Source organism: Leuciscus leuciscus (assembly GCF_965113295.1).
Source record: "Leuciscus leuciscus genome assembly, chromosome: 19".
NCBI classification, from domain to species: Eukaryota; Metazoa; Chordata; class Actinopteri; order Cypriniformes; family Leuciscidae; genus Leuciscus; species Leuciscus leuciscus.
Window position 1 is genome coordinate 31772429 of NC_138743.1, and position 144179 is coordinate 31916607.

General features: G+C 38.3%; 4 protein-coding genes and 1 long non-coding RNA gene across 13 annotated transcripts; 2 read left to right on the forward strand and 3 right to left on the reverse strand.

The window, feature by feature from the left end:
• Positions 1 to 811: 811 nt before the first annotated feature.
• On the forward strand, positions 812 to 36598 carry mboat2b (membrane bound O-acyltransferase domain containing 2b). Of its 4 annotated transcripts, none has more exons than XM_082147496.1 (14): positions 812 to 1071; positions 15039 to 15154; positions 16836 to 16981; positions 19488 to 19565; positions 26019 to 26114; positions 26204 to 26259; positions 28544 to 28598; positions 28826 to 29009; positions 29708 to 29900; positions 33252 to 33355; positions 33428 to 33492; positions 34193 to 34325; positions 35229 to 35380; positions 35476 to 36598. In XM_082147496.1, the coding sequence occupies exons 2-14, from the start codon at positions 15146 to 15148 to the stop codon at positions 35630 to 35632; spliced, it is 1428 nt and encodes a 475-aa protein (XP_082003622.1). In that variant the 5' UTR covers positions 812 to 1071; positions 15039 to 15145; the 3' UTR covers positions 35633 to 36598. The 4 variants fall into 4 exon arrangements, with proteins under 4 accessions (XP_082003622.1, XP_082003620.1, XP_082003621.1 ...); XM_082147495.1 differs by lacking the exon at positions 812 to 1071 and adding an exon at positions 12548 to 13178; XM_082147494.1 differs by lacking the exon at positions 15039 to 15154 and having other exon boundaries at positions 814 to 1071.
• Positions 36599 to 37577: 979 nt separating this feature from the next.
• On the forward strand, positions 37578 to 66089 carry kidins220b (kinase D-interacting substrate 220b). Of its 4 annotated transcripts, none has more exons than XM_082147453.1 (30): positions 37578 to 37756; positions 39840 to 39993; positions 40089 to 40187; positions 42279 to 42377; positions 42489 to 42587; positions 42713 to 42814; positions 43048 to 43146; positions 43388 to 43585; positions 43687 to 43785; positions 47379 to 47477; positions 47559 to 47657; positions 47749 to 47926; positions 48553 to 48717; positions 48916 to 49095; positions 49266 to 49431; positions 50470 to 50621; positions 50722 to 51011; positions 51136 to 51276; positions 52663 to 52900; positions 53664 to 53752; positions 54104 to 54248; positions 55201 to 55363; positions 56401 to 56579; positions 57023 to 57243; positions 58932 to 59054; positions 61266 to 61298; positions 62307 to 62444; positions 62529 to 62627; positions 63236 to 63466; positions 63554 to 66089. In XM_082147453.1, exons 2-30 carry the CDS (start codon positions 39862 to 39864, stop codon positions 64694 to 64696), a joined length of 5199 nt encoding a protein of 1732 aa, XP_082003579.1. In that variant the 5' UTR covers positions 37578 to 37756; positions 39840 to 39861; the 3' UTR covers positions 64697 to 66089. The 4 variants fall into 4 exon arrangements, with proteins under 4 accessions (XP_082003579.1, XP_082003580.1, XP_082003581.1 ...); XM_082147454.1 differs by having other exon boundaries at positions 61269 to 61298; XM_082147455.1 differs by lacking the exon at positions 61266 to 61298.
• On the reverse strand, positions 40811 to 41132 carry LOC309482867. Its single transcript, XR_014200410.1, has 2 exons — positions 40952 to 41132; positions 40811 to 40914 (listed from the first exon to the last, which is right to left on the reverse strand). It is a non-coding gene; the product is annotated as an uncharacterized lncRNA (long non-coding RNA).
• Positions 65780 to 67774, reverse strand: id2b (inhibitor of DNA binding 2b). Its single transcript, XM_082148425.1, has 3 exons — positions 67356 to 67774; positions 67073 to 67121; positions 65780 to 66334 (listed from the first exon to the last, which is right to left on the reverse strand). Exons 1-2 carry the CDS (start codon positions 67689 to 67691, stop codon positions 67077 to 67079), a joined length of 381 nt encoding a protein of 126 aa, XP_082004551.1. The 5' UTR covers positions 67692 to 67774; the 3' UTR covers positions 65780 to 66334; positions 67073 to 67076.
• Positions 67775 to 94507: 26733 nt separating this feature from the next.
• rnf144ab (ring finger protein 144ab) lies at positions 94508 to 112268 on the reverse strand. Of its 3 annotated transcripts, XM_082148405.1 has the most exons (9): positions 111992 to 112261; positions 110067 to 110149; positions 100516 to 100669; positions 99549 to 99653; positions 99356 to 99416; positions 98803 to 99013; positions 97617 to 97764; positions 97249 to 97338; positions 94508 to 95935 (listed from the first exon to the last, which is right to left on the reverse strand). In XM_082148405.1, the coding sequence occupies exons 2-9, from the start codon at positions 110093 to 110095 to the stop codon at positions 95801 to 95803; spliced, it is 933 nt and encodes a 310-aa protein (XP_082004531.1). In that variant the 5' UTR covers positions 110096 to 110149; positions 111992 to 112261; the 3' UTR covers positions 94508 to 95800. The 3 variants fall into 3 exon arrangements, with proteins under 3 accessions (XP_082004531.1, XP_082004533.1, XP_082004532.1); XM_082148407.1 differs by lacking the exon at positions 110067 to 110149 and having other exon boundaries at positions 112151 to 112268; XM_082148406.1 differs by lacking the exon at positions 110067 to 110149 and having other exon boundaries at positions 111992 to 112258.
• Between the last annotated feature and the right edge of the window lie 31911 nt (positions 112269 to 144179).

Consider the following 144179-nt stretch of genomic DNA (forward strand, 5'->3'; position numbering starts at 1 on the left):
TGTGCTGATTGATTCGTGGAAGAAGAACCGAATCGGTTCTCGTGTCACCGACTCATTTACATTTGAACCGTTTACATTCTTACCAAATAGCAGAAATGTTGTAAATAACACACAAAAATATCGTATTATTGTATGACAGTTTTATCAACGCATGTACAAAGCAGAGTTTGTTTTAATAAATACCCATTTTATTATTTAAAAACATAAACAAACTTTTCAGCCCAAAGAGGTACATATTGGTTGCATTGTAAATGCAAACTGTTAAACAAAACAAAACAAACAAAAAAGTTAATCAGAAGGAACTGTTAAAAAGGTATTTAAAAAAAGGCTTTGAAAACATCCAGTATAATAGAACAATTTGTATTTAAATTGTCATTTTTCTTCTCTGTATCCCCACATGTTGGTGTTCCTTGTTCTAATTATCCTTTTTTTTTGTGCTGAATTATAATTATGCAATTAAAAAAAAGAAAAAATCGTTTCGCGGAAATGAGTCGGTCGGACTTCTACGGAGCCCCTAAAGGGACATGGTGAAGGGAAAAAAAATATGAGATGGAGGAAAAATTATTTGTCAGTGCTTTTGCGTTCTCGCACAAATGTTTTGCGTTCCCCTGCAAAAACGTTTGCGTTCCGCCGAGAAACTTTGCACTCGCTCGCAAAGAGCTCAAAACCTCCCATCGCTAAAGTGAAAACGACAAACGCCTGCTAATAAAGAAAGAAAAAAGAAACCGTCTGTTTTTCAACCAATCAGTTTGGCCGAACGTCACGTTACGTAATTAATATTCATGAGCCAAGCCTTCGCAGTAGTAGGATTTGTAAATCCGTTTGGTGGACTGTGGGGTGTTGTACTGCCGTTTTTTTACCAGCAGTGGACAGCAGCAAGCAGCAACAGTCTCTCCAGAGGTGGATGTGGATGTGTGGGATTGAATCAGGGCGAACTGGGCAGCCACTGTCATAGAGAACCGCACAGAACTAATACAATAGCGAAACATGGCTACTGAGACGATATCAGCCTGCACAGGATCCAGCTTACTGCAGCCAATAAGCGAGATAACCAACCTTCCGTTAGATCAGGTACATTTCTGTTATTTCTATTTTATGAAATGAATACTGGAGGCACAAAACCCCTCAATACAGCAGCTTTCATTGGCATCCAGGTCCTTCTACAAATCCTTTACAGGCTGTGCACGAAAACATTTGGTAAGGACAATGAAACCGTTGCATTTTTAATATTTCCTCTCGAAATTCATGACGTCTGACTGAGCAATCGCATATTTCCGTCGGATTGAGTTGATGGTGTGCTCGTGAAATGTGTCATTTGCGGTGATGAAATGGATGATGAACTAACGTTACTCGAGGATTTGAAAATGTGGAATTTAATTAATATACAACCTAGATGAATGTAGGCATACATAAGATACAGGGTAGGAAAAAACACTAGTCTGTGTGTCGGCACTTTTAAGGAAACGTCATGATGTTGCTACCCAAGGCAGTCTTTTTAAAGATGTTTCTTTGTGGCTATCATCTCTGTTCAGGGCCATATATACTCACAATTTTGGGCTTGGCCCTTTTTTTTTTAAATGTATATCTACACAAACATATACACTCAAAAAAAAAAAAGGCTAAACACTAAGCTTTTAATTGTTTTAACAACAAATTATTGGTCAGGAAATTAGCAAACTTTAAGCGAATTCACTATTTAAAAAGCCATTGCTGTTTCAGAAAAGCAGTTTTTGGTATAATATGTGAAGTCGTGTGTGTGGGGTGATGCTTCTCCAGAGCGATGTCTTTAAAAAAATCTGGTGAGAAATATAATAATAAATGCATCTCTGCCACAGTGAAGCATGGAGGAAGAGGTGGCATTGCATTGTGTGGGGAGGCTTTTTAGCTGCTGGTATTGGTAAGCTACTTCACTGTGAAAAATCATTTAATGCATTGGAGTACTGGATAATATTGCAGTATGGCTTGCTTCCCACAAAAGAAAAAATGTTATCTAAAGAGGAATGATCAAGGTGTTATTTTTCAACAAGACAATGCTTCTGCCCGAATTGCAAAGAGAAACAAGTAGTGGTTTGAGAACAAGTCCATGAGGTTCTGATGTGTTGGCCTGGTCAAAGTCCACATTTGAGACCTATAGTGAATATCTGGTCTCTCATTAAACTCAAATGAACTGGGAGACATTTTTCAACTACTCATGAACTGCTTGAAGCCATTAACATTGAGTGGAACAACACTGACTCTTCTTCCTGTAAAAAGCTGTCTGCAAGTTGGGGAAAGCTATTCCATGCTAAGTTCCTTTGTGCAGTTCTTGCTAATTTCCTGACCAGTAATATGTAATTAAAATGGTTAAAACTCTTAAAGACCACTAAATAGTTTGCCATTTTTTGGCTTGGTTCTTCTTCCTTTTTTTTTTGCCCAGGGATGTGTTTATGAAATGCTGCTCTAGATAGCCAAAAGTCTTGTCTAATTATGCAGCTCACTAGCTTTTGAAACCACTATGGTTTCATATGCATGTACCAGAAAGAATTGCAGCTTGGGTAAAAGTCGTGTTTTGAATCTGTTTTTTTCTAAAAGACATGACAAACAAACTAGAATAACTAGTGAAATCACATTTCATGGTCATGTCTTTTTCTCCCAGGACATATTGGAGCAATTTAAGTGTTAGACATTCTATGCATTGATAAATATATCAAATAATAATAATTATCTTTAATAAGGACAGGAAAATCAATTAGGCCTACGTAACAAGCATTTACACCTTAAATGGTCTACCTTTATTGCTTTGTAAATTAGCCTGTACCAGTAGATGCCACACAAAAAAAAAAGTAAAATAAAAAAATACATGACCTAAGGTCAAGGACAAATGCTTGCTATGGAGGGTATGTCATATTATGAAGATATGTGTTGATGGTGCTAATTATCTTTTCACTAAAATGTATGACAACGGTAACATGTTAAATGGGGCTTTTTGTTTAAAAGCATTTCAGCCGTGAGGAAATCATTTTTACTTAATTGAAACCAAATCCCATAGATTTACTGAATTATGTGATATCTAAACATAAATCTAAATATGATATCTAGATCTTTGTAAAAAGCTGTCCTTCATAATTGAACGTGGTGGTGATTGTGTGGATTGTTCAGACGCTGATACTGTGAAAACATGAAACCAAACTCCAGAATGGGCAAGAGTAGTGATTTATTACATTATAGGCTACAGTTTGATATCTGTATATAGGCTGCTATATTGATTTAGTACAGACAGTTGGACCTTAGTATTTGATATTTGAAGATATGACGTTGTCTTTGCTCATATTTTTGTAGCAAACAAAAGGCATACACTACCGGTCAAAAGTTTGGAGTTGGGTGAAATTTTTCAAATGTTTTTTATGCTCACCAAAGCTGCATTTATTTGATCAATACAGTCAAAACAGCCATATTGGGATGTATTATTACAATTTAAAGTAACATAACTTATATATTTAATATATTTAAATTTATTCCTGTGATGGCAAAGCTGAATTTTCAGCATCATTACTCCAGTCTTCAGTGTCACATAATCCTTCAGAAATCATTCTATGCTGATTTGGTGATCAATAAACATTTCTTATTATGAACAGTATTGAAAACAGTTGTCACCCTGACCCCAATCTTTTTGAATGGTAGTGTAGACACTTTAGATGTAGGTTTGGTTGAAAAGTTAAAGCTACAATATGTAATTTTGTTTTCGCCGCTAGGGATCACTAACCTCTGACAATAAGGCGTCGGTTGATGACGCATAAGCGGAATTATGGAATTATCCGTTAGAGGTCGACCGATTCATCGGTCGGCCGATTAATCGGCCGATTTTTTGCTTTTTTTACATAATCGGCATCGGCCAATATCCAAGTGTATCAAGCCGATTATTAGGCGGGCGCATCTGTGGACAGCCTAGTGTTGTTGTTGTGGAACACGTGTTCGACGCACGCTGCGCCTAGAGTCATTTTCCAGCAGAGTGAGCAGAGCTCATCCAGTGCCTAAGGAAGGAGCTAAGTTCCTTGGAGAAAACTCCTTTATATTTAATTAAAAACTTTTGATATGTTACTGCCAACTTCGAGAAAAAACATGAATAGGCGACATGACGTTCGGCTACTTTGAAATTGATAGCGTAGTTGAGATTGCATTATCACAGCAGAAGGGTTGCTATCATGTTACAATAAGTAAGCAAGAATTTACAGACAGTGAATCTGAGACTTTTATTTGTTCTGTTTGTGTGTCTTATATTTGAGAGGGTTGTCACTCAATGCAGAGAAATAAGTCATAAAAAAAAGAGACCAACTATAGGTTAGTGAAGGACTGGCTTTGCTTTGCTAGCCGTCGCTAGGGTTGGGTATACAGACAGACCCGGTGCTAATACGGCACTGGTGCCTTAACGACCGGACCGAATATCAACGCGGATTTCTGTGCTTCATTTCGGTGCTACTGTTATGCCTGTGCTTCTCTTGGATGCTCTGAAAACGGACGTTAGAATAACAGAAACATCGCTTCGCTGCACGTGACGCTAGTCAGCAGCTAACTTTAGCATTCCGTTAGCAAGTAGCTGGATTAAACACGGTTAAAATGCTGGCCAAACAGTGTAAAGTGTGACTGTATTTCACTGTAGACTAGGGGTGGAACGGTACATGTATTCGTATTGAACCGAATCGGTACAGGCTTCACGGTTCGGTGTATAAATTTCCACGGAGAATACACGCTATAAAAATAAATAAAACTCGTGTGCAAAGTAATGCGGAACTACTGTTAGATACGCGGGTTCTTTAGGGACACCTAATCTGTAGCCCCGCCTTAGCTCAGGCTGCAATGTAAAGATTGCAATGCTGGGATATGTTGTGTGTGTGTGTGAGAGAGAGAGAGAGAGAGAGATAGGCGCGGGCGCGATCGAAATGTCGCGTGTGTTTAAAGTCGCAAAGTGTTTACTTATATTTGTGTGTGCGCGCGCGTGTGTGTGAGGCGCGATCGAACAGTGGAAACATAAAAACATACTCCGTCATTTTGTTTATCAGGACATCATTCAAACTGCAAAGTGTTTAAGTTACTGTTAATTAAAATGTTAAGGAAAACAAATATATTAATCTGAAATGTAGCAAATTAATGTTCAATTCATTCAGGTACAATTACCAAACATATCTCAAGGTCTTTTTGTCTTTTGTACAAGTGCAGATTGGTAAAGTGTTCAATAAATGTTTTTGTTGAGAAATTTTGTCTATCTTAAGTAATTATTTGTGTTACATTTTATCTTTCAAATAGAGGTTAAAAACAAGCGCATAATCGGCCAAATATCGGCCAAAATAAATCGGCAGCATTTATCGGCCATCGGCCGACCCGGATTTCAAAAGATCGGCATCGGCATCGGCCTGAAAAAAACCATATCGGTCGACCTCTATTATCCGTCATGCTGATGGATCTAATAATGTTTATGGATGAGTGAATACATTGATGTTTTTAACATGTGGTATGAAGCAGGGCGCGATTGCTAATGAGAGACGGATATCAGCGCCACACGCGAGTCCCTCGGATATAAAGGAATAAGGACATTTCATTCTACCGAAATACTCGCAAGTGCAGAATTACTTCTCACACAGGTTAGTTTATTAGACGAATGAAACTTGTGAGGTAATGCAGCGCTGTTTCACTTGGTCTACACTATCACACTAAACAGCATTTGAGTGTGTTGAAAGTTATAATGTTATTCTATGTGTTTGTCTGTATGAGACTAGCAGTAAGCTAGATCAACATTAGAATAACATACTGATCATATTCTAACATTTCATCATGTTGAGCTATATAACATTGATTAGTTTGATGTACATTTGCTCACCTGTCTAATAAAGTACATGCAAGACTGGCGTCTCTGTCAAGTCGAAGTTTGTCACGAAGCTCTCGGCATCTCGAAAACGCCACGCTGATATTGATCCTCGTTTTAGTTCTCCTTTTGTCCCAACGTCTGCTTGCCATGGTCCATAATGTTTGAACGAAACAACAACAGCGTTAGACGTAACGCAGTTGTCCACGTCTGTCGCCATGGTTACTATGGGAGTACGAGCGGAAACCAGGGAAAAAGCGGATATTACGTCATTGACAGGCGACAAGTGAACAGGGACGAGCCATTATTTAAAATTGGAATTTCTCTGAAAATAAAAATCTTTGGGAACTTTTGGGATATTGTAAGCACACAACTGCAGGAAATTATATCACACTGTGCTTTTTGGATATTTTATTACTTCCATATTGTATCTTTAACTCCTCTAAGGTGTCTTGTTGATGGAGAATATCTCCGAAGTGAGAACAGCCTGTAATGTGAGCAGAAATCGGCTAGCGTTGCACTACCACTGCCAGACACTGGACTCCTGTTACACTTGGGCCTAAAAGAGAGAAAGTCTCTAATGCCTTTTGCCTCTTGTGCAGTTTATGTTTGGTATGAATCAGACAGTTTTCCTCTGCAACAGAATGTCTAATTCTGTTCTGTTTTGTACACATTAGCTGCATTTCATCAGTCTTGTTGTCAGGTCACAGCAGGTCAGCAACATCAGTGTTTTAACGTCCGCATGAAGAACATGCCATTTCACAGCCGTGGGTCAACAGGTCAAAGCCTAAATACTTTTTTTTTTTAAATCCTCAGAATTTTGTGATCTTTGACTTTAGAATTCACCATGCCTTTATTATTATTATTATTGACTCATCCAGGAGTATATATTTGTTTGACCAGTTCCAGTTTTTTTCCAATAAAAATTATTTACATTTTTTTATGTAATAATAGTAAGTATATTATGGGGTTGCACATTATATCAGTGGTCATATCTGTATATCGGTCGATAAATGTGACTTGTTTATATTGTTAGTGGTATCAGTCTGAAGTTATTTTAACAGAATGCTCATAGGATAGGACCCACATTTTTTACTTCATCCTACTTTTTGTTAAACATCAATAAAAATGAAATTTGAAGCATGTAGACTTTTTTTTTTTTTTGGTCAGTTTCTTTATTTTTTGATACATTTGTGAAATATATGCTATATTTATAAATAAACTTTTATTAAAGAAAGTTGGCCTACTTTTGTTAAAATCTGTTTTAAAATTATGCAGTTTTCCACTAGATAAACGCAAAAATCTGGACCTTTAAGATGATCGTTTGCTTTTTTGTTTTGTTTTGTAATAAGTCTCACAAAATGTAGATTGATATCTAAAATCAGCTTATATATTGGATATTCAAAATATTATATCGGCCAAAATTCACAAATTGGTAAATACATAGTGTTTTCAGTGATCAATTAAATTATAACTTATTTAAAAAATGTGTATTTAACCCAGATAGTTTATAATTTTACATATTTGCCAATATTTATTATCAAAAATAATATCAAAATGATTGGTATCGTCCAAAAAGTCCATCTCAGATGTATTCCTGACGTATTCAATAATCAATTCAATTGTAAAATTTTAAAATATTGATTTTATTTTAACCACAATTGTATGCCATTTATTAATTATTTGACATGGCATTAAAAAAATGATTGGTATCTGACACAATTTGCATATTGGTGCACCCGTGGTGTATTCAATGATCAAGGATCACAATGCATGTTAACATTTTATGCTCTGCTTAACCATTTGACTGGGAGAGGTTTCGTTTTCTTGAGCTGAATGAACGGGTGAAGTCGAAGGCGGTGTTCTTATCAAACAATGCAACAATACCTGACTTTTGCTTAACAAAGACCCCTATGCCTCATTAATGCAAATGACACCTCTGTGTGTGTGTGTGTGTGTGTGTGTGTGTGTGTGTGTGTGTGTGTGTGTGTGTGTGTGTGTGTGTGTTATTGTGTGTGGCTCTAAATTCATTAGTCAGCTGTTGTGCACTACCTGATCTGTGGTGCCTTTGCCTGTTTGATTGAGTTCAGGGCTTACGGTGATAAATCATATGAAGTGCTGATCTCAGAGCATTTGCTCAACATGTGGATCTATATAGCAACTAACAACTTAAAGGGATAGTTTACAAAAAAACATTTTTTTACTCATAATTTACTCACCTATAGATTCGTTTTTTGTTGTTATTGTCATTTTTGGGTTAACTATCCCTTTAAATAAAACTGGTAGTCTTGAGTTGGATTTAATTTTTAACTTCTGAAAGTCTGAACTCTGACAAGACTCTTTGGGACACGCCTGTGGGACAAAAAAGACAATCTTTTGGTCTCCCACAGGACGAGGAAGCCTCTGTGCTCTTTGCTAATTACTCGAGGGGGAGAACATTATTCCCATGGGTGTCCTGATGGAAACAATGCGGAGTCCAATAATTGATTTAAATCAGTGAGCTGATTTAGAGGCAGATTTGATGTTTTTGAGGAAACAATAATTTACACTCAAGTAATCAAACTCATTCTGGATGTTTAGGCTGTTCGGTGAGTCATGTGTTTCTTTGGATCCTAAATTGCCATGGTGCTCATTTGATTTGGAAAACGCTTGATCATTTGTCTCCATTGAGTAATGTGGAGCAGTGGGCTCTCTGTAGGCCGAGTATCTCACAAGAAGATGCAGATTAATTTAGCAGGTCTCCCGGGCATAAGAATCCTAGTGTGAAAGTGCTTTTTAGAGACTGCGGTTTACCCGGTTACTCAGCATTTTCACTCATGTGCTGGAGGAAAACAAATCCTTACTCACGTTGCCACATTGCTATTTTCTGGATTACATAACAAATGCGGGGCCATCCAAGAATTATGTGTGCAACCAAAGGTTGGCCTGAGAAATGCAAGAGACACTAAAAAACACCTCTAATAGGCTACCCTTTAAAAAGTCAAAACCATTTAATCCAAATAATAACATACATTTATAGAGACTGATTATAAAGGTCTTTTTTTGTGCAAAGTTACATATTTATATCATTATTTAATAACGCTCGCTCATTTAAAGTTCATTTTAATAATATTTATTATTGTGTATTTTATTGATTTGGTGGATGACTAGTCAACCATTGTGACCCATCCATAATTGTTTCATCTTTTAGTCCTTTAATGTTGAAGCATTTTGCAATTGTTGCAAAAAAAAAATGGTTAGCTATAAAATGCCGTTTTATCTCAAAGCGAGAAGTATTGAAGTATTTTGTAAAATGTTGTTTCATGAAATGTATTTCTCTGAAAGTTTTATGGCCAATCCTGTCATGGAGAGCTCTGCAAATTCCTGCTAAATGTAATAATAAGATCATCTGATCTATAACTGATGCTAAGTGCAAGCAAGGATAAGTGATATCCATTTCACTCCAATTCCAGTCCATTTTCAGACCAACTTTTGCCTTTTGTATACTAACCTCATTCGACCTTCATATCCCTGATGCGTTGTTTTGGAAGCTCTTGGAATGGTCCATCTCCTCCAGATTTCACCGTAGCTTCAAGGACTTATTGTTATGTAATGGTTATCCTTACCTGCTCAGTTGACAGGAGCATGAGTGCACCATGTGCATTAGCTGCACCAATAAATAATTGAGTATCTAATGCACTGTTTGGAGGGAGCACTTATTTCTCAAGAGCGATTTAATCATCGGATAACTTCTCGCCATGTAATTCCAATGCCATAGCCAAGGTCAGGTGTTTGATCAGGGAGATTAATGGGTTAAGTTTTGTAGAGCTCACCCCTGCCACAGATGGTTCTTGCTTAGATGTTGTTATGATGGACCTTCGTGGATATGGAGCTGGTTTGAGAGGAAGTTTCAAGAGGGAAAATATCCATTATTCTGCCCAAAGTGTCCATGTAGAATAAAACAAATACATTTGGGGTTCAGTTGAGAGATATGAAACATGATACTTTGCTTTGATCTCCATAGAAGTGCTTGGTGTGGAAAGCAAATCAATCATCCAAATCGTGTGGCTTTTGACAGCTGAAAAGACTGATGACTGAAGCGGGCAGCTTTCATTCTGTACCTCAGTGTCCTTTTTTATTTTTAGGAGGACTGTGTCCTAGCAACAGGCTTCTCGAGAATTGCCACAAAAAGCCGACGCACTTAATGCTGAAGTGTGTCATTTCTGCACCTCTAGTGACACTAAATGGAACTGCTAAATAGTGGTTGTTTTTAAACAGATTTTCCCAAATACTTTTGGTAATGGTAGGCCAAGCATATGCTCCCAAACTAAGGCATAAATGGCCTTAATTGAAGCATTAGTTATTCATGATCATAATCAACATTGATTTCTTAATGTTTTTTCTCATCATACAGGACATATGTGACCCTGGACCACACTTTTTTTAATTTTTATTATTGAGATTTATACATGATCTGAAAGCTGAATAAATAAACTTTCCATTGATCTATGGTTTGTTAGGATAGGACAATATTTGGCCGAGACACAACTATTTGGAAATCTGGAATCTGAGGGTCAGAGGGTGCAAAAAAATCCCAAAATTGAGAAAATCACCTTTAAAGTTGTCAAATTATGTTCGCGATTTTGCTGCATCCACTCACAAAAATATATTTGTTATATATTTACGGTAGAAAATTTACAAAATATCTTCATGGAACATGATCTTTACTTAATATCCTAATGATTTTTGCCATAAAAGAAAAATCGATAATTTTGACCCATACAATGTATTGTTGGCTAATGGCTATTGCCCACAAATATACCCGTGCGACTTGTGACTGGTTTTGTGATCCAGGGTCACATATATAACACATAAATACGTCATGATATGTGAAGTTTGGCTGAATGTAGTTTCCCGCTGTTGGCGCATACTAGCCATCATCTTGCCATCGCTTCTTTTCTTTGTTTTAAATACAATGTGTATCTATTTCGGGTCCTGATTAGGAGACAACAAGCACATGAAGCTTTGTGCCGTGCTGCTTGTATTTATCAAGCAGTAAAAACGCACCTTCCGCGCCCAAAACAAGGGCAAGGCATCTGTGGATGAGAGTCAGATGCAAGGATTGCTGGAACAACATTGTCCTGCAGCACTTCACACACACTAAGTGGGGTGAGAATTTTAGAATGACACTATAGCTGCGTCCCAATTCAGAGGCTGCATCCTTCGAAGGCTGATTGCGTCACAGCGGCCAGACGAAGGCTGTCTCGATTCGAATGCGTCCTTCGTTTCCTGTGCAATGAAGGATACAACCGATGAATCCTTCGCGGCTCTTGCCTACCCCAGTGTTTATTGCGCTCCAGTGACACCAGGATTTTTTTGAGAGAAATTGAACGCATCGTTGGGTTTCAGCTTACTCAAATATCTAATGATACAAATGCAAAAATAAGAAACCTTTAAGCTGTTCAAATGTTGACTTTTATTTTATAAAAGTTTATAATATATAGTTTATAGGCTACTCTTTTAATATATACAGAAATGGACCACGGTGAACATATTTAGACCATTTTTGAACCCTGTTTTTTTTTTATATAAGAGTTTAATATAACTTATTAAAAAAAGTCCAGTACAAACGTTACTGTCACTCATCAACGGCAGTTGTCACAGTTGCTAGGCGACAAGAACAATCCTCTGTAGGGTGTAGGCTAGACCATCCCATTTAACAAAGATCGGTCCGACCTTGGAAGGATGCAGCCTCTGAATCGGGACGCACCTTATATTCAACAACTACATCTTATTCCGTGCATAATTACGTCATTACGCCATTTCTACGTCATTGCACATGCAATGTCTTATAGAGCTGATTAGAAAAGGTTTAAACCACCCCTTACAATCCGAATTAAATTACAATCGAATTTGGCCACTTCATTCTGTTTGACATGGTTAGCTACATGTGACTTTTTATTCCGGCTGTACTACTAGAATGATTATAAACGGGTTATTAGGGTCCATGTAAATGCAGCTATAGTGTGTTACAAGCCCACAGTCAGACACCCACTGTCCTGTTTTTCTAAACTCTAATTTTACAAGTCAAAGTTGGGAGGGAGGAATATTTTCTTAGGCCTGGCCTTTCCATCCTGCACTTATTTTTTCTACAAAACTATTATATAACTTTCAATGTATAACTTGTATGCACAGTAATTTTATACATTTGCTACTTTGTTTTTGTTGACAGATATTGTCTCTGTTTTTGTAGCGCAACTGTGAACTTGTGTTGAGTCAGCATGAAATTAATATTGACCCTATTTACTTAATCACTACATCCCTCTGGACTTATTTCATTCTTCGTTGCATGTTTTTTTCCAAGGTTGACTGTCACAAATAACAAAAAAAACTGAACTTGGAAAAGACTTAATGGCTGATGTCAAGTACTTTTGACATCCCTTATTCTTTTATTCTTTCTCTGTATTCAGTCCATTTGGTTTGTTCTGACAATGGACTCTTTTCACACAGTGTGATGATGCATTTCCACAGTTATTAACATTGTAAATCTAAAGTGGTTTTATATTTTCATTATATATGAATAACACCATACTTTGTTATATTACCTTGTACATTACAGAAAACTAGTTAGCTTAACTCGACTCGTCAGCAGCTGATGGATTGACATGTTTCTCTCTTCTGACCAATGTAATCAATCACTATACCCCCCCTTCATAGAAACGCTATTTTGGATTTTTTTTTTTTTTTTTTTTTTTTTTCTCTCTTGCTATTGAAGCAAATGGGATTGCAAACATTTTGTTGTAGTTTCAGTTCGCCACTATAGACGTTTACCCAACTGTTAAACAGCGTCCACTTCTGAGAACCCCGGAAATGTGAAAAGGCTCCATTGGCGCATTTAGCATCTCAGCGGTGACATTCACCTGATGAAGTGAGAAGGCCTTTTTTTTTTTTTTTTTTTTTACTTTCTCTGCATCAGCTGAACTTGATGAATCTTCAGGATATTTCCAGCCGAGCCCAAGAACAGTTGTCTTGCCCTCTGAGTCTCACACACAGAAAGAAATCGGATTTATCTGCTGCTTATCAGAATCTGTTGGTTTGGCAAATTCTCTGATATAGCCAGTTTCAGCATGAGCTCTGGGTTGATGGGTTCGTCTGCACTGACACAGGAGACAAGGCACCAGGTAACCTGGACATAAAGGAGACTAGGAATGTAATGAGATACATCAAGGATCATTAATTAAAGAAGATAGTGAGAGACAGAAAGAAAGAGAGGTCCAACATTTCTGCCCAGCTTGCCTCATAACAGCAACACGTCAACATGGAGCACAGCCTCAGACTCAGAGCTGCTGAGTTATTGATGGAGGTGAGCAGGTTCAGGGCTGTTATTTGAGTTCCTCATGTCACTTGTATATTGTATAATATGCTCTTCTGCCGTATTTCAGCATAATTTCAAGCCAAGAGCAACTATATTAAGAAAGGTCAGATGAGAATGAGTATTGACTATAGCGATGTACAATATGTAGGTTATATGTAGATCTATATTTGCATTTCATAATTTTTTTTCTTTGGACAAGTTATCCAAATGTCTTACCTTATATTATAGTGCTAGCATACCTAAATTCACATAAGCATCAAAATATTGATTTGACATTGACAAAAAACTATAGTTCTCATTATGAGAAATCACAATGGAGTTTCCAGTAATTCCCTTATGTTCTAGCGCAGACAATTACTCCTTAGCGTTTATTATTGAATTAAATCTCCCCAATTTATAAGTTTAAAGCCCCCCCTGTGGTGAAAATCAAGTTTTTAATGTTGTTTATATGTCTATGTGGTGTTTTTGAATATGATTTAAGACAAACCATGTGCAAATTCATAAGTCCTCCTTAAAACTACAGTGAACCAAAGACAGTCTTAAAATCGCTGGTGTTTCTGACGTCACAAACTACCTTGAAACCAATCATGTCAACGAGTGGATCTCTGAGCTGGTGTGAGTGAGTGGAGGCGGGGCTAATTTGCATATTCATAGAACCGTGTATACTAAATGAGGAAAGGGTGTAGAGTTACATTCAAGCTATTTTAAGGCATGAGTCAAAAGGAAAAAATATTTAAATATGTCGTTTTGATGATCAACAATGAGTTTTAAGGGATGAAATTATTGACTACAGGGGGACTTTAATAGTTTCACTAAAAGTGCTTTTATCTGGCAAAATGATAAAGCAATAATTACACAGAAATGGGCTTATTAGTAGGTTTTGTCATGCTGAATCATGTCAAAAATTCCAAAGTTTAAATATTCATCTGCTTTAAATGGGTGCTTTAAAGGCCTGTCGAGTTTAGTAACTTGGTTTGTTTTTCCAGTTTTTCCCCCGCCGCTTTCATTTACAGCTGGCTATTAAGGGAGAGCTTGTGAATGAGCCTTTTTAATGCTCTTCTGTAAAAATGTTTACTCGGGGCCCCTCTCGTCTCTCGTTGGCTGCCCTTAACATCAAGAGGGCATGAGAGCATACTTTATAATCTGTATTGATATATTGAGTTAGTGTCATTTTTCATGGCACCTTTTCTCTAAGTCTGAATCTAAGCAGGATGTGCCCTCGGTTTACTCGGTGCTGAGAACCTAAACACTGTGGTAAAATGTTAAATCCCTAATGGGAGCATATCACAATCTGCTGCTGTAAAGTGAAATGTTAAGCTTTCTTTTGGAATCACAGGAATTATTAATATGATTTGTGTGAAGGTGCTGATGTCAAATATTAAGCCTGCAGTTTATCTATTTATTTTGTATTTTTTTCAAATGTGCACTACAATTCAGAAGCTTGGAGTTGGTAAGATTTTTAATGTTTTTGTAAGCCACTTACTTTTCTTTGATTAAAAATACAGTTAAAATAATATTTTATAAAATAATTATTTTCTACTTTAATAAATGTCAAAATTAAATTTATTCCTGTAATGTCAAAGCTGAATGTTCAGCATCAATAGTCACATGATTATTCAGAAATCATTCTAATATGCTGATTTGCTGCTCTAGAAACATTTATTTATTTATTATCAATGTTGAACACAGTTGTGCTGCTTGATATTTTGGTGGGATTTTCAGTAATATTTAGTGTAACATTTAAGAAGATGATATTGTAAGGCCATTTTTGTGGCACATTTACACATTTTAACCATTTAGCTGTGTGATTTACTGCAGGTTTTGTGTGTGCTTCATGTTTGTTGCAAGTGTGACAGATGGACAGATGGAACTGAGCAACAGGAAGTCTGCAAAGAAAGCAACAGAAGCTGGCAAACGAGTCTCTGTCAAAACTGATTGATGGTCCTTCATCTGTCATGGATTATGTATGTTGTGTCTAAAACATTATGTGATCTATCCATAATTATGTTGTAACCGCACCGCATGCATGGATTGTGTGGTTCATAATGGACAGTTTTTTGCTGTCAGTGTAAAATGCCTCTAAAAAAATGTCATGACTTGAAAGTAATAAAACTAATTCAAAGGCATATTCTTTGAAATCAGATGTTGTAATATCCAAGCTCAGGTAATTTCGATGACTTGTGGTGGCTCACTTATAGTTTTGCTGTGCTGCCTGCATTTAAGCATGCTTTCTTGTTTAGAAGTACAGATTACTTGGCGCTTGAGATTTCTTTTGACATTTTTACAATTACAGCACTAGTGCGGTGTACAAGTTACAGCATGCTGCCAAGAATCTCCCATAATCCCCTTGGTTTGGTCTGCAGACCACACTGGGTCGCCTGACATGTGTTGGATGTTTCAAAAAAACAAGTTTTGTCCTTCCTTGTTTTGGTGGATTTATTAAGTGCTGCTGTACAGCTGTTGAATGCAGATGTGGATGATTAGGACAGACACATAGTTTATTTATTTTTATTTTATTTTTTTTAGCATCCTTACATGCTGTGTGAATTCTTGAATTACTAGACGGCTATCAAGACTGTAATATATATTCAGCTATTCTGCAGACTCGTGATGAATTCTATTTGCATAAAGCGTAGGAATAAATGTTATTTGCAGACGTTTGGTTGAAGATAGTGTATATATGTCTGACTTCAAATGACTTGCAGCTGAAATTTCACAGCTGTGTCCAGTCAAGAAACAACTCCCAGACTCATGCTGTTGATGTCTTTGGCTTTTACAAGAAGCATGTCAGTGTGAAGCCCAAGGCATTATCTTTTTTAAGTAGGTCACAAGGCTTGCAGGGTCCTGAAATGCTGCAGGATCCTCACTGAAGTCCTGCCAACCTTCTGATGTTCTTCTGGGACACTGTTCAATCATTGTTCTCTGACCCTGTTTGACGTTGTTTGTTGTGATTTAGTGATGCTTATTATTTCTTCTAAATTCCATTGTCTGTCTACACATTACGCAATAATCTTCACACCTGTTTCCAGATTCACATATTGTAGTTCTTCTATACACACTGTAATCACAGCCTATAAGAAAATGTTTGATGTTGAATGTACAGCAATGTGGAGGAGTATTTGGACCAATGGGGTTTCACTGTGGGCGGGGCTTACCCAGCATGACAAAATGGATATGGAAATCAAACGACAAAAATATGTCTTCACACTTGTCACTTTGATGTGCTAGGAATGGTAATGTACCATAAGACTAGTTGTACTATTAATATGTTCTGTTATGTCCTAAAAAATGAGTAATCATCACTTAAAATGTAAAACCAGTATGGCATGTATGTGAATTGTGACATTTTGTTTTATTCACAAAAGTTGTATTACAAATAATTGTTGTAATGTTTTTTTGTCAAGAAGTTGAATTAACAATATGCATTAATAAAATAAGTTAATAATTAAATATTTGATTAAAAAAAATCCATTAAATAAATAATTATATTTTTTAATTAAAAATATTGACTCTCACACAGAGCTGACGACGTACAGTCCAATCTGAAAATTTCTAAATTAAATGCATTTGATTTAAAATATCAGCCTTTTAACCATGAGGTCAGTTGATAAGTGACTTTTCTCTTTTTTTTTTTTTTTTTTTCAGGTGAACTTCGTAGTATGTCAGCTCTGTGCCCTGCTCACGGCCGTCTGGTTCAGGCTCTATCTGCACCCCAGCAAGACCAGTCCTTTTGTGCGGCATGTGGTGGCCACACTGCTGGGCATCTACTTTGCCCTCTTCTGCTTTGGCTGGTGAGTATTTCCATACTGACGCATCCCTCTGTCAGTGTGTCCACAAGGAAATTGAAACCAGCTTTTGCTTGTACTCGCAGCTGCTGGACTGCAGGATATGTGCTGGTGTGACGTTCCAGAAAGATACAACGAACGCCAATCAATAGGAAATGTAGCGGTCTGTGAAACTACAGACATTTGATACAGAATAAACAAACAGCTTGAAGGCAATAAAGGGAGCTGAAGCTGACGTCTAGTACTGTCAAGTATCAAATTATGTTGAATTTGTCTGTTGTAAATACACCTATATGACTCAAACACAACAGTGCAGACCGGGCATTTTTTTTAAAGCTTCAAAATGAATCACATTACACCATTTGATACATATCAAAGATGGATTTGAAAAGTGGAAAACAGAAATACAAGTGAAGGATTGTTTCATTATACAAAAACTTGCTTTTTTATTGGTATGTCCCGTTTTTGGATTGTAGTAGTATCATCATTTTAAATTTACAATTTGCAATTAGGACTAAAAAGGTTTCATTTATTCATCTGTTTTTTGGAAACATGATCTTTTAGAAAAATCAATATGCGGAAAAAAATATCATGGCTACATTTTTGTGTCCAATCATATCATATAATTTCCTACAGTTGAAGTTAATGACATTTAATAATAATATATCCAGTTAAAATTTTTAAAGAACATTTTTAATTTCCAGTATATTTAGCTAAAAACCTTTAGAGAAATTCCTGCCGATACTAACATCATTTTAGATACATTAGTCTCTGTGTTATGAGATCACTATCAGCCATGCTCAAGCTTGTATTGATGAGTCGGTGGCGACTCAGATCTGGAACTCATTAACATCTCATTTAAAAAGACAAACAGATCAATAGTCCACACTGAAAGATAGAGAGACTTCTGCTTGCTAATTAGTGGCGTCTTTTTTCAAACCCTTATTAAAGTGTCTCTGTTTGTGTTTGTGTGTGTTTAAGTGGGTCTGACTTGCAGATAAGCTTCCGTAAAGTCTCTTTAAGGCAGTTCTCTTTGGGGGATCTGGGTAATGGGCATACAAATTTGGCTCACTTCTTCTTCAGATTGTTTCAATAATGTCAAATCAGCAAAAGAAAAATAATAATATATATATATAAATACACACACAGTGTGTATTTTATATATACATGTATACATATATACATACATATATCTATCTATATATCTATAGATAGATATATAGATAGATAGATAGAGATATAGATAGATGGAGATATAGAGATTAATATATATATATTGATAGATATAGAGATAGAGATATATAGAGATATATAGAGATATATAGAGATATATAGAGATAGAGATATATAGAGATAGAGATATATAGAGATAGAGATATATAGAGATAGAGATATATAGAGATAGAGATATATAGAGATAGAGAGATATATAGAGATAGAGATATATAGAGATAGAGATATATAGAGATAGATATAGATAGAGATAGATATAGATAGAGAGAGATAGATAGAGATACAGATAGATAGAGATAGATAGAGATAGATAGAGATAGATAGAGATAGATATAGATAGATAGAGATACAGATAGATAGAGATAGATAGAGATAGATAGAGATAGATAGAGATAGATAGAGATATAGATAGAGATATAGATAGAGATATAGATAGAGATACAGATAGAGATACAGATAGATAGAGATACAGATAGATAGAGATAGAGATAGATAGAGATAGATAGAGATAGAGATAGATAGAGATACAGATAGATAGAGATACAGATAGATAGAGATAGATAGAGATAGATAGAGATAGATACAGATAGATAGAGATAGATAGAGATAGATAGAGATAGAGATAGATAGAGATAGAGATAGATAGAGATAGATAGAGATAGAGATAGAGATAGATAGAGATAGATAGAGATAGAGATAGAGATAGATAGAGATAGAGATAGATAGATAGAGATAGATAGAGATAGATAGAGATAGATAGAGATAGAGATAGAGATAGAGATAGATAGAGATAGATAGAGATAGAGATAGAGATAGATAGAGATAGATAGAGATAGAGATAGAGATAGATAGAGATACAGATAGATAGAGATACAGATAGATAGAGATACAGATAGATAGAGATACAGATAGATAGAGATACAGATAGATAGAGATAGAGATAGATAGAGATAGATAGAGATATAGATAGAGATATAGATAGAGATATAGATAGAGATAGATATAGATAGAGATACAGATAGATAGAGATACAGATAGATAGAGATACAGATAGATAGAGATACAGATAGATAGAGAGATAGATAGATATATACACACACACATTTCACTTAAAAAAACGAACAAGATTTTTCATGCTGATCCAGGTCATTTGCATTTACATAAAGAGTAAAAAAAAATGGACCTTACCTTTATCGAAAAGTTCATTGGTTCTTTTAACCGCAACATAGAACTCTATTCCTATTGCTGCCATATTAAGCATTTTGTCTCTTTTCTACAGGTATGCGCTTCATTTCCTTCTCCAGAGCGGCATTACTTACGGCATAATGATTCTGACCGGAGTTGAGCACATGCACAAGTGAGTCCATATTTTTACATCTTTAGAATCATTGACTTCAGAATCAACATTAAAGGCAACATTAAATAAATGTTTTTTTACTTTATTAAAGACCCTATAAAATGGCTGGGCAAGTGCAGCATTTACTGTATTGACATAGTGCACAAATATGCTCTCAAAGCTAATAAACTGACTAAAAGGCACAAAATTTAAATGTTGAATTTAGTACTTTAATACACTTAGTATTTAATACATTTAGTAACTTTAATACACATTGAAGACAAATTTCACTTTAATAATTACTCTCTTAATTTTGAACAATTCAGTGTTATTCCAAAGGAAAAAGTTTGTCCCCATATCTTTCATCAAAATGTACACTACCATTCAAACGCGTTTAAAAAAATATGTTTTTAAAAAAGAAATCTCTTACGTTCACCAAGGCTGCATTTATATTAAATGTGTCTATTTTAATATATTATAAAATGTAATGTAAAATCAAAGCAGCCATTACTTCAGTCTTCATTGTCACATCTTCAGAAATCCTTCAGAAATCTTTCTAATATGTGATCCATGCTGGCAAAATGAGTGGGAATGCGCACAGGATAAATACGAGCTTCAGGCAAAACAAGTGAAAAATGTCACATTTGAGGTTTTCACAAAAATGTGTTCATTTAAGCCCTCGTCAAGCGATCCCAATGATCCAAATGGCAATTAAACATCTATAAGTCTCTTTATTTGTACGTTTTCTGAGAGGAGTACCTTTCTTTTTTCCATTTTTCTCTGCTCGCTTCTTGACGGCTGTGCTTCCCCTCAGCACAAGTTTGGTATTGTTTTAAAGCGCAGCATTCCGACTTTGTAAATATTCATAGCGAATTCTCAATGGCATGAACCAATGAAATATGAAATGTGCTTTTCAAACTCATGCTGATGTAAACAAAACTATCTTTCTCGCGCTGACCGACGCATCCTAAGCGTGCACACAAAGACAGAGCATGATCCCGATATACACACATACACAGAATTACAGTAGTTCAGAATATCTGTCAAAAATGATTTGTTAATTCACACCGCACAGACACACATAAACAAACACGTTGGTTTCTGTTGGCGTTGGTCAGGGTTTGTTTTCACATTGACTGACCATAAAATTCGTACTCGTTTGTTGGCGTTTGTCTGTGGTGTTACCTATTGGGGGAAAAACATCTGAAAAACATTATATTGGACCTGTGCGGTACAGTAGGTCTTTATATAGGCTGTCTGTATATTGCTGCTCATTAATGTTAATCAAACAATTGTGGTATCATGGGGAAAAAAAGTTTAATTATTTTCCCTATAGATATTTGGTTTTTATACCAAGACTTTGACTTTGACTAGACTTTGCTTCCCCTATCGACTTCAAACAGGTGTTGCTCAGTAAAAAAATTTTTGTATGATTCCAACAAATTATAATTTTAAAGATTTTTTTAAAGCTACACTGTGTGATATTTTCCCCCATCTAGCGGTGAAATTGTATATGACAACACAGTGAATATTAGTTTCTGTTCCTTTCAATTTCGAGGGCGTTTTAGCTCGTACGGTGGCCGTATTATTCCAAGATTAACATGGCTTCCAGTTCAACTTCGTCCAATTGCGCCTTTAAAATTCTCACCTGTGATCCGTCGCAGCACAGATTTATGTTATGTAAACAATACTTTTTCACCATTGACGTGAGGAAAAGTAATGAAAGTTATACTAGAGGTCGTTCTGGCGTTATGGACAACCATGCTATGGTTAGACAAGCAACATATAAAACTTCGAATTTACACAAATAGGCTGGATTACCTCTCGAGAGGAAAGCAGGCAACCTCGGCGTCCGTTTTAAAATCTTTGCTCCTCGAGCTCTTTCCATCTGAGAAAAGTTACTCCAATATTGACTTTGGTCTTGCTGATTTGCCGGTCGCGTTGACGTTTTAATTCTCTCTTTCGCTTCCTTGGCGACTCTGCTTCATGTCCTCGAAAACAGGCGTGATCCTCCATCAGCAATCTTTCAAATCTGCCGGCAGTCGCGAGTAATCTCCCCCTCGCATTCGTCTCTGTGTCACTGAGTGTAAAGCGCGAAAGGCAAAGCTTGAATTTACAGGTATATCCCTCTTTGGCTAATGTAGTTTCAAGATGGAGGGGCAACATGGCGACCGGCATTCGAACCCCTCACCCGTATGTACTTTCAATGGCAGATTATAAACTTACGAGAATACTTTATTACTTGAAAGAAGTAAATATACAGGGTGGGCCATTTATATGGATACACCGTGGTGGCATGGGAGTGGTTGGTGATATTGAGGTCCTGTTTGTGGCACATTAGTATATGTCATGGTCTCCACCCATCTTGAGGAGTTTGCCCCCTCACATGTACTGGTGTGCCACAAACGGGACTTTGGTGTCACCAGCCATTCCCATGTTGTTGTGGTGTATCCATATAAATGGCCCACCCTGTACATTAATGAGCACATATATTTTTGAAAGAACTAAGTGTTTTTTGCTAAGAATCAACTAAAAAAATTACACAGTGTAGCTTTAATAGAGAATGTGAAAATAACTCTAATTTCTAATAAACTCATTTTTGAAAATGTGCACATTGTGACTCATTTTGCCAGCACGGGTCACATATGCTGATTTGGTGGTCAAAAAATAAAATAAAACATTTCTTATCATTAAAGTTGTGCTGCTTAATATTTTTGTGAAACATTATTTTTCAGGATCTTGGGTTAATAGTAAGTTCAAAAGAAAGCATTTATTTAAAAATGTTGTGGTCAATAAGATTTTATTTTTGGTGTGAACTTATTGTGGCTGAAAATAAACTGAAATTAATTTTCTTTTTTGTTGACATCACCAAGAGTTCATTATTCAACCCAATCGATTCAATCAATTTCTGTTGATTCAAATAAATTACAGTCCATTTCTTTTTTTTATTGCATGTCCTGTTTCATTAGGAAATATGTCACAATACAGAAGTACAACTGGTTGTGGACACTATTAACATTAAAAACTTTTTACTTCGAATTCAATAGAGCCCATTGAGCAGTGTGTGAATCCTCCATAGCCCCCTTTTCATTCAAAAGGTGAACTAAGGTAGCCTGACTACGTCAGACTTCCTACTTCCGCTAATTTCATTTCGCTCCTGTACTCAGTCTGAGATAGCAGCCTATCTTTCAGTTTTCCACCGGCCTGAAAACAGCCGGGCCAATCAACGAACAGAGGGCGGGCTGAGAGGCGTGACGTAGACGCTAATTTTACCGTGGATGCGTAGATTTACTTCACATAATCTGCAAAAGTCATTCACAGCCGTGTTCACTCCGGTATTTCGCTCGATGGTTTAGTTTTTGCATCATACATGCGTTTACGGTGGAAGTTAGATGCGGCTGAGCATGCGCATAACACACGCCATAACCAAACGTTATGTGATTGGCTTACGGGTAACCAATGATTTTAAACTTCAGACAAGCGCCCCCCCGCGACAGAGAAAACACTTCTCTATTATGCCCTTCCAGACTCTGTATACGAAGCAAAGTGAAGTAGCAGAGTCTGGTATTACCAGGCTAGAACTAAGGTCCATGCAGATAGAAATCGTGCCCTTTCTTCCTATGAAAGAGTTGAAAACTGACCCAAAGATAATTATAATGAGAAAGACCTCATTCCCTTCGCTGGCTGACCATCAGTCACTGTCCTCCTCATAGGTGTAATAAAATCTTCCATTATTTCCCTGCTGCCGTCTCCTGCCAGCTGCCAGAACCTTCTTACTAGGTGGTAAATATAAAACTGCCTCAATGTCAGACTTTTGCTAAATGGCCCTTTAGGGACATTTTGTTTCAAATGAGGTGATATTACTGCCTTCAGAACATTCAGGGGCAGTTAGTTGTTAAGGTAGACAAGTCTTCCTCCTCCTTTTTCTGTATTCTATTGGTGAGTTGTGTAGAAATGCGATTGACTTGAATGGTTGTGTTGTTTTGGGAAACATACAGCGGTTGAGACCATTCTATTTTTGTCGGCCTTTAGGAGGGCAAACAGTTTTGCAGTCCTGCAAAACACACTTGCATTGTTGAATGGAAAGCACACGCACACCTAGTCTATCTTTGTACTCACACCTGCAGTGTCTGGGGACCTGAGCTGAATGTGTCATCACTAAAGCTCGAGTGTGTGTGTGTGTGTGTATAAGAAATAATGAGAAAGACTGGGAGCTTCTGTTGTGCTAGTCCCTTCGAGCTTTATCTGATTTTTCCCTAACTTTGTCAATGAGATAAAACAGATCTTACGTTTTAAAACCACATGATTACTGGACTAATGATATTCTGTTGTCATGTAACTGTGAACACAACAGAAGCAAAATAGACTTGAAAAAAAAAAAGAAGGTATATTGTGAATTATTATCTTTCTTTTTGTATAAAAGCTGTGGCTGATGTCTTACACCGCTCTCAAATAGTACATTTGCATTCACATTAGAAAACCACTTATTGTGAGAAATCCGCATTCACATTTGCATCTTGTCCTCACTGCTTTTTCCCTGACTTAGGCTACGTTCACACTGCAGGGCTTAATGCTCAATTCCGATTTTTTGAAAAAATTCGATTTTTTTGCAAGGCCGTTCACATTTCCAATTAAATGCGACCTTTTGTGATCTCCTGTGTGAACGTGAAATGACCCAGAAGTGACCCGCATGCGCAGAAGAGTACTCAACGGTCAACGACGTCACTTGTTGTTTGCGGAAGTAGCTAAACTTTAACTGTGATTCTCTCTCACACACACACACACACGAGCGCGCGCAGCGACCGTTACACAAGAGCCAGACAGCAGCCGCTGACCTATCTAATATCAGATCCAGCACAAATAAGTTAACATAACGTATATATAATGGCCGTGGGCTTTTTTTTATTAATTTTTTTTTATTAACGGGCTCGTCGAGGTCGACCCGTTCGGCAGATTTACCTCAGCTCGACGAATGTGCAGTCCGTTTTCAAACCGACAACCACTTCAACGCAGGATTATGACGTTTTTCGCGTATCAATGACGTGCGGGTCGGATAAATGCGACCTGGCCGTTCAGACTGAAGTCGCATTTGAAAAGATCGGATATGTATCGGATTTGGGACCACATACCCAAGTGGCCTGGGTCGCATTTGAAAAGATCGGATCTGTGTCGTTCAGACTGTCATGAAAAGATCAGATACAGGTCGCAGAGGGGCAAAAAAATCGGAATTGGGTCGTTTCAGCCTGCAGTGTGAACGTAGCCTTAGTCATGACTCAGGAAACCAAGCAGAATATGCTACTCGCTACTAAATGCATCAAACAAAACTAACCTGGAAAACAGCATGATCAGAAGAAGGAGAGATGTGTGAAGGTTTGTTTTGTGATAATGACAGGCTGACTGTCTATTTATCCAGCTCACACAGTTACTTACATAAGTATCATACATACAGTGCAAAAATAAATGGACATGCAATTATATTTTGATTCAAATTATTTTATAATATGAGAAGAAACAATATTCAAAGGTCCTATAACTTTTCCAGTTGTTCGTGATTTGCTGGATTACTCGCAAAACAAACAAAAAAAGTTTAATGTATGTTCATTAAAAAAATGCTCATTAATTTACATGACTATTACAGGTCTAGAAATCATACTTCTAAAATTAGGATTCCTATATCCAGATTTTTCAATACAATTCTGGTTCTTCAATGAATAAAAAAAAAAAAGATATCATATTGAGGCCTTTGGGAAGTTTGCTGAGACCTCACAGTGGGCCCTGGCCCCCATTCTGCCATTAAACGATACAAGAGATGTAAAACTAGCACAGCTTTGTAGAAAATGTATTGCGTGAGTCAGTGGTAGATAATGCAGTTTGCAAAATTATGCAAACAATTGGCCAATCAGAATCCAGTTTTCCAGAGAGCCGTTTAAAAATACCAGAACAGGCTGAGCAAACACATGCAGTATATCTGACAGTGATAATGAAACGCCTCTATGGCACTAACAGTTTCACCTGTGTGTGTGTGTGTGTGTGTTTGAGACTATGTATGTGTGCCTTTTCTTATCTTCTACCCCCATTTTAATTTCCACATCTTTTTTTTTCTCCATTGTACAAGAATTGGGAGCAATAATGTCATTAATTTGGGTAGAGAATAATGGTTTACACACACACACACACACACACACACACACACACACACACACACACACACACACCACCGTTGAGAGTTAATTTCTGGAAACATCACTGAGCTGTTTTTGTTGTTGTTGTTTTTTTTAAATAAAGTTTGTACTTGCTTCTGGGTTTTAATGGATTCACAATAAATCTCAGTATGACATCCTTCAGACCTTCATGATATCAAAGCTCTTATAAAACTACAATTTATTTGTATTACCTGAAGAAAAATGGTTGCAAGTACAGTAATGCTTCTGAAATGGCTTGGATGTGAAACATGCTCTTTGGTTCACATTGCAGATACTGTTTGGTGGTCGCCCTGGGTTATCTTAGCTTCTGCCAAATCACCCGGGTTTACGTCTTTGATTACGGCATGTACTCTGCCGACTTCACAGGGTAAGAATATCCCTTTCTATCTGAGGTTTCTGAGCTTCATTGTCACTGTTGTGTACCCATATGTTTTTTTCTTTCTCTCTCCCTGACAGGCCGATGATGGTCATCACACAGAAGATAACCAGTGTGGCTTTTGAGATCCATGATGGTGAGTGTGTGTGTGTTTGGTTAAAGTTTAGAATACACACAGGAATGATGCATTGGGATGCTGTTCTGGATGCTGTTCCAGGCTGCTGCTGTTGTGATTGTCAAATGTGCTGCCAAAGGGCCGGAGAAACTAATTAAAGAAATGGAAGGCAGTGGGATGAAATGAAAGCAGATGAAAACAAGCCTCCCTCCTTCTCTTCACCCCTCTATTGTTCCACAGGGTGACATATTACCCTTATGATGAGTGCTCACCATCTTGCACTATTACCGTTATCACTAATTCATTTCTTCGTCCTCTGCCGAGTTCATCTGCTGGCCTGCAAACCTTTGTCATGGAGTAGCTTTTGAACCGAGCGGATTCCCTTTAGATTTGCTTTTGTCCTCTCTGCTGTAACCTCACTGGATGTCTAGTGCAAGAGTAGGACTGGCTGATACTATGGCTAATATCGTGTCACATTTTGTCTATGCTATTTATGCTGCACAGTTAAAATTCTGAATTTTTATTTTATTTTTATATAGTTATTGTTTTAGATTTTAGTTTCCTTTTTTATAATATACCATCTAAACTAAATTGAAATGAATTTGTGGAGTCATTCAAATATAATATGTAATTTAAGTATAATATTATAGCAAAATATAGTTTAGTTTAAATCTTTCTCAGTTATGTTTGAATTTTTTTTTTTTTTTTTTTACAATAATAACTCCACTGTATGTGTTAGCAGTATCTCGCATTAATATACAGAAGAATTAAGTTGATGTGGTGTCACAGATGAGCCAGCTATGCGTTTTAAAGTCATGCTTTTAGAGTCTGCTTTTGGCTTGTTACATAACATGAAGCTATTTTTGCACCAGACATATCATTTGTTATGAATAATCTTTTAGTTAATGTCTGTTAATGTGATGAAGTACCTTTCATTTGGAAAGTGTTTAATTCTCTGGATTCACTTTAATTCACTAACCCTAATCCAGAAATGGGTTTTACCACATTGGTTATTTTTGATATATTGCGATATATTGTGTTAGCGTGATATAAAATGAGTCATTTGGTGATATAAATTCTATGTAAGCTGTCCGTCAGGACTCTTATAAAGTGGTTTCACTCGCTTGTTGCCCTGAATAACCTGTCATTGATATTCCCTATGGTCCGTAGGACACTAATAGGACAAAGTCCCCCATAGAAGGCCTTTCTAAACTCCATTACTACCTCTGGTACATGTTGGGGCCTATTGTGAGTGAAGCTCTGTCCCTGCACTGCTGCTGCTCGCTGGGTCACACATAAACCTTAATGAAACTTTTTAAGTGGCTCGTCTTGTAATGTGCATAAGGCTTGCAATACAACAAGAAGAAATTAAAGCCACTTACGCTGGGTCGCCTTGCCTTGTCTTATCGTGTGTGCAGTAAGACAAACAACTGAGGCAGAGGAGACTCATGAGTCAACCACATGAACTCTGAGCCAAGTTAATTTACAGCACATTTCTTCCCTCTCTAATTCCCTCTGTAAATCAGGGAGAGGCCAGGGATTGTTAGATGAAACCACTTCTCACAAGCTCAGAAGCTGAGCAGGTACAATACTTCCTCTATGCTCGGATTCAAACGTCAAGATTTCCAGCAAAATTTTGTTTAAAGAAATATTTCGGCCAAAAATTGAAATTCTGTCGTCATTTACTCACCCTTGAACATTTGACATTTCAAACCCTTATGACTTTTGTGGAAAACAGAAAAAGGAGGCAGCAGAAAAGGCAGCTTAAGTGCAGCAGACATTTTTTTGTAACCTTGGCCAGATCTGTGCCTTGCCACAATTCTGTCTCTGAGCTCTTCAGGCAGTTCCTTTGACCTCATGATTCTCATTTGCTCTGACATGCACTGTGAGCTGTGAGGTCTTATATTAGACAGGTGTGTGGCTTTCCTAATCAAGTCCAATCAGTATAATCAAACACAGCTGGACTCAAATGAAGGTGTAGAACCATCTCAAGGATGATCAGAAGAAATGGACAGCACCTGAGTTAAATATATGAGTGTCACAGCAAAGGGTCTGAATACTTAGGACCATGTGATATTTCAGTTTTTCTTTTTTAATAAATGTGCAAAAATGTCAACAATTCTGTGTTTTTCTGTCAATATGGGGTGCTGTGTGTACAATGAGGAAAAAAAATGAACTTAAATGATTTTAGCAAATGGCTGCAATATAACAAAGAGTGAAAAATTGAAGGGGGTCTGAATACTTTCCGTACCCACTGTATATATATATATATAAAATGTATTATTTTTATTTTTTTATTTAACAGGAATGGCGAGAAAGGAAGATCAGCTCAACCAGGGTCAAAAACTGTTGGCTATAAGGTATGTAGATTTAAAAGAAGCTTTAAATTAAACTGTTTACTGTACAATACAAAGACAAACTTAAACTGATGAGTGTATATGATGAGTTTATATGGTTGTGGTCTAGAAAAATAGTTGCTTTGCCGTTTATATTTATACCTGCAAGCTATCTCAAGTCTTTTCACTAGATATGATGTAATGCAGTTCTAAAATCATCCTCTTTTCCTCCGTGTTTGTGTTTCATCCAGACGGATGCCCAGTTTATTGGAGTACTTCAGTTATAACTGTAATTTCATGGGCATATTGGCTGGTCCCACCTGCTCCTATAACGATTACATTGCCTTCATTGAGGGCACTCCCTATCGGCACAGAGAGCTTGAGACCAAGGGAAAAGTCAATGGGAAGAGCAGACTGAACGACCCATCACCAAATGTTCGTTTTACTTCGTCGTTTGTATTTTTCTTTTTAATAACTTCAGTTTATCACAAATAGCATAAAGGCTGAACAAATCTTCAAAAGTGTGGGGGCGGTAAGATTATTATTCTTTTTTTATTATTTTATTTTTTTTGTGGAAAGAAGTCTCTTATGTTCACCAAGGATGCATTTATTTGATCGAAAATACAGTACAAACTGTTTAAAATTACAATTTAAAATCACTGTTTTCTATTTAAATATATGTTAAAATGTAATATATTGCTATGAGGGCAAGATGGATTTTCAGCATCATTACTCCAGTCTTCAGTGTCACAAGATCCTTCAGAAATTATTTTAATATGCTGATTTTCTGCTCAAGGAACATTTCTTACGTTAAAAACAGTTGTGCTGCTTAATATTTTTGTGGAAATCAGGATACGTTTTTTTTTCAGGAGTCTTTGATGAACATAAAGTTCAAAAGAACAGTATTTATTTGAAATAGAAATCGTGTGTAATAATGTAAAAAAGTCTTAAGTCTCATTTTTGATCAATTGCATCCTTGTTGAATGAAAGTATTAATTTCTTAAAAAACATACTCGCCCCAAACTTTTGAATATTGGTTTGTTATCAATATGTTATATAAAACTATTCCTAAAATGTATATGACTGGCTTATTTCAAATTCATATCAATTTGTGCATTTCTGTTTCTTAACAGACAGAGGTCATCCGAAAACTGGCCACCTGCTTCATCTCGTTGCTGGTCTTCCTCTCCGTCTGCAAAGTCTGTCCTGTGGAGCGTAACGTTGATGATGATTTTATTGCCACCACACCCTTCTATGCTCAGGTGGTCTACCTGTATTTGTCCATGCTGACCACCCGGCCTAAATACTACTTTGTTTGGACTCTGGGTGCGTGGATTTCCTGCCTCTCCTTCTCTTCCCATCTGTCTAGCTTTCTCCTTTTCTTATTTTTGATCTATTTTGAAAGATAATAATTTGTCTAAACCGATCTTCTGTTTTCTTCCATTCTGATGCGGGATATTATGTTTTGATTAATTTTAGCAGGAGCCTCATGCATCTAGTAGTCTGAGGGGGAATAAGTCTGCAAAAAGACACTTTAGACGGTTATATATAAATAATAAAATAAATATTATGTATAAATATAAAATATACACTCACCAGCCACTTTATTAGGTACACCTTGCTAGTACCGGGTTGAACCCCCTTTTGCCTTCAGATCTGCCTAGTTCTTTGTGGCATAGATTCAACAAGGTGCTGGAAACATTCCTCAGAGATCTTGGTCCATATTGACATGATAGCATTGCTGCAGATTTGTCGGCTGCACATCCATGATGCGAATCACCCGTTCCACCACATCCCAAAAGTGCCCTATTGGATTGAGATCTGGAGATTGTGGAGGACATTTGAGTATAGTGGACTCGTTGTCACGTTCAAGAAACCAGTTTGAGATTATTTGAGCTTTGTTACATGGTGTTATTCTTGGTGGAAGTAGCCATGAGAAGATGGGTACACTGTGGTTATAAAGGGATGGACGTGGTAAGCAACAATACTCAGGTAGGCTGTGGCGTTTAAACAATGCTCAGTTGGTACTAAGGGACCAAAAGTGTGACAAGAAAATCCCCCCACACCATTACACCACTAGCAGCCTGAATCGTTCATACAAGGCAGGATGGATCCATGCTTCTATGTTGTTTACACCAAATTCTGACCCTACCATCTGAATGTTGCAGCAGAAATCAAGACTCATCAGACCAGGCAACGTTTTTCCAATCTTCTATTGTCCAAATTTGGCGAGCCCGTGCGACTCATTGCCTCAGTTTCCTGTTTGTAGCTGACAGGAGTGGCACCTGGTGTCTTCTGTTGCTGTAGCCAATCTGCTTCAGGGTTTACATGCGTTCAGAGATGCTCTTCTGCATACCTCAGTTGTAATGAGTGGTTAATTGAGTTACTGTATAATAGATAATGCACCATGCCACACTGCAACATTTTTTGGAGAAACATGACAAAGACTTCAAGGTGTAGCCTTGACCCCCAACTTCCCCAGATCTCAATGCGATTTAGTATCTATGGGATGTGCTGGACCACCTCGCAACTTGCAGGACTTAAATGGTCTGCTGCTAATGCCTCAGTTTCCTGTTTGTAGCTGACAGGAGTGGCACCTGGTGTCTTCTGTTGCTGTAGCCAATCTGCTTCAGGGTTTACATGCGTTCAGAGATGCTCTTCTGCATACCTCAGTTGTAATGAGTGGTTAATTGAGTTACTGTATAATAGATAATGCACCATGCCACACTGCAACATTTTTTGGAGAAACATGACAAAGACTTCAAGGTGTAGCCTTGACCCCCAACTTCCCCAGATCTCAATGCGATTTAGTATCTATGGGATGTGCTGGACCACCTCGCAACTTGCAGGACTTAAATGGTCTGCTGCTAATGTCTTGGTGCCAGATACCAAAGGACATGTTCAAAGGTTGAGTCCATGCCTCAACTCAACAGAGCTGTTTTGACAGCACGAGGGGCACCTATACATTAAAGGGATACTCCACTTTAAAATGAAAATTCTGTCATCATATACTCACCCTCATGTTGTTTCAAACCTGTATGAATTTCTTTCTTCTGCTGAACAGAAAGGAAGATATTTAGAAGAATGTCAGTAACCAGACAGTTTTTGGTACCATTGACTTCCATAGTAGGAAAAATATATACTATGGAAGTCAATGGTACCAAAAACTGTCTGGTTACTGACATTCTTCTAAATATCTTCCTTTCTGTTCAGCAGAAGAAAGAAATTCACACAGGTTTGAAACAACATGAGGGTGAGTATATGATGACAGAATTTCCATTTTAAAGTGGAGTATCCCTTAAAGGAACACTCCACCGTTTTTTGAAATAGGGCTTATTCACCTTCTTTCCTACATTTAGATAGGTGGGCAAATGCATTTTTGTCTCAGTGCATGCATTGTTTTAGTTTGACAGGGTTGGCGCTAGCTTAGCTTAGCATAATGAATGGAATCCTTTGTTGCCAGCTAGCATGTCCTGAGTAAAAGTGATATAAAAAACAAAACAAAAAACACCTAATTACTTCTTGTGGCCTGCGTATTCACAACAAGTACAAATAGCGATGCAGATTAACACTAGGCGATTTCCTATGCAGATATTGACTTGGGACTATATTAGGGGGAAGCACAGGTGAAGCACTGCTACTTGGGCGCAGAGATATCACGCCCAAGTAGCAGTGCTTCGCCTGTGCTTCCCCCTAATATAGTCCTTAATATATAAGTCAATATCTGCCTAGGAAATCACCTAGTGTTAATCTGCATCGCTATTTGTACTTGTTGTGAATACGCAGGCCACAAGAAGTAATTAGGTAGGGTTTTTTTTTTTTTTATATCACTTTTATTCAGGACATGCTAGCTGGCAACAAAGGATTCCATTCATTATGCTAAGCTAAGCTCACGCCGACCCTGTCAAACTAAAACAATGCATGCACTGAGACAAAAATGCATTTGCCCACCTATCTAAATGTAGGAAAGAAGGTGAATAAGCCCTATTTCAAAAAACGGTGGAGTGTTCCTTTAAATGTTGTGGCTGATCAATGTAAGTATTGGAATCCATTTGGCATTTTAATCTTAAGGACGTGACCCCCTCATTTTGAATGGGCATGAAGCTTCTGTCTGTTAGTCTGTTTTCCTATTTCCAAGTTGTCCTTTCTATCATCCTAATGTGTTATACACATCTGTTGAACCATACTGGAAAGAATAATTTAATCAAGCACGAGCAATATGTCTTTCACGTTCCATCATTATCATTTATGCTGTACCTCGGGCATGATTAATTACACATTAGGATGCTTCATCCATCATCTGTTGTGAGGACTGGTTGTGTGACCCATTTGAATTGGGATCAACATCTTACACAACACAGACTTGGTCCTAATGGCTTGTGTTTTACTGTCCCCTTCAGACAAAAGATGGAACTGAAACTCATATTCCTGTGCAACAATTCAATGCATATTGTAAATTATGAAATAGTAGGAACAAGATTTTACCATTATTTATAGTACTTGCATGAAATATGAAACACTAAATCAAACATAATCAGAATTCACAGATTGCCTAATTTGACAATTACATACTTGCTCAATTATAACACTATATAAAGGGAGAGACAAACTATTTTGGGTGTCATAACATTTATGATGTTTGATATGAGAGTATCTTCACACTGTATTTCTAAATAGCTGATGCCATCAACAACGCAGCAGGATTTGGCTTTAATGGCTACGACAGTGATGGTTTGCCTCGATGGGATCTCATTTCCAACCTCAGGATCATGAATATAGAGGTTAGTTTCCCCCCCGACCCTGAATGAATCGGAAGTGTCATAATCAGTCAAGTTAACTCTTATATTTTTCAGCTTGCCACCAGCTTTAAGGTATTCCTGGATAACTGGAACATCCAAACAGCACATTGGCTTAAGAGGTAAGAACAGGAAGAGCACATTGTACACTAATGTTAAAATGTTTTGGGGTTGATAAGACTTTTAATGTTCTTAAAAGAAATCTTTAATGCTCACCAAAGCTGTATTTATTTGGTCAAAACCACTTTTAACCCGTAATATTGTGAAATGTTATTACAATTACAACTGTTTTCTAATTTTATATATTTTAAAATTTTCAGCATCATTACTCCAGTCTTCAGTGTCACATGATCCTAATCATTCTAATATGCTGATTTGGTGGTCAAGAAATAATATTTTAAAAACAGCTGTGCTGCTTAGTAATTTTGTGGAAACCGTGATACATTTTTTTCAGTATTCTTTTGAAACATTAATCTTTTAACATTTTTAAAAGTCACTCTCCCTTTTGATCAGTTTAATACATCCTGGCTGAATAAAAGTTACTGGCCTCTCATCTACCTTCATAAATGCTGTGCTTGTTTAAAATAATGCGTGACCAAGATTGTATGAGGATTATCACCACAGATTCATCTACTGGGGATTTTTCATAATTACCCAGTTATGATCAATAATTAACATGGAAACAAATCAACAGAAACTATACTAAGATTCACAGCATTAGATGAAAAGAGGAAGAACCATTTCCTTCCTCCTTTCATTTGCATGCTAAAATGATTATCGCATAATGTTTTATTATGTGTGACACTGTGTGTTGTCTTGTAGGGTGTGTTATGAACGTTGTCCTTACAATCCCACTGCTGCCACCTTCCTGCTGTCAGCCATGTGGCATGGAGCTTACCCGGGCTACTACCTCACCTTCCTCACTGGCATCGTCATCACTCTTGCAGCCAGAGCTGTGAGTGACATCACACTCTACCAAACATAAAATACACTTCAGATAGGGAACATACCTCTCACTCACATCAGATCTTGCTATTTGTTTCGCCATGAGGAGCACTGGGACTTTTCAACTTTTGGTATGGCTGATGAAACCAAATGACATTTTAAAAAGTAAATATTTCCTCAGTGTGAATGACATCTGTGTCTTAGCAGCACAGCAAAAATAAGATAAAAATACACGACTACTTATGATAAAGCTATTACATAATACCAAATTTTTACTAAATGTAGGTAAATACTACACAGTAGCTGAGACTTAAATGTATCACAAATCTTTTGGTGGTAAAAACCAAATTGAATTCATAACAATTTTGGAATAAAAGAAGCATGTGCCATTTAGTTTTATCTTATTTCTACATGACTAGTAATGAAAAAGACTTGTATGCCCTGAAACTTTGAACATACATCAATTTGAGATGATTTTTCAAGCGTAGCAAAAATGCAACTCTGGGCATTAGGCGGTCAAGCTTTTTTAGATTTGTTCTCACACACTAAAGCCTATTCAATGAATGAAAAAATTGTCAGTGTGACTATTTGAACATTATTTATATAATAAAAGATATTTTTTAATTAAGTGTTATTACAATTAATATATTATATATAGAACATGCTTTGATATACATATTTATTACAATGTTTAAATGGTCAAGTTGTGAAATTTGTTAACTTTTCATGACTTTATCCTTACTTGTGTTTTTTTCTAAATTGTACAGTGATGAATAATTTGCCTAAACAAAATGTTTTCAACATCAATTTCTTCCTAAAGAAAATTTTAAGGGTGAAAAAAATAACACATCATGAATATCAGAGTCTCTGAGGGTTAAAGTTGTTAAATGTTGTGTTCCCTTTTCTCCTTCAGGTGAGGCACAATGTAAGACCGTACTTCTTGGGTTCGCCAACTCACAAGTTTGTGTATGATGTCATCACATGGGCGGCTACACAGATTGCCATTTGTTACACAGTGGTTCCCTTTGTGCTGCTTTCTGTGGGTCCCTCGCTCAAGTTCTACAGGTTGGCAGGACAAACAAGAACAGATACTAAAAATGCAGAACTTCTTTTTGTTTTGTCTTCATTCATGACATTCTGCTGTCTCCATCTCTCTGTAGGTCACGGTACTTCTGCATCCACATAGGCTGTATACTGCTGGCCATTGCTCTGCCTGTGAAACCACGCCACCTGCGGCTGAAAGAGCAACAGTCTGCTGTACAACCGAGCCTGGAGAGCACAGACAGCAACAGCAACCAGAAACCAAAAGCCACATGAGTCCTGGAACACCTTACCAAACTTCTCTACACACACAGACTGGGCAAATGTACCTATTCTCCAGCCACACATGAAGAGAGTCAGATAAACTAAAGCTCACAAATAAACCAACAAACCAGCCTTTATCTGGACTGATAGAGTAAGTCATCTCTTGACTCAGTATAGTGGTACTGGGATTCGACAGTGATTTGAGATGATGGAATCAAACCTGAGTCTGACTGCTATAAGAAGAGTTTTATTGCCAAGAAAACACTTGTATAGAATCATGTGACCTTGCCTTTATAATCCCACTTGTCACAGCAAGTATTAGTGCCCTAACCTGGTGGTCTTGTATCAGGTTGTAAATTGGATTTTCTTGCAAGGGACAAGGCCTTTATCAGTTGCAGAAAGCAGGCAATATTATATTTGAAAACAGAGTTTTCATGTCGCAGGGGTAAAAATAAATATGACTAACTAAACTAACAGGAAAAATAATAATGGATTTATTAGAAAAGGGAAGTTTAAAGAATGCAGGATGTCTGTGCAACAAATAAAAGTTTAATGTCTGCAAAATTAAAGACAAATTGGTTCTTTTTCAAAGTCAGAAAGTCTGAATTGAGATATAATTCCATGGCTGAACCATTAAAACTGGGCTCTTCGCTCTTTGTCAATGTTATGTTTGTTATGGTCTGTTGTAACGTCTTGTCCATTTAGTCTTCACATAAACTCTGAAAGTTACACATAATACATTCCACTCTAAAGACCAGAGATTCTTTTCTCATAAATGAAAGTATTTCTCAGTCTAAACTGGGAATTTTAGAATGTTAGAGTTGAATGAAGCTGATGTTTGTGTTAAAAGTTTAATGAAATGATAGAGGATGTCCACTGGATTTGTTTGAACCGTATTATGTTCGCTGTGTGGATCTGGTACATTTTTTTTTGTTTTTTTTTTTGCAAATTATGTGATTAAAAGAGGTCTTTTTACTACTCTTTTGTGGTGTATTTGTTTTCTGATGAACTATTTTGCAAAGATAATGTGCACGCTATAGTTACACATTAATTAATCTGTAGTGAAATGTTTGAAACATATTAATAATTTAGCCTTCCGCATTCTCAAATGCATCCACCTGAGCAGTCCTCAACACCTGCTCTTTGCTCTGCAGACATAAACCATGTACTTTGTGCCACTACAGATAACAATAAGTTACTTGATCTTGCTGACATGATATAGGGATGTTACTTGCACTACAATCACTTTTTATTTCCCAGGGGCAGATTTTTACTTTGGAGACAAGCATATCAGGGAAGAGCTGTAATGAGATGTGATGTGTGAAGGAAAAGAAAAATCTAGTTAAATATAATAATACATTTATTTTATATAGTACCTTTAAAAGTTGCTTTCTCAAAGCGCTTTACAGGCAAACATAACTATGTATGCAAAAATATCACACTATGAACAGAATCTTTACAATCAATATCTATTTTTTGTCAAATTATGCGTATTATGAGTATAAAAGTCAGCTATGAAATCAGCCTCAACAATAGCAAAACAAAGAAGTTGGCCATTGGCCACAGAATGACATCAAACACAACACAACACATAATTTAGGTGGAAATTACATGTTTTTGGTTTGCAAATGACACTGTTGGACATTAAACTAGTGAAAGTGTGAAAAGTAACCAATGTTTATAAGTTTATTTTCTGAAAGGTCACAGGGTAAGGTTCCAATATAGGCTAGTTGAAGAAATATTCATAGATTCATAGGCTACAACTGCTGTGTAATGTAACATAACCCCCCAATATTAGTAATATATAACTGACATTAAATTTAACATTATATATTACAGTATGTGTATATATAACTAGTCTACACACTAAACTATCACACACATATATATATATTTACAATTTACTATCACGTGCGTTCATGTGCTGAGCGGTGACGTCACACAGTGTGTTGTCAGGGACTCGCCCGGCCGGGAAGACTCGCTCGCGCACACAGCGCTTCGCTTCTTCAAAATGGCTGTTGTTAAAGATGGTGAATAGGAAGAAAGAAGCTCTGTAGACCGAAAAACAAGAGAGAAATACGCATCTCTAAACGGATCTTCTGACAGCAGGGCATCTCAACGATTCTTTTCTGTGAGGTACGTCTCGTAGCTGAAGGCAGACGTAAGGTTTAAATCGCTTTTGTGCGTTGATGCCGCGTATGATTGACAGTTCATAAGCTGGATAGTAACGAGCATCAAGCTGTAGAATTGAGCGTATTTGAACATTCACAGCGAATAATATGTAACGTAGTTTGTAATGCTTATGTGATACTGATAAGGTTAATCTGTTTAGGGTTGTTTTGATGGCGATTAATTGGCTAGTCTGTCATAGGGAGTCAGTACATCCTCCATCAACATGCAGATAATGTCGACAAGACACACTGCCCGTCCTATTTATGTCTAGTAATACATTATTTTATATCAAAGTACAATAATATTTAGTCAAATATACCAGAATAAATAGGCATTACCATGCAGATATAATGTACTGTTTTTGGACTCTTATTCACCCAGGTCCCATTTATCTCACAATATATATTTATTTATTTTTAGCCATATCTATCTATCTATCTATCTATCTATCTATCTATCTATCTATCTATCTATCTATCTATCTATCTATCTATCTATCTATCTGTCTGTGTATCTGTCTATCTATCTATCTATCTATCTATCTATCTATCTATCTATCTTGTTTAATGTATGTAATATAGTGTGCTATCCACCATTATAATTTATATCTGCAGGGGCTGTCAATCATCTCAGCATCTTGTTGTGTAGACTAGGTGTGAACCACTCTTGGTCGCCATAAATAACGCATGATGCCATTCCAGAGCAGACAGACAGAAGTCACAGCCAGCAATCTGCAGGCGTTCAGACACAAGCAGAGGACGGTGTGACGCTGTGCTGGGTGCATTGTGTCACATAGTGGTTTATAAGAATAACTTTGGTGTCATGTTTCATAGATAGAGCTTTGAAAGCTGCTTGGATTCCTAACTCAGCTGCCATATTCTCTTTGTTGTTGTCCGTTTGTTTGTTGCTCCCGGTCTGTTTCCCCCACCCCTCTTTTATACAGCCTGTGTTGAAGGGTAAATTGAGGGTCACATACTGGCGCACATCAAATAAATGCTGTAAAATATCTATATTAATATAATCATATTTGCATTGGTTTGTGGTCTATTGAGCAATCGATTAGAGTATGCTGTCTGTTCGCTAGACAATTATTTGCACTAGCCCCGGTGTTGCAGGTCAGTTTGATCTACCCTCGATTTTTAAACTGCTTGAAACACTAGTCAAACTATACATTTTTCAATGTCATTTTTCCTTTTATGGTCATAAATGTGCATGCAAAGCATGTAAATGTGTTTTTGAAAGGCTGCACATTTTGGTTACATCGATTCACCAAATTTTCATTCAATTCAGCACTTTGAAAAACAAGCAAAGAGAGTCAGGTAAAAAAAAAATCCCCCAAAACAGAAAACCTTTATTGTAGCTTGTTAAAGACTAATATATTTACCCTCACGAAGTCAAAGATTTGAGAACCAGACACAAAAAGGGTAGAGGCTAGTTACACACCAAGTACAAATAGCAATAAATACTAGGCTATTCATACAAAGTACATGATATTTATTCTTAGTTGTTGTTATTTGCACCTCAGTGTGCATTACACAAAAGGTCATAATTATTATAATTTTAATTTTTTTTGGACCGACAAGCTACAATTTTGTAAAAAAATAAATAAAATTTTGGTAGCATTGATTTTGGGTGAATTGCATGGAAACCAATTAGGGTAAATTTGACCCGCAACTCAAAAGGCGTACCTAGATTTTCAACATAACTCTTGGAAATGGGAAAAACTATTAGTGAGTGTGTCTGGAGATGTTTGGACAAAATTAATGTAATGCTGTGTTATGCTTATCTGTGCCAGCCTCCTTTCTCATGACATTTAAAGTCCATTGCCTGCGTCTGTTCTTGGCCTGAACTGAGAACAAATGCTCTTCTATCACCTGTCACATGAATTCAAACTCAATTGAACATCTCTAGCACTTAATCTCAAAGAGTTTCATATCAGTTACTTATATTTTTTCTTTCATCCTCCAACAACCTAATGTGATAATGCAGTTTAGATCTCTGTTCACAATTTATGTACTGAAAGTGACTAAATTGAGTTTCTACTCAGGGTGTCCTAGGTACTAGCAATCATGGACACCACAACCTCCATCAAGATGACCACTCTGGCCATCCAGAACCTCTTCAGCTACGTGGAAGAAGAAAATCTGGCTGCTGTAAAAGCCCATCTAGATAAGTTCAAAGAGGTGGATGGTCGAAGCGATGTAAGTTGCATCGAAAAAAGTCAAACGTGATTTAAGATGTTCAGCTAAATTGTTAAGATATCAAATATATGTCTTTCTCGTTGCGTCTTTGACAGAATGGACAGACTCCTCTGATGTTGGCCTCGGAGCAGGGCAGTCTTGAGATTGTTCAAGAGCTCCTCCGAAGGGGAGCAAACGTCAACTTGGATGATGTGGTGAGAAAATGCCCACATAACTGCTTTACAATAAGAGTTGGTAGGAAGTTACAGTAACACTTTAGTTTAGGGTCCTGTTCTCACTATTAACTAGTTGCTTATTAGCATGCATATTACTAGGATATTGGCTATTTATTAGTACTTATGAAGCACATATTAATGCCTTACTCTGCATGACATTATTCTACATCCCTTAATCCTATTCCTACCCAATACTTAAACTTAACAACTACCTTACCAACTATTAATGAGCTGTAATTAGGTGTTAATTGAGGTAAAAGTCATAGTTTGTAGTTAGTTAATAGTGAGAATTGAACCCTAAACTAAAGTCTGTAGTTACACATTATTATGGTATTATGGTATAAAGATGTTCATATTATGGATAGCCATATATCAGCAGCTTATTATAATGTTATAGGAAAATAGTTTGTGAGACATCTGCTATGATCAAATAAAATAATGTGTATATATATATATTAATTATTTGATCATAGTAGATGTCACAAACTATCCTGAAATATCCTGAAGCCTGTTTATATCCTTATTTTATTTTCAGACTTATCTTTGTTATATATTTATAATCTGTATAAGGTAAAGTGCCCATTATAACTGTGCCATAGGGCCAGTGGTGGACAATAACGAAGTAAATGTAATTCGTTACTGTACTTAAGTAGCTTTTTTGCGTATCTGTACTTTACTGAAGTATTTAAATTTGGGAAGACTTTTACTTTAACTCCACTACATTTCAAAGTCAAATATCTTACTTTTTACTCTACTACATTTTCAAAATCAGTCGTTCCTTTTTATTTATGAGTGGATAAAAACTTAACTGGTCAAACGAGCCACCTATCACAGTAGCCTACAACGTGCGCGCTTTGTTTTGAACTTGCCTTGGTGGTATCTACTAAGCTCGAACCAGAGCCGTTAAATATGAGAGTTGCGACCATAGACAGTAGGCTATAGAAGAGGTTGCGACACACACGGCTTGTTCGACTTGAACCGGCGCTGCACAGACCGATCAGTTTATGACATCAAACAAAGTATAGAGCGAAATCGCGAGAGCGATTGAAAAGCATACAGAGCCGTCTACTCTCTAATCGCTCTTGCGGTATTTTAATGTCATTCACCGATTGGTCTGTGCAGTGTGCCGTTTCAAGTCGAACAAGCCTACTGTGATCTCGCCGCCGCGCGGTCACGTGATTCGTGTAGCTATCAATAGTTCCAAACAATTTGTGTTGCCAATAATTTTAAGCGGGGCAGAGAGCAGCAGCTATTATTGCAGCAATTATCGGTAAATACTGACACATAATGAACATTGCTTATTACCTTGACACTAAAATTACTTGCATATAATAGCATTTTTTTTCTGAGGAGTAGCAGAAACACTGCATTAATACGTTTTGGTGTTTAATTTTGTAGGGAAATTGGCTGCTCCCATAATGTAGTGTGTATATATATATATATATATATATTAAATGGCATTGTGCAGGTTTATGTGAATGTATCATAACATTAGGATGTTTATAATTATGACCATAGACGCTTGTGAAAAATATGTACAGTAAATACTGTAAATGTATTATACCTTATGGGATCAGTCCCCTTCCATCCAAAATTAAACACACAAAAAATTTATTCAATTCAAATATATATATATATATATATATATATATATATATATATATATATATATATATAGACTAATTAATGTCATTTTATTAATAGATTGATGTGCCAAGAGTGACAGAGTCTTCACGTAGACTGAGTTAAGCAAGTGTCTTGTGACAAAAATTATAATAGGACATTATAGCAATAAAAAAATCATAGTACTTGGATACTTAAGTACATTTGAAGGCAAATACTTTTGTACTTTTACTCAAGTGAATGTTTAAAGGCAGCACTTCTACTTTTACTTGAGTAATATTTCACCTTGAGTATCTTTACTTTAACTCAAGTACATAGTATGTGTACTTCGTCCACCACTGCATAGGGCTGTTTTTTGTAGTGTAGCTCCATCACTGTTCCCATGGCGACATTGCCAGTGGTTCAATAGTTTCCATAGCGACCCATCTTTGTGCCTTTCCCTGATAGGACTGCTGGTCCGCGCTGATCTCTGCAGCTAAAGAGGGGCATGTGGAGGTGGTGAAAGAGCTGCTGGAAAACAGTGCCTATATTGAGCACAGAGACTCGGTGAGAAAATCAAAAAGGAATACACCTGCTTTATCTAGTACCATAATCACATTTAAAAAAAGAACACATTCTTACGTTATCAACTTAATGAGGTGGCTTTGTGTCGTGCAGGGGGGTTGGACCGCCCTTACTTGGGCGTCATATAAAAATAGAGTTGAGGTGGCCAAGATCCTGCTGGACACTGGGGCAAACCCAATCACCACTGGACTGGTAAAGATGCAAAAACTTATCAATTGCCTTTCCATATATGTGATAAGCACAGACATACAAATCATATAATGAATCCAAATGTAATATATGCAAGACTGATCATACTTTTGATGTGGTTACCTTAGCAATACAGCGTCTACCCCATTATCTGGGCAGCCGGTAGAGGCCATTCAGAGATTGTGAAACTCTTGCTGGAGCATGGAGCTAAAGTCAACTGCTCTGATAAGGTGAGCTAAACCAATCCTGCCTAACTGCGATTAAATGAATATTCCGAGTTAAAAAACAAGCTTCCATTGTAAGTGCATTGGTCTGTTTTTACAAGCCGAAGTCAACATTTCTTTCTCTGGTAATCGACAGCATGCCACAGTTGCTGTTGCTAGATTTAATTTGTGTTAAACTTGTGTTACTGGTAAAAATATTAAAGGTAAAGACCAGCATTTTTAACTTTTTGTACTTTTAGTATGGCACCACCCCACTGATCTGGGCTGCTAGAAAGGGCCACTACGACTGTGTGATGCACCTGTTGGAGAACGGAGCTGATGTTGACCAGGAGGGGGCGGTATGTGCTCATCATTCACTCAGCCTTTTTGTCTCTAAGGCTCCCGATTTGTCCACAACATTTTTCAAAGGCCATATGAGTTTTCCAATTTGTGATTTTACTGGATAAGGATAAATAAATATTTTTTTACCCTTAATTTCTACCGTATAAAATATTTTAGAGCTTTTGTTTTAACTAGAAAAACTAGAAAAAAGTAGTCAGAGGGACTGTTTGTCTTATTTTGTTAATCTTTCCCACTCAGAACTCCATGACGGCACTGATCGTAGCTGTGAAGGGAGGATACACAGAGGTGGTTAAAGAGCTTCTGAAGAGGAACCCCAATGTAAACATGACTGATAAGGATGGAAACACAGCTCTCATGATCGCAGCTAAAGAGGGCTACACTGAGATTGTGCAGGACCTGCTCGATGCCGGCACATATGTCAACATCCCAGACAGGGTGGGTTGAACCTCACAATAAACCTTACAAACAGATATTTGTAAAATGGATGTACTGGATGAGAAAGTATTTTCATTGTGTGTTGTGTTTTAAACCTCTAGAGTGGAGACACTGTGCTGATTGGAGCTGTGAGAGGTGGGCATGTTGAGATTGTGAGGGCGCTACTGCATAAGTATGCAGACATCGACATTAGAGGCCAGGTAACATGCCTCATTACACATTTGACAACATTACATCATATGCATTAAAATACTTTAAACGAGGGCTGCATGGTTAAACAGGTAATCACGATTATTTTGCTCAAAAATGATAAATCGTGATTATTGAGAATTTTCCTTTTACATTTCATCAGAATTATTGCACTTTAATGAAAGTACAAAACAAGAGAGTATGGCAAAAATATCATATCACAATTTTTTCAGGAAAATCACGATTCACGATTTTATCACAATTCTTTTTCATGTTGGTTTTACTACTTTGCAAGTGACTGAGCATTACAGCCAAACTAATGTCCCTATTTAGACATAGTCCCTATTTAGACATTTAGGCCAAAGTGGCGAAGATAAAAATCTTTGTCATTATTTTCTTTGTTATTAAAAGATAAGAACAAAAATACACATTACATATACACAACATATAATATACAAATGAAATAAACAGTGCTTTATTTTTTCAGCCACAATAGGTGTATTTTATGGAAGCTGGTTTCCGCCACTGAATAATAAATAAATAATAATAATTGCGACTTTTTATCTCACAATTCTGACTTTTTTTCTCACAATTGCGATATATCAAGTCAGAATTGTGACTTTTTTCTCTCACAATTGCGAGATATGAAGTCAGAATTGTGAGAAATAAAGTCGCAATTGCGAGATATAAAGTCGCAATTCTGAGAAATAAAGTCGCAATTGTGAGATATAAAGTCCCAATTCTGAGAAATAAAGTCGCAATTGCGAGATATAAAGTCACAATTCTGAGAAATAAAGTCGCAATTGCGAGATATAAAGTCGCTATTGCGAGATATAAAGTCGCAATTGCGAGATATAAAGTCGCAATTCTGAGAAATAAAGTCGCAAATGGGAGATATAAAGTCGCAATTCTGAGAAATAGTCGCAATTGCGAGATATAAAGTCGCAATTCTGAGAAATAAAGTCGCAAATGGGAGATATAAAGTCAGAATTGCATGATATAAAGTTGCAATTGTGTGTTATAAAGTCGGAATTGTGAGATATAAAGTCAGAATTGCATGATATAAAGTTGCAATTGTGTGTTATAAAGTCAGAATTGTGAGATATAAACTATTCTGAGGTAAAAAAAAAAAAAAAAAAAAAAATTTTCCCTTAGAATTGGACTTTATATCTCACAATTGTGAGTTTATATCTCACAATTCTGAGAAAAGATGTCAGAATTGCGAGATATAAACTCGCAATTGTGTGTTATAAAGTCAGAATTGCGTGATATAAAGTCGCAATTGCGAGAAAAATAGTCCGAATTCTGACTTTATAACACGCAATTGCGACTTTATTTCACGCAATTCTGACTTTATATCTGGCAATTCTGAGAAATAAAGTCAGAATTGCGAGATGTAAACTCGCAATTGTGAGATAAAAAGTCACAATTATCTTTTAAAATGTTTTATTCTGTGGTGGAAACAAGCTTCCATAGTATTTAACAGAAGCGTTCAAGAAAGAAATTAAATGAACAAATACACAAACAAAACACTACATAGCAGGGCCGGCTTTGCCGACAGGCGACACAGGCGGCCGCCTGGGGCGCCATCTGCTGGACGGGGCGCAAAATTGCAAAAAAAAAAAAAAAAAAAAGTTAATTTGTATGTATGTATCATATTATGAAAGCTGCGCACACGCTGTACACTTTTACTGTGCACTGTCCACACACTGTTTGTATTTGTCCATTTCTTTTACTAGATTATATTACAATCCTAAAAAACGACTGAGTCACTCTGACAGGCAGCTGTCAAACTCACGCGCGTTGCTCAGCAACCGGGAGTGGCGCGAAAACATCTGACAGCTGGTTTTAGCGCTTTAAATTAGGGGTGTGCGATATGACGATTTTTGATCGTGGACGATTAAAATGTCTCCACGATCTGCTTTTGAAGAAATATTGTAGAATCGTGCATTATATCTGTTCTGGCGCCTCTGTCCCAACATACTGTACAACGCGACGTATATTCACAATCACATAAAATGTTAACGCAGCAGAACGGGACTGTAGTTCACAAAAGTTCATATTTGCATGTGCTTTAATGCCTTGTCGGTTAAACATTTAATTCGCGTGCTGATGCACTGTTCTAACGTGTGCGTTTCTCAGCGCGTAAGTTACATGTGAAGCTCACATGCACTAAAAGCCTGTCTACCAGTGCCTTGATACTGGACTAAGTTATCTTTCGAGTCTTATTGTGCTTATACTGTTAAATACACACAAGGTTTACATAAACAAAGTCGGTTATGTCTAAAGTGAAAGCAAACTTGAGAAAATTGAGAGAAAATCTGCTTGTCAAATGCGTGTATATTAGACGCGTCGCGCGCAGCTCTTAAAGAGACAGTAGCAATAGTAAACACGCTGCCGCTTGTCCTTAAAGGGATAGTTCACCCAAAAATAAGAATTATCTCATCATTTACGCACTCTAATGTTGTTCCAAACCTGTTTAATTTCCTTCTAATAGTTTCTAATATTTTTCTAATATTAATATTTTGAAGAATGTGGCTATCAAAACAGTATAGCTGGTCCCCATTGACTTCCATAGGAGAAAAATATACTATGGTAGTCACTGGGGTATATCAACTGTTTGGTTACCCACATTCTTCCAAATAACTTTTATTTTCAACAGAAGAAAGAAACTTATTCAAGTTTAAAACAACTTGAGAGAGTAAATTATGATCATTTGAATTTATGATCATTTGAATAAAACAACAAAATGCACTCTCGCCTTGGGCACCAAATAACCTAGAGCCGGCCCTGCTACATAGACTTCACTGTATAAATTATACACTGATACTTATTAAATCTACTATTAAAGTTCTCAGAGCAGTGAGTGATTTTTCTCTTTGTTTTTGGTTGTTTTATTGACATTAAAGGGAACAGACCGGAACAGTTAAACAATTAAAATGTCCGGTTGCCGATCATGTGTTTGGAGCAAAAACTGGCCAGTTTACAAAAGATACATCTCTAATTTGACCTAGTTTGCTTTAATATATTTATCATATACATTAACACACTCTTTACATTTTTTTTTTTTTTATTCATTCCAATAATTACAAACTATGTTAATGTTTTTATTATTAAAACAACAAAAACTATTTTTTATGATGCATAAAAGCATTTATTCAGCAAACACATTCGCAAACTATGTAGTCGAGGCCTTGTGAGGAAATACTGACTATATTAAACTTTTATTTGAGCAGAATATCGCTGTGGAGATCAGTAAACGCCAACGTAATTGTTTGTTGATGTTTCAGATGATCAAAGACTGTTTGGAAAATGTATAATAATCCATTTAAGTGAAAAGCTCTGATTGGGGGATTCAGACATTTGACATTTGACCAAGTTTAAAAGCTTGTGTAGGCTTGCTTCCAGTGCAAGATAATTGAAATGCTCATTACCAGCGGTTCAATATCGCAAATGATTATAATGAATTCATCGAGAAAAGCAGAAATTGTGATCAGGATTTAAACGATTAATCGTGCAGCCCTACTATAAACAACAAATGAGAGATGTATAAAAGTTATGGGAAATTGAAATGACTGTACTGTTGGTGTTGTTTTTTTTACAGGAGAATAAGACTGCTCTCTATTGGGCAGTAGAGAAAGGCAATGCAACCATGGTTAGAGACATACTGCAGTGCAATCCAGACACAGAGACCACCACTAAAGTAAAGAACATCAAGACTCATGTTCAAGAGATTGTTTTACTGCTATGAGCTAGTCTTGAGTCTGTATTTTTGTGTATTTAGGATTCTGAGACACCACTAATTAAAGCCACCAAGATGAGAAACATAGATATAGTGGAGCTGTTGCTGGACAAAGGGGCCAAAGTCTCTGCAGTGGACAAGGTAAAACATCAGTCACAATTTCATGTACATAATTTACATTCACATGATGAGACTATATTGCACTTTAAGTCTCTGCTCTCTTTGGCTACAGAAAGGGGACACCCCTCTTCATATCGCCATACGTGGACGGAGCCGCAGGCTGGCTGAGCTCCTCCTCCGTAACCCTAAAGATGGCCGTCTCCTCTACAGGCCCAACAAGGCTGGAGAAACACCCTACAACATCGACTGCAGTCACCAGAAGAGCATCCTCACCCAGATTTTTGGAGCCCGTAAGTCTGGGACTTGATCTCCATCATGAGCTCAACTATTGATTAACACTCATCATTGGGAATGGGTATCAATACAGATTTCCTGATTCGATTACATTCTGATTCACAAGATTCTATTTAATTACATTCTGATTCATTTGAGTTTATTCTGTTTGATTAAATTCTCATACATTTGGGTTTATTTCAGTTATCATGTTTATTTTGCTTGCATATAAATTCTCTCTGTGCAAATACAGGGCAGTTTTTCAGACTGATTCAAATCATTAACTCATCTTTTTAAACTGTTCATTTAAAGAACCGACTCAGAGTCATTCATTTTGGCAATGAAGTTGCACTGTAGTTGCACTTTGTTATTAGTTCACTTCAATAAAAATAACTGACACGTAAGAGTAATTTGTTCATGAATCTGTTCACATGTTTGTTTCTTTATTGTCCACTTTGTGGTCCACAGTCTTATTGATCTACAATAACCAGAGACTTGTTCTCTGTAGTTCTGAATCTTAATAAGTACACATATGTTTAGAATTACTTTAGTTGCATGTCAGCATTAAATTATGCTACATTCACTGTGTATGTTATGAATGACCTGTGTGTATTTTTGCCCCTCTCTATGTTGTCCCCTTTAGGACATCTGTCCCCCACAGAGTCAGATGGGGACATGCTGGGCTATGACCTGTACAGCAGTGCTTTGGCAGACATCCTGAGTGAGCCCACCATGCAGCCGCCCATCTGTGTGGGTCTGTACGCCCAGTGGGGAAGTGGCAAGTCCTTCCTGCTCAAGAAACTAGAGGGTGAGCGTTATTTAAAATCACTCAACTTAAACAAGGAAAGTGACCTGAAAAGGATATTTTAAAGCAAAGTTTAGCCATGTACAGCACGTACCCACTTAGCTTTTTAGCTATTTCTGAGCTTGGAATGTTTATTAGAGTTCAGTTCGCTGCATCTGGTGTATATTTATTGGTGGATAAATCTTCATATTTCTTTCTCAGATGAGATGAAGACATTTGCAGGTCAGCAGGTGGAGCCGTTGTTCCAGTTTTCCTGGCTGGTTGTGTTATTATCTGTCCTGCTGTGCGGCTCTGTAGCTCTTGTGCTCGGCTTCACTGTGGATCCCAAATTGGCTATCTCCATCTCTCTCAGCATCCTAGCACTACTTTATGTGTTCTTTGGTAAGAAAAACTGGTCCATTATTCAGTGTTTCAACATAAGTTCTTAAAAAATCTGAACTTTTGGTCATAATTGAGTTATGAATGATGTCAAATGAAACAAAATTCAATTAATAACCCTTGAAAGGTATTGTGAATGAGTGAATGTGTGTATATTCTGTATCTCTACACAGTGGTTGTGTACTTTGGGAGCAGGCGTGAGGGTGAGAGTTGGAACTGGGCATGGGTCATTAGCACCCGTCTGGCCCGACACATTGGATATCTGGAGCTTCTGCTCAAACTCATGTTCGTCAACCCACCAGAGCTGCCGGAACAGACCACCCGTGCACTGCCTGTCAGGTAATTGCCCACATTCTGCATAAAACTGTAAAACCATTAAAATGAGGTCCTGTGACCTGTCCTAAAGGATGGATGTGCTCCTTGATTTCCACAAGGGGTACAGAACTCAGTTCCTGGAGGGCCACAGTCCGGCAGATTTTAGCTTCAACCCTAGTTAAACACACCTGATCAAGCTAATCAAGGCATTCAGGATTCTTTGAAAACTACAGGTGTGCGTGTTGGAGCAGGGTTGGGACTAAACTCTGCAGGGCTGTTGACCTCCAGGAACTGAGTTTGGGACCCCTGCCTTAAGCTGGATGCACACTGTGCAATTTATAATAGTCTTTTACGATTGTTGCTTGTCAGACTGTACAAGCATGATGATTGCTATAAGCCATGTCACACTGTAAGATCTCAGTTGTCATTAATGTCAGACTCTACGACAGTCAAGACGCGTTAAAAACAGACACACAAGAAAACTTGTGCGGAGTTTTACATCATCAATCAATGACAAGTTCGGTGACAGTGAGCTGCATTACACTCAGGATTGAAATGGTGGCTGCAAAGAAATCTCTAATGTTAATTTTGGTCATAGCTTGTCTTGAAAAACAAAGACAATTTGACAGTCGTCGTTGGAGAAGTCACACTGCAGGACTGTGAGTCAAATCTTCTGACACTGCCAGAATTTCATCGGAAGTAAAATTTGATCGCAATGGTCATTAATCAGCTGTCGGTGAACATGTCAAACTAACGATTAAAGACTTCAGATTTTAGCCTAGAATCAGAGGAATCTTTTAGTATTTGCAAAATTTGTCTCAGACTGCCAAATCATGGTCAAAAATCGCACAGTGTGCACCCAACTTTAGAGTGTCCCATTTGCCATTTTCTGCTCAAGAGCTATATATATATATGTTGTGGCGGGAGGAGCAAACGACAGACACATTGGCGATTTAAGTGACGGGGTGGCGTGATAATAAGGGGGAGGCAGCCGTCCTGTCACAATATATAAATATACATATATACATGAGTGTTTTTAATTAACACTTTTTTTTCTGTCAGGTTTCTGTTCACAGACTATAACAGGTTATCCAGTGTGGGTGGGGAGACGTCCATGGCTGAAATGATCGCTACTCTCTCGGATGCTTGTGAGAGAGAGTTTGGCTTCTTGGCCACCAGACTTTTTAGAGTCTTCAAAACTGAGGACACTAAAGGTAAAGGCCACCTAACCATTCATGACTATACAGGATCTATAGGGCAACTGATATATCTATATTTACATTAATTTATTGTTGTGACCGTGTCTACCCTCAGGTAAAAAGAAGTGGAAGAAGACATGTTGCATCCCATCCTTTGTCATCTTCCTCTTCATCCTGGGTTGCTTGATCGTGGGGATGGCCCTGCTGGCTGTCTTCAAGGTGGATGGGCAAAACCAGACAGTGAACGCAGTGCTGATTTCCATGGCGAGTGTTGTTGGATTGGCGCTGTTGCTTAACTGTCGCACCTGGTGGCAGGTGACAGACTCAGTGCTGAACTCTCAGAGGAAGAGGCTTCACAGTGCCGCCAACAAGATGCACAAGCTGAAAAGTGAGGGCTTTATGAAGGTTAGTTGACAGGTTTCTGGGTAACCTATACACAGAGCTACGTAGAGGTGTTTATACACAGTGTAATTCTGACATTTTAGTCCCCCATTCTGGCATTTTAGTCTTTTTAATACTTTTTTCTTAGGTCTTGAAGAATGAAGTGGAGCTCATGGCTAAGATGGCCAAGACTATAGATGGCTTTACCCAGAACCAGACACGTCTAGTGGTCATCATTGATGGTCTGGACTCTTGTGAACAGGACAAAGTGCTACAGATGCTAGACACGGTGAGCACCAACAGTTTTGCGCAAAACATCTCTTTTTCAACTAAAACTATTAGATACTAATTTCGTTAATTTAAATGAAGCTGAAATTTTTTTTTTTTGATAAAATATAAAAAAAGAAGAAAATGTTGCATTGGCAATTAACTGAAATAAAGTAAGTTTAAGCAGTACTAAAGTCATATTAAATTACTAGAACCGAAATAAAAATGTAATAATGATATAGTTAAAAATGATAAAAATGACAAAAGCACATAACAAAATAACTAAAATTAAAATGACAACTGAACATTTTTTTATAAAAGTTATTTCAAAGTATTAATAAATACTATAATAGTTAGTTTGTGAAATGTAAAGGTAAATGTTTGGGAAAACATCATCCATTTATTTCTGGTTGTCAGCCATGAAATCTCTCAAAACTTGAAATCAGATTTGTCATGCAGCGAAGCCTTCAGGCTGTTTGGAGATGTTCTAAGCGATGTCACATGTTTTTTAGGCAGAATTTTTTTTTGTCACAAACAGCAAATATCTCCTGACTATCCGCACGCTGCCTGTCCCCTGAACACACTGTAAAAAACGCGGTCTCTGTAGACAGCCCAGGCTTCACAAACGGCAACAAAAACAAACTGGGCCAACCTGCACCACGAAACAACAGTGTTCCAGCCAATAACCGACGAGAATGATTGGGGGGTGGGGGTTGGGGGGTTAGTGCGCGTGCACATGAAGGGGGGTGTGGGGAGTGGAGGAGAGAGAAGTATGAAGAGGGAAGTTAGCTAGAGGAGAGATGTCCTAGACAACGACTAACACAATATTCTCTTGATAATGGCCGACACACGACCAAAGAGACGACGCTCCGATGAACAAATAGCAAAGAAGAGGGAAAATGAGAAGGAACACGTGAAGTCCTGAATTTACATAGAAAAAGCCTGTTTCAGGAAGCACGGAAGGGAGTGGGAGGGGACGGGATGAGGAGGAGGGAGGGTCGAGCTAGCCTTCATTTTGTTTGACAATACTTCGAATGTCAACAAGAAGTGACGTCACCCAACATCGCTTAGAGCACCTTTAAGTTCTTTGAAAAGAAAAGGGTCTCCTAGAACTGGTTTTTTTTTTGCTAGTCTAACAAAGACTGAACAGAACCATTGTTTTAGTGGTAACCAGCAGCATCCCATATCCAGTTAGTCAACTGCATCAAGACTCAGCACACCTATTCTAAATAGGATGCGATCATACATTTAAAGAAATACTTGGATACTGATTGAGAATCTAGTGCATGTGAAGTAAATTAGATTGAGTTCATTTATAAGATGGCACCTGTCATTTCTATAAAATGTGTCTTTAGTGTTGAGCAAATCACCTATATCAAAAACCTATCAAAATTGTCCTTCTGATCAGGTGAGAGTGCTGTTCTCCAAGGGTCCCTTCATCTCCGTCTTCGCCAGTGATCCTCACATCATCATTAAAGCCATTAACCAGAATCTAAATAGCGTGCTGCGTGACTCCAACATCAACGGCCATGACTACATGCGCAACATTGTCCACCTGCCCGTCTTCCTCAACAGCCGCGGCCTCAGCAGTGCAAAGAAGATGTGTGCGCCAACACCTGCTAATGGAGAGACTGGGAACTCTGAGGGTTCGTATTAACATCGGATAAGGGGGGCAAATAAAACGACTATTGTTTCAAATAGTGACTAACTATTAATAGTCTTCACAGTGTTTTGATATACACCACTGTTCAAAAGTTGGGGGTCGGTAAGGTTTTTTAAATTGTCTTTTTTTAGGATGACTCATCAAGGCTACATACATTTGACCAAAAATACAGTACAAACAGTAATATTGAGATTTTTGTTTTTACCATTTAATATAACTGTTTTCTATTTTAATATATTTTAAAATGTGATTTATCTCTGTGATGGCAAAGCAGAATTTTTTTATCAAAGCTGAATTTAGAAATCATTCTAATGTGACGATTTGGTGCTTAAGAAACATTTTTTATTATCGATGTTGAAAACAGTTGTGATGCTTAATATTTTTGTGGAAACCATGATATATTATTTTAGTTTTCAAGTCTTTTTTTTCATGAATAGAAAGTTAAAAAGTATTTATTTTAAAGAAATCTTTTGTAACATTATAAATGTCTTTACTTTCACTTTTTATCAATGTAATGCATCCTTGCTTAAATTACTGCTCCCAAACTTTTGAACGGTAGTGTATGCCAAATATATTGTGTGTTTTATGCTAACATATTGTCTAACCAGTAATGGTTGCTCTAACCCTGTTCTGACTAATATGTACTTTCAAAGTAGTTTTTCTATCCTCGTTGAAAGTAAAATGATGCATGACAAAAATCACAACCAATCGCAAAGCCATTTTCTTAACATTTTCTAATGATATAGGTTGGCATGAGGAGCTGGACAGAAAGTTGTCCCAGAACAGCCTGGGCGACCAGACCAAGTTTGGCAGTAAAACGACACTTAACCGCAGGGTAAGCTGATAAATATGCTGTTTTCTGTCAGAGAGCTACTTATATGATAATAATTAGGGATTATGAAAATGATTAAAAGTTATATGATAATAATTTATCTGATGTTTACAATAGTATGATGTCATGAACTCCAAAGACAGATTAAATTGTTCATCCTATCTGGCAATCCCATGGTCTTTCATGCTTGTGCAGTTTGTCTGACTAATCCAATGAGAGTAATGTTCCACCATATGATGTGGTCATATCACAAAATGTTTCCAAATTTTTCCCTTGACATTTCCTTCCCTGTGTTCCTTGATGCTATTGATTTAAATCAACTGATCTCTAATCTCTCCTCTGATCTCTCCTCAGGATACTTATCGCCGTCGACAGATGCAGAGGTCAGTTACGCGTCAGATGTCCTTTGACCTCACAAAACTGCTCGTCACTGAGGACTGGTTCAGTGACATCAGCCCTCAGACTATGAGGAGACTGCTCAACATTGTTTCAGTCACAGGTCAGCATTCACGCTTTAAGGTCAACATGAAATCAGATTTGATCATGTTTATAAAATTATTTATCATTGCATGTTATTGCAAAGAAAATAAATTCTCGGTGTAATCTTTAATTAAAATGTAGTAACTTGCTCTTGCTCTGAAATAACTTTCCATTTCTGCAGACGTCACTTAAGCTATTAGATAATGTTGACCAATAGCCAAATGGCTATTTAGGTCTTGTTCTAGTCTGTTTAGTCTGGTTTGTAATGGCCACCTTTCACAATCCAAACTCTTGTTTCTTTTTCTTATTGACCCTATTTTTTTTTTTTTTGAATATCTGTTTTACTCTGAAATATGTCACTTTAAAGAGGCAAAACTAGTCACAAATGTTTCAGCATTACATTAACATTCATAAGTTTAAGGTCAGTACGATTTTTATGATGCATTAAATTGATCAAAAGTGACAGTAAAGACATTTATGTTACAAAAAATGCTGTTCTTTTCAATTTTTACATTTAACATAAACTCATGTTAAAAAAAAATCCTGATCTGTTTCCACAAAAATATGAAAAAATTATTTTACAAAAATTATAAAACTGTTTTCAACATAATAAGCACCAAAACATCATATTAGAATGAATTCTGATGGGTCATGTGACACTGAAGACTGGAGTAATGATGCTGAAAATTCAGTATAACACAGGAATAAATTAAATTTTTTACATGTATTAAAATATAAAACAGTTATTTTAAATTGTAATAATATTTCATAATCTTACTGTATTGATCAAATAAATGCAGTCTTTGTTAGAATAAGAGACTTGTTTCAAAAACTTTTTTTTTTAAATCTTACCGACCCCAAACTTTTGAACAATAGTGTATGTTGTCACTATAATGTAATAGGAACTTTTTAGATACGATATCATCAAATCTGAACATTAAGTACTCATGAAATGCTCTCCTCTTGTTTAGGCCGCTTGCTGAGGGCCAATCAGATAAGTTTTAGCTGGGACCGGCTTGCGTCCTGGATCAACCTGACTGAGCAGTGGCCATATCGTACATCCTGGCTCATACTGTACCTAGAAGAGACAGACGGCATCCCAGATCAGAACACTCTGAAAACCATCAATGAAAGGTAGGGGCTTTTGAAGAAATATTTTAATTATCATGTGATGCTATGCTAATTTTCATCACAGTAGTTTTGTAGCCCTTTCAAAATGCCATCAGATTGTCAGACACATCATACATGCCTTTTTTTTTTTTTTTTTTTACTTGAGATCAACAACTTTTGAGATCGTTGCTAATCTGTACAAAAAAGTATTTTAATCAGAGTACTGCAATTTAATGCTTGTTTTTGTCATGTATGATTATTATTATAATTTTTTTTGCATGTAGTTTGCTCGTTAGCCCATTAGGGTCCTAGAGAAAAATGTCTCCTTTGGGAAGCTTCCTGGAAACAAATAATGGGAGGCCACAGAATGTCAGATGAAGCCAAGGAAAGCAAGCCCAGATCATTAGATAGGCTTCCCTATGGTGATTAGTCAGATGATGCTATTCATGTAAGACTTGTGTCGTTGTCGGATATGAAATGATTATGGAATGTTCTGACTGCACTCGTGTTTACTTTACACACAGCGTACCAATCACTGTGCAGTTCTCGTTGTGCCCAAATATAAAGGGAGAAGTAAATGCATTCGCGGCATGGGTGTATTCTGACATTTTGAGGGGTTTTATAGAGCATTTTTGAAAACCCTTAGGTCTGTTTAAGTGAAAACATATGAAGTTTGTGGTTTTATGAAGAGGTTTGGCGTCCAAACCATCAGTAATATTGCTGTATTGTGTTGATACTGGCTGTCTTCGCACTCTTCCACTCTTAAAGCAGTTTGTGCCCCAGAAACACAAAATGAAATGAAGATATTGTGCTGCTAATGCTGAGTTATATCAGCATCATTTTCATTTTCTGTAAAACCATCATGTCTTTGGTTTTAACATAGCCTGGCATAAATTACAATCGAGCCTTGCCAGATAAAACAGTCATTCTCACAAGGCCTGCATTGTTTTAGAGGAAACGTGATGGATGCTCCACACATGCTAAAGTAACTTTTACAAACCTTAAAATATTAGTATTGTCTCATGTTTCTCAAGTTGTATCTTTCACGTACTGCCTGACAGGATCTCCAAGAATATTCCAACGACTAAAGACGTGGAGCCATTGTTGGAGATAGATGGGGATGTCCGTAGCTTCGAGGTGTTCCTGTCTTCCCGTACTCCAGTGCTTGCGGTTCGAGACATCCGCACCTTTCTCCCCTGCACCGTTAATTTAGATCCCAAACTCAGAGAGATTATCGCAGGTAAATATCTTTCTTTAAAACGAACCACATTTGATTCCAAACTACATTAGCTGGCCTCTATTGATACTATTACTACCTTAATGTAGGTTAAACCATGTGCTCATGCAGTATTTCATTTCATTTGATTAAAATAATTAATATAATGTTTTAGGCTAAATTTGCTAACTCGCTTTGTTAATCATTCTGGCTTAATTTTAATTTTAATAAAATATGTATTAAACGAAGAATTTTAGTTTATTTACTAAAGTTATTTTTAAAAATCATGTAATTTTTTTAAGATCTTTATTTAAATGATCACGTCCCAAATTTTGGTAATGGGTTTGTGAAAATGGCAATCCTCTTAGAAAATGAATAAAAGATCATATAATATTTATATTTTCCACCGTTGTTCTATGTCGTAAAGCATGTATTTCACAGTTTCTATCTCCGTATTCTCTTGTCAGATGTGCGTGCTGCACGGGAGCAGGTGAACATGGGTGGCGTCACCTATCCCACGCTACCTTTGCAGGAGGTCCGTCCTATTTCAGTCTACAGCCAGCAGTCTTCGACCTGTTCCCCTACTGCCTCCTACAACGGCCCGTATAACCTGCCGGGTGTGTCTTCTCAGCCCCACAGCGCCTATTTCAGCGGCATGGCTGGGCCACAACACCCGTTCTACAACAGGGTGAGTGTAATTGCACAAATAACGCACAAAAGAAAATTCTGACAGGTTAAACTGAGGGCCCTATTTTAACGATCTGAAACGCAAGTATCAAGCGCAAAGCGCAAGTCACTTTGTGGGCGGGTCTTGGGCGCTGTTGCTATTTTCCCGGCGGGATAAATGCCTCTTGCGCCCGGCGCAAATCTAAAAGGGGTTGGTCTGAAGTAGCTTCATTATTCATAGGTGTGGTTTGGGCGTAACGTGAAATAAACCAATCAGAGCGACATCTCACATTCCCTTTAAGAGCTAAGCGGATTCCTATTATAACGGTGGATTTGCCAGGCGCACGCCAGGAGCGGTTCACAGCCAAGGAGACTGACGTTCTCGTCAGGGACATTGGGGATGGAGAAACCCACCCAAATTAACTTCGGTTAAACAGGCGTATGATAATTTGGGTAAATGTGTAAGCTAGATGTATGCTTTTATAATAAATTGTCTATCTATCTATCTATCTATCTATCTATCTATCTATCTATCGTAATAATGTATGATTTGCAAAAATGAAAACTGCTGCTTCTGTGTAGATGAGAGAATCAAAGTGCGCGTTGTGCACACGCTACATTGATTATGGCCAAGCATGCGCCCTTAAAATAGCATATGAATAACATGCGCAACGCGCCACTGACTTTAAACAATTTTTTCCTGGTTAGTGGCGCAATTGTTTTCTAAACCTGCAAAATAGCATGAAGGAACGTTTGCGCCGGAACACGCCTCCTCTTTGCGCTGAACCGCCCCCGGGAGCGCAAGTGTATTTCCTAACTTACCGACGTGCTTCTGTGGAGGGAAAAGTCCGCTTTGCGCGGGTGCAAAATAGGAATGACACATGCGTCGGTGTACAAAGTCAGTTGCGCTGGGTGCAAGATAGGGCCCTGAATCAGAAACTGTGTGTTTGTTTTAATATATCATTAGATTATTGTCATCTCTTTGGGGGACATTTGTGGTGAATTGGGTTCAGTTAAAACGGATAAATAGTGTCAAGTGTAGATTGATGACTCAGCTGTGTTTTAGACGTAACTTTCCTCAGGGAGCTGAGCTCTACCAGGCACATCGGCTCATTTAACAGATGAGGGAGGTCCCTTGGATGAGCACACACCTCTCAAAGTATTCCAGCCTCAGTGCCAGACATTTCCACATGCCCACCCAGACAATTTTTCAATCATCTCCCTGTCCTCGTGTTTCAGTTATTGTTTTACTTCATTTTAGCTTCATTATATTTTTTTTGTTTTGCGTTCAGCCTTGTTTCCTTAAGTTCAGCCCCCGATGTGGAAAAAAAGGCTACACGTGTGCACATTTCCACATAATGAACTTAATTTTTTTTAAGCATTTGTACCTGTTAGAGAGAATGTGTGTTTTTGTGTGTGAGAGAGATTGAGTGTTAGACACCTCATTATTTTTCATGTTTGCATGTAAATTAATCTTTCAGATTCAATACAAGCTAAGCTCAATTGACAGCATAATGTTAAATACCATAGAAAACTTGGAAAGAATTGTGATACAATAAGGTTTTCAAAATGCAAGTCGAAATGATCAATAAATGTTGTTTATTGATTTACCTTGTATTGAACTTGGAACATTCCTGCAAGTATTTATTTATGATTTTCTGTTCAATTTTCATTCCCTAACTTTTGTTTCCTCCACATTTGGTCACTCAGCCATATTTCCCCCAACATCTTTACCAGCTGCCGCGGCAATACGCTGGCAGCTCCTTCCCTCCTCATGTTCTTCCACGTCCATTCATTAAAACTGGCTATCCCAAGGACCCTAGCATTGGACCTGTAAGTACTAGTCATGAACAAAAGCTGCTAGACTTGGTGTTTTAGATAACAGCATAGCACTAGTGTTAGATATTCTTGCTAGGGTTTCACTTGCTGACATACTTTTCTATCTCATCTAATGTTTAATGGTGGCACTTTGCTCTGCAGGTGTTTCCTTTTATAAACATGAATTTAAAGTTTCTTCTTCCCTCTTGTCTTATGTGTCATTATCGTTTTATTTTTACTGTTTTCATGTTCCAGATATTCTTGATGCTTTTTCTTAGTGTGTTAGAGGCACAAATGGCGCAAACCCCATGTTTTTTTTCTGTGAGAACTGTTAGCTTAAAATTAGCATTAAAATATTTTTTTCTAATATTTTAAATGGATCAAATGTTTGTCTGCCCCCTTTAAATAGAGATTTTGGCCTGTCCCAAGCAATGTCATATTTTTGACAATCTTTTTTGACATATTTAAAACAGCTTATTTAGACTAAATTTGGCTTTTTTAAAATTTTCTCTATTAAATTCTGATGTTTTATAACCCTAACCCTCAACAAAACGGATAAACCTCAAGACTTTAAAATCAAGTTTTAGGCCCTATTTTGTACCCTTTTTGTAGAAAGTGCTTCATACCTAGTGTTTGGCATTAAGTCCATTTTACGCTTTATTTGTGTGAGAACAGAAGCAATGTGCCAGTGTTTAAATATACACTTCACTAGTGACGTCAAGCACCAGCTGCCTTAATGTTCACCGGCAGTGGTGGACAGTAACGAAGTAAATGTAATTCGTTACTGTACTTAAGTAGCTTTTTTGCGTATCTGTACTTTACTGAAGTATTTAAATTTGGGAAGACTTTTACTTTAACTCCACTACATTTCGAAGTCAAATATCTTACTTTTTACTCTACTACATTTTCAAAATCAGTCGTTCCTTTTTATTTATGAGTGGATAAAAACTTAACTGGTCAAACGAGCCACCAATCACAGTAGCCTACAACGTGCGCGCTTTGTTTTGAACTTGCCTTGGCGGTATCTACTAAGCGGAAACCAGAGCCGTTAAATATGAGAGTTGCGACCATAGACAGTATATAAGAGGTTGCGACACACACGGCTTGTTCGACTTGAACCGGCGCTACACAGACCGATCAGTTTATGACATCAAAGTATAGAGCGAAATCGCGAGAGCGATTGAAAAGCATACAGTGCCGTCTACTCTCTAATCGCTCTCGCAGTATTTGAATGTCATTCACCGATTGGTCTGTGCAGTGTGCCGTTTCAAGTCGAACAAGCCTACTGTGATCTCGCCGCCGCGCGGTCACGTGATTCGTGTAGCTCTCAATAGTTCCAAACAATTTGTGTTGCCAATGATTTTAAGCGGGGCAGAGAGCAGCAGCTATTATTGCAGCAATTATCGTTAAATACTGACGCATAATGAACATTGCTTATTACGTTGACACTAAAATTACTTGCATATAATAGCATTTTTTTTTTTTTTTGAGGAGTAGCAGAAACACTGCATTAATACGTTTTGGTGTTTAATTTTGTAGGGAAATTGGCTGCTCCCATGTGTATATATATTCAATGGCATTGTGCAGGTTTATGTGAATGTATCATAACATTAGGATGTTCATAATTATGACCATAGACGCTCGTGAAAAATATGTACAGTAAATATTGTAAATGTATTATACCTTATGGGAACAGTCCCCTTCCGTCAAAAATTAAACACACCAAAAATGTATTCAAATATATATATATATATATATATATATATATGACTAATTAATGTCATTTTATTAATAGATTGATGTGCCAAGAGTGACATTAGAGTCTTCACGTAGACTGAGTTAAGCAAGAGTCTTGTGACAAAAATTATAATAGGACATTATAGCCATAAAAAAATCATAGTACTTTGATACTTAAGTACATTTGAAGGCAAATACTTTTGTACTTTTACTCAAGTGAATGTTTAAAGGCAGCACTTCTACTTTTACTTGAGTAATATTTTACCTTGAGTATCTTTACTTTAACTCAAGTACATGGTATGTGTACTTCGTCCACCACTGTTCACCGGAGGCTTTCGCAGTCCACCAGTTCCCACATGCTGTTGAAAAAAAAGACTAATTTGCTCCCAGTTTAAACGCTCACACATCTTTCTTTCATAAACATGAATGTGGTTCCCTCACGATTTCCACCTCCTTTGTCTCTTCCCTCCTCTCCTCTCTCTCCTCAAGCAGGGTAAGGTACCGTCTTTGAAAAAGAAGCAGGTACTGAATCCTTTTAGACTCGGCTTAAGTTCTGCTGCTCTGCTAATGCTGCCCCTCCTCACACGTTTTCGCAAAACACATGCTTAACGCTCTCCAGAGCTCTAAACACTCACACCCCGGCATGCACTATGGGACAAATTTCTTTAAACAACCACAGTGGGGAAGGAGGAATTAAGTTGAGATTAGATGCCTAATATAAAGTCAAAGTACAATATGCCAATTAAAAAACAGTGTCATCATTACATAGTGCTCATTTACTCATGTGACATGCTAACATGTACAGTTTAGTTGGTCACATTAAACTTGAGATCTTCTCCTTCCCCAGAATTCTCACTTTTCCCCCTGGATTTTCCAAGCTTCTGTCCTCATAAAAAATGAAAGTAAACCAATCTGTGTCTCTTTACCCTTTCCGTTGTGATGATGCAGTTTCAATGATGCCTATTTACACGAAAGCCATTGAAATAATCATCTCACAAAGCGTGGCCTGAATGCTAAACTTTTTAAGTATTCTGTCAGAAAACTTTAAAAGTATAGAATCCAGGTGCCACTCTGACTTTCAGAGATCTGTATTTATAGTCCATGTAGTGTAGGTCACAATGTTTGGTTTTGTTATAATTAGACGTAGCTATTTGAAAGCTACATAACACTTAATGCTAAGTGTGGTGGTAGATATGACACTCCAGCACTAACAAACTAGTACAACTATTTGTATCCCTAACTTTTTCTTACCATCTTATCACTCTAGATTTGCACTAGCCTCTTTGAAATCCTGCTGGCAGCAATACATACAAAATGCATTGCATACTTTCCTCTGCAGTACCTTTTTTGATCCCTCTCTTTGAATTTTAATTCAAGACCTTTTGCAACCCCTTCCAACTGTTTTCTAAAAATCTGCATGGTTTATCTCTTGTGGTAGCAGTCTGAGGGCTTCAGAGATCTTTCATATGCACACTGTTGTGATGTAGTTGAGTGGTACTAATAGTTCTGTGTTGTGTGTGTGTGTACCAGGGCTCTGCCTCTGTGGTCTCAGGCACCCCATCGATGCTGCTCAGCTCAATGAGCACAGATGTTGTCTGTGAGCGTGTCAGACTTATCGACGGCATCGACCAGAACCTGCTCTCTCAGTATACAGCCACTATTAAGAAGGTGTGTTTTTGTGAAGAAGAAAAAGTCTACATTGAGAAGAAAATATCTTGTTTTGCACTACATTCTGATTTTGTGATTTCTCAGGCTAACATAAATGGCCGAGTTCTGTCTCAATGTAACATTGACGAGCTGAAGAAAGAGATGAACATGAATTTTGGAGATTGGCAGCTTTTCAGGACAACGGTGAGTAGTTTTCTCTGATTTATATAAACAGTACTTCAGATTTCTACATGCCTTGGCAACATTTTCATTGGCCCTGGCAGAAAAAGTAGAAATGTCATTTTTAAATGAATATTTATGCTTATCATAAATGCAAAATTTATCATTTTAAATGTATAATATTTACATTTGTGTGTATTTATTTTTAGATTTATTTATTATTATACATTTGTATCATACATATATTACATTTTTTATACAAAAAAATGCAATAGCTTGAAACAGGATAGCCATAAGTTCATAAACCATTTTGCTGGAAAAAGATGGCACCCATGGCTGACCATTACAGATTGGCTTGCCATTTTGAAACCATTCTTACTGATGCTCCTAAGACAATCACACATCATTCTTGCGAATTTAACAAAACCTCATCCATGTTATCCAGTTCAGTTATTTTACCTAGCAGAATTCACAACTAAATCTCAGACAAAACCAAACTTTTAAGCTTGCGAGGCATACATAATACATGTACATGATCAAGAAATTTAAGATATAGTACAGTACAGTTAATAGGCCTCATACACTCTCACATTGGCCCTAGATACTGGTGTAATGAAGTTGATGTTTTGCAGGTGTTGGAGCTCCGTATTGTGGAGAGCCAGATCCTGCATGAGGAGGCTCCAAGTGAGCAAGGCAGCAGCACTGTTGGCCATGTGGAACCTTGCAGGCACACGGGAGCATCCGCTCTCGGAGGAACTGGTAACACGGACACCTCACCCATGTACAACTTCAATCTCAGCTTTGAGGAGCTCAGTAATGTAGGTTTGGAGGAGCCTCCTAGACAAGCCAACCCTACATGGATGGTAAGCGTTTCTTCTCAGGTTCTTGCGATCCTTTTTTCAAGCCATTACATTTTAGACATTTGTTTCAACATCTCTTGTCTTCTGTAGGCCACAACTCATCGAACACCTAGCATGTCCAGCCTCAACTCTCAGGAATCCTCCAATGAAATTTGCAAGCTAACAGACAAGCAGCAGGCAGAGTATCGCAATGCCTACGAGGAATACATTGCCTCCATGGCTCAGATTGAGGTAGGAATGGAGAAGCCCGTGCCACCTTTTGTTACCCAGCTAATGCAATCCATCTCTGAGGACAAGAAGAAGGATGGAGGTGACCAGGATTCGCGCAAATCCATTTCAAAACGAGGGAGCAGCAAGTCCACGACCGATAATACCGACTACGCCTCGCCAGACACAGCCACTTTAGATCCCATAACAGAAGAGGATGAGAAGGTTGACCATGGGTCATCAAAGTCCCTTCTGGGACGCAAGACGTCTGGAGAGAAGGTGAGCCTCTTCCAGGGTGCTGATCTGAAGCTGAAGGCTGGCGGTGGTTTACGCTACCAGAAACTTACTAGTGATGACGAAGAGTCTGAAGAGTCAGACAATGCCCCTCTGCTCAAGGATGGAAAGAAACCTGATCCCAATGCCTCCAATGCTGAAGATCGATCTCTATCCAAAGGTAAAGATTACCTTTCAGATAAGAAGGATTCTTCTGACTCGGGCGTCCGCTCCAATGAAAGCTCGCCCAACCATTCCCTGCAAGACGAAGAGGCCGACCTGTCACAGTCTGAGAGGGCTAATCTGATTGAGCTAGACGAGGAGAACTCAGCCCCAAAGCGAGGGCTGCCGAGTAGTCTGAGTGGCCTCCAAGACCCAGCAATCGCTCGCATGTCCATCTGCTCAGAGGACCAGTGCAGTCTTCTGGCCAGCAGCCCTGAAGAGAGCTGGCCTTCCTCCAAAAGTTATAACCTCAACCGTACACCCAGCAACACCACCCTCAACAACAACACAAACGCCCAACAAGGAAACAACGTTCACCATCCCAGAGATAGCTCCAACACCACCTCCATGACCACTGGAAGTGATGTGATCATAACTCCTGGATCCAGCACCACCTCCGCCACTACCCAAAATGAGAACATCCGTGTGGTGCATCTGAAGAGGGGACTTAAGCCTGGAGATCCTCCTGAGATCCTTAAAGTGTCCTCTGAAACAGTCACCTTCGGAGAAGAGCGAGAAAGTATCCTGTAGGTGACGTCTGGATCTATTGCAGTCTGGTCTTATCTGGTGAATGTTTTGTGGTGTCAACGCATGTTTGGTGTAATGCTTAAAGATGTGTAACAGTGGTTATTGTGACCTTTTTTTTAATGTGAAGTGTAGTTGAAGTGGTTTTTATTCACATCAGACCATCACCCACTCATCATCTACCTTGTTATAGTTCTGTATTGTTCTGTATAGTTTCCAAACAGTATTATTAGCTTAATCACATATTGATGTCTCCAGTTGAACGACTATAAAGCATTTTGGAATCACATCTGTAGGAGAATAATCAGTAATGGAAAATACTGTAGTACCTTGTCATGATAAAGCTACCTTAACTTGGTGTAAAATCCATTAAAAGTATGACTATGAGCATCCAGTGTTGTATTGAGTTGTCCTGCACGCTGTGATTGTGCTGTAGTTACAGTAGTATAAGCAGTGACGAGCATGTGTCAGACTGCAGTAATAAATTAGCCAGTAGAAACTGCATGACATGTGACGTGTTAAATGTACAATTGGCAGCCGTCTTGAAAACTAAAACGTGTTTTGTGATGATTGTCTTCAACATGAAATTAAATAAACCTGCATTGACAGTAACCATGTTTCTTGAGTTTTTGTTTGAAAGTACTGAAATAAACATTGTAGGCTACACACTGCAGAAATGAGTTCCCACGAGATGATTTGCTAAGAGCAAACTTATTTTAGTACTCTGAATTACAGATGGGTGGCACCAGTTCATGCATTACAATTATATCCCACACCCTTAACACTTGTGAGTGGCCTTTCAGTGTGTGAATTATTTAATGACTCAGAGGTTGACTTTTTAAAGGAATTTGCATACATTTTCAGAGTAAGATTCGTCTTACACAATCTAATTGTTTTCTGTGCCCCTAGAGCCGTTAGACAAAACATTTTAAATCAAATAAAATGTGTTATTCATTGACTCGTAATGACAGTATACTTATTTATTTCTTGATGCACCACCCACCCTTCCCAAAACCCTTATAATTTGGACCGTGTAGTCTTTACATTACAAACTTAATGACAAGAGAGTAGCGTCACACACAGCCAGTGAACGGTAATAAGTTAATACGCTTTATGCATTTGCAAAAAAAATGAAAAACAACAAAAACAATGCATCTATAGCTGAGACAAGGACACTGAATTCATACTTCTCATTTAACTATATACAGTATAAAAGTGCCATTTACGTTGTAATTATAAAAAATTTCTGTAATATTATAAACATCACATTTTCAGCAGAAAGAGAAAACAAAAAAAGTACATTTTTACAGAGTTCGCAGTCTTTGACGAACTGGATTCTAGCAGTTAAAATGCGCGCTCGTTCTGCGCTTCATCTTGATAACATAAAAGCAACAAAAACCTGCTTTTTGAGATTGTTTGCTTAATTAAGGGGTTCCTTTAAAATATCTCCAGTCTTTTTTCTTTTTCTTTTTTTTTTGTAATCTTCCTTTGGAAGAAAGAATATGAAAGTCCGTATATAACTAACCCAGAAACTTTTTATGTCCGTTTGAGGGAAGTCCTTTGTCATTCAAGACGAAATCCAGGCGAATGACACGGGACAAAAAAACACAAAAAGCCCCTGTTTTTGCTCCATGCCCGAAACACCTGCAAAAGATAGTGTTTGAGAGAGAGAGGGAGAGGGAGAGGGAGAGAGAGAGAGAGAGAGAGAGGGGGGTGTTTAGAGAAGGCAAAAGGACAGAGATCCGGAGTTCCGGACAGACTGGCGCCAGGGAGGAAGCCACAGGACTTTTTTCTCGGACTTTAACCAAACACTAGTGAAATACCGGGCAATCCCATACAGCCAGAGTCTACACGAGCATCTGACATGCACATTAAAATAACGTTTAGAAAAGTATTTTTCTCATTTTTTTGAGCGAACCAACCATAACTTTAACAGATAAGCTAATCTTGTACATTCTGAAATCAAAGTTTAATGATATTTCTAAATATTGTAATGAAAGAAGTTGTTCTAGTCTATCATGCTTAATGACTTAATAAAGCTATAAAATCGTGCATAAGGCATAATGGTAACACTTTATCTTACAGTGTCTTTGTTGCATAATGTACTTACCATAGTAATAACAGTAGATTATGCATAATTACATGCAAGAAACCCTAATCCTACCCTAACCCTATAGTAAGTACAAGGTGTTAGTTAATATTACTCAGTAGGCTACTTACATATATAATTACACTAAGAATGACACCTTGAAGTAAAGTGTAACTGGCATAATAAATATGTGCAGGTGCACCGCGACACTGACAAACAGCCACACGTGCAAAAGTTTAACTCTGTTACTCATGTGAAAGCAGAAGCACAGTGTAGTAAAGCATCCAACTTACCATTTCAACGAGACAGGGTTAAGAGGTCATCTGTTGGAGGGTTACTGGGCTGTTAATTAACAGAAGTAAACAATGATTTTCAGTGGAGCACCGACGTTACATACAGCATTATGCATTTTAATGAGCAACATTAATGCGGAAATTACATAGCAGCATGCATATTACAACTGTCATTCAGATGTTACTCCTTTTTCTTAACTCGGTTATTTAATTTTTCATTACGCCAATATGAATCACTTTTGATATTTACCTCCAGGAAAGGTTTTGTACAAACTTGCTTTACCTGGAAGGAGATGATGCTGATATCAGCTCCGAGTGATCTAACGCTCATTTTTGGAGGGCTCTGTCCGTGGACCTGCTGTTGCGGGTTCTGGTCCAGTGCGATCTGAAGATCCAGAATGTAGTCTATGACATGCTGCAAGATCTCCATCTTACTCACGCTCTTGTTCTGCGGTAAACTCGGCACGAGCTCCTTCAACCTGCTGTAGCAGTCATTCATGTTGTACAGTAGACTGAGCGGGTCGTCCGAGGAGCTCTTGCTCCGTGAGATCCCGAGATTATGCTCCGAAAAATACAAGGCGGGTTTCCTTATGGACCTCACCGGACTGACTGCCTTCATAGTGGATACCGATGTTAAGATTATTTTCAGGGCATTCGATTCTCCCACTGATCTGTGCTGGAAGCTTGTTGTCAATGTGTTTATATAGCAACCGAACTGGGTTTGTTATAAGGCATAAAGAATTAAGCGGATTGGTCGATGAGACGACGTCACTCTGTGAACCGGGGCATCAACATTGGCCAAATTTGCAGCACGTGAGCACCTCCTCCATCCTCTGCATTCTTTACTCGTGCTGAACGTACTGAAGAGTATCTGCGTGCGCAGAGCAGACACATAACATAACATCACATGTTTATATTGGAACGTACTGATTTTACCAGGGATACACACGTATTAACCAGACGTCAGTTTTGTTGCCACTCTCATCCAGCCATTGCATGGACTTTTAAAGACTTTTGCAAACGAGTTGTTTCACTGATTCAACAAGCCAAGCGTAAATATATTTATGAGCTTGTGAACAACTACTTTTGATTTGTGAACTAATACGCCTGAAAACCAGTCATATGGGGTTAACCAGGAGTGATGAGGCGAACTGTTTAAAAATAAAACTTGACTGAATGACAGTTTTATTAACACAAACCATACAAAGCAATAGTTGTTTTGAATTTATTAGCCTACGTTTTCGAGAGATGAATTTTCGAGAGATTAATTAACAAACTGAAAGAAAGCCTACACAATAAATTACAATACACAACTTTATTAATCAAATAAAATGCATTAATTAACCGGATTGGATGTCAGGGGACACTTGATGACGCAATTACATGTGACGTAGGCTAATTGGAACCTCTGAATTGTTTTCCTGAGAGCCGGTTCTTTGAGAAACGACCTGTTCGAAAGAACCAAGTCCCGGAAATGAACCGAAGTGCCCTTGCCCATCACCCGTGAACGCGCTCCCCCGTCCTCGCGACTCTCTGGCGCCAAGCTTGTACTCTCGGTTGCCTCTTTGACTTTCAAACAAGCGTCAGAGCTGTGTGTGAACGCGCGTACTCTTGTCACTCTCGAGTTCTTGCCTGTGTGCACCTGCAGGACATTGGAACCCCTCTCTTTTCCTCATCTTCTCTTTTTTTAAGCCTTTGATAATTGCCATCTCATGCACAATCAAATAAACAATGTTTCATTGGCTTGGGATTACGCAGAAACCTTTTCATGCACAGTAATTGACAGCACTATTTGCAGATCCAGCAGGTCAAGTGCAATGCTCAGGGACACAATCCCTACCTGAGACTGAACCTAAACACTGTTTTTGCATCACATTTCATTAAGCTTACATATTTCATTACCATTCTGAGCATGCATGGTTCATTTAAAACTTGCTTCATTTTTCATGTTATTCATATGATAGAATATTTCCTATTTATGTCACAGTGACCTAACGTTTAAAAATGTAAAATATTCCTGTAGTAGTAGAATGGGAAATGTTTTCTGATTTTATTATGCAAAGGAAGAGTCTGTGAGCCATCACGATGTACTAGTATCTTACAATTACACAGCGGTGAGTGTTTTTTGACCTTTTCCTCCAGAGACTATCAGTGGTGCAAACACAAAGGAATGTGTCTAACTTTACATGAATGAATGGCATCCCTTGGAGCATCACACAGAACTAAGAGCTAGGCTTTCTGGCTCTCCCTGTGCCCATTACTGAAGTACACAAGCCAAAAAGAATAGAGTTTCAGGATAATGTTCTTTTCTCAGCTGTTTCAGGGAAATGTGAGCAGAAGAACATGTTTTCTCAATCCAGAGTGCTCCTGAAGTCATGCCAATTTTCAGAGTGTGTATTCTGAGAAACAGTCATTTCCAGTATCAACTTATGGCCCCACATTCTGGCTCTGTACCCTCTGTGTGTGTTTGTATGAGGTTGAGTGTCAATAATAAGTGATCACTGTACAAAATGCTGCAGCACTGAACATTAGTTTGCATGCAGTGTGAAATAGTCTATTGTTAAGATAGTTTTGCAAGGGCTGTTCACTAGTATTTGAAGTAGATAGGCCTCATTATGTAAATAAAAATAATTAAATAAAAATGGTTATTTTTGCTTAGATTCATGTACTCAGTAGGTAAAAAAATTAGTGCTTCAAATCGAATAATCACGATTAATCGCATCAAACAGGCAAGTTTGTGTTTATATAATATATGTGTATATATTAACCCTCTACTGCATAGCGTTGCCCCCAGGCAACGGAAAGTTTTCTTAAGCCCTGTGTTCAGTACATTTTTCTTTAAATGATTGCAACCAATTAGAATGTTTGAAAAAGTATCAAAGAACAGTCCAATAAGGTTTGGGAGTCACTATCAAGCACCATTTGAAGGCGGGACGTCCTTTTCTGACACATGGTCACAGGAGCACATGGTGTGAGATGAAAGCAAGATTATTTGCTTTAGTAATCATATTTAAAATGACATGAACTGTACATAAAAAATATGTGTGTGTGTATGAAGGTGTAGAGAAGCCTTTTGGCAGGTTTTGTGAATTTCTTTTTATTTTGCATGTTCACAAATTCAGTTTTTCTTTTTGTTGCCTCAGGGCAACGTTATGCAATAAGGGGTACTTTTCAAGGATGTCTTGGACAATACCTCACAATGGCAAATAATGTGTTACAAGTAGGGAAGATGTAGGGTTCCTGGGTGCACAGGAACACCCAAAGTCACCAAAGTGACACTAATGTGCAGCATCCACAGTCATGTTAGAACAGAAAGGGGCCATCTACAAACTGTTCCCACAAAGTTGGGAGCATGAAATTGTCCAAATTGTCTTGGTATGCTAAAGCATTAGGAGTTCCTTTCACTGGACCTAAGGGGCAAAGCCCAACCCCTGAAAAACAACCCCACACCATAATCCCCCCTCCACCAAACAACCCCACACCATAATCCCCCCTCCACCAAACAACCCCACACCATAATCCCCCCTCTACAAAACTTTACACTTGGCACAATGCAGTCAGGCAAGTACCGTTTTCCTGCCAAACCCAGACTCGTCCATTGGATTGCCAGTCAGAGTTATTTAAGTGTTTTTCCCTTTTTACTTAAATGATTTCTTGACATTTTTTAATAATTTTTTTTATTTTTGTATTGCTCTCTGAGAATTGTATAATGATCATTTTCTCTATGATTCTTTACCATTGTTGCATAACGTTGCCCTCAGGCAACAAAAAAATATTTTGGGGTGGGGGGGTTGGGGGAGGGACATTTTTCAATAAATCAATAAAATGTTCCCAAATGAGCCAGGAAATGATGTGAAATAATTTTTATCATGTGTCATCAAAATTCATGCAGTAGAGGGTTATATTATATGTATATTATATATGTGTGTACACTCCCATTTATGTATGCATATATATATACAGTATATACACACACACACACACACACACACACACACACACACACACACACACGTATATATATGCAAACCATATCCAAACCATGTTTGCCGCACACGTCCTGAAAAGTGATGCCAAAACATTTCGATTGCCCCCAGGTGGCTGGTCCCAGTATAGGTCATAAACCCCGCCCTCTCCATGTAATCAAATGGTATGTGAGACAAACTAAATAATAAAATTACACAAAAAAATGTTTTTCCCTAAATACGGTTTCTGTCATTATAGATCGTTTTTTATCGCGCTGATGTAAGTTAAAGTGTTTGTTTTTAAAATAAGTTTGTTTTTAGTTAGTTATTTGATGCTATAAAAACGGGTGTGTGACGTCATGATTGACAGGTGTGATTGACAGCTTTAAGTAGACAATGAGGCACCAACGGAGGAGATTGGAGCTTTTCATTTCCCATAACTGTTTAACTGTATGTCAGCGCCATATTGGGACATTGCTGGCTTCACTTTTCTACAGTGGAAGAGAGTGAAGGTGCGTCGTCCATCTTTTTTTACAGTCCATGTTCTGTATGAGTTTCTTTCTTCTGTTGAACACAAAAGAAGATATTTTGAAAAATGTTGGCAACCAGACAGTTGATGGCACCCATTAACTTCCATAGTAAGGTTTGGAACAACATGAGGTTGAGTAAATTACAAAATGTTCTATCCCTTTAACATAAATGTAACAGGATGTGCTACTTTGTATTGTGCCTGTACCCATATCAACATGCATTTGCTGATTACGTGCCTCAGCAGAGACTTCTAAAAGCAACAGTTGCATGTTTCTACATCTGTCACATCAGATCCAGCCAATGGTGATGCCCTCAGGTGCAGTCGTTTACATGCTCTTTTAGTTTGAGCCTGAGAGATGCCTTAGGCATGACTTCACAGGACAGGTGCTGTTTGCCCTGCTGCCCCAGAACTGTGCCGAAACATCAAAGGTGGGAATCAGAAGGATCGTTGAAGAAGAGGTTTAGATACTACATCTGAATTGACCTCAGACCTGTTTCAGGTAGCCATGTGCTTAAAACACATAGATGCCATGTGAAGAAAGACAGGGAAGGGTTTGCTCAAAAAGACTCATGTGGAAATATACTTTCACACTTCAGGGGAGAGGTCACACCTGACTGTTAGTAAAGAATGCGAGAGGAAGCTAATGTAGTTGTGGCTTTCATCACAGATGATGGATCGAGCTGTGGCTACAGTCTCTTTCTATACCAGGAATTAGTGCTGACCTCCAAATGACAGCAAATAAATACGCGCACACACACCAATGTTCAACTATATTGAACTTACTTAAGGGGGCAATGTGTTTAAAAAAAAAAAATATAATAATAATAATTTGCAACTATGCAATGAAATAATGTATAATTTCATCAAATCCATAGTTTTGTTGGCACAAAAACATTTAGGGGTTTTAAACAAATGAACAATCCATCGATCAGTGGGATAGTATCAAACTTAACTATTGAATAAAAAACAACAACAATTGAAAACAGTAGAGACTTGAATTGGTGAATCCTTTTGTAATCTGCTCGTCTAAATGAAGCAGTTCTCTTTAATTAAAAATAATTAATTCAATAATACATGTAAGAGTGAACAGACCATCTAAATGAACCGATTCACTGGAATGATTCAGACTTTTCAACTCTGCGTATGAGAGAGAAAGAGGACCGTTTAGGATGAACCGATTAAGTAGAATGAACTGACTGTTTAGGATGAGATGACTCACTAAAATGAATTGGACTTTCCAAAGCTACATTTAAGAGAGAGGAAGGTTTAGGACAGTGGTGCCCAATCCTGTTCCTCGAGATCTACCTACTAAGGATGCACGATATATCGGTCTCGGCTGTTAAAGTCGATAAATAATGGATTACTTCCTTCAGCTGAGACAATTCAGATTCACACTGTTGGTTTTGAATTGCTTGAAATATGATTGGAATCACTTAAAAAAAAATAAAAAAATATTACAGTTAAGTGTGCATGCAAGTCTGTCATATAGGCCACATAAAATATAATGAGAACATTATAATTGTGTGCTTGGGACATGACTTTTATTTTGTTTTTGTAATCAGGCTCTCAAAAATTCAATACAAATTTGGATTTAGATTTGGACATTGTGATTGGACAATATATCGGTTATCGGCTTTCAAATATAAAGGATTATCGGTATCGACCAAAATTCTCATATTGTTGCATCCCTGCAGAGTTCAGATCCAACACCTCTGTCTGTAATTATCAAGTGCTCCTGAAGATCTTAATTAGCTGGTTCTGTTGGTAGATCTCCAGGAATGGGATTGGGCACCCCTGGTTTAGGATGAACCAATTCACTGGACTGTACAATGCTACATGTGTAAGAGGAGATCCTTTTAATACAAACCGACTCACTAGAATGAATCAGACTTTCCAATGCAAACATATGAGACAGAGAGAAAGAGAGAGAATCAGTTTAGGTGAGCGCTTTAAAAAAATCAATGTAGTGACGTGACTCCTCAGAAAATTAGGTCGTTCCTGGAAAAACGACATTATTTTGAAAACAGCTGCAGAAAAATGGTTAAGGTAGTAGAGTCACTATAAGTTAGCTACTCCCAGCACACAGACAAACTCTGCAGGTGTTTAAAACACATGCCAGTTACACCTAAGGCTATTTGGGCCCCACTTATGTCATCAACAACAACATCCCTAAACCAACTGAAGCAACTTTTAAATACTCCACGATTATAACAAAACTTTAGGAAACTGCCTCATAATTGTCATCCTTCCAGTTGCCTCCATGGTTATATCATGTTTTGACTGATCGTCTTTGAACACAACCCCGTCAAACAGTACTTGTCTTTTTCTAGGTGCGCTTGCCTTGGTTGTGAAGCTCAGCTGAGTGTGGTAGGTTGAGTGTCCAGGTGGGGAGCCCATATGTGGGTGTCATGGGGAGTGTGCCTAGCTGGGGGGCTGCTGGTGGTTGTTGAGGATGGGGAGGGTGTTGCCCACAGGGAGAACACCTGCTTACCCTTCCCCGCTCTCGCCCCCCTCCCCCACCTGCCCCAGCTGCATGCTGCGGGCATCTGCCCACCTCTGGGTAATGGAGCTGTCACTCTTGCTGGCTGCTCACCACAAAAGGCTTGACCTAATTTATCTGTCCTGTCTTCAGCTCACCAGTATGTCCACTGTGACTCTATGTCTTTCATCAGTCTTAAGTTCTGCATGCTGTAGGATCACCTGCTTTGTCCTTTGTCGAGGTGAAGTTTTAAGAACATTGCTTAACATTTGAATGGAAGAACTGACATTAAATCCACACATACTGTAGTTAGGCGAAATTAAAAAATTAAAAAAGTGTTTGAATTGAATAGAATTTGAATTGAAATGACCGGAAAAGGAATTTACTGAATTCCAATAGAGTGCAACAGTGCCTGTCCACTGTTTCAGTGGCCTTGGTTCCTATTCATTTTCCCATGGGGATTTTTAAATAAAAAGAACCAAACCAACCAGATACGGGGTGAATCATAACATTACAATCTTTGATTTAAAGCAAAAAAGTATATGAAAATCGGGACAAAAAAAGACAAAAGGTACAAGTACTTTGTACGGCTTTAATGAGGAAAATAACTTCAATCCCATGAATCAAGTACTTCTGGAAACTGACTTTGCGGTCTATTCAAAAACATAGGAAATGGTTGGTTTTCAAAAGTTAATTTCAAATATTCAACAAATATTTCTAAATGTATGTGTCACTGAGCATTAGTTATTACCTGGCTTTGAACGTCAGACAGTGCCGGTTTTGATGTAGGTGGCTTCTGTGGAATTGAGCTGGGAGATAAATGTCACCTTTACTGCTGTCCTCACACCTGATAACAGTACAGGGTCAACACCAGGCTAAACATATGACATTAGAGCCTGCAACGATATATTGTTCTTTACACCATAACAACCCTCTCCTCTCCTCTTACACACACACACACACACACACACACACACCTTTGTTCTCCTCCAGCATTTACAGTAGAGGTCATCTAACAGATGGGCACCAACCTTGAATTGTAACTCTTGCGGTTTTGAAGTATGTGCTCTGCAGTGTGCATGATTCTTCAGCGTTCTCACTGATGTCACACTATTCCAGGACGAGCTCTATTCACACACCAGCACTCGATACTCATAGTATTAGTGCAACATTGCAGATTTCACATCTAACGATGTTGTGTATGAACAAGGAGGAATGAAATGCAGCAGTGTTACTCACTCTACAGCAGCAGGACCAGGGCTCTTCAGCTGGGTGTGAATGAATAAACATGGCAGGAGTGGCTGTATGGGCCGCTGGAAGTTTATTAGCAGAGGTGATTGCTGGGAGATGACGTTAATGTTAAACTCTCCCAGATATGTGGTGTCTCTCTGTCATGCAGTCATCATTTATGCAGCTGGAAACAAAAACTAAGAATCGCACAGTCCAGCCACCAACTTGGCTCACTGAGTCTTGGAAAAGTTGTAGCTCACTGTTCATCTGATGGAAAACAAAACAAAGATGATTTCTGTGGATGTCATAATCCATTGAAACAAACTTAAATGGTATACACTGCATACATTATTATTATTTTTCCCCCCAGTAAAAATGCCATAGTATCCATGAAACAAGTTAATCTAAGAGCCAAGGATATTTCAGACAATATATCTTGAATTTTTCATTAACTCCTTGGATTTTTCTACAGCATAAATCTAACAAAATTTCAAATATAATATCAAGTTATCTAGTAAAACTATCTTGTTTTTGCAGTTTGCAGTATCACATCAGTCTTCAAACACATAGGATTATAATGTTGCAGTCAACAGCCCTAAAAAGTAAGCTTTTGTACTACAAAGCTTCATACAGCCATTATATTTTCTATAATTTTCTACCATTTTTGGTTGGTGTAGTGCCATTTTAGAGATTTACACTGACAAGAGGTCATATTCTGCACCTGTGATTCACCATTGTCATAATTTGTTAATGGTCTTGCGATGATGGTGAAAGCAGAAGCTTCTCGCTTCCTGAGTAAGTGCCATTAGAAGCCATCTGTGAGGTTCCTCTGTCCTTATGCCATTGAGCGTCTGTCATTGCTCTCCAAAAATCATAGCACTGTCTGAAATCCACTTCTACTGCATCATCACTGCCAGATGATATCAAAGGCAATGTGCTATGCTTACACAGAATAAAAATTTAAGTGCCACATATAAACTACAAAAAGCCATTGTATTGCTTATGGCTGAAAAGGGGTAGTTATAAACGTCTATAAATTTAAAGGTGCAAAAGGATTTCATTGAGCTTTAACTCAAATTATTGGTATGGGTTTTTTGACCTAACTCTAACCCTTACAATCACATTAAATATCTGGAAGAAAACTAAACATATGGATCTAAAGTGAAGTTTTAAAATATATAAGGCCCAGTTTCACAGACAGGGCTTAGATTAAGCCAGGGTTAGCCCTAAGTTTTGTTGTATTATTTTCATGTTATCACTGTGAAGCTGCTTTGATACTATCTGTATTGTAAAAAGCGCTATATAAGGTGACTTGACTTGACTAGTTAAGTTAGGGCATTTTAGTAACTTTTATAAAAAAAACATTACTGGTGTGCATCTTGAGACAAAACAATGGCACTGACATATTTTAAGATATATCAGTGCAAGTTACTTTCAGTTAAAACAGCTCAAACATGCATTTTAGTCTGGGACTAGCTTAAGCCTTGTCTGTGAAACCGGGAGTAAAAGTCTAACAAATGAAATATTCTGGTTGCAAGATATATCTAGGGTAGAAAGCGGAGGTTATTGCTTTAAAACTGTGGACTTTTCGGAGCGAGTTTTGTGGGCGAGACCCTTGCACAGGAGACACTGGATCATGAGACAACAGCTCATATTTCAGTGTTGCCCTCACTGTTAGGTTCATGACAGAGCGGTAATCATCTCTATGCGCTTGAGATGGTCATTTTGAGGCATCATGGGTCTCTATAAAGATGTCTTAGGCCCTGATGAAAATCACTTCTAATTAACCGTCTTTAGGGTGAGGTCATTTTAAAATGCAGCTCAGACATACTGTAATAGAGTCCAGCTGACTCAAAAGATGGACAGAGTGCTTATCTCAAATCTGTTTTTATTTCCAGGATGATTGGTCTCCACCCTGGAATGGTGCGTTCATTTCCCTGGGCAAGGACATCCGCAAATGTGTGTGCAGAAGGCACTGAGACAGATAATCTAATCTGCCACCGAGTGCAAGGAGGGAGGTCTCCATCATAGGGTGTTGTTAAAGTTCTGCCATACTCTTGCTTTACAGTGTTTAAACCTGTATGGATGTAGTAAGCGACTGATATTAGAATTTATTAAAAGGATAGTTCACCCAAAAATGAAAATTCTGTCATCATTTACTCACCCTTAAGTTGCTCCAAACCTGTAAGAATTTCTTTCTTCCGCTTAACACAAGAGAGGATATTTTGAAGAATATGGGTAACCAAGCCCAAGTAAATGGTGCCTGTTAAAGGGATAGTTCACTTTGAAATTAAATTTTGGTATGTTTTAGCTTACCTCAAGGGTATCCAAGATGTAGGTGTCTTTTTTTCCGCAGTAGTTTCAATTTTGATATTTTTAGTTTTTACCTCTTGAACACAGCCACGTCCAAGTGATCTGAGGGCGCGGGGAATTGTTTTAATTTGGACTCTGTGCATGCTCTTTGAGGCGGTGACCATAGACCTGCATTATATGACTGACAGACAAGAACGGTTTGACCTAAAAATATCAAATTTGAAACTACTGCAGAAAAAAAGACACCTACATCTTGGATGCCCTTGAGGTAAGCTAAAACATACCAAAATGTAATTTCAAAGTGAACTATCCCTTTAATAGTTTGGTTACCGACATTCTTCAAAATATCTTCTTAAACGATGTAAGTGATGTGAGTAAATGACAGAATTTTCATTTTTGGGTGAACTATCCCTTTAACAGAAAACAATCCCACCTTCTCACTTCTCTGTTTGCTCAGGGGTCTTGAAAACAGACTCCGTCCACTCTTTTCCTCCCTCAGACCTCGTAATCTTCTGTCTGCTTATCATCCACAGACTGTCTCTCACATTCCTGAGATTTAGCACAACTATGGTGGATGTCGAAGAACTGCATGTTTCAGCGTACATGTGGCTCTTATCTGCGGCTGGAGGGAAGTGAACAAAGTGAGGAAATGGCTGGTTAGGATCAGTCTTCCTGCAATGCTATTGCTTCAAGTTGTTGAGGTTATAGTTTTGGTACTGTTTTTGGGACAGATGTGGCCCTGTATACACCTGGTCTGAACAGGTAATGTGATAATCTTAAGTGTTAATGGTGTAAGAATGGCTTCCTCCAGATCTAATTCACAGCATCTCAGTTTGAGCAAATTTAAGTTTCCCCTTACAAAGCCCTATTTAAGAAAAACCTGTTGTAATGGCTTTTAATGGGCTGTAATGATTTGCAGATCCGATAAACTCAGTAAGTGATGAACATTTTTTTCACTGGCTTTAAGCTCAGCCACAAAATCAGTCTTTTATTTCCATAAGACATTTTTCATGTTAAGTGTCTTACGTTTTATTTCTTCTGTCAGTTCCAAGAGCGCTTCCTTGTTCCTTCTTTTCTGTGTACCCTGAAAGAGTCAACAGTTTCAGAGTTGTTATACAGGTCTGGTTACATGTTTAGGTATTTAAAGATAGAAAATGATTTATTGTTTAAATTATGCACAACTAGTGTCACCAAATGGAATTGCACAAATAATGACAGTATTCAATCAGCTTTCCCTGCCATCAATGTTTTTATTGTTAACTAAAACGAAAACTTTGTTAATTGAAATAAATCTGAAATAAAATAAAGTATAAATATCAGATGAAAATTTTTAACTTAAACCTAAAATGTGAAATGTAGCCTTGGCAACTAACTGAAATAAATTAAATAAATATTTAAATAAATGTGTATTTATTTATTTTATTTAAAAAAATAAATTAAGTACAAACATTACTAAAACAAAATGTTTCATATATATATACACTAGTGCTGTCAAGTTAGCGCGTTAATAACGCGTTAACGCAAAATCATATTAACGGCACTAATTTTTTTAACGCGTGATTAACGCAGCGTGAATTTTCTGTTTGACCCGTGGCCCAATCCCTAGTTGGAGAAATGGAGATACACAGTGTTGACAACTTAGTGACATTGCAGACCCCTTTAGCGATTTTTTCCCTTCAAAAAAGCGCCCAAAGCTTATTTAGTTTCTGAGAATCGCCGGTCTCTCTCTCTCTCTCTCTCGCTGCAGAAAGGAGCAGCGCTTTAATTCAGTTAAACACAGATATTATGTTGCTTCTCTAATTTTACATGCAAGTATAGCCGAAATCACAGCACAGAAATTTTCTTTATCTTATGTGTATTTGATTTCATCAGACAACGGCTCGATTATCAGGATTTTTGTGCAGATTAACATCTTGGAAGGGAGAGCTGGTTATGTCTTAATGGGTCGCGTTTCAGTCACTATTTCATATTCATTCCGTTGTTTGACAACAGAAACAATAAAATATACCAATGAAAACAGTTTTATTGAGAATTTAGCTTAATTAATATGAGCACAGAGAGAGACAAACTAATGTAATAATAAATAATAAATGTACATTTAGCATTTTCAGAAGAGCTGCCCTGTCATGCAAAATCTAAACATGTTTGTGTTAGTAAATTGCTCAGTGCAAAGAAAGAGAAGTAATGGGAACCTGGTATTTCTTTGTTCTTTCTACATGTGTCTAATAGACATGAACAAGTTCTTTGAAAAACATCTATGACCTTTGAAACATGTCTCATGCTCTATGTTGACTATGGTTTCAATAATAAACATACATTTGCATAAAGCATCCATATTTATCCATGCCAATGTTGATTAGAGTATTACAAACTTGAAAAGTATTAATTTAAGGTACATTTAGAACAAATAAAAAATGTGCGATTAAATGCGATTAATCGCGAGTTAACTCGCGACAATCATGCGATTAATCGCGATTAAAAAAAAAATATCGATTGACAGCCCTAATATATACTAATATGAAAACGGAAAATATAAAAATAAAAGTAAATCAAAATTGTAATAAATACTATAATAGTATATAAATAATATTAAAAGAACACTACCAGCCATTAGTTGGGTAAACAAATAGTTCTACCCCAAACTCACGCCACTGGTTAGCCATTGTTTCAGTCTCAGGCTGGTTGGGATGCAACAAACAGAACAATCAATCAAACAGAATAATGTTTTGAGAGCACAGAGCCACAGTGTTTACAGATCTGGTGGGAATCAATCTATGAATATCTTACTTATAGTTGTTTATACTTATGAAATTAAATTTTATGGTGGTATCCCATTTGGTTTTAAATCATTTGTAAAACATACACGTATCTGAATTGCATTATGCTGCTAAGCATTTTGTGGCTTCAGTTTTCTAATCTGATAGCTGGCACATCAAGTGCTGCCATCAGCAGATTCATCCCGAGCAGAAGAGGTGCTCCAGCTCTGTATTTCAGCGGAGAGCAATGGACCTCCTCCAGCACCGGTGAAGTCAGGTCACCTAACGGTCCCTGATCCATTACAGTGAAAACTGCCTTTTCACTTCACCTTCTACATCTTCCAATTAACAAAAGCAAGACAAGGCATCCATTTCGACTACACAATGAACAATGTTCTAAGAAAAATATAGATAAGAGTCCATTTACCACTGCGTTTTTGGATTTTACAGCTAGAAAAATGAATGTGGTTGAAATCTGCAGTTTAAAGGGATAGTTCACCTAAAAATAAATATTCTGTAATTTACTCACCCTCATGTCATTCCAAACTCATAAGACTTTTGTTCATCTTTGGAAGGGAAAGGAAGATACTTTTAATGAAATCTGTGAGATTTCTGTCCCTCCATTGACAGTCTATGCAACTACCACTTTGATGCTTTTAAAAAGTCCATAAAGAGATCGTAAAACTAATCCATATGAATCGAGCAGTTTAGTTAAAAATTTCTGAAAAGACACGATCGCTTTATATGAACACCAGATTTAATGTTTTTATTAAAAACTTTAATTTATTTTATTCTCTTGGCTTTTATTCACATATAAACATTTATCAACAAACACATCAGTTATGGTAAAAGGAAGCTCAGGCACGCTTGCTTGACGTGCAAGAACCAATGGGCCATTACAGATTTGCGCAAAACATTTGCGATTTTTTCTAAATGTTGATAAAAAACTATTGCGAAATGACGGCGTTTCAATGAACAGATGTTATGTGACTAAAACATTTTTTCCTCTCGCGATAAGTAAAATAATTCCAAAAACCATGGCAACGGACGTTGGTAGGTTTATGTACTAATCCCAGCCACTGCACTAGTAATTATTATTATGAATCGAAGGAGATGTATGCGTGTTCTCCAAGCATTAATGGTAAGGAACGACCCTTATTATACTTGTGAGCGGCACATATGAGGAGTTTCTGGGTGTTTCTCCCTCATTTCTGCTTCGAGGTCTTGATTGTGGCATTTATTTGAGGTTTAGAATCCATTATTCTTGTAATTCTTCTGTCTTTTATGAATTTAAGAACTCTGCCTGGTATTCTGTCCAAACACACCGCATCATCCGTCCTTCGGATGAGACGTTAAACCGAGGTCCTGACTCTCTGTGGTCATTAAAAATCCCAGGATGTCCTTCGAAAAAGAGTAGGGGTGTAACCCCGGCATCCTGGCCAAATTTGCCCCTTGGCCTCTGTCCATCATGGCCTCCTAATCATCCTCATATACTGATTGGCTTCATCACTGTCTCCTCTCCACCAGTAAGCTGGTGTGTGGTGAGCGTTCTGGCGCAATATGGCTGCCGTCGCATCATCCAAGTGGAACCATCTCAGAAAAAGCGCTATATAAATGTAACAAATTATGAATTATTATTATTATTACGTCAGGTGCAATGCGCAAAATGCGCAAAAACTGTTTCCATTGCAGTTTTGCGAAATATTTCTTTTTCGAATTGCCTGAAAAACCACCTCATGCGAGCGTAAAAAACCTTTTTGCGATAAATGGAAGTTTTTGCGAAATTGACGTGTTTCCATTGGGCGTATTTTCAATTCGCAATTTCAATTTGCGCAATTTGAAGGGTAATGGAAACGCAGCTAATGAGATAAATTCTCGTGTTACGCAGCACGTTTGAGCTTCCACAAGAACCAATGAGGTTTGTTCTCGCACGTCAAGCAGGTTCAGTTGAGCTTCTCTTTATGTTTTCTCTTTATTTGTGGTAGTTGCAGAGAGGGTCAATGGAGGGACAGAAATCTCAAAGACTTCATTTATTTGTGTTCCGGATAGGAACGAAAGTCTTTCAGGTTTGGAAATGAAAAACTATAACCCTCTTACATTTCTCTTACAAGATGCCCACAACTGAATAACAACATTTTTGTTAGCCAGTGTGTTTACTTGAACTGCTTTCACTGTTATTTCTACAGATAGTAGACAGTTCTCAGGGCATGCAATACAAATGATCATTAGTAGTATCAATTTACCAGTGTATTATGGGTCACGTTTTGGAAAAAAGTCAGCATACTTCCCCTAATTATCTTAAATTATGGAATGCAAGCCTGCAGAAAATGTGCCAAAACAATTGACAACAACATGACCAGAGAACACTGAAAGGATTCAGACTCACTGTCTGTCAGTGTATTGTGCTTCGGAAGCTCTCGGTAGACAGCGTCGTGCTGTCCCTCAAGGATTCTGGTTATCATCCATCTCTGGAAGTTTACAGCTCATTGTGGTGTACCACAGGAATCAGCCTCTCATTTCCATCAGTGTCGAAATGAGGCCTGACAAGCCTGAACAGACGCATCTTTAAAGCTCTCCGAGTTTCCTCAGTGCATGCGTGTATTGAGTCTGAAACGCTCCGGTTAAAGGGATACTTCACCCAAAAACTAAAAACTCACCTTCATGTTGTTCCAAACTTATATGACTGATTTTCTTCTGTAAAACACAAAAGCAGAATTATACTGGTTGCTCTTTTCCATACAGTTAAAATGAATGGAGAATGAGGCTTTCAGGCTTCATAAAGGATACAAAAGCACTATAAAAGGTATGAATGCTCCACACAATTATATTATGTTATCGCAATTTAAGCCATTATTCACACCCACCTAGCATGTCTTTGCTGTACACGAGAGAAGTAGTCAATTTGTCAATGAATTGTACTTTTTAGTCAGCTCTTTTAAATGAATGGGTGATCAAATTCACAAAATGAATGAATCAGAATCATTTGTTCAATCAATTAAAAACTAAACATTAAACTTCACTGACTTTAATTGCGTGACTGCAGTAGAATTGGAATAGAGCTCAAATGTTGTATGCACTACTTTTTGATACTTTTATGGTACTTTTTGTCATTTTTGAAGCTTGAAAGTTTCAGGGTACGTTTACACAACAGTTTCATTATAAGTTTATACCACAACCAAATTTTCTTTTCGGGGGGGGGACTATCACTTTAAGTAGCCAATCTTGTAGCCAATTCTTTCATACTGTATAATGAAGTTGATGCCCATAGAGCTTGTCATGTTATTTGCAAGACAAACAGTTATGCACTAGCCTGTTATTGAGCGGGGAGGGTTTTCTTTTGTTTTGTTGAGTATGCAAAATAAGAATAACTCTTTGTAGCACTTAACAGTAATGCACTGTGCCAAAGACAACGCGCCCAACCCAGCATTTGAATATTTCACAGCATGCATGTTTCTTCGTATGCATATCCGTACGCGAATGCCCAGAGCAGTACAGCTGCACGATGACCCCCCAATAGTATTTTGCATGCGTGCGTGCAATCTGCCGATAGAGTGAGGCTGGCAGGCTGGCTGAAAGGGCAGATAGAGGATAACATGCAAACCGCCCAGGATTATTAGTGAGCTTCTATTGTTGAGCAACACGTTTACTAGGTAAATGTTTGAGCTTCTTTGCCTATAGCTGCATGGTGTGGTACAATTCTCATATTCAGGTGGTGAGAAAAACAGTCTCAATCACACGCAGCACTTCACACTCCAGTCCAGTAAGTGGTGGAAAACGGCATCACTTTATTGAATTTACCCAAGTGAATATTAATTCAATTATTTCCTTTTGCATTCTACAGAAGAGAATAGGTTACGTTTAGTTCTGAACACACCATGCAGATATTCCAAGTTGTGTTTACTTGCAAGGGGGTTATTTGCAATAATTTGTGCAGCATTTCTTTGACAACATGGTGTTATACGCCTTTTTTCGCATTTTAAGAGGAATTATCATTTTTAAATAAGAGTTTGGACCATTTAAAGGAACACTCCACCGTTTTTTGAAATAGGGCTTATTCACCTTCTTTCCTACATTTAGATAGGTGGGCAAATGCATTTTTGTCTCAGTGCATGCATTGTTTTAGTTTGACAGGGTTGGTGCTAGCTTAGCTTAGCATAATGAATGGAATCCTTTGTTGCCAGCTAGCATGTCCTGAGTAAAAGTGATATAAAAAAATAAAAAAACCCACCTAATTACTTCTTGTGGCCTGCGTATTCACAACGAGTACAAATAGCGATGCAGATTAACACGAGGCGATTTCCTATGCAGATTTTGACTTGGGACTATATTAGGGGGAAGCACAGGCGAAGCACTGCTACTTGGGCGCAGAGATACTGTATCACGCCCAAGTAGCAGTGCTTCGCCTGTGCTTCCCCCTAATATAGTCCTTAATATATAAGTCAATATCTGCCTAGGAAATCGCCTAGTGTTAATCTGCATCGCTATTTGTACTTGTTGTGAATACGCAGGCCACAAGAAGTAATTAGGTAGGGTTTTTTTTATTTATTTTTTTACTTTTATTCAGGACATGCTAGCTGGCAACAAAGGATTCCATTCATTATGCTAAGCTAAGCTCACGCCGACCCTGTCAAACTAAAACAATGCATGCACTGAGACAAAAATGCATTTGCCCACCTATCTAAATGTGGGAAAGAAGGTGAATAAGCCCTATTTCAAAAAACGGTGGAGTGTTCCTTTAAACTTAATTTTGGTTAATTTTTTCCAATTTTTCTTAGACGCAACTTTAAGGAGAAAACAAAATGCATTAATGTCCCTCCCTGCCTCTACCTCTTAAATGTGCTTCCATTAGTGTAAGTACTGCATAAATATGTCCTCCACTCTCATAAAAGTGCTTGGCTAGGTGCCTGCTCTTCACAGGCTGTGGATTTGCCTTACGTTGTGACAGTGTTATATTTTGTTATTCTGAGCCAAGCACACTTTTTCCTTGAGAGATGACATGAGGAAATCCATTGCTTGCCAAACTGCCCCATCGCTTTCACAGAGAAGTGATTGTCTCTTAGTGAAGGGCGGGACCAAATTCTCTTAAGAAAATGAATAAATGGCCTGGTAAAAAAAAGAAAGAAAGGACCCAAGGAAAAGACATCCGAACAGCCCCATTAGGAAATTTGCTGATAACTTACACAGTCAACAAAGTAGAAGAGAGGAAGATTCTGGCTGTTGCTGAAGAACTTTAAGCAGATGTGCTTGAATATTTCTCTGAAAATGGTGACAGAATAGGATTGGCTAATGAGTAGAAATGCTAATGAGTAGGAATGCAAATGACTAGAAATAAATCTGTTATCCTTGATTCAAAATTCATTCTTTGATAGTTTTAAATCATTTTGGGAATCATTTAAAAGTCATAAGGGAGTGTTGGAGTTAAAATGCTGACTATGTTAAATATGCTCACAGTATCATAACCATTATGGTGACTTTTTAAATTGCCAGCTATGATTTATTTAACAATTACCAACATTCTTTTAACTTATATACACATTTTCTGTATATGCTGCTTACAAAATGACGTACAATACAATAACATAATCACACTGCCATCCTTCTCGGAATACATTTTCCTCTTTTTCCATGAAGAAAGTTTGCAGCATACACATATGTAACTAGAACTGTAACTAGAACTGTCCAAAACCGCACTGTCCAGGCGTTCACTGTGGCAAACCAGAGTCTTCGCCTCAACATGTGGCTTTGATAAGTCTGTGGCTCCTGGAGTTTTGCAATCTAAACTGGAGTTTTGGGATCTGTGAGGAAAATCTGCATGGCCAATATTTTCCGTGAGAAACTAAGAATCAATGAACCGAGGTGAAAAATCTTTTCCAGTTTATAACTGGGCTTCACCATTCTCTTTAAAGTCATTAAATCTCCTCATGAAACCAAGACCAGCTGAGTTTGAAAGTACACAGTTACAGGAACAAGATACGCTGCACTTTCCAGTAACCAGCAACTTCGTCATTGACTTAAAAGGGATAGTGAAAACAACATTGGACAAAAACATTTTTCAAAATGTCTCCTTCACACAGTTCACACAGTTCTGGAGTGATATCAGATATATTTCATGTGCCTCAACCAGTTTTGAGTTGGGAAACTGTTAGGAAATTGTGGCTTGCTAAGCTATACAGTTAAAAGCTAGTTAGCTAAACTACAAGATAACAATTAAATCAAAGAATCCTGAAAAAAGTATGGTTCCCACAAACAATATTAGGCATCACAACTGTATCCCTTTATCTTTGATAATAATAAGAAATGTTTCTTGAGCATCAAATCAGCATATTAGAACGCTGGATTCTGGAGTAATGACTGCTGAAAATTCAGCTTTGCAATCACAGCAATGAATTACATCTTAAAAATATAATAAACAAAAAGCAGTTCTTTTAAATTGAAGAGTTCAGATGCTAAAGCCTTTAAGTGCCATCTGAAATTTTCTTCTAGAATGATCATTTTTATCAAGCTTGTATATTTAAATTCAGTAATTTCACTTAAATGACAATTAATAGGTCATTTTCATTGCCATTTAAGTGAAATTACTGAATTTAAATATACAAGCTTGATAAAAATGATCATTCTAGAAGAAAATTTCAGATGGCACTTAAAGGCTTTTGCATCTGAACTCAATATTTCACAATATTACTGTTTTTTTTTTTACTGTATTATTGTTTAAATAATGGCAGCTTTGGAGAGCATAAGAGGCTTATTTTAAAAACTCTTTTGAATGGTAGTGTGTCATTTATATAATTATAATGATGCGGCTAAACATTGTAGGTCACCTGACAGCCGAGAACGGTCAAGAAGTTTATTATATGCAGTACTCAGAAAGCACCGGAACTCAGACTCAAATTAGTGAACAGTTTCTTTTTGATACGTTTTATTTCTGAATTCACTGAAATGAATCAGACTTTTCCATTTATCAGCAAGAGTTTTTTTTAGTTTTTTTATTCTTTTGATCATAGCATTTGATTACTGACTCAGCTTGCTCAGCTACAAAGGGATACAACATAGTTGCTTGTTGGAAAAAGTAGGAACCAATCATTTTGAGCAACTGTCATCCATGCTACTGAAAATATAGTGCCAATATAGTCAGTTAGCATTGAAGAAACCACGCTCTGTACAAATATAGCTCCCTCGAGACCAAAAAGCTCTAATTCCAGCAAGAACAGCTCAGAGGTGTGAAGCCAGCATGATCTTTCCTCCGAGGGCTGAAGGTGACTGGTGTGTGTACAGAGGGACTGTGGGCGGAGGATCAAACAGGGCCGAGGGAAGGGTAGACACTGCAGCTGGGTGCCTGGGCTTCAGGCTTCAGGCCCCAGGCAACAGGAGCCCAGCTGGGAGAGGCTTTGGCTGGCTGGAGTAGAGAGTGCTGGCTGTCTCTGGGGCCTGTGCCCTGTTGCAGGTAGTTCAGCCATCTTGCCTGAGGAGCAGAGGGGGATGAAAGGCAGGCACACAGATGTCGCCCCTGCTGGGGACCGAAGGCCCAGCCAGGAAATGTCATGTTTAGCAGCTGGTATGAAGCCTCCCCTCGCTTTTGGCTCTTTCTCTCAACCCCCTTCACCCACACATTCATTCACTCGCAATCGCCACACACAGACGTCAACGCACAGTCGGTCAACACATATATAAACATGCTTATTTGAACTTCTGGTTACATTCCTAAAGATGTTCTCGCCTGAGCTGGTGTGGTCCCAGCAAAAGTGAAGTTTAGTGTGTAGGTCATGGAGGAGAAGCATGCAGAAGAGGCTCCTGATGGTGCGGGTGGCAGCTGCACGGGCCAGACTGCACTCTGTCTCACCCACAGGGCGGAAAAGAGAGGGAGTGAGAGAAACAGCATCTGTCTGACTTTCCCCACGGACACATCCCTTCTACCGCACTGGCCTGGACAGGCTAAAATGGTACAGTAAGAAGGTCACCTCTACCTCTTCCCCCCCCCGTTCTCTTCTCCAAACTGACCTGACCTGCTGCAGCCCCCATTAGCCATGGCCGTCTCAGCGCTGTTGCCTCACCGAGCAGCAAGTGTGACAGACAGGATGGATGGGAAAACTCCCTCAGGGTCATTGTTGAAATGGCTTTTCACCGTTTTTATTTTGATTTTGTAATAGTTTCAGTCTTTTTATGAAAATATCCTGTGAATATTTTTCATAATCATTCATTTTAGTTATTTTTACTGTGATTAACTTTTAAGTGAAAATGCTAAATGAAACCAACCATTCAATATTTGATTTTAAATGTATAAAACTGTCCTTGAAATAACACTGAGTACATTATTATAATAGAATTTTGTGAATGCTTTAGTTATTCACTCCGTGTTTTAGTGCGCTTACAGGAAGACCGTATTTACGGGGCTCACACATTCTGTCTTTAAGTGCACCTGGAAAATATTCGTTATTATACCGATGGTCTGTCTGAATCCTCGATTCTGATTGGCTGGAAGGTGTGCAATTATGCACAGGTAGTTCCAAGTCCCCCTATATTAATGCGCTGTTTTCTTTTAAGCGCACATAAACACACACAGAGTGGGAGATCATGCTGCGCACACACATAAACATTCAAGAGCACAGAAACTTATCAACGCTGGCCCATGACTTCTAGTAATAAAATAGCTTCGCTACTGAATCGCTACATTTTATTTCTCAGCAAAGAAAGGGTTACATCACTATTTTGAAGTAATTAAACTCACAACTAATTTGACTGGTCTTCATTCACTTGTGCAGCTCAATTCTAGAGTATGATTAGTTTAAAATTAAATTTTTTAATCAAAAGAAAAATGATACGATTAATTATTTTTTTAAACTCGGACTCATTTCTGTGAAGAATATATATCAGAACACATTTTCAATAACCACACACTGTACACCCCCCCTACACATTTATATTACACACAGGATGTTCGGGTCCACTGGACCCGGGGCTAATAAAAGTGTGGAAATTTTAGGTCCTATACCTTTACTCTGTTATTCTCCTGTCAGGGCCTGCTGTTATTGTGTGTGTGTGTTTGTGTTCATGTATATGGTTTATGAGGACACAAATGTGTATAATGACATGGGTATTACAATGTAAACATGTTTTATGAGGACATCTGTGTCCTCATAAACCAAACGGCTTAAAAAAAACATTTGAAATTCAAAAAATGGCAAAAGTTTTCTGTGATTGGTAGGTTTAGGGGTAGGGTTAGTGTAGGGGGATAGATTATACAGTTTGTACATTAGAAAAACCATTACGCCTATGGAGAGTCCCCGTAAACAACATATCCAAGTGAGTGAGTGTGAGTGTGTGTGTGTGTGTGTGTGTCTGCGCGCGTGCGTGTGAGAGAGAGATTGTGTGTAAGTGTGAGTGCAAGAGTGAGTTTTGTGTTTCTACCCCTGCCGTTCCCGCACAAGGTTCAATTCTTAAATGTGATCTAACAAAGGTAAAGAGAAAATATTAACCATATATGCTGTTTATATTGCTTGTAATTGGGATGAATTAAACATCTGTTGAGTATTTTAACATAAAATTGTTTGATAGTGTTGAATTAAAAGCCCAAAAATGCAGCGGGTCCACCAGACCCACAAACACTGGCTGAATAACAAAAATATGAACACCACAAGGGTTAAAAACACAAAAAACAACATTAGTGCATTACTACATCTTGCAGTGTTATTTTTCCTCAGTCCTTTCGTCAACAAAATGTTTTAATAAAAAAATTTTTTTTTCTATGTCATTATGGTTGATGAAAAAAATCTCAATTAACAAACATTACCATTAGTAATTCTGTTGGCGAGATTAACACTGCTCAGGGATTGTGTTTGTGGATGCACAACCGCATTCAGCAACCCAATAGAACAGTCACTCTCCCTGCAATCTCCCCAAAGTGCTGATGCAACTCCAGTAATGTCATACTTAATATATTAAAAGAGTTAATGGAGTAATGGTGAATAGCGGTTTTCAACAAGGACCGAGGGGCAATCTTGAGAGTAGTGTGGATCTAGAGCAGAGAGTGTCTGATATGTGAGGCTTGTTTCTCTGTACGTCTCCCCAGAGTACCCATCTGTTACTGCAGAGCCATGTCTGATTCAGAGAAGGACCAGCTGGGCATGAGAACTAACCCAACTCCCGCTAGTCTAGGCACACTTTAAAACACTTTCACATACACGCAGATGCATCTCGGACAGCTTTTACTAACGTAACGACCTTAAGAAAGATTGAGATCATTTTGCAGCAGATGATATAAAATAAAGTCCTTGGCTACAGCCGGAAATAATCAGAAAGGACCTCCAGATTTGGTTAACAAGCTTGATTACTAATAAAATGTGGAGGAAAGAAAATGCTGCTCTCACCAGAATTAGATGATCGCTGTTGCCCAGCTGGGGTGTATGGTTGGTACATGGCCTGTAGATAACCGTAGGTGCCTTTTCATTGGCTCCATTTTTGAAGAGAAACAAGATCTTGAATCTGATTCTGGCTGCAACAGTAAGCTCAAGGTGAGACCCCAAGAAAAAGTGTACAATTCACATATGCATCCGAAATTGAACTTGAGATTATAATTAATATTACCCAAAATGTAGAAAAGTTTGCCAAACTGGATTAAGTCATGGTCTGTTCACACCAAGAACAATAATTATAATGAAAACTTTAACTACAAAGTTTTAATAATCCTTCTGACTCTATGAGAAGAGTCGTCCACAACTATACAACACAGAGGAACAATATCACTGGTATCACTTTCAGATTGTTTTGTTTTTTTCCAGCTGATGAACAATTAAAAACATTGACAGCCAATCCGGATCCACATGACTCTGAAGAGCTCAGCAGGAGACATGACTGCAGCAGCGCACTTATAATAAAAAGAAAGGTAGGCTACTGTTAATGCTAATGCTTGAACGCTAATGCAAAAACAATATGTGGCATCAAGACCCAATTTTGTAACATGGTAGTATACCTTTTGTATTTCTATACACTCAAAAATGACAGACTTTCCCATCAGCAATATAAGAGTTTTAGTGTCCAAGAATTGGGATGCAGCCCTGCATTCTGGATCCAGGGATTGAACGAACATGCAGACAGTGAGAAGTGAATAACAACCTGCTAGTCATGAGATAACAAATCCTCAATACGTCAGATGGGATAAGGTTGCAGTAAAACTGGTAATACCGTGTCCTGGATGAAGCCGCAGGACTGGGCAGTTGTTGCAGTGTGATCAGTGAAGGTCAGTTGGTCATTAAAGACAGATCTCATGCTTTCTATGCACCAGGAGCTGATGACTGCGTGACCTTCAACAGAAACGGGAAGTAGATGTATTAATATTTTGAATTACATTTTAGTTTGTCATTTAAAATAAAAGTTTATTTCTATTTACCTTTATTTTTTATTTCAGCATTAGTTTGAATACATTTAGTAGTTACAACTTACACTTAAAAAAACATGGAAATGATAAATGTTGCCTAACTGAACTCCAGTAGTCAACATTTGAAGTGGATCAAAACCTTTAATCAAAATTATACATGAATTTTGAACAATACCAGTTCTTGTCATAGGGCAACTTTGATTCACTTTTTTGATCCACTTCAAATGTTGACTACTGTACCTGAAACAAGTTGCATCTAATATCAACATTTTATTTTATTACAGCTTTATTTCAATCAATGAATACAATGTTTAATATTTGTTTGCTTTACTGAATTTAGAGGATGCAACTTCCTTGTAGTTCAGTGACTGTGGATTAATACAAACAAATGCAAAACAAAATTTAGTCCTACCACAATGTCATCCTATTTCAAATAGATTAGTTCAGCTTGTTAAGAAAATAGCAAGATTTCTGTCAGTTAATACTTCAAGATTAACTTGTGTAACTTGTGGGACATGTGACGACAAAATAAAGTGCACGAATGAAATGCAAAACAAGCTGACTGAAAGTGGATTGAATGTCTGATTGAAAAACTTTATTTCATTACAGTAGCCTATATCCATCTATCTATCTGCTAATAGTGCATTTATTACATTACCTATGGAACATATACACAGTATTTAATCTGCAGGAAGCACAGAGACACTTTAGCAGTTGGTGAAGTGTGTGGTGGTTTGTCCTAGCAGCAGGCCTGTTTAGGCTTTTCAGGGCAGACTGCGGAGGTTGGTGAAGGCCACAGAGGATACAGGGACCATCGCGCCTGCTTGTCTCCATCTGTAGCTGAAGCTGGTAATTATAGTTGGGAGAGGCGCCCGCAGCTTGATGCCATCTGCCAGCGGGACGGCAGAGCCAGGCTGAAGCGGGCACAAAGGCCCAGTGAAGTTCCCTTAGCTGCGGCCGACAGGAGGACCAACACCTGCCAGCGGGCCGCTGGGCCTCATCTGCTCGGATGGGGCACGCGACGGAGGAAAGCGAGCTCTGGTCAGAGATTGTAAAAGCAGTGGGTCACATGCAGAAAACCAACACTAGCACGCTGTTTTGCATTATTATAAGTGTGTGCCGTGGCTCTAGACTGATAACTTCACAGGAAGAACCTGGTAAAAAAAAAACAAAAAAAACAATTGAGTCAATCACACCATCTTGTGGCTAAATTCATGTAGTGCAACTGAAAAAAGCCCAAGAAGCGTGATTGACTTGAAACTTATAAACTATAGCGTACCGAACACATGCTCACACAACTCTAATTTAACATCCAAGCGAATGTAGTGACAGGAAGACAGCTGTGCTCATGTCTCTCTCTTCCATTCGTGTTGGCACAGCGTTGCGCACCGCAGTCTGCTCTAGCGTGGCCATGCCCTTCCCCTGCTCTGCCCGTCCTGCGTGTCACCAGAGCTCGCGTGGACACAGATGGTGCGAGGGGAGCAGCGCATGAATATATGATGCTGGAGGGTGAAGTGTAGCGGGTCGAGGCAGATGCCCACTGGCCCCGCGAGAGCCCCTCTGCCCGGTCAGCCACGGCCCTTCGGCTTCCCACCAGATGCTGCAAAAGAACCCCAGCTAAACCTCTCACGCTTTTCAAAAGATGGACGTCCACATGTTTAATAGAATGTTTGGAAAATGTAGGTTAAAATTTGCAATCATTTGAGAAGTGGCAACATAAAAGGGCTTTTCACACTGCGTTAACCCTGGATAAAGGAACGTTTCTCTTGTAATTTAGAAGCGGGGTTAGCACCGCTTTTTTATTATTATCCGGGAGCGGCATTTACCACAGCGTTTGCGGTGTTTCCCTCTGCATTATTGGTGCCAAACTTGTTCAGTGTGAAAGATGCAGTGTTAGAATGTTATGACTAGAAGCTTAGCAAACGACAGCAGCTGTGATCCTCATATTCACATGCAAAGTGCCTTGGATAGGGCGGGACATATCGAACAGCTCCTCCCCTTTTTTAAAATAGCCAATAGAGTTTAGTTAAATCACAGCTCGCCCAGAGCCGTTGAGCTTGGTAAAGCTGCAGTTTCCTCCTAATCTCCTCCATATCGCTTTGAAATATAGCATTTTGTGTAGAATTCAAATGGGTCAGTACATTTTTTACATTTTCTGGTCTGTTCTATCGTGTCTCTGGACCGGAGCTGCTGTAGTTTGTGTGACACTAACGTGAAACCAGACTTGATTCACAACAATGGAAACACTGTCTGAATCGTTCCCCATCCCCTATATAGTGCACTATGTACCATTCACCATATAGAAAATAGTAAATGTGTGAACAAGTGATCGATTTTAGCTGCAGCTTCAGTGTCCATTTATAGTGTAGGGGGCGGGAAGCTTTAGATTCTAGAGAGCATTTGATTGGACAGAAGCTGAGGTGCAGCGGGACATCATCAAACTAAATAGGAATTGTGTTGTTGTTTTGGAGCACACTAGCTTAGATAACAGTAAGGCTAACATTCATATTTAAAGCCAAAAAACTGATTTCATGGGACCATTTTGCAAATGGTGACGGAAAACTCGCTTGAGTGAACTGTTTTTTCTTACCTTTATAGTCTTAAAAAGGGGCAATATAATATAAATCGATCATGAGCAATGCTAGAGACTCTAGTCCGCTTTTTGCATTTGTCCAATCAATGACAATGCAAATATGCTTTGTTGTTCTCACTTAACTAACATTGCAGTATGGAGATGGGCCAATATATATATATATTTTTAACGGTTCTATTGTGAAAGAAAAGCCAACCAATGCACTGCAGCATAATATATTTAAACATGAAAAACATGTGAATACACAGTATATACAGTTAGCTACAAAAAGTGTTTTAACACTTAAAAAAAAAAAAAAGAACAGAAAAAGTGTACAAAACATAGAAAAAAATTAAAGGTATATTTAACTGAACAAGAACAAAAACTACAGTAGGTGTTCCCTAGTAATCAACCAATTATTAATGTGCTAGACAGTGAACACATGGGCTTACACATCACATTTGGCAAATTGTTCCCAATAGTATGACTCCAAAAAATTAATTATACGCAACTCCTAGAATGACCTGAAAAGTAAGAAGTTAAGCCTCACTGGCCTGAATACTTTGACCTAAATTGGCAGGCACATGGTAATGCAGGTTGTATTTGGATCTTCAACAGGTTGTGGATAAGACCCTTCTGGGTTAAGCCAACATATCCGTTAAAATCAACAAAATGCATGTAGATGACATCATTCACGACGTGAATAAAATATTAGCTTGCTTTAATGATACGTTTGTGATAGCTCGGTTATAAACAGTGATTGATATTTGACCAACTCTCCGATACCAGGAGGATAAGAAATATTTCAGCAACACCCAAACCTACAAGCTTTGAGAAGGCATCAGGTGGCACGTCTGCTACGTCTGGGGTGTGTGTGCAGTATCTGAGTAAACTCAAATGGAAGAACAAGGTTTTGCTGTCCTAAGAAAGAGTGTACAGGAAGCATACAGAAGCAAGTGGCAGGCTGAGGCTCAGGAAGTAACATCCTCTGCCTCCAGCATGCATTTGCAAATACACTAGAAAAACTGGCAGAAATATTGAGGTTGTGTGACTATGCTACAAGAATGAAAGCAGTGCTAAGAAGTGTATTCCTGTCAAGTCTGTAATCAACAGAACTTGTCTTTTGTAATATCCCAGGTTAAACAACATCATAAAAAAGCTTAGTTAACCATAATACCACAAAGTGAAGAAACAGTGAAGATGAGAAAAGAGTACAAGACAGTGTGTAACAAAAGAACAGCTGTATGTCATACAGGAAACAAAAGTGCTTGCTTCCAAATATTACAGATCTATTTAACTCCGATGGCTTATCCAATCACCTTCTCTGCTCCTCCATAACACCTTTCAATGCAAGTCAACATTTGAATGCAACTGAGATGTGCAGTCTCACGGACAGACGAGCCGAGTCTTTCACCAATGCCCCTGCAAAAGTGTGCTCAGGAGAATCAGGTGAGATGGGATCACAGCTGATCCAAACGAGATGCAAGTCGCCTCCTGAAGCTGAAACCGAGCTCTAGGTAGGAAGAGGGTCGTCGTCACCGCCACGTTTACACTTGCATTTGCAGCAGAGGACGAAGGGAGTAGCCAGCAAAAGGAAAGGGGAGGCCACTAGCAAGAGCAGACCGAAGCCAGCAAAGATCCCAACAACCTGATCACAGAAATGAAAAGATCATAATGAAAAAATTAAATTAAATTAGGAAAAAAAATAAATGTGTACACATTCCTGTTGATTATAAACTGAAACGGATATTGGTCTGTGATGTCAAACTCTTATTTCATGCTCTTATATGTCAAACCAGAAGGCATTCTGCCACGGGAGGGCAGTAATGGCTCTTGGTAATCATATCTTTGATATGAAAAAAAAGCTTCTATATAGTTTTGGGAGCATCAAGAATGTAAAAACTTTCCAGTTCTGAAAACGTTAAAGAACGGTCTAAATAAAATGGAATATCAACAAGCTAACATGTAAAACACTTGGCTTTTAAATAAAATAAAATAAACGTATTGATACTGTGTCCTCATAATATCATAAAATGTATATCATTTGATATATTAATACTTTAAGCAAGGATATTTTTAAATTGTTAGAAAGTGACAATGGGGCATTAATAATGTTACAGAGGATATCTTTTTAAATAACTAATATAAATTCTATTAAATCAAAGAATCCTGAAAAGTGAAAACAAAATTATAGTTTCCACAAAAATATTTAGTAGCACAACTGTTTTCAATATTGATAATAATAATAAATGTTTCTTGAGCACCAAATCAACATATTAGAATGATTTATAAAGGATCATGTGACGCTAAAGACTGAAGTAATGATGCGGAAAATTCAGCTTTACCATCACAGGAAAAAATTACATTTAAACTATATACTGTATAAATTTGAAAACTTATTTTAAATTGTAATAATAATAATAAATATTATTTTGTACAGTATTTTAATAAAATAAATAAGTCTTAGTGAGAATAAAAGACTTGCTAAAAAAATATGAACTGACCCCAAATATTTGATCAGTATTGTATATATAAAACAATGACCTCATTCTAAAATGCCTATTTTTAGATGCCTATTAACTGATGATTTGTTGAGTTGTGAGAACAAAATATTAAGACAATGTAGTTCCCTCTACATCAAATGTCTGAAATATTAACATACAGTAGGTTGGGGGGGTCCCTTTTATACATCTACCACTAGATAAAGAGACGCATCATATGCATACACACATTTAGGCAGGTCTAAAATGGCATCGCTGCCCTGTTGTGCTTTTGAGGATCAGCCACCTCTCACTCTCTCTCCATTTCAAATACAATAAAATCTCTCTAACCTCGCACAGATAGATCATGCTCTGTTACTTTTACAGTATTGGAGGGTTATTTCAGGTGAAATGTGTGGCCCAGCTTGTCTTTAGCACTTCAGATCTGCAGTCTGGAGGGATGCGCTCATGTGGCACATACCTGTGTCCGATGCCAGATGACGGAGGCTCTGGAATGTCCCAGTTTGTTCCGGCACGGACCTTTATCATAGTGAATCAGTAAGAAGTCATCCTGAGGAAGTGAAGGAAAGATGTTAGTGTCAATAAAGATAAATATGAGTTACATGGAGAAGCAGCACTTTAAAACTCCCACAATATATCGGTCTAAACAAGCATGACTGTAGTGGAGCAATAACACATTTAATAAGACATTCCTATGGGAGTTCTACCTTTATGGTACATAATTAGTATAGACATTTTTTGGCCTCTTTTAAATAATAGAAATAATAATAATGTCTAATAATAAAATAATAATAATACGTTTTTAAACATGTCATATGCACAACTTACGTCCAATGACTCCAGGCAGTACCAGCAGAAGGCGTGCTTGCAGTTCTTACACATCATCTGGGCACAGCCTTCATCTCTCTCAATGTACACTTTACATTTAGGACAGCGTTTGATCGGAGCCTCGTCCTCCAGGTTCTTGATGTTGAAACTGAAGCGGGGAGATGAACATGGAACACAAGAGATGTTGAGCTTTATGTTCTGTTTAGGGTCTGAGAGACACATGTTGCTAATGTTATGAAGTCTGATTATAAATAAAACCTAAACTTGCTAACATACTTCACAGTTATATATAAACACTACAGTTTTTGGAGTTGAAGTTTTTTTTTAAGTTTTTTTAAGAAGTCTCTTATGCTCACCAAGGCTGCATTTATTGGATCAAAATAAAGTAAAAACTGTAATAGTGAAATATTATTACAATTAAAAAGGGACTTTATTTATTTATTATTTTAATACATTTTAAAATGGAACTTATTCCTGTGATGACAAAGCTGAATTTTCAGCATCATTACAGTCTTCAGTGTCACATGATCCTTCAGAAATCATTTTAATATGCTGATTTGCTGTTCAATTGTTGTTCTTCTTATCAATTGTGAAAACAGTTATGCCACTTTATATTTTTTAGGATTAATGTTTTGGGGTATTCTTTGAGTAGGAAGTTCAAAATAACAGCATTATTTGAAAAATTTGTATTTTGTAACAATATAAATGTATTTACTGTCAATTTTGATGCATTTAATCGATTCTCATCATTCTCATTTGATTTTATAAAAAATTATTTTGTATTGTAAAAAAAAGTGTTTTTGTTGAAATCAAAAGGACTCGAAGCAGAATTGTAACTAAAATGAATACCAGATGCAGTGTTGTAAAACAAAAGGAGACGTTAAATAGGCCCAGAAACTTAAATAAGGGGGAATATAAGATAATTGTAATTATCTGTACATAATGGGGTACACCCACAGAAGCAATAGGCTTGTTCGACTTGAACCGGCGCTGCACAGACCGATCGGTTTATGACATCAAAGTCCCGCGAGAACAATTCAAAAGCATAAGGAGCCGTCTACTTTCTAATCGCTCGCGCGGTACTTTGATGTTTTTTCACCGATCGGTCTGTGCAGCACCGGTTCAAGTCGAACAAGCCTAATAATCTCTGCTGTGAATGCTACATGATTTGATGCTGAGGTTTTACCCGTTTTCCCCAGGCAGGAAGGTGGTAATTGGCAGGCTCTCCTGACATGCCTGGCCGGTGTGGCAGTCCGCCCTGCAGGCAGAGCAGAAACGCAGACTGCACTGAGGGCACTGAACCGGCTGCGGCAACTGCACCTCTGCTTCATTCAGCTGGCACACTGTTTGGCACGAGGACGACGGGCACCAGGTCCGACAAGGATCCAGAAGCACCTCTGTAAGGAAAAACAAACAGCATGCTTGAAATGATGACCCATTCGGTCTGATCTGCAACTACTACAGACATCTACAACAATTCTGTTTTATGAATGTGTTAAAATTTGATGCAGGCTTTGCAAAAAAAGGCTGATGTTGAAGATTAAGCATTTAAAAATACTATATTACACATGACAGAAAACTCTGTTCTTAGAGGAACAAAGCGATATTAAATAAAAATGCAATGCATTTCTTATAGAAAGCAGCAAAAAACAGAGCTTTTAAGTAGATGAGTTAGAGATGGGTGTAAAAAGTGAAATTATTTAGGACCATGCACTTATGCATCTCTCGGGGAAACTCACCTCGCTCAAACTGGAGTCTCTTATAACGTTGCATGACCTCTGCAGCCACCATACACTCAATCTACAGCAGAGAAACAGAGTATATGAGCAAGACAGGAGCAAATGACAGAGGGAGAGAGACTGTCGTAATACTTTAAAACTTCAATAGTCTTTCTAGTCTCTAGCAAAAGTGACACATTTTAAGTGAACTTACCTCATTTTCCAGTAAATGTCCCTGTTTCGGGCAGGCAGAGTCTGGACAGCTAATAGCTGGTTCGAGGCCCTCTTTAATGAGCAGTTCAACATATTGCTTCAAACACTGTAAGAGACAGATTTCTTATTTTTCATCTTTGAAAAAAAATGATGAGACAACTGCTGCCTGTGGTTATGTTTCCACCCACAAACACTCTGTTCATTGTAGTCAAGCCAACATCAAACCATCACAGCATTCTGCAGAGACAACATTCAAGAGCTGCTCGTAGAGAACATATCAAGATTAAAAAAATCTTTATTCTATCTATCTATCTATCTATCTATCTATCTATCTATCTATCTATCTATCTATCTATCTATCTATCTATCTATCTATCTATCTATCTATCTATCTATCTATCTATCTATCTATCTATCTATCTATCTATCTATCTATCTATCTATCTATCTATCTATCTATCTATCTATCTATCTATCAATCATTACATTACAGCTGTATTCTCACATGTAAAGTAGTGCTGGGCGGTATGCTGGTTCATACCGAATACTGGTGTTTATTTTTGTTAAGATATTAATTTTTAATATACGCAATCCCGGTGTATGCCGCTTAAACAACATTGGGATTGCGGCGCGATCTGTTTAAGAGGACATGGTGATGCACAGCTGTGTGTGTTACTGTAAAGATGAGGAGGTTAAACTATAATTGAAAGCTGTCAAATTATATTAGTATTTCCCATACATTGGTTCACAATAGGCACCAAGTCATGCTTGAAAAAAATACCGTAATATTAATATATACCGTCATATACCGTGAAACTGGTATAATTTTGAAAAATACCGAGATATGGATTTTTGGTCATAGCGCCCGGCACTAATGTAAAGAGACTGCATTACAATTTGTTTTGTAACACTAGTTGGCACATTGCTGAAAAACACACAGGAGTGGCCACTGAAGACACAGTCCTTACCAGACTGCAAAATATGCACTGGCACTGGGAGATGGTGGTCATCTGTTCCAGGGGAAACTCTCCCAGGCACAGTTTACAGGACAGAAGCGGCGCCAGGTCCACGTCCCAGCTGGGTTCGTAGCGAGAGCTGCTCATGGTATGCCGATCCGGGACACTAAAAGACAGAGAGAAAGCATGTCTTAAAAACAGCTAAAGCAGTTAATAAATGCCATATTTTATCTATTTTAAAATTGTATCTATTATATCTATCTTTAAAAATAAAACACTAGAAATTATAAATAATAAATGCAACAAGTATAACTAGTATAATATGATTTCAGTATAATTTATATACTACTATAGTATTTATTCATATTTTGAATTAGCTTTCATTTTTATATTTTCATTTTTAATTTTAGTTACTAATTTTATTTGCTTTTTTCATATTTCCATATTTTTGTTTATATTACTTTTATTATTTCCATTTAATTTATTTTTTATTTTTAGTTTCACTTCAGCTAGTTGCCAAAGCAAGATCATTTTCAGTTAATTTTAAGTTTTTCCATCTAACAATACCATTTTATTTTAGCTTTATTTCACTTACCAAAAGCAATTAAAATAGTTTTAGATTCAGTTAACAATAACAATGATCAAAACATTATAATGTACAGTAAGAAAAAATTGATATTGTTTTTGAGACAAGCTAAAGATTACTTTTAGCAGTGCTTTTAAAGATTACCATTGTTGTCATCTAATGCTCACTTAAAGTTAATCTAAATGTAAAAATAAATAATGGAAATTAGAAGTCACAATTAAATAAACAATATTGATTAATAAATTCGAATGTAGGCCAAAAGCTGATATGGTACTGATACCGTTTCCATATAAAAGACAATATTTTAAACTTAAAGGGTAAAAAGGTACCTTTAACTAGGGCCATAGATACAAAGATTTAGGGGATCTCATTACTTATCCATTAAAATGCTTGGTCTGTCTGCCACAGAGTTTTCCTCCCGAGAGCTTCTGCTGTTTGCTCAGAGCTTGTCCAATCAGTCAATGGCAAGTATGTCAATATCCCTCAGTACTGCTGCCAGGCAACCCAAAGAAAACTAATGACTGTCTCCACTGGAGAACCCTACAGAACAAACTCCCTCAGAGAGTACGAGCAACACGGCGCAGCTTGCTAAAAACAAACAGACCCCCGCATAACACACACATATCATTTATAAGGCTACTGTATGTGCAAACTTTCAAACGCTCCTTCCCAATATGGCACAGCAAAACTTTTTGCAACTGAAGTTACTAAAAAGTAATGTGGCTCACTGTACCTCACTGAGCGCTACACGCCATCATGAGCTGAAATAATGAACTGAGGAACATTCATATGGACTAGTTAGTGCGCTTCCCCACAGCAGATATCTGTGTAGGTGGAGACAGATGGAGACTCATGTGCTTGCGCCTGCAGGATCTCATTGTGTTAGTGGTGGCGGGAATAGTCGACAGCCCAAACAACAAACGGCTCTCAGCAGGCTGTGCGTCTCTCCGTTTGGGCCTCTCACCTCCGTCAGCACACCCACACACACAGCATCTCTCAGTCATATCATTTGTAAAGCCACGTGTACACGTGAGATTATTCCGTCCTTTATGATCGTTGCTTTTCAGGTCGCCTGCCTTGAGATCTTGGGTAGAAATCAAAGCAGTGACTCTATGATGTACATCTTATGACAACAATGGGGTTTCCCATTACCCTACAAATTGCGCAAATTGAAATTACGCCCAATGGAAACACGTCAATTTCGCAAAAACTTCCATTTATCGCAAAAAAGTTCAGGCAATTCGAAAAAGAAATATTTTGCAAAACTGCAATGGAAACAGTTTTTGCGTATTTATAGGTCAGCTGACGTAGATGACGCGGTGTGTTTGGACAGAATACGAGACAGAGTTCTTTATTAAATTCACATAAGACAAAAGAATTACAGGAATAATGGATTCTGAAACCTCAAATAAATGCCACAATCAAGACCTCGAAGCAGAAATGAGGGAGAAACACCCAGAAACTCCTCATATGTGCCGCTCACAAGTATAATAAGGGTCGCTCCTTACCATTAATGCTTTGAAAACACACATACACTCACCTAAAGGATTATTAGGAACACCTGTTCAATTTCTCATTAATGCAATTATCTAATCAACCAATCACATGGTAGTTGCTTCAATGCATTTAGGGGTGTGGTCCTGGTCAAGACAATCTCCTGAACTCCAAACTGCATGTCAGAATGGGAAAGAAAGGTTATTTAAGCAATTTTGAGCGTGGCATGGTTGTTGGTGCCAGACGGGCCGGTCTGAGTATTTCACAATCTGCTCAGTTACTGGGATTTTCACGCACAACCATTTCTAGGGTTTACAAAGAATGGTGTGAAAAGGGAAAAACATCCAGAATGCGGCAGTCCTGTGGGCGAAAATGCCTTGTTGATGCTAGAGGTCAGAGGAGAATGGGCCGACTGATTCAAGCTGATAGAAGAGCAACTTTGACTGAAACAACCACTCGTTACACCCGAGGTATGCAGCAAAGCATTTGTGAAGCCACAACACGCACAACCTTGAGGCGGATGGGCTACAACAGCAGAAGACCCCACCGGGTACCACTCATCTCCACTACAAATAGGAAAAAGAGGCTACAATTTGCACAAGCTCACCAAAATTGGACAGTTGAAGACTGGAAAAATGTTGCCTGGTCTGATGAGTCTCGATTTCTGTTGAGACATTCAGATGGTAGAGTCAGAATTTGGCGTAAACAGAATGAGAACATGGATTCATCATGCCTTGTTACCACTGCAGGCTGGTGGTGTAATGGTGTGGGGGATGTTTTCTTGGCAGACTTTAGGCCCCTTAGTGCCAATTGGGCATCGTTTAAATGCCACGGCCTACCTGAGCATTGTTTCTGACCATGTCCATCCCTTTATGACCACCATGTACCCATCCTCTGATGGCTACTTCCAGCAGGATAATGCACCATGTCACAAAGCTCGAATCATTTCAAATTGGTTTCTTGAAGTTGAACATGACAATGAGTTCACTGTACTAAAATGGCCTCCACAGTCACCAGATCTCAACCCAATAGAGCATCTTTGGGATGTGGTGGAACGGGAGCTTCGTGCCCTGGATGTGCATCCCACAAATCTCCATCAACTGCAAGATGCTATCCTATCAATATGGGCCAACATTTCTAAAGAATGCTTTCAGCACCTTGTTGAATCAATGCCACGTAGAATTAAGGCAGTTCTGAAGGCGAAAGGGGGTCAAACACAGTATTACCGGTAGTATGGTGTTCCTAATAATCCTTTAGGTGAGTGTACATCTTCGATTAATAATAATGGCGAGTGCAGGGCTGGGATTAGTACATAAACCTACCAACGTCCATTACTATGGTTTTTGGAATGATTTTACTCATCGCGAGAGGAAAAAATGAAGTTTCAGTCGCATAACATCGGTTAATGGAAACGCCGTCATGTCGCAATAGTTTGTCGACATATAAAAAATAAATAAATAAAAAGCAAAAAAAAAAAGCAAAAAAAAAAAAAAAGCAAAAGTTTTGCGCAAATCTGTAATGGAAACGCGCCTAATGACACCATTAATCATTGCACTTTATGAAATCCTCAAATGAAAAAAATAAAATATTGTGCAGTGTCTGAAATCTATCATGGACTGCTTTTTCTTTAGTGCGAAAGGAGGCAATGTTGAAAATGCAAGACTTCTCTTACTCTGACAAACACACTGCATCAAACATCACCAGTTAAGCTGTTCTTCATCACACTGTAGGACCGCAACCCAACATTTCTGATTCATCACAGTCGCAATAAAACCTCGTCGGTGTGAATAAAAGTGATAAAAGACTGCAGAGTTTGCCCTACTACAAAATAAATCTTTCATAATTACCAAAATTGGTCTCAAACATTAAAATCATAGCCACAGTCAAACAGTATAGGCATAATACATCAAATGTCATCAGGAACACTATTATATAATAAGTATAATAATAATAATAATATAATATAAGTATAATATAATACTATATAAACAATAGGCCTCTGAGAAAGCACTCTACTGTAGTTCAAAAATAGACTCAAATTCAAACAACTAGAACAAGGTAACTTTGAAGAGGAATAAATTACTAAAAAAACAAAGAGGTCCACCAAAGACTTTTCTTTTCAGAGTTTTTCCAAAATCAAAAGGGAAATCCCAGAAGGCCTATAAACCTCCATTGTTCATTCATCTAGACAACAACTAACCACATCTTGAGCTCTTCCTCCATAGAAATGGGCCAGGAAGGGAAATACCCTATAAAGTTGGGTCACGCACATCAGTTTGGCACAATGAATCCCTCAAAGAGTCCAAGATGAAGACGGAGAGTGTCCAAAAGCCTGGCACTGTAATTGAACTTCTCTATCTGCTGATGGAGGTAAATAGCACTAATACCTAGCTCTAAAGCACATTTTCTTGTTGTGTATGCACATTTAAAAGTGCTCACGGATCACTTTAATAAAGGAACTGGCTTTGCTCAGTTTTGCAAAAAGCGTTGGGGCCAAGATAACTTTCAGTTGAGCGCAAGTATGAGTAAAATTATATAACTGATAAAGGTCTTACATAAGATCTATTTTTAATCTATCTAGGTTGAAGCCAAATTAAGCTGTTCTCTCCATTGTCACTCCAACTGTCTCTTATGAGCGGTCTGGAAACAGTTTAGCTATAGTCAAGACCTTTGGTGGAAACATTAAAAGACATTTTATTCCATAAATGAAGACAATGTAAAGACAAATTCAAAGTATATCTTTACACTAACTCACTGTACCTCTTCATATCTGCATACAATTTTTTTTTAAAGTGTTAAAACCATTTACAGCAGCACTTTAAATTAGTCTAAATGTGCTCAGAACAAACATACAGAGATGCCTTTGGTAGGTCTTCGGATTTGTGTCAGCAACAACACTGAAATCCCTGAACAACCTAATTGCTTAATTGGATTACATTACAAAGGAGGAGTATGTGAATGCATATATATATGAGAGAGAGAGAGAGAGAGAGAGAGAGAGAGAGAGAGAGAGAGAGAGAGAGAGAGAGAGAGAGAGAGAGAGAGAGAGAGAGAGAGAGAGAGAGAGAGAGAGAGATCTGTCAGAAACATCATCTCAGTTCTTGCGCATGCGTCGCGGCGCTCTCGTGAACTCGCGTCAGAGGCCCACAAGGAACAAAATGAATAGTTGAATAAAGTCTTTTTTGGCCAGAAAAAGTATTCTCGTCGCTTGATAAACTTAAGGTTGAGCCACTGTAGTCACTTGGACTATTTTAACGATGTCTTTACTAACTTTTCTGGGCCGGCAGAATGAAATTACATAGAAGCCTATGAAGGAGTGAGACAGCTCTCAGATTTCATCAAAAATATCTTAATTTGTGTTCCGAAGATGAACGAAAGTCTTACGGGGTTGAAACAACATGAGGGTGAGTAATTACTGACAGAATTTTCATTTTTTTGGTGAACTAACCCTTTAAGCCTAATTGCATTTATCATTATTTTCTGACACTATTGTTGACAATACCACAGATGTAGAGACAAACACTGATCTTGTAAAAAATTGTAACGTTAACTTTACCGACTGATTTACAGCAGCAACACTGTTTTGCATGCTATGGCGCTAAAGTTAGCATGCAATTCCCGCTTATTTTTAGAAAATATATAACATTAATGCACATCAGCAACTCACCAGGAACACCAACAATTTCAGACACCTACTGTAGGTCCACGCATCGTTTTTTAATTTATGTCCCTGTACGCAAACAGGGACAAGTCATAAATTAATGGGAAACCCACCACAGCAATGATCAACCTCTCCTCCATTTTTTCTCCGAACCGCGTCATAGTTCATTACCATAAAGTTGACCTGACTTTGTCGGCGCCGAGCGGACCGAGTTCGAGTCCCGGCTCGTGGACCTTTCCCGATCCCATCCCCCATCTCTCTCCCACCTCACTTCCTGTCAACTCTCTACTGTCCTGTCCCAATAGAAGGCAAAAATCACCCAAAAAATAAAAATAAAAATAAATAAATAATTGACCTGACTTCACCTCTCCTTGACGGCCTGACCGTCCAATACTCGCAGCTTCTCGCCGGAGCTCGCCACCGGCTCACATTGAAAATGAATGAATTCCGGCAACTTTGACGCTCTTGCTGACAGCGGTGTGAATGCACAGCAAGACAATTTTTTTGGTAGCCTGGAAATTCAGACCTAAATCTAAAAGATGAATGGTCTGGCGTCGACTAACGAAAATCGGCCAGCTCGAGGGGCGGCACCAAGCATGCATTTGAAAATCTCACTGCACACAATTGGATAACACTACGACCAGTCACAACAAGTTATCGCTTAGCTTCCAGCGGAGCTAACTGGTAGATTAGACTCTTACCGTATCCGGTCGGCAAAACAGCAAAAACGCCCTTCTTGCAAAGGAACGATTTGAGCGCCGTCTTCTGTTCCTCTTTTAGAGAAAAAAAGTCTAAATCTTTCATTGTAGCGGCCAAAGCCGTTTCAAACAAATGGTATTCATCCATAGCCATCTTGCAATGTTTACTAATGACTTTGACGTTGCAGTGCTGTCGTCATCTCGCCTCTGGCCCGCCTATATCAGATAACCCGATGTGATTGGTGCAGCTCAGATTGAGGGGCATATTTAATGAGCATCATTACTCAACGCCAGAGTAACTCGCTGAGCAAATTCAACTTGTGCTCTCGCGAGAACTCTGGATTATCAGGGTAATTTTTTGGGGCCATTTTGACAGCACTGGTCCTTTTTGTTTTTAGACTAACATTACTAAATGGGTCCCATTATGTTTTTTTCACGTTTTCAACTTTAGCAAAATGAGTAAATGACAGATAGTGGAAAAGGAAAAAATTTGAATTTTCCGGATCTTATGAAATCACATTGTTACTCATTTAAATAATCCCCATCAACGCAATTCACAAAAAAGGGGGCAGAGGCCTGCTTGAGAAGATGAAGTGTGTTACTGCTATGTAACCTTTTTTCCTCCCACCCCAGTTTCAAAATGTTTGGCCTTCTTAAGTCTGACAAATTTAGAGTGGTTAAAATTTGTTTTAAACACTGTTGCTGAACATTATAACCCCAACGTTTATCTGTGTGCTGCACATTTTACGGAGAACAGCTTGTTTTCTGTTGCTTTTGTAAGCTCTCGCTTTTGTAAGACGGTTCACCGGAGCGGTGGAATAAAAAAAGCTGCCAATCACAGCACACTGGGCCAGCTAACCAATCACAGCACATTTCATATTTCGGAGTAACAGTAACTAACGACGCATTTTTTTAACAATCAAGCATGAAAACATATTCGAATACATCCCCAAAACAAAATCAAGACTTCGTAAAAGGGCATAAAAGGACCCTTTTAATACGTTTTCATTTTTGGTGAACTAGGCCTTCACATTTAATTTGTTAATATATGCGCAAAACACTGTGGCCATGTAGGAAAATCCAATGCCAATGACTCCTTCAGAACAAATAGGAATGGACAACAATGAAGGCAAATTCTGCAAATATAACAAAACTAACATGTATCCTCATTTAGAAGAGTGTGGTTTTAAATAATCTCTGCAAGGCAGTGTGCAGGTCTGAGGGAGCCGAGAGTGTTCCAGCCAAGCACAGGATGCGAGCTCTGCCCAAGGAAACAGCAACACTTCCTGTTTTGGCCATACGCATGCCAGCATATGCATGACTATGGAGCACAGACCTATGCTCTGCAAGACCTACTGGAGTAACATAGTAATACACACGGAAAAGTTAGGATTTTATACACCATAAATAAGCCAAAAAAAAAAAAAAAGATCATCTGCATCATGTACAGAAGTTCAGAATGAGACGATGTTGATGTTTTCACAAAAGATTAAGGAAAATCATTCCTCATGATATGATTCCATACTATAGGATAAGGAAATGTTAAGGTTGTTTTAATACTCAATATATGTCAGACACCAACCGCTTTGCCTAATTTAATTAATAATATTTTGGCTTATACCACAATATAATTTAATCATTTAATAAGACACTTGAGTAACAACTAATAAGATCATGTGAGATATCGTCTCACAAACAAGGATTTGAGATCATTGCTAAGTGTTTAATTGAGTGACACATCGCAGTGTGCACCAGAAAGCATTGGGAAAGCTCAGGAGATGAATGTCTAGAGAGCTTGTTCCATTTCAGTGTAGACCGCATGATCTAAAGAGGATTTAACAGATTACCTGAATAGCTGGGATCAAAGGATTTGTAGCAGTTCAAAATGCACACCCATCATCTCTCATTCAACAAATACTGAGGAATACAGAGAAATATGTAGGAGAGTTGTCTTTGTGTACTCTCTGTTCTCATAAGCATTTATGAGGTTTGAGAAGTCAATACTTGATATGCATCCAAAGGTTCTGAAAGTAAGCCGCTTTTTTACTTTTTGGCGAATTTAATCTCTGTTTTGAAGTCAATGGCCTGTGGCCTCATTAGTACTACGGAGATTAACCTACTTCGTTTGAGATTCCTTCTACTGATCTGTTCGGTTCAGATCCACTGCCATTCATTGTTCTTTTGATGTCGGGAGTTGTTATTACAGTTTAGCACAGGGTTTCTCAAACTCGGTCCTGGAGGGCCACTGACCTGCACAGTTTAGCTCCAACCCTGATCAAACACACCTGAGCAAGCTAATCAATGTCTTCAGGATCACCAGAAACTCACAGCTAGGTGTGTTTGATCAGGGTTGGAGCTAAACTGTGCAGGACAGTGGCCCTCCAGGACCGAGTTTGAGAAACCCTGGTTTAGCAGATGGGGGAAAAAAAGCCATAATTCTGACAATGCAACATGACCTCACAGTGAACTCATGATACCAAATACTTAGGAACAGTATATCAGTGAAATATTGTCTTAATCTCATGGGGTACATCAGTTAAAACTTATGCCAAAAGAGTTTGGCTGACAAAAAGGTTTGGGAAACCCTGATTTAGGCCATGAGTATCAAACATATAGGAGCCCCATCAAGGAGTCCAATCTGGATGATTTGCAGAAAAATATTGATATTAAATGACGCTAAATAAACCACAAGTACATTTTGCATATCTGTATGATATATTAATAATATTCTACTTTTAGCAACAGCTCACATCTAAAAACAGCAGAACCTCCTTAAATAACACAAACACAATCTAAATCGGAGTGAAAAGTGTCCCAGCTCATATTTACCTACAGTTTGTGTGAGTCACTCATTAAACATGGAGAGGTAAAAAAAAATTAAAAAAAAATAATAATTTCTCAACCACTGAATAAGGCTGAATATGATACATTCATGGTAATTTGATCATGTTGAGTATGTGATTTAAATTAGTCATACTTTTTTTTTTCTTTTTTTTTTATTCCTAAGGTACAAGACAACATAATATATGACGTGACACTTAGTCCAGACTGTAAAATGCCATAAAATTAGCCGAACACCCCTGTAGGCTGATATTATGCTCCACCAGACATAAAAACACCTCACATTCTGTAAAGCTGGTGATCAGCATGCATTTAGTCACCGCAGCCTCTTGTCCTCACTCGACTGAAAAGATGCTAAACATTTCCCTGATCATAGAAAAAAAAAGGACACATTGATAGGCTAATTTATTTATTACGGCCTCATTAACAATTCGTCTACCTGTGCTGAGACATTAACAAAACCTTGATGTAATATTTAAATTGCCCGTGTGCGTATAGAGCAGGAACACTGAAAGCTGGCAGGCACAGTTTGTTCCGGACATGGGAAGTCCCTGTGCATTTCATGAAAGGGACATTCAGAGCTGCAACCCCAGCTGTACTACAGCAGACACTAATGCCCCTCTTTCATGCTCAGCCCACTTCTGTAACGTCACACTTGGCTCAATTAACTTCCCCTCTTGTTTTCTTTATGGCTGAACATCCCAATTTAGGTTAAAGGCTTCAACCTTCACATAAACCAAACAAATGCGTAGGGTTTTCTTTGAGGTGGAGTTCAAAGCAGGTCTCAAAAATTCCTTTTAGTGATAGTTTTCTACACACTATAGGCAAGATCTATAAATCTTGTCAAAATAGTTAATTTCATAACTCCCTCATTTGAATCTATTTAGCACATTTCTATGAATTTAAGACTTTTCTGGTTTAGACATCTTTGCTGTTGGGGAGTAACTCCAATCAATAGGTCAGGCACTACTCTACATCTAGAGTTATACTTAATATTTAAAACTTATAACACGAATGATCTGGGTCACCCCCAGGCTGGCCACAGCAACAAATACCAAGGCTGTGGCTGCTAGTTGAGTCTAAGCTGAGAGAGGCTTTGAAGGAGTCTATGCATGAATAGGGCACATGTACAGCTCGGCCACTCTTCCATGACCAGAAGAAAATATAGCAGCACATTGTCAGACTAATAAAATCTTAAGAAAAAATAAAATAAAAATAAAGTATTTGTGTAGGCTGGATGTGAACCACACTTATGGTTACAGTCAGTTATTAACGTTAACTAAAACTACTAAAACATCTTGGATGAAAAATGTAAACTTTTTTTGTTGTTGAAATAACTGAAATAAGTTACTAACAAGAAATAAACTAAAACTGTAATGAAAATTTAACTAATAGTAATATTAAAAAACGATTTTTTTTACTTTAAAAAAACCCCAACTAATTTAAAATATTTATAAAAACAAATAATACTAAAATAACACTGGTTACAGGTACACAGATTACCATTTTAATTATTAACAGAAAACTAAGAAATAACAATATAATTAGTAAATGAATTACTGTCTCTCTCTCTCTATAAACACACATTTGCAAAAACAACGTTTGATAAAAAAAAAAACGGTTATTTCACATTGATCAAAACGATTTCCTAATGCATTAAACACCCTTGCAAATGTGGGAAGCATATTCACCCAATGAATCATCAGTAGACTGTCAGCATTATATAACAAACTATTAAGAACAACTCCCACAAACATTGCGAAAGGTCATGTTTTGACTGAGCTATGTCCTGGGAAAGGGAACACATGAACTCATGTTTTCTGAGTAGTCTAGCCCACTTGGTTTCCTAAAAGTACATTTCTGAAGTGATTTAAACCCATACATTTAGATGTCACTATTACTGGTCATAATTAAAGTCATAATTAAAGGGAAAGCCCTATAGGGAAGCCTGTTGTTGCATGTATGACCAGCTCGTATAATATCTAATGGAGTTTCCCTTGATTATGCGAATCGGATCATCCTGACAGCATGCTGAGATTTCCCAAACGCCAGTGTAACTTACTCAGAAAATATCTGCAGCATGTTACGTGTTGCAAACGTCAACAACAGCTACATTTTAAAATAAAAATTACAATGTTGCATGCAAACAAAACAAATCACTGCTGTAAAAACAGAATGATTTAAAGTACCTCTACATGCATTGCTTACCTTAGGATCTATCAGTTGTCAGTCCGTTATAGGAATAACATTTGCTCCACGCTCAACTAAGCTCAATGTCTTCCTATACGTCCGCATTTGTCGCATATAAAATAAGAAATAGCGTACAGAAGCGAAAGACAGTAATATATCGGGAAAAGCGGTTAATACCCTAATTATCATCAGCTGGTCGGACTGATCGCCATGGCTCTCTGGAGAAGCGCCATTTGACTGCGCCTAGAGGCGCGCGGCTGAGAGACGCGACCGATGTGTTGTTAAGATCCGCGCTCACGGGCGCCCTCTGCTGACGCGACGCGAATAATGATGTAAGGTGTACGTAACGGCAGACAGGCGTAAAGTGCCATCTGCTGGTTTTCATCGTGAGCATCATCGTGCACAGAGCTATCCTAATTTGACCTGTGCATGACACATTACAACAGCACCAAAATTCAAAATTCATGCAGTTTATGTAAATTAAAGTTGTAGTTTGATCCGGATCACATTGAAATCGCTTTCACAGAATAGCCTATATCAAAGGTATGGGACAAAATAATTTTGTGTTAGAATAAAACAACAACAACATAAAAAATTTTCGTTCTTTTGTTTACACTTATGATACCAACCCCCAAATTTGATGTGAACTGAAATAAATAAAGTTCCATATGTAAATACAGCACAACAGCATATTTTTATCTGTATATTTGTTCTAGAATGTCGATTTTTGATATGAAGGTAAAAAATAAAACTGCATTTAAGCCTTCATCATTTAATTCATACATGATTAAAGCTATAATAATGATAAAAGCAAAACAAACCATTTCAATATTTACAGTGTGAATATGTACGTAATAAAACTATGCAATCTGAGAGATTGACATAACTTGTAGTGTCATTACCATTGACTCCCACTAGATGTCAGTGTGAGACTTACAAGCTTCCACAGTGGCAACGTCACAAAAGATTTAATTCATTCTGCCATGAAAACAGTGCACTTGTCTACACCGCAGAACATGCCAGGACATGTTACAACGCATTGTATTTCACCATGTTAGTTGTTTTGGAAATCTGCATAATAATCTACATGCTAATCTGATGTCCTGTAAAGCATGCATAACCTGCAGCATTGTGCTGAAGACCGAACACTGTGCAATTATTAATTCCTTATATTTTGATGCAAACTAATCGATAATGTCATGTTTAGAATGTTCAACTGGATATATCTAAAAATATTTACGGCAGAATGGCTCTGTTTCTATCACACAGACAAGATCTACAGATTCACTTCACGTAAAACATTTTAAAGCAGTAGAAAACATCTTTGTTACACATGTATATAGCCTAACATATCATTCATTCGGTATTTAGTAGAAAAACAGTTACCATGTCTAAGGCAATTTTACCTTTACAGTGCTAGGTACAGTATAAGTACATTTATATTGAGCAGTGGAAGAAATGAGCTGACTGAAAATATCAAGCATGCATCTTTCTTGGTGAAAAATGAGGAGCACAACAGGTCAGATATTGCCTTTTGGTTTGGTGTTTACCTTTGCACTCCATGTAGCCCAGGGCAAGTCACTATGGCAACTTCCTTGCACCAGGAAGGGAATAATTGCAGTTCGGAATTCCAAATGGATGGTGTGCCTTGTTGAAGGTGATAGTTTTGTGCTGCTCATTCAGATACTGCAATCTGTCTGACTAAAGAAAACAGTCACATATCGACCTGGTTCCTGCAGTGAGTTTCGGTGGTCATATGTTGCAAATCAGTGGATTTGCTTTAGCATTGGCTTTAGTACAACATAAGCTGCCATGTTTAATGTCATGAGAAGACATGTATGGGATTTTGTTTGTTAGTCCAAGTCATATATATCATTTAGAACTATTTGCATTTTCCCTCTTTGGCTCCAGTATGACTTTGAGATAAATTCTTTACTTTGATCTGTCAGCTTTTCTCCTGCCTGCATTTGGGTGGTATCTTTTGAGAGAAATGTTATATTGTGTGTGATAAAGCTATGAAAAGCACAGGCTCTTTACAACAGAAATCACCTCACAAAAACAACAAGTGAGAAAGATTACGGTGATCTGAAGTGGTTCTAGAATTTCAGTCATTGCAATAGGAATCCATGTGATCAGGAATTCTGAGTAAAGGTACAGTCACATTAGAGAAATTTCACGTGCAATAAAGGTCCATTGTCTGTTGTCAATAGTGTAGCAATGTACGGAGCACAGATCACACAGAAATCACTTTCAGGCCAAGCAGGTTTCTGTTGGTCAGTGCACCAAATCTGTGCGACCAACTCGAACCCGTTGCAAAATGTGTATTTTACTAATGTGTATTAGGTTCGAGTTGGTCACACAGATTTACCGCGTTGTCGCTGACAGAAAGCTGCTTAGTTTGATAGTGATTCTGAATGAGCTGTACTTATAGATTGCTACACTATTGACAAAAACAATTGACCTTTTTTTGCCCCTGAATGCATTTTACAGGACAGCGGTATACATTTATGTGGGAAATAATTCTGCCATTATGTGGATTTGAACAGAACCTGGTCAAATCTTTCCATACTTCCTCAACCCCCTTGTTCTCATAATTTTCACTATAATCTTTTAATAATTAATATTATTATTATTATTACATTTTCACAAGAATCAATTATAGTGCCAATTGTGTTTGTATAAAACAAGAGAGAGTGACCAAGTCTGCAATCAAATTATTATCACTGGATTCTGATTGGTGAATCACGGCAATTGTCCATGTAGAAACATCCGAGTAGCCGAAACCGGCGCTACTTGTGTCACATCGTGGACTCGCCCTCTCTCATTTCATACAAACCCAACTGGCGCCATCGTGCGTCTCAGTTATCAATTGTGTTAAAAATGGCCTCAGATGACTTATATTACAGTAATATTGTTGCAATGGTAAAAAAAAAAAAAAACCCTTAAAGTTTCCGCTAAGATAAAACAGACAATCAGAATGAAATAATCGGTCTAGCAACGAGACGAGCATTGCAACAGTATGCCTACAAGCAAAATTATAGTTCAATCAGTATTGGATATGACAATGTTGATATTGGCGGAATATTATATCTGCTAAACTGCTGCTGCTGCAGAGCAAGTACTGCACTTGCAACAGCCAATACGCTGATTTCACGCAGCCGTTATTTTGAAATCGAAAGCGAGGCTCCGGTGGGAAGAAAACCGGAAGTGTCGCCTTTAATCACAGGAGAGTCGTGAATGCGATGGCGTATTGTTGTGTTTAATGATGTTGTGTCAATTCTAAAAATGTACATACATTTCTTTCATACTTTAGACTATATACAGTGAAATTCATTTATAAATAAAATATTTTTTTTATATATAATTCAGAATGTAAAAAAAGAAGCAGGAATTAACTATATACATATCCTATATTGAATATTGACATCCAATGGTGTAAATCGCGGCAGCAGCTTCAGGTTTGTAATCCAAGGCATTGTTGTTTATCTTTACTTCCGGGGTTCTTCCCACCGGAGCCTCACTTTTGATTTCAAAATGGCGGCTGCGTGAAATCAGCGTATACATACAGTACATGACTGCTGTGAGCAAGTAAGACATGCTGCTGCTGTACAATATAGCATACAAGAATTACCCGTAGAAGATCTGTACAGGTGGAACTGGAGGAGGTGGAGGGTTTCTGAAACTGCGATACAGCAAATGCTGACCAAGTATTTGAAGGTTGATCAGCGAGCTCATTGGCTAGTAATACAGCAGGAACCAATCAGCTGTGCCCAACACAGAATGATGTGATTGCAAGCGGACTGAGTGAAGAACCTGTCAGCCCTCTAAAGTTTCACGACAGAACTTTGTATTTCATGCCATATTTTATATTTTCTTGTTTGGTGAGTAGCCGTGTAATAGGATGGGTCCTGATCCCCCTGTCTGGGTTTATTTTGCAATAAATACTGGCAGACTAAACATATCCCTCATATATATCTGCCTTTCTAAATATTATTTTAAACATCTCACACATATACCTCTATTCATCACTGGCTGGATTCCTCAGTCCTCCTGGCTCTGCGATCATTCTCTCAAAGAAGATGGAAGAGGGTTAGATAAGGGCTAGAGATGGAGAACATCCATGTCATTTACCTGCTGACCCCTTTGTTTGGTTAGGCCCACCATACCCATTACAATTTCATTACATGCAGCCAATACATCTTTTTAAAATCTTGATTAAATCTTCATGCTTGAGCTAACCGGAGGCACTGATCCATCTAGCTGTCTTCTCTGCTCCTACTTTAACCTCTGGGGTTGTGTGCGCAGGGCCATTCTCGGCGCAGTCCAATGAACCCTTTTGACACTAATTGAATTACTGGAAAGAGCGCAAAGCCATGTGACCTCTTTATGTTACGGTCATTAGAGAAGATAAGAACTGATTTTTGATCACACATACAGTATTTGTGAAACTTTTCAACTGATCCAAACAGGCATAGGACCTGAGGGTGAACCGCTCGGCCAAATTCAACACGAGAAGTCTCTTTTCATCTGAAAAGTCGTGATTACAGGACTGCAGTAGGGCAGAGACCAGCAGCTTGGATCTGTTATCCATCACCCAGTCTGACATCGGACCACTGCAGGCTATTCAATCCCAGTGTCCCTTTCCTCTTTCCTGCACCATAACCATACATCTCCCCCACCCTTCTTTCTCCACCTGGTCTGAACTAATGAACCCCTGAGGTCAAGGGTGACAGTAGGGGCACCGTTGTCAGTCCGACAACATCCAGATGATTCCTCTAATAGTTCCCCTCCTATCATCCTTCTTATTTCTGTCCTAGATTAAACTAGGTGACATTACCTCACCATTGTTGTTGTTTCATTCGAACTCAAGCAGTTGTATGACTTCACTCAGCTGGCTGTGGTTTTCATTGCCATTGTATACCCAGAGCTCCAGACCTCTATTTCCTGGAATAATTAATGACATAACCAGGAGCAACCTTGTTATTTACAAGATGAACAGGGCCGGTGACAGACATCAGGGGAGAGAATTAGAAGGCCTGTGTGTGTGGATTTGTTACAAGCCGTAACGCTTCTTTCCACGGCCCAGCTGCAGTTCTTCTCCCAGCGGAAACCAACCGGACTGTGTCCATCACTTCAGGTGGAAGTGATTCCATTAGCAGCTGTAAGGCTAATGCCTTGTTCCCCCTGCAGACTGGAGGGGTTGTGTAAGAGGCCTACATTAGCTCCTGAGGGCCCAGGAGGTCCTTTTAAACATCAGAATCACGTCCAAGACGCGAAGAGGGGTAGTTTATACAATACACACAAAGACTATTAAATGAATTGAAGAAATAAAGGGCAAATGTATTTTATTTGGTAACACTTTACAATAAGGTTTCATTTGTTAACAGTAGTGAACTACATTAGTTAACATTAAATAAATAAACATTTCTACAGCATTTTTCAATCTCATGTTCATCTCAACATTTACTAATATATTTTTAAGATCAAACGTTGTATCTGTTGTTAATGCATTGTGAAGCATGAACATTTTTAACATTGACAAAGTTAAATGCTGTAAAAATGCATTGCTCATTGTTAGTTTGTGTTAGTTAATGCATTAAATGTTAATGAATTAGACCTTATTGTAAAGTGTTACAGAGTATTTTAAAGTTTCAGTTTTTCAGTATTTTATTGAATATAAGGCCACATCCACACGAAGCCGGAGCTTTCCCTATCCGATATTTTTTTTCCCCGTTCAAAAAAATAATTCCGTAAACACGGCGTCGTCTCAAGAAATACCTGCGTACACACGAAACCACTGAAACCGACTCAAAACGATGTAGTATACATGCCAGACCAGTATGTGGCGCTGTAATTCTGCCACAGACATACACTAAAAACGGAGAAGAAGACTTAAAGCATGCGCATAAACCTTGCGCGCTGTATACTAGGGCTGTATACAACAATAATATTGGGCACAGTAGCTTATTTTTTTCTTTTCTTTTTTCTTTTTTAATCAAGAACTTTGTTGAACAATATGAAAAACCATAAATGTAGTTGCTGTGACTTAACGGTGTCTGACTAGTTGACACTTGGTGTGATGACATCATCGTTTCACAAAATGTACGGATTGGCCGTACACACGAAAACGCAAGGGCGGCGTTTTCAGATTTATCCACCTTGGGACCTGGTTTCATAAAATAGCGGTTTCAGTCTCCGAAAACGCCGGATCCGTGTGGACGAAACGCCAATACGATAAAAAAATTATACGTATACAGCAAAACGCGTCTCCGTGTGGACGGGCCCTAAATGTATACAGGCCCAATTTTTCAGGTTTGTTTCAGGCATTAAACAATGTAAAGTATTTGACTTAATGTAATTAGTTACTGTACTTAAGTATCTTTTTGGGAGTAGTTTTACTGAGTTTCATAGAAATTAGCAACTTTTACTCTCTACTTGACCTAGTAACCATAGCCAGAGAAACGTCTCGGGTTACGTATGTAACCCTCGTTCCCTGAGTAGGGAACGAGACGCTGCATCGATACTCGATACTTTGGGGAATGCCCTCGGCATGACGCGTCTGAAGTCTGTAATGGAACTATTCCAATCTTGATTGGTGCTCGTCACTCGTGACGTTGCATGTGACGGTGATCCGGAAGCTATAAAAGGGCAACGGAACATAGCCGTATCAGCTTTTAAAGGGTCGAAGCAAGTCGTTCTCAGGAGCACGAAAAGTGTGGCCGAGAGATGCAGCGTCTCGTTCCCTACTCAGGGAACGAGGGTTACATACGTAACCCGAGACGTTCCCTTTCGTAAAGGGAACTCCCGCTGCATCGATACTCGATACTTTGGGGAACGAATACCCACGCCGCCACACTGAGAGACCCTGCCCTGGTGTGAAGCAATCTGGCACACTCAAGACATGAGAACTTGTGAACCTGGTGTAGAGGACAGATCCAGACTGTAATGTTTGATGAAGGTGTGTGGGGAGGCCCAGCCAGCGGCATCACAGACCTCTTGAAGAGAAACCCCTGCTAGCAAGGCTCTAGAGGATGCCACTCCTCTGGTTGAGTGAGCTTTTATCAGGAGAGGTGAAGGCAGATTGCGCACCTCGTAAGCTGAAGAAATAGCCTCTACTATCCACTTGCTAATAGTCTGCTTGGAGACCGGGGAGCCCTTCTTGGATAACCCAAAACACACAAACAGCTGGTCCGACTTCCTCCAGCCCGAGGTCCTATGTACATAGGCCTCAAGAGCTCGGACCGGGCATAACAAGTGTAACTTAGCTTGATCAGCCGACACATGCGGTGGAGGATGAAAGGCCGGAAGGATTATAGACCGTGCCACATTTGTGGGCACCTTAGGCACGTAGCCAGGTCTAGGGTGGAGAATGGCTCTCACTCTGCCAGGAGAGAACTCGAGGCAAGAGGGAGCCACAGATAGCGCCTGCAGGTCGCCAACTCGTTTCAGGGAAGTAATAGCGAGCAGGAAGGCTACCTTAAAGGATAAAAATTTCTCAGACACCTTATCCAGGGGTTCGAAGGGTGCCAGGGATAAACCTTCGAGGACCACTGCCAGGTCCCACGTGGGGACCCTAGGCTGGATAGCAGGCCTCATCCTCCTGGCTCCACGAAGGAAACGAATTATGAGTGGGTGTGTCCCCAGCGTGCCCACCCCTAAAGGCGTGTGGAAGGCTGATATAGCCGCCACATAGACCTTAAGCGTGGACGGGGAGAGCCCGTCAGAGAAACGATTCTGGAGGAACTCCAGTACTGAAGCCACTGGGCAGTTAACTGGGTCCAACTGATGTTCTCTGCACCATAAAATAAAAATTTTCCATTTAAATGCATAAAGTTTCCTCATGGAGGGGGCTCTAGAGTTTACAATGGTCTCAACAACCTCGGTTGAGAGACCAGAATTTATGAATTGGTCCCCCTCAGGGGCCAATCCAGTAGCTTCCTGGGGTACCGCCAAGGGTGAAATATCATGACCTTGGGCTGAAGAGGGAGGACCATCCTGATCCGGATTCACCGCGGAAGGCCTGCCAGAAGGGCCCAGATGTTTGGAAGCCATATTTGGGCCTGTCAGTACAGGGCCACTAAGAGTAAGCTGATCCCGTACTGCTGAACCCTCTTGTACTCTAGAACCCCCGGGGGCAGAACAATCGGGGAAAGTATACACAGACATGGCCTCAACCATGTCTGTATCATGATATCCAAACCCAGCAGAGCTGGAAGAGCATGGGAGAGGTGGCGCAGAAGGTGGCCGTCCACATAAAGGGGAAACAGGAGCACCTCTGACAAACCGACCTCCATCCCGGCTAAAGCCAACTTGGGGTGGAGTTCGAAATCCCCGGGCTGCAGCCCCTGCCTCGACAGGATGACTGCCCCCTCTTTGATCAGAGAGACCATCGACATAGTGTCTGTCAAAAATAGAACCTAATGGTCTCTCTGAAGTTTCCTCAGACCCTGTGTTTCCAACACAGGTACTAGGAGCAGGAACCATAACTTCCTCCCCATGATCAGAAAACGAGGGCATGTGCGCGTAACTCTGGTCATGCGGAGTGGGTTCCCTCTCGGGGAAAACCCATTGGTCCTGAGCCACTACTACAGGGCCCCCATGTACAGCAGGCCAAAGAATAGTATGTTGAACACTGCTGCCAGCGAGCCCACTCTTTAATAAGGTCACGTAGTGGTGGCCTGGCCTAGCTTGATATTCATGACTATGGTAAGGAAGATGAGTGTCTGAGCTGGAGACAATTGTGCCTGCATCATGACTATAACCTACACCGCCCCCAGGAATCGGTTTCTCTGAAGAGGCACTGGTGATTTTTCCTAGACTCTGAGCCATATTCCCTAGCACCTCACGAGACTCGAAACAACACCTCGGTGTTGAACCATCTGCTCTAGTAGTCAATGGACAGGAATAAGGATGCCCTGAAGACTCCATGGAGCTAGGACAGTGACCATGCATTCCGAGGAGGTGCGGGGATACAATACTAGGCCGAATGGAAGAATCCGGAACTGATGTGCTTTTCCCCCAAAAGCAGATCTCGGAAACTTCCCGTGATGGGGTTAGAAGGGAATGAGGAGTTAAGGGCCTTGTGGATCTATCACGACAGACCAGTCCTCGGAGCTGGTCTGACTGACAGTCGGAATCTTGAATCTGAACCCCCTCGGAGGTTGATCCATTACCCTGAGATCCGAAACAAGGCCTTACTCCCCTTCCCTCACAGGAACTATGAAGTACCGGCTGTAGAACCCGGGCTCCCGAAACCGAGGAAGAGCTCACCTTGAGGTTTCCTTTGTTAAGAGAGACTTGACTTCCTGTTCCAAGAACCAACCCTGCTCGGGGCTGGCAGACATGTGAACCACCCTTAGTAGATAATATTTTTATATTAGCTCCGCTGTAAGCAGGACCCTCCAGGCTATATTTTGAAGACCCCTCGGGGTGTCTAAATATGCTATTATGGGGACCAGTCCCTCGAGACTGGCCTTGGCTAAAAATGTTCAAATGGTTTCGGTGACCTGAAGCAGCTAACTGGCAGGAACTAACCGAAATATGCTCTCTACAGACCTCCTGAGAGGCGGCGAACTCGACAGGGCCGCAACGTTTCCGGGCAGATACTGCGATTTGTGTTCGCTGGAAGCCGATGTGTCCCGAAGCGCCATCGGCGGCGGGAAGTAAACATCGATTTCCTAAGGGCTGTATAAGGGGGCGAGACTCCTGTACTCGCTCTCCTGGGGGAACGGCCATAAGGGTCTGCGTGTTACGACAAGACCTCTTAGTTGAAGCCATCTTAGCCCGAGAGACAGTCCTCAGACCTGTCCTCGATATAGAGGGCTTCATACGAGAATGTCTCTTCTGGCCCCAAGCCTTATACGGGGGGGCACGAGAGGAAACCTTCTCAAAATATGTTGAACTGGCGGCTGTCCCCTGAGGCTGCCCCCTGGCAGCAACCCCATGAGACCTAGATTGACAACTGGGGATAGCTGATTGTCGCTCTGCCTCCTGAAACCTTTCGACAACGGTTCTCGCCGCGTCGCCAAAGAGGCCAGAAGGTGAAAGGGGGGCATCGAGAAGGAAAGCCCTGTCTTTCTCCTCGATCCCCAAGCGATTAAGCCATAAATGTCTCTCTGTGACGACTATTGCTGCCATAGAACGGCCAATAGCACGAGCCGTCTCCTTAATAATACGGAGAGATAAGTCAGCTACTCTACGAAATTCATTAATACCGTTGAGTGAGACCTCCCAGTTATCATCCACCTCTTTGAGGAGGTCAGCCTGGTATGCCTGTAATACCAAATAAGACAATACAGTCACACAGAACGCTTGCTGAAGACAGAAAGCTGATACGGCTATGTTCCGTTGCCCTTTTATAGCTTCCGGATCACCGTCACATGCAACGTCACGAGTGACGAGCACCAATCAAGATTGGAATAGTTCCATTACAGACTTCAGACGCGTCATGCCGAGGGCATTCCCCAAAGTATCGAGTATAGATGCAGCGGGAGTTCCCTTTACGAAAGGGAACATGGCTTATTTAAAAAAAAAAAAAACTTTATCTATCATTTTTTTGTTCAACTTACTGTAGTTATATGTGAACTAAAAGATATGTTTCATTGATGATAAGATATTTCTACTGTGACATTAAATATATTCTTGTAGCTTAACCAGTAGAGCATTGCGCAAACAATGCCAAGGCCATCAGTTCGATTCCCAGGGAATGCATGTACTATTTACTCCAGTACATTTGTGATGAATAATGCAATTACTAGTTACATTTTGCAATGGCGCCTAACTTTTTCGGCAGCAGTTTATTTCTGCTACACAAGAAGCAATATCGCCATCTACAGGAGATTGAAACAAGTATATCTTATGCATTTTTCCCTTGCTCACCCAAGCTTGTCATGGCTATTTACACAATGTGAAAGCATTTGCAGGTAGTTGCTGAATTGCAGGTGTTTCATATATATGAGATGAGGACATGAGGTAAGACTTTTACTCAAGTCGTATTGGAATTGGTGACTTGTAAACTGTAATGGATTCATTATCGCTGTATCTCTAAGTATGGTTTTCAGGTACTCTTTACATCTCTGGTATCTAATCCTATCAGACTGGGAAAAGGAATTAATTGTCAATGCAATGTAATTCAAGAAATATTGTCTATGTGAAATAAATAAATAAATAATGCTCAGACTTCAGTGGAGCTGAATCCAAATACAGAACCTTGCCAAATCCCTGCATAGATCATTTCCACATCTCTTTTACTGTATGTGTGATTTTCAGAGTAGGTGTCGTTCTCTTGTTTTGTCATTACTGATTTTTTTTTTTTTATATTCACATTTCCAGATATCCTGATAGGCATGTTAAAATGTTCAAACATAGTTTCCTTTTCTCTGTGCTCCGTCTGTGAGAAACATTGCAGTCTGTGACATAGAGGATGAAGTTAAAAGTGTCAAGATGTTTATTCCGTTCGGTCAAATCTGTTAATCAAAAACTAATGTTTTATGTCTTCATTGTTAAATGAATAAGTTCATTAGTTGTCCTTTCCATTAGGTTATATTATGTTGAGAAAAATAAGCAAGCTAGATAGAGGACACATTTGTCAGCAGTGGAGATGTACCGTGGGTAATAAAGATAAACTTCCAGGAATATTTATTTTTAGCATTCCCATATACTCAGAAGCACCTCTGGTGGAATAAAAATGAATGCTCATGAAACATAAAATTAATCAAACCACAACAAATATGTTATGTGTCTAGTAAGAGTTAACATCATCGTGATTATATGATATTAAAGGATCATTATATCTAATCCAGTCTTGCTGAAGCACTTGAAGTGAACTGAAGCGTAATGTTGATTAGGTGGCATAAATTCTTAATGGCACATTTATCATTTCTTTTTTTATCTTGTTTGGTATATAAAAGTCCCACAATTCCTATATGACAATATCAAATAATATTTTTTTTACTCAAATTCAACTATTTTTACCTCAACGTGTGACTATTTACCTTAAACTGAATGGACAATCTGTGTGTTTTCCATGCATTGTCTGTAATGTTGTCATAGTGTGTATTTCACAGTGTGTATGTGTGTGTACACTTGAGGGAAAGCTGAAGCAGGGTTTATAAAGTGACAGGCTGGTTTGTTAATAAGCAAAAGACAGAGTCAGTGGAGTGACGCTGAGCACTGCAGACAGATCCTTCTGAAGCCAGATATTTTCTGAGCAGAAATATCTCTCTGGGCAAGCTTGTGTCATGCATTGTGTGCTCATAATGCAAATGCGGACTGATCCCATTGTCGCTTTGCTTCGCATCGCAGACTCTCAGACCACTTTCTGAATAGATGGGGATGTGGATGCTAACAGGTCATGTTAGGCCTCTCTATCCTTTCTGTATGCTGTGAGTGGGAGAATGGATATACAGATTAATTAAATATGTAGCAGGAACATGAATGCCTTTAATTCTTTATGAAAGATATCAAAACAATACTAATCGATGTAGAAAAATATATTGGTCTCTTAAAGCGCTTTCCTTTAACTTATGTAATTGCTGATTACTAATATCTGGGATATGCAGCTCCACCTCCCCACAACAACCTCAGTTCATTTCTATCATTTTCTTATGTTGGCTATTTCATTTTTATTAAATAGATCTGCAACCAAAAATAAGACACAAAATAATACAAACAGAATATACAACATTAAAAACATTTACAATTCATTTCAGTTCTTGCAATACCAGTGCATTGCTCTTCGAGTTGTCAATGAAGGCAATGGCAACTCTATTATGCAAGACACAATGATGTGCTGAGGATATACAGTCTGGTATAAATCTTAAAGCACCGTGATACACAACATCCAAGACAAGAAGGAGCAAAATTGGTACACATTACATTCCCATAATTAAGAACCGGACAACTGGACTTTCTTACAGTACATTGAATGAGAAACATGACTTATTTCTAAAATAAAACCCTAACTTTGTCCATCATTTTTTTCTTCAACTTAGTTATATGTGAGCTGAAAGATATGTTTCATTGATGATAAGATATTTGTGACATTAAATATATCTTTGTAGCTTAACCAGTAGAGCATTGCGCAAACAATGCCAAGGCCATCAGTTCGATTCCCAGGGAATGCATGTACTGATAGAATGCATACCTTAAATGCAATGTTATTTTGGACAAAAAGCGTCTTCTAAATGTAAATGTGATACAGTTGAATTTCCCTGCAGAGTCAAAAGAGAAATTAGGCTACTGATTTCTCATATCTTGAAAATAACATATAGCCTATTTATATAACCTAAATTGAATGGCAAGCTGATTGTTATAAGGATAATTTGCAGCTTTATGTCTGTTTTAGACAGACTTATTTGACAGCCTGATTCAGGATTTTTGCAATCGTCTTTCTCCATCAACTCTCTGCATATAGATCTTAATCCTTCTCTAGTGTCTGAGTTGATACAGCTGAGCTTTTCCCACATTACATAAAGACCACAGGACCACTGAACTGTTTCTCTGTTACAAGGACTTTGAAAGATCTGCCAGTCAAAATGTTATAAGCTTCCTGCGTATGACAAGTTCATTGCACGCATCCGTCACTTTCGTGGAGATTTCTGACAAACCTATACAGCTACTAAAACCCAAAAGACTATGCTAAACTCTAATACATGTAATATCATTTCTTGTTTCCGCACCAAGGCTGTATTTATTTAATAAAAACTACATTTAAACACTGTAATATTGTGAAATATTATTACAATTTAAAATGAGTAATAAAATTATATTTTAATATAGGTTAAAACAGTTGTGCTGCTGATTAATTTTATAAAATGTGTGCATTTTTTTCCCAGGATTCTTTGATAGGAAGTTCACAAGAAGTATTTGAAATAGACTATTTGAAACAGAAATCTTATAAATGTCATTATACATATCTTATAAATGTCTTTACTGACACTTTTGATCACTGTATCCTTGCTGAATAAAACTATTTAAAAATAAAAATAAAAATGGCCCCAAACTTTTGAACGGTACTGTATATTAAAATTATAAATACGTTTATATTATATTAACCAGCATAATTAACGAAATATTTTTTAGCATTTTGTCCCACTTTTGCTGACATTATCCCACAAGTTTGTGCAAAACCAGATGATCCAAGTTGTGGTTAAAAAAAAAAGAAACAAAAAGTGAATCATCATCATCATCATCAAAAGGCTATAATGTCACCATTTTGAGAAATAAATTGGCAATATAAGACAAAGTCATTATCATGAGAAATAATTTCACAATTACCTTTATACTTTATATACTTGGAAAGGGAAAATGGCTTCCTGTTCATTTCAAGGTATAAATAAGATTTCCAATCTCAGATTTTTATTGTGGTCTCAGGAGATCCTATAATGAAAGAAAACCCTTCCTATGGGTCATTATATCTTTACTCCTTATGCCTACTAGTGTCACAAATCTTGAAGGTCATCAAGACTATAGCGACAGGCTGTGTGAATGTGTGTGTGTGTGCACTCTGCGGTCTGGCTCATGGTCAGAGGCATCAGGAAGCGGATGAGTCAGGTAATGAGAAGGAGAGTGAGGAATGCTGAAACACCTCTCTGAGATCGATGTCATCAGTCTCACACAAAGGCTTGTGCACAGTCTAGCCCGAGGCTTAGGCTAAAAGCCTGGAAAAAACACACATAATGGCTGGCCAAACTTTATCTCGAGGCTGCCTCCCTGTCTTTGTCACCTCACCCGTAGCCCTCAGCGCTGCAAAAACACCAAGGCATCGACTCAAAGGAGCTCCATTTTCTCTGCGCATAACCGGTAACTGAGACAGCCCCACTGAGCTCTTAAGAAACGGAAATGTGGCATTGTGGAGTTTCTTCTATTCAATTATTCACGCACAGCCCCTGGCCACTGCTGCCATTTACAACGGCAGTCATCTCTTCAAAGCCACGATGGGGCTGGGCGAGATCCTGTTTCTGAGACTGAGGAGTGTGTGAAGGGAGTGGAGCTCTGTCCCTCTGTCTTGCTCGATCTCTCTCTATACAAAGTAGTCACTCCAGGGCTTGGCCCATTCAACTCAGCAACATGATACAAATGTTGAACAGACAAAAAGGAGTGAAAAAGAAATGGCATACTGTACTCTATCAACAGCATTTGAGTCAGTGTATAGGGCTTTGGGCTCTGAATCATAAATTAAACGCAAGGTTAAACTGAAGGCTGATTTGATGGGGGGCTACAAGACTATTTGAAAAGCAAAAAGTCAAATCCTGCATAACCTAAATCATGTACAACACCGTCCATAAGTTTGCGGTCGATAAAGTTTGTAATGCTTTTGAAAGAAGTCTTTACCAAGACTGCATTTATTAGATCAAAAATACTGTAAAAATGATTTAAAATGACTATTTTCTATTTGAATATATTCAATAATGTAATTTATTCCTGTGATTCCAAAGCTAAAGTTTTCAGTATCATTACTCCAGTCTTCAGTGTCACATGATCCTTCAGAAATCATTCTAATTGGCTGATTTGGTGTCCAAGAAACATTTCTTATTATTATCAATGTTGAAAACAGTTGTGCAGCTTAATATTTACATTTAGTCATTTAGCAGACGCTTTTGTCCAAAGCGACTTATAAATTGGGACTAAATTAAGCAAGTCATCGTGAAGAGGCAAAAAAACAATGCAAGAAGTGCTCAAAATACGAAGTTCAGGCATTATTCAGAGTAGCATAAGCCCAATAAGCGAGAATTTACAAAAAAAAAAAAAATATATATATATATAATTTTTATTTTTATATATATATTTTTTTATGAGGTTAAGTGCTCACGGAAGAGAAGAGTTTTCAGCTCTTTTTTGAATGTTGTCATGGATTCTGCATTCCGGATGCCGGTGGGGAGATCATTCCACCAGAATGGAACTGTGAATGAGAATGTTCTGGAAAGTGATTTTTTGGCTCTCTGTGATGGGACCACGAGACGTCGCTCGTTGACCGACCGAAGGTTACTGGTAGGGATGTAGACTTGTAGGAGTGAGTGAAAGTAGGAGGGAGCTGAGCCTGTGACAGATCTGTAAGCAAGCGTCAGTGCCTTGAACTTGATGCGAGCAGAGAGAGGTAGCCAGTGCAGTGAGATGAACAAAGGAGTGACGTGGGCCCTCTTGGGCTCGTTGAAGACAAGACAAGCTGCAGCGTTCTGAATCATTTGTAGAGGTTTAGTTGCACATGATGGAAGTCCAGCCAGAAGAGTATTGCAGTAGTCAAGCCTAGTAATGACCAGGGCCTGGACGAGAAGTTGTGTTGCATGCTCAGTTAGGAACCCTGAACCCTGAGGAAGCCCCTGTGGTCAGATGATGTGCTCTGGATGCCTCGCCTCTCCATGCGACCCTGAAGGACCTACCTGTGAGATAGGACTCAAACCAGTGGAGGGAGGTTCCTGTGATGCCCAGTGCTGAGAGGCTGGACATAAGGATCTGATGATTCACAGTGTCGAAGGCAGCAGACAGATCCAGAAGAATGAGAACTGAGGATTTGGAAGCAGCTTTTGCGATCCGTAGGGCTTCTGTGACCGACAGTAATGCAGTCTCAGTTGAGTGTCCTTTCTTGAAGCCGGATTGGTTGGCGTCCAGCTGGTTGTTCAGAGACAAGAATGATGTTACTTGGTTGAAAACAGCTCTTTCAAGTGTTTTTGCAATGAATGGTAGGAGAGAGATAGGTCTGTAATTGTCTACAAATGATGTGTTTAGTGTTGTTTTTTTAAGCAGTGGGGTTACCCGAGCCTGCTTGAATGCAGTAGGGAAAGTACCAGTATGGAGGGATGAGTTGATGATGTGTGTGAGTGCTGGTAGAAGTGTGGGAGAGATAGCTTGTAAAAGGTGTGAGGGGATAGGGTCTAGAGGGCAGGTGATAGGATGACTGGACATAATAAGTTTAGATACTTCTTCCTTGGTTAGCGGAGAGATGGAGGAGAGAAGGTTATTGGCTGTGGGAGAGGTTGGTCTGGGTTCCTGTGTGTGTGGAGCTGAGAACTGACTGCTGATAGTTGTTGTTTTGTCGGTGAAGAAGTTAGCAAAATCGTCAGCAGTTAAAGAGGAGGTTGGTGGTGGTGGAGGTGGACAGAGGAGAGAGTTGAATGTCTTGAAGAGTGATCGTGAGTTAGAGGCGCTTTTGATCTTGTTGTGGAAGTAGGAAGATTTTGCAGCATGAACATCAACAGAAAATGAAGAGAGGAGAGATTGATACATACTCAGGTCAGATGTGTCTTTTGATTTGCGCCATTTCCTCTCCGCTGCCCTGAGTTCGGTCCGATGTTCACGAAGAACCTCAGATAACCAGGGGTTAGAGGGAGTAGCGCGTGCAGGCCTGGAGGAGAGAGGGCAGATTTTGTCTAGAGAAGAGGTTAGAGTGGAGAATAAGGTATCTGTTGCGGTATTCACATCCAGAGATGAGAATTGTGAGGGTGAGGGAAGAGAAGATGACACGGCAGAGGAAAGATTGGCGGGAGAAAGTGAGCGCAGGTTTCGTCTGAAAGTGACTGGGGGGAGGATTGGTGGTGCAGGGGTAGAGAGTTGTAGACTGAAAGTTATGAGGAAATGATCTGAAACATGGAGAGGTGTCACCAAAATGTTGTCTGTGATACAGTTGCGTGTGTAAACCAGGTCCAGTTGGTTGCCTGATTTGTGAGTAGCTGTGGTGATGAGCCGTTTGAGATCGAAAGAGGCTAGGAGAGAAATGAAGTCTGTTGCATGTGGCTTTTCAAGATGGATGTTGAAGTCACCAAAGACTACAAGTGGGGTGCCGTCCTCAGGAAAAGAGGACAGCAGCACATCCAGCTCCTCTACGAAGTTACCCAGCTGACCTGGGGGGCGATAAATGACTACAATATGGATCTTAATGGGAGTTGTAAGTGTAATAGCATGATATTCAAATGAGTTGTTGTTGCATAGAGAAGAGAGCGCTGAGTATTTCCAGTTGTTAGAAATGAGAAACCCTGTACCCCCACCCCTCCCAGACTGGCGAGGGGAGTGAGAGAAAGAGAAATTGCTAGAGAGATATAATATATTTGAGATATAAGAGAAATTGCTAGAGAAATTGCAATATAATATATTTGTGGAAACTGTTTTTTTTTTTTCTGTCAGGACCACTACCGTCAAATATGATTGACAATTAGCATACAGTTTGGATTGGCGGTATGGTTCCGTTCTGGGCGAGAACTCCCTGAGCATCCATGCAGCCTAGCATGGATAAGAGCAGGGAAAGCAGCAATAATCCCCCTTGGGGTAAACAGAACAGAACCAACATGAAAATTTGCAAATATATTTAATTCAAGATTTTAAAGTACAACATTATTCAATAATTATTCTGATTCAAGGGGAATCAGAATGTCAAATCCTGACAGGGCGAGAGGAGGAGCTGGGGATGGAGGAGGGTAATTAGCTCCTGAGAAACGCGATAGCTGCTGCTGATAATACTGAAGGAGCTTATATATGTATATGGTGATAGGTGTCGTATTACTATAGGTAGATGTGGATCAGCTGATGCGAGCTTGACTAACGTGACCTGCCAGAACTAACGGTACGCTTGATTTTTATTAATAGAAAGTTCAAACAAACAGCATTTATTTGAAGGATTTTTTTTTTTGTGTAATATTGTAATGTAAAAATCTTTACCGTCTCTTTTGATCAATGTAATACATCCTCACTAAATAGAATTATTAATTTATAAAAAAATATTAAAAAAACATACTGACGACAAATGCTGAATGACAGTACATGAAATAGAATAGGCAATCTGTAATATTCTATCACCTCACTCACTCCCTAACTCACTCAGAAAGAAAGAAAGAAAGAAAGACAAACACCTGGGCTGGACTGAATCAAGCAGCTCCTGCTCTTTAACAGATTCCAGCCACGTGTTGAAGATCAGCACCACCCACATTATGGCAGCATCACCCCTGACCTTCTATTGCCAAAGTTACATAAGTTTCATAATGTTATAGAAACTTCTATAATGCACCACCTAAACACTGCGATGATGATATTCTCACTTCAGTTCGGAGGATTCACTGAAAAAAACAATAAGTAAAATTTACTTACTTTTTATTTGGGAAGTTTTTGCACGCATATTTTTAAAGTAAATTTCACATATGGAATTAAGAAAATTCTACTTGTCTAAGTTAAGTGAAAGTAACAAAGAAAATAAGTCATTTTAACTTGGTTAGTAAAAGGTTGAGTAATATCTAGTTGAAGTTTCCTTTGAATACATTTCACTCAAACAATATAACATTGAATTAAACCACACTTTTAAAGTATATGCTTTACTTAGAAACATGCAAGTGATTAATACAATCAAAACGTACACTTCTTGTGAACGCAGAGACCTCAATACTTGGTAGACAATACACAATGACGGTAACATGATGGATTGTTTTTAGTAGAAAATGAACTTCAAATGTCACAAAATGGCAAGTTATCCTAACAACAAAAGCAATGATAAAACAGTGTAAATACAGCTGGAAAACAGTGAAAAATCAACCTCATTAATCATTCAAGGCCCAGTGCATGATGGGAACACCAGTATCAGAAAAGTGGAGTAATTTTACTTAATTTTAAAACGTTGATATTTACGCCTTCATTTCTACATGCTTGAATTGAGTACTAATATAGAATTTACTTAGTTTTTTAATTCTTGCCTGAACTAAACTTTTCATGTAAATTACATTGTTTTTTTCTGAATTTACTTCACCACAAAATCATTTTTATCAGTGTTCCTTTATATGGAAGTAATGAAACACAAAAATGTGTTTAAACACAATGTTGTATCTTTATATTTTAAATACATCAATACATTATTCTATTACATAGATTGTTTTAACCTCAACCACTGTACAATATAAAAACATAACAGGGAGATAAATGTAGTCAGAATAATATATTCAAAAATGGCACAAAAACAAAAATCTGACCTGCCACCTTCCAAGTGCTCTGAAAGCACATGATAGTGTGAAAAAAATAACAAAAGTTGTTATTCTCTGAAAAATATTCCCCTCTTTCATGGCAATCTCATTCAGAAAGATGCATCCAAACTTTGACCCGTCTAATCAAAACCAAATATAATTTTACAATAACTATATCAAACTTGCCGTGATTTTTCTTAAGGAAGCAACCTTTGAATATTTAAGTGAATGTTAGTTTTGAGTGTTAATTATATTTGCATCTACATTAGGTATTTTAGCAGAGCCTTTTGTCAAAATCAACTTACAAATGAAAAACATCACAAGCAATTTATCAAACAAAAGCCAGCAATACATACAATACCACAACGCTAAATAGAGGAAAGTACATTAGTACACAAGCTTATGAAAGCTCATTTCTGGAACAAAGAAAAATAAATAAATAAACAATGCTTTGGAAATCATATTTATAAAAATATCTAAATGAGATAGCAAGTCATAATTATGGCATAATTATTACATAAAATGTCATTTATGAAATAAACTGTCCATAATTACGGGATAAAAAGTCAAAATTATGACATACTAAGTCATATTATGAGATAAAGCAAAAACTGACAAACATAAGTCATATTTATGACATTAAAAGGTTGAAATGATGTCAAAATGTTGAAAATTCTTACCATTTACGATAATTACGACTTTTTATGTCATATAATTATAACTTATTATGTCAATTTAGACTTTATCTCATAATAATGATCCCATAATTTAGACTGTCATGATTAGGCATATTATGACTTGGTATCTCATAAATTAGGCCTTTTCATGATTATGATTATCCAAACCATGATTTTATTTTTTATTATGTGACATAAATGAGCTTCTTATGATGACAACATCTTCAATCATTTTAACATTTTAAAGTTTAGCCTTAGGAAAAGTAATATAATACAAAATTAGTAAAAAAAAACAATCCCAGACCAGAGTGCTGTTTTGGTGTGTTGGCCAGGGGGCAAGAAAGGAAACGGCAGGTTCTCCAGCAAGACTTCTTCCACAGATCGGAATGTTTCAGAGTGATTTAGCCTCAAACCGAGCCCATTCTAACATTAACCGCAACTGACCTCGCTGACATACACTCATACAAATCCCTGCACCTATAATGTCAGTAAGGAGAGAATCAAGCTTTATGTTACCATATGTGACAGTTACCCTACATTATCCACTGGAGGCTTGCGTGTAAGAGATGTGACCTGGGGCACGGTTGTTGCGTGACCCTGTCAGTGTGGTTCCCCGTGTCCATGCCCACGGTGGCGGTAAGCGCCATTAAGCACTGAACCACACAATCCTCCTGTATGCCCTCAGGTAAACTAGTGCACACACTCACACAGGAACCATCCATACTCTCTCGCTTCATGACAACAGTCATTCAGGCCAGTGGTTTCACGACGTCGCACAAGATTACTACAGCAAGTGAGACAGATGCTGCGTGCCTGAAGAGGAGCTGTGGTCCCCGTTACCCCACGTGGCTCTTCCGCACTTTAGAGTTCAGTAAAAAACGAGCCCTATGGCCTGTGAACGAAATTCTATGGAGTTTGCCTCAGTGCTGAATCATTAATGCAGAACCCATCAGTTAGACACAGATGACATTAGGTGTGCATTAGCTTAATTGCTAGAACCCTATATAGAGGATGTCAAATAATATCTGTTATGTACAGTAATGCAAACTTACATGTCATTAGACACATTTCATGATTAAATATTCATGTTCTACATTTATATGCCTTCACCAAGATGCACTTTACGCTTCTGCTCTAGATACACTCGAGGAATTGATGTAAACAACATAAGGTAAGATGGATTTCTGGGAACATAATGTTGGACCTGAGAACACATTAGAATATGTTTAAAAATGTTTTTGGATGTGCCTGTCTCAATGTCTCATGTTAGCAGCTGGCGCACATCAACATCACATGGAGCTTCAAAAATCACTTACATTTTTCATGCTTTTAAATATTATATATATTTGTGGTCAGTGAGATTTTTTTAAAGAAATTAATTTATCAAGGATGCATGAAATTGATCAGAATCCTGAAAAAAGAGAGAAAAGTATTAGCACCAAATCAGCATATTAGAATGATTTCTGAAGGATCATGTGACTCGGCAGAGTAATGGCTGCTGAAAATTCAGTTTTGCCATCACAGGAAAGAAAATTACATATTCAAAAATATTAAAATATTAAAATTATTTTAAAATTGTAGTATTATATAAAAATGTTAACTATACATACTTGCTGAAATGAGTAACTAAGAAACTAAAACAACTACAATCTTCCTCCCACAATCAAAATCATGAAGCTGTTAGTGTGTCATTTTGTATGTTGAGAGGAAAGTAGAGGCCTGGTTTCGGGGAATTGTGTGCTTATCTATTGATCAGGGAAACCGGAGAACACAGTTCACAATTTCACAGACAGAAAGACCAGCCATGGCTTTAAAGAAGCACAGTCTGAGCTCAGTTACAACTCAAAAGGCATGTTAAGCACATACATAACTAATAAGATAATGACATAGCATATATGTCACTGGCATGGCCATTAATACATGGCGGTTGATTAATACGACGATAAAGTGCTGTTTTCTATAAAAAAAAAACAGCAAGAGTGTGCAAAACTGAATTTTGAATACATTGTCATTGTTATTCTCTCACTGATTCTTTAACTGATGTGCTCTAGAGATTCATGGGACAGGCATCACAGTGACTGTGCTTGCTGACTGTAAAATGCATCGTGAGGAACTCATACATACTCTACTGCCATAATGAACACATCTGATACCCACAAATAAAAAATACCGAGGAGAATTCACATGAGCTGATACCTCATTCTACCTCCTCCTCCGCCTCTGACGGCATGAATTTAAATTGATGAACACATCGCATACATTCAACAAATTACTTCACGAGAAATATCAGGATTGTTATTTTGTATAATCTCACTGAAGACTGACCCAGTGCAAAGTCATTAGGGGCAATACGTGTGGCCTGTTGTCTGCTGGCATATTACAATAAGTCATCGGGCGACCATACACTCATTTGATGCCTGCAGGTCTCTATTGGGGGTGATGAATAGCTACAGACTGACTTTAATAATCTCGCAGTGGGAGGCCTGCAGCTCATGCGCATCTCACTACCAGACTCTCCAAGTGCTTTTTTGAGCCTCTCATTTAATACAGCACAGAGACAATTTGAAGCAATTTGTCACTGAAATCTAAGATATGCAAGGGGAGGGAGCCATGTGCTTAAAGGCAGTAATGAGAGCGGTCACATTCATCTTTAGGTTGCTTATTTCTGCACAGTTGTGTTAATGAGGAAAAGGCATCCAGCATGCTGACATATGTGATACATTGGAGTGGGAATATTTAATGTCGAGTAATTGGTTTAGCAGATGTCCTCAATGCAGACACAAGAACAAATTCTGTGTGTTGGTGTCCACACAGGCATACTACTAATGATTTGAAGAGATTATGGATTTTTCTATATATATAAAAACCAACATTCACAGGAATCTAAACCTTTCTGATGAAATTATGGAATGCTTCAGGAATGATCCCCAACCAGATTTAACCTTTAATTCTACATAAGCAGGTTCCTCTGGGTATAAAATTTTGCCTTGATAAACCAATAAAATAAACTGTGACATAAAATAAAATACTGACTATCAAAAGGTTAACACAATGAATCACACTTAAACTCATAAATGAAGGGCATTCAAGGTTTTCAAGGTTTCACATTCATAAACTGTTATTTGCATCTTTTGCGATGTCAATATAATTTAATGAATGAACACAGATCTGTTTAAATTATGGCTTGACTCACTCTTGCACATCAGTTTGGCTCATATATAATAGAATTGACTTTCCAATTAACGTGATTCTCCCGCTGAAACAAAATACAATGCATGAAAGTTTCTATGACAGTCGAAAGCATGTGAATATTTCATGAAGCAGGGGCTCACAGTTAAAAAAAAACGCACAAAAAACGCGATGCGCAGGGCAGTGGAATGAACCCTACAATATCTAGAAACAGTTGTTTTAAAAGTTCAACTTATTTTAACAACCAATTGTGCAAAAGACACTGCAAAACATGCAATATTGTGAATCCAGTGGTCAAACACATCTGTCTGGAGCGTGTTTAGATAAATACAATACAAAAGCAGCACACTGGAATGCAAAACTGGGTTCTGTGTGAATGGCCCCTAAGGGCCAGTTCACATATAATGCATTTAGGCATTTAAAAATGTGAATGCCCCGCTTTTAGAACTGTAAAAGATATGAGTGCAACAGTCAAAGATGTCCGGCTAGCGTGTGTTTACATAGATAAACAATGGAAAAGTAGAGAAGCTGGAAAAGCTCAGCTGTTAACTCAGTGCATATACTGTGTGTTTTTGAGTGATACAGAAACAGGATTTACAAAGAAAAAGAAACTCATTTTTCATGTATTTATTTATTTATTGCAAAGAAGTATACATACTGGCACCCATGAAGTAGCAGCGTGGTGATGATAGATTACCTTAGGCCACATGGTGATGGGAGCTGTTTTTGTTATTGGCCAATTTATTTTATGATTCATAATGCAATAAACTTTTATAGCAGAATAATGAACATGACTTACATAGTGATGATAGACCATGATGACAACTCCCATGAGTTTATTTAGCGCACACACACACATTTTGTCCTCATAATGTAGGGAATACCCGAACCACACACAGACACAAATTCAGACAAACCACAGAGTCAAGACAGAGGGGATGGAAGCACTGAGCAGACAGCTTATTTATTAATACTATAAAGCCCATAAACCTAAAGGACAATGTCTGTTAATGTGGACCTTGTATTCATAGATTGCACATATGAAATCATTGGGAATAAGGGGCCAAGTCCCCCGAAGGGGAATTGCATTAGGTGAATTTTTCAGTCCAGCTCTCGGGCAGCATCTCCTTAATCACAGCACAGGTTACACAGTGGCATAGTGTGTTAAAAGGTTATGTCTCAGTCTTATGGAACAGCTGTCTAGTCATTTGTGAAACGCATAGGGCCCCTGGTCTCATTCAATCTGCATTAATGTATGTGTCTTAATGAACGCTGGACATGCTAATGATAGCTTGGTTACAGACCCAGATCCATTATCTAAGTGCATTTTACAGGCATCTGCAGCTGGGACCAAACCATTAACACACTGCTAATTTGAAATTGTGTAATGCTGATGCACAGGTCGTGCCTATTACAAAGACATTGGTATTGTGCTTTTAATTATTTGCTGTGGAAAGGATCTCTGACAGTTTCAGAATGACTTTTTTTAATGGTTAAATAATTATAAAATGATACATTTAATAGTAGCTTTATTTAACCTCAGTAAGTGCGATACACTGAAGTGGTGGGAAGACAATTTACATTAAATTAAAACATTTCCTCTAAAAAATGTGGAATCGCAACACCAATTTATAGCAAATTACATACATATTAAGATTTTACGATTTTCTGACCATTAGGTGATGTTGCAGATTACATTATATTTAATTGCAATCATGGCGACAAACACACCTATGACTTCAATAGGACAGGGCGTTGCAGAGATACAACCTGACTTAGTTTTTCCCCCGACTTTGACTATTATTTCAGTAACGTGGCGAAACTCAAAAATCAATTCAATATATTTTGAGACACATGGGGCCCTATCTTGCACCCGGACTTTGTACACCGACGCATGTATCATTCCTATTTTGCACCTGCGCACAGCGGACTTTTCCCTCCACAGACGCACGTCGGTAAATTAGGAAATGAACTTGCGCTCCCGGGGGCGGTTCAGCGCAAAGAGGAGGCGTGTTCCGGCGCAAACGTTCCCTGGTGCTATTTTGCAGTTTTAGAAAACAATTCCGCCACTGACCAGGAAAAACCTAGTCTAAAGTCAGTGGCGTGTTGCGCATGTTATTCATATGCTATTTTAAGGGCGCATACTTGGCCATAATCAATGTAGCGTGTGCACAACGCTCATACACTTTGCTTATCTCATCTACACACAGACGCAGTAGTTCTCATTTTTAGAAAACCATACATTATTACAAGGAAAAATATGAACACACGAGGGAAATCATTGTTGTGACCATGAAGATCATTGTGTGACCACCCTAATTTGGGTGTGTTTTTCCCATCCCCATACAATGTCACCTCTCTGTCTTTTACGGCCCTGATGAGAACGTCGGTCTCCTCGGCTGTGAACCGCTCCTGGCGCGCGCCTGGCAAATCCGCCGTTATAATAGCAATCCGCCATGGAACAAGCGCGCCTGCTCTTAAAGGGAATGTGAGATGTCGCTCTGATTGGTTTATTTCACGTTACGCCCAAACCACACCTATGAATAATGAAGCTACTTCAGACCAACCCATTTTAGATTTGCCTCGGGCGCAAGAGTCATTTATCCCGCCAGTATAATAGCAACAGCACCCAAGACCCGCCCACAAAGTTACTTGCGTTTCGCACTTGATACTAGTGTTTCAGATTGTTAAAATAGGGCCCATGGTCTGAATGTCATATAAGTCAAATTTGGACAAGGAGTAGGAGGAGTGCAATTTCAAATGAAAACACCAACTAAGGATGATTAGTGAAAGCAGAAGAGGAAGGAACTGTTTTCTACGCCAAAGAGTTTGAAGGTTATAATCAGTAGAATACGTCCTATTTTGAGATGATGGCTAGAAGGTTTGACTGGGAAAGACCCCTCACATTCAGAGTGCCAAATTTCACCATTGGGTTGGCATAGACGCCTATAGCAGAGGTAGCATTTTGTTTATAAAAACAATAGGGGTGACCTTTGGTGACCCTTCAGCGCTTGGCCCTTCAAAAACATGAACAGATCCGTTGAATATCCAGTTTAAAGAGGAGCTGCCTGCGGGCAGAGAGCAGAAATGAGCCACTGATTAGGGAGAGCCTCCACACAGGCTGCATGAGGTCATTTCCTCATCTACTCTCCAAGGATGTTCAGACCTCTCACTCATTCTCTCATATTAAATATGAATTGGGCGATGAGAAGGCACTACATTCTGCTAAAAGTGTTCAGTTCACTTACTTAAACTTTTTTAGTCAACCCGTTGCCTTAAATTATTAAGTAAAAAAAAAGTAATGCTTAATTGAAAAAATTAAGTTATGTGAACTTGACAATTCCAAGAGTCCGGCTCACTTATTCACTTAATAATTTTAAGGCAACAAGTTTCCTCTTTTTTTTAAAAGTTAAGTCAACTGATCACGTATATCTCATTCAAGTGATGTGTGCTTTGTTTTATATAGATTCTGACTCTCCCAGACTCTGAGACAGTATCTTAAATAATTGTAAATATCAGTTCTGGGAATGTTCTTTGCATGCTTCATTTCCAGTGTGACAATGCTGCTGAACCAGGGGTGGATGTAGATTAGGCAAGGGCCTTTCGGGACCAAAAGGCAAGGAGATAAGCCAGCCAAAAGGAGCCTATACACTGGGGATATGCTCTGTTCAGAGAGGGTGGGTGGGCCTCCAAGGTCCTGCAGTACCAGGCAACACAGGGGCCCCAGATAACAGGGACTACTGTTTGGACTAGGGGTGCGACTACCAGGGGAGGCTGCAGAGAGCGACAGAGCTGGAGAAGAAAAGAGCAGTCCACAGGAGTGTGATAAACCATCATCTAGCTCTCTGATAGACACAACAGGGAACTTTCTAGAAGATTTGAATGGCACCTCCTCTGGTACAGAAAACACATACAAGACCATCAATGTATTTATTTCTGTATCTCATTCGCTTAATCCTTCGATTTCTAAAGCTCTATAATGATTTCAGTGTGACATTTAGCAGCAGTACAAGCTAGTATAAACGTTTCAGTTATATTCCACTTTAAAATTGTTTCTTTACACTGCAAACAAATATTTATAGTATTATTTTGTCTTGTTTTCAAGTACAAATATTTAAACCTTCTTTAAGATACATTTATTTGAGAAGCAAAATGACACATGATATAAAGTCTTGTTTTCTGAAACATTTATCAAAATGGGAGACCGGGGACAGTTGCAACAGGGGATGGTTGCAACATGTCATTTTTCTCCAATCAGAAACAAGCTAGAGTGATGACACTCATACTGCACATGCACAGTTAGACCCTCCACCCACCAAGAAGACAGTAGATATTCAACTTCTGCTGCTGCATTTATTGAACAAAACTTGTTTTGGAGGTATGAAAGTAAATTTTTTCATGAGATATATTTTTGTCATACTGTTCTGAAATTTTGTATGAATTAATCAAAACTGACTTCGTTTGAATTATTGTTTTGTTGACTTCTAAGTGACATGGTTAGCATTTGTCAAAGTCAGTGTCTCTAGCAGGCACATGATGTTCTGTCATGGCTGATAGGGTTGGGGACGGTTGCAACATGTTATAAATTGCATGTTTAATAAAAGTTTGTTGCATTGCAAATTGTTAAATTCTTCCTGTCTGACACTGAAATATGGAGAGATTGAATAGCATCTGTAACACCTGCACACTGAATATATGTAGGCCTATGTTCTACACATGAACAAACAAAACTCAATAACTGTTATTTGATAAATATGACTAAATAAATAAATAATACTATAATATTATAGTAGGCCTAAAACAGCTAATATTTTCAGAATTCTTTGCTCATTGAGACAAAAAGCTTAAGTTAATTAATGAAATTTAAGGTATTTTTAACATGTTGCAACCGTCCCTGGGTTGTGTTGCAACTGTCCCCTGGGTCGGGGTCAGTTGCAACATCTGACTTCTTCCATTCAAATAAATACTGTGAACGATATGTCATATATAATCATCTTTAAATGGTATGGGTAATTAGCAGACAGATGCCAGTTTAATATATACAAATTTGGTTGGTCTAGTCCAAATAGTCTCTGAGTAATTGAGAGAAATGCAAAGAGTGTTGCAACTGTCCCCGGTCTCCTTTATGCTTAAAACAAAAAAAGTATCTGCCATTGGGGTATAAGATAAAATAAACCTGCTTTCCCGTTGAATTAAGTTTATTTTTGGCAGATTATTTTTTTTTTTGGTATAAAATAATATCTTAAGTAATTTTGCTTCTCATGTAAATGTCTCTTCTTAATTTACTGGAATACAAAATACAAACTGTTTTTGTACAAAATACTACTGTAAGTTAAGAAAATATTTATTGTTTGCAGTGTATGAGTACTTTAGTGTGATTATCCATTTGACAAGATTAATTTACTTGAGAAGCAACACTCCAACGGCGGTGGGTATCTGTGTGCAGTAACACCAGGGTGCTGTCTTCTGCCAGCCCATGATAAAGCAGAAGGAATTTCCTCTGGTAAAACACACACAATACCACCTTCAGCCCACGGATCTTACCATGCATATCAATGAGAGAACAGAACACAACAGTAAGTGTCCCCGTGTGCGATTGCGACTGCATGAATGAGCATAATCAACGAAGATGAGGCTTCATAACAATTAAATGCAACGTAATCTGTGAACCGCCACAACCAGCAGGTGGCAGTAAAGTAATCCAGTACATGTGCATTGGGATTGCAGCTCCACAGGCAGTGGGCCAAGTGTTTCAAGTTCAAATGTCTGGAGAGTAACCTACTTCTCCTATTTCCCCAGCCACAGGCGCCACAAGGACCTGATTCAGCGCTCACTTCCACCTCCCATAAGCACAGGCTCCAAACAGACACACACAGTTATCTATTGATCAAGCTGACACTGCTATTGTGACTAAATCACATTGGTTAAAACAAACAAATAGCCCTTACAAAAGCACTGCTGTGGTATCATATCAGATCTTTGATTTATATGTTGGTGCTAAATGATTACCATATTCGTATCTACTACATCAGGGGTCTTCAACAGGGGGTCTGCTGTGGTACTGCAGGGGGTCTGCCAATTATTTTTTGTTCTAAAAAACTTAAATAGGCCTATGCATTAAACAAAAATAAACGATGTGAACTTTGAACAAATATAAAGTTAAAGTTCCCATGTTAAAATTATATACACTAATGTTTTGGATTAATTTTTAAATGTTTTTAAAAGAAATCTCATACACACCAAAGCTACATTTATTCAATCAAAAACACAGTAAAACAGTAATATTGCAAAATTATTATTATGTGATGGCAAAGCTGTATTTCCAGCAGTCATTTTCTAGATCCTTCAGAAATCATTCTAAAATGTTCATTTGCTTCTAAAGAAACATTTATTATTATCAATGTAGAAAACCGTTTTTCTGCTTAATATTTTTGTGGAAACTGTCATTTTTTAAATCAAGATTCTTTAATGAACAGAAAGTTTAAAAGAACAGCGTTTATTTGAAATATAAATCTTTTGTAACATTATAAATATCCATACTGTCACTTTTTAATGCATCATTGCTAAATAAAGGTATTAATTTAAAAAGTAAAATTCTTACTGACCCCAAACTTTTGAACAGTATGTATATTATATTAAGTAAATTAAATCACAAATATATGACTCTGTACATCAATGATCATTATTTTAAGCATTACCTCCATACATACTGTATTGTAAATACTTCTAAGATGCCTGTAATAAGATGTAATATTACAAAGAGTATCATGATATTACCACGATGCATGTCCAAACAACCATGGTACTAATTTGGTACATTATAAGTGGTCACAGAAACTGAAACAATGGCACATTTCAAATAAATGAATAAATATACAAGTACAGTTATTACACGACTTGACTGATTTCCCACACATTTCCATGCATAATCAACAGCTCTCTCGTGGGGACTTTTTTAGCCCCTGCCCTCCCACACCAACACACACTTCCAACATTGTTTGTTCAATGTTATTCCTGCGTTATCATGTTGCTACGGGAACATGACTGATGGTGTGAAAGTGCTATGTGCTCGCCGGTCACTTTGCATCAGCACGCCGATATTATCACTGCTGTCTGAGAGTAGGCAGAACATGATTCATGCTCTATCTCTGTCAGCTCCAAAGAAAAATAAATAAATAAATAAATAAACATAATACAGACACTGTTCTGAACATGTGAAACACCAGCCCCCAAATAATGTTCTGTGAGGACAGCAAAAACTCACGGATGAATCACAGAGCTCATAAGTGGTGTGCGTGTTACATAAATCAAGAAAATCGTGCCAACAGAGTGATATGAAATATATAACACTGATAACACAGCTTGTTCTGATGTATTATTAAAAGTTTGTGTCTGCAGCTTTTACAACTTGATCGGTGGAAGATTACTCCGAAACAACAGTCACCTTTTGTGTTACAGTCTTATTTTTCTTGAAAGAACTGTGCTGGTGTGATATAACCATCCTTTCTTTAAAATAAGGCCTCCATTCAGCCCTGGCTTTTTAAGTTTACTGTTTCTCTATTCAACCTGGTTTCTTTGAGCTTCTGAATAGTTATCATCATTATTGTATCATTATGTAACCCATCATTGAAGTGCAGAGTGTATCATTACCTTCACAACTTTATGTGAGAATAGGGCTCCTTCGTGCTCAGTCAGAAGAAAAAGTCTTATTCTCTGAGTGATTGACCCATTACTGTTTCTTCGGACACCCACACACCATTTCACCACTGACTGTTGTACTGAGGAGAGGAGATGATGTACTGATGAACAGAACAGCATGAACAGAACAGATTGTACACACACAAACTCTCACAGCATGCTAGAGCAGACAGACAGAGCTGTACCCGAAGGTGGGCGCCTGTACTCAGTACTATTGACAGAAATGTCATCAATGTACTGACTGAATTCTTGTTCAGGATCCCCGTACTTGCACTCATTTCATCTGAGCATCTTACTGACCATCATCCACTGCTACAAGTGCAGTGTGTGGGAATGGATTCATAAACGATGATGTCACACAGTATAATAAAAAAAGGTTGTTAAGCAAGTTCAGGCAATCTCATTTAAACATGAGTCAATCATCTTACATGGATGCAAGCACAATCAGTGGCCTGATTCAGTACTGTATCTGTCAGATTCTGATGAAGTATGTGTCATTGTCATATGGTACAGTACAGTGCGTCATGCTATTCAACATGTCCTCATTCACTTGGTCATAAAACATCCAGACACTTTAAGACATCAGCCATTGTAATATATTTATTTTACTGTTCAAAACTTTGGGGTCAAAAATTTATATTTATGTTTATTAAAGGTCCCATTGCATGGATTATTTTATTATTTTAGAATGTTTCCTGGGGTGCCCTT

Excerpts from the sequence above, each read along its gene's own strand:
- mboat2b (XM_082147494.1), top strand. The coding sequence starts at position 988 with ATGGCTACTGAGACGATATCAGCCTGCACAGGATCCAGCTTACTGCAG. Across the intron at positions 26,115-26,203 it reads TACTCTGCCGACTTCACAGG|GCCGATGATGGTCATCACAC; the intron begins GTAAGAATATCC and ends TCTCCCTGACAG. Across the intron at positions 29,901-33,251 it reads CTACTTTGTTTGGACTCTGG|CTGATGCCATCAACAACGCA; the intron begins GTGCGTGGATTT and ends ATTTCTAAATAG.
- kidins220b (XM_082147453.1), top strand. The coding sequence starts at position 39,862 with ATGGACACCACAACCTCCATCAAGATGACCACTCTGGCCATCCAGAAC. Across the intron at positions 47,927-48,552 it reads CACCCAGATTTTTGGAGCCC|GACATCTGTCCCCCACAGAG; the intron begins GTAAGTCTGGGA and ends TGTCCCCTTTAG. Across the intron at positions 50,622-50,721 it reads CAAAACTGAGGACACTAAAG|GTAAAAAGAAGTGGAAGAAG; the intron begins GTAAAGGCCACC and ends GTCTACCCTCAG.
- id2b (XM_082148425.1), bottom strand. The coding sequence starts at position 67,691 with ATGAAGGCAGTCAGTCCGGTGAGGTCCATAAGGAAACCCGCCTTGTAT. Across the intron at positions 67,122-67,355 it reads TCAGCATCATCTCCTTCCAG|CCCAGTAACCCTCCAACAGA; the intron begins GTAAAGCAAGTT and ends GTTAATTAACAG.
- rnf144ab (XM_082148405.1), bottom strand. The coding sequence starts at position 110,095 with ATGCATGCTGATCACCAGCTTTACAGAAT. Across the intron at positions 99,654-100,515 it reads AGTGCATATTTTGCAGTCTG|TGTTTGAAGCAATATGTTGA; the intron begins GTAAGGACTGTG and ends TGTCTCTTACAG. Across the intron at positions 99,417-99,548 it reads GACATTTACTGGAAAATGAG|ATTGAGTGTATGGTGGCTGC; the intron begins GTAAGTTCACTT and ends TCTCTGCTGTAG.